The 144,179-nt window shown below is 36.3% G+C and overlaps 1 protein-coding gene across 11 annotated transcripts; it reads right to left on the reverse strand.

The window, feature by feature from the left end:
• Positions 1-8,962: 8,962 nt before the first annotated feature.
• On the reverse strand, positions 8,963-106,342 carry RBM26 (RNA binding motif protein 26). 11 transcript variants are annotated; one of them, XM_049852921.1, is made up of 22 exons: positions 106,243-106,342; positions 75,269-75,387; positions 74,530-74,666; positions 71,904-71,992; positions 70,563-70,780; positions 68,714-68,974; positions 67,975-68,214; positions 67,396-67,566; positions 66,872-67,027; positions 61,049-61,160; positions 59,916-60,075; positions 57,314-57,478; positions 56,656-56,787; positions 55,366-55,437; positions 47,949-48,074; positions 47,156-47,230; positions 45,206-45,373; positions 44,523-44,627; positions 39,908-40,108; positions 36,201-36,287; positions 19,204-19,317; positions 8,963-12,083 (listed from the first exon to the last, which is right to left on the reverse strand). In XM_049852921.1, exons 1-22 carry the CDS (start codon positions 106,311-106,313, stop codon positions 12,063-12,065), a joined length of 3,000 nt encoding a protein of 999 aa, XP_049708878.1. In that variant the 5' UTR covers positions 106,314-106,342; the 3' UTR covers positions 8,963-12,062. The 11 variants fall into 11 exon arrangements, with proteins under 11 accessions (XP_049708878.1, XP_049708877.1, XP_049708876.1 ...); XM_049852920.1 differs by lacking the exon at positions 8,963-12,083 and adding an exon at positions 16,674-17,553 and having other exon boundaries at positions 66,872-67,012; positions 67,396-67,536; XM_049852919.1 differs by lacking the exon at positions 8,963-12,083 and adding an exon at positions 16,674-17,553 and having other exon boundaries at positions 56,656-56,778; positions 67,396-67,536.
• Between the last annotated feature and the right edge of the window lie 37,837 nt (positions 106,343-144,179).

A 144,179-nucleotide genomic window follows, 5' to 3' on the forward strand; every position in this document is an offset into this window, starting at 1 on the left:
ACAGAAGCAAACTGCCACATCTTTCTCACCCAAGCAGCTGGTGGGTCGGGTTCCAATTGCTGACTTTTTGTTTAGCAGCAGAGTACTTAAGCACCGCACATACCACCAGGGCTCCTTTACTCAGTAGAGAGCCTGGACTAGAATTCAGGTTGCCTAAGGCTCTTTCCACTAGAATACTTTTAATTCTATAGCTGGCTAATAGGAACGAATACTTCATAGAACTTGTTAGCTATGTTCATTATCATTTTCCTTTAATAGTTTAAAGCCTTCGTTTACTATTTCTGAAGCAAACTGTGCCAGCTGACCAATGTATCATGAAAACCTCACTGGTGTGTCACACCGAGTTCCTTTAAAACTATGGAGGCAAATTTTTTCAAAGCATGATTGTAGCTTGGCCCAGCTCTCTGAGACAAATCTAGCAATTTTTTTTTTGAAATCAAAAGTGAGGTATCCCTAAAAGTTTGCAACAACAACAAAAAAAGTAAAACAAAAAAGAATGCAGTAAAAAAGAAACACTGGTTGGTTTAAAGATTTGTTATCTTTCAACCTCTTAGCATATCAAAGACAAATTTGAGGGAAAAAAACATGGAAATTAGAATATAAGCAAGACTTATCTATATCATATTTTGTCATTTGGTTGTTGAGTTAGTGATTTTTATTATTTTCTCCGTATATTCAAATCATCCTCTTTCACTGAGGTGGTGCAGCACAAGCAGGAGTCAGAGAGGATGTCAGAACTGTCTCAGTATTTTTTTGGCCACTCAAATGCTGTAGGTGTCTAGCTTTATCACACACAAGTGCTTATGATGTAAAAGGAAACAAGAAATATGTTAAGAATTAAGTGCAATCCACTCTGTTTTTTTCCAGAGCATGAGTTTAAAATTCTCTAAAGGGATAGACTTATTTCTTCCAAGTGGGCCAGCAGGGGTATAAGAAAGACAGAAAAAGTTGAAATAAATTAAAATCTCAGATTCCTTGGCCTCTTTTAGTAGCAAACTGAAAAATCCTCTGAAAGAATCAACACCCAGGATACCTCATTACCAGGAATAGAGAGGCAAACGAGGAAGGGAGAAAAGAAAAGCAACCCCACAAGCCCCAAAATAGATAAAAGAAGGCAGGCAGAGTTCTTGGACATGGGATCACACAAGGGTTAGCCACTTGAGGATAAAAAACGAAATGAGCTATTAGCAAATAACAATGATAGCCTTTGAGGGGAAGAGTCTGACTTTTGCGGACCAAGGAAATGTAGTTGTAACTGACTTCCGCTTGATGTTTGGGCAACATGCCCATTTAAATCATTGGATGATATGCCAGCCAGCAGAGTTACGACAGTGACCTCTTCAGATGTGCCTCTTCAGAGACTGAAGATATCGGAGCAAGTCATGAGCAATCTTATTTTCCTGACAATCCCTAGGAGAAATGGTGATGGCGGCCATCTTACTTATTTAGTCCAATCCTTCCATACTCAGCTCTGTTATACTCTACTGGGTGTCTGCCAACTGCGTATCACAACTAACTTCAAGACTGGCTTCCAGGTAGGTCTGTCAATGGGAAGAAAACGGAAAAAAGGGAGAAAAGATTCTTCCTCCCACTTTTAGCTCTTGTGTGCAACCCTTGAGTACCCCTTCCACAACAGCGGTGTGGTCCCCTCAGACACCCAAGCACTAGCAGTGAGGTGGTCCCTCTTCCATGAAAGCTATCCGTTCTCTTCTATTCTTGGCTTCCCCTTTCCTCCCCTTGCCTCTCTTTCTCTCTCTCTTGTCCTTGCTAAAGCCCTAGGAGTGGTGGCTGCTGAGTTACTAATCTCTGGGTTACTTGGCTGTCTCCTTTTTGCTCTTTTAATATTTTAACACTCATTTAACAAATGCTGTCTTTGTTAGTGTTGCTGTAACAGAGGAGGAACCCTAGTGATTAAAGTGCTTGGCTGCTAACTGAAAGGTAGGTGGTTCAAACCCATCAGCCATTCAGCGGGAGAAAGATGTGGCAATCTGCTTGCATAAGATTTACAGTCTTGGAAACCCTATGGGGCAGTTCTGTATGGTCGCTATGAGTCAGAATCGACTCAATGGCAACAGGTTTGGTTTGGTTTAATCTCCACCGAAGCAGAACACCAGGTCTATTTTCCCGGCAAAGTGGCTGGTGGGTTTGAACTGCCCACCAGTGGTGTCACTAAGGGGTACGGATCACACTCGGTGACACCGTCAGAGGCGGTGACAGTGAAATGACTGTCTATATTTGTGCAGTGTATCAGCCGAATTTGTTATTTTTTATAAAAATATCCCTATAGATATAACAACAAAATCTTGTAAGCCTGGTTTACATGTATCAATATACCTACAAGGCAGTTCTATGCTAATTGACTTTGTGAACCTTCTAACGCACTCTGCTCAGAGCTGTATTACTCATTTACAACGATGCTTCAAATCACATGGTTTCACCTGCTCATGCTACAAGCACAGGCTGTTTTTCTTGGTGCCAGTGTTCTTCTAGTCGCTGATTTTGTTAAATTTTCTGGTATTTAGGTACGTTGTGGTAATTAGCACGGGGATTGACACCACGAGTTACTGCCCCAGGCGACACCAACCCTAGCAGTGATGTCACTGCTGCCAATCTTTTGGTTAGCAGCTGAGTGCTTACCATCATGCCTTATAATAAGCACTATTTGCCATCAAGTCGATTCCAACTTACAGCAACCTTATAGGACAAGAGTAGAACTGCCCATAGGGTGTCCAAGGCTGTAATCTTTATGGATGCAGGCCACTACATCTTTCTCCCACGGAGCAGCTGGTGGATTTAAACTACTGGCCTTTTGGTTAGCAGCCAAGCACTTAACTATTGCACCACCAGAGGTCCTTTTCCCTTCTAACAGGTGTTTTTGTTATGGTGCTAGGCTTTGCTTTCCCATCTTTCTTCCCTGGGATCCTCCTCAATACCTCTTCCTACTACACCCATATTACTCATTCCCCTTCTCCCATTCCCCAGAAAAACTCAGGGCAGCCCAATGTATATATATTACAACTTTTTTTTTTTTCTTTCCCTTTTGGTCACTATTATGAACAAGGCACTTACATTTTGTAATGGACAATTATAACATTCCAATTGGGTTCAGTTCTCTGGGGATTGTTGCAAATGGCAAACAGCACACCCCAGCACCTGATGCCTGTCCAGGTCTGATCAAAAGATCTATCAAAACTGATGTAAAACCCTGAGCCCAGTTAAGTCCCATGCATCTCTGTTGGCCGTATTACACTTAGGCCGTACTTAAAAGATCAGGCCGTAGTCACCACAGTCTAGCATACTCTCATCACTGTTCCCGCAACTCCTTCTCTCCCAACCTTTTCTACTGTACACCCTGAACCTCCATCAATTATAATCACATTCCCTTACATTTGTAATCTCCTCCTCCCACTGGCTCTTTTCCTTCAGTCTATAAAACATGTTCAAGTGTTCACCGTTTTAAAGAGACCACCACCACCTTTTCCCTACCCAGCAAGTTTTTCAACTACCAGATTAAATTTTGCCTTCCCTTCACTGTCCGCTTTGAGTTTCCTACATTCAGTCTCCACCTAACACCCCAACACCGTTCACCCCACCTCAGGCTGCCTTCTCCTATGAAACTGTATATGTACCTCGATTACTGAATCCACAGGCCCTTTCCATCTTGGTCTTTTGACTTCTTACTTGATCAAGGCCCTACTTGAGAAGTTTTCTCCTTCCTTGGCTTTTGTGACACTACCTCACTTGGTTTTTCTCGTCTTTCAGCAACTCCTTTTCATCTCCTACTTCTTCCTCAAGCACCCACAAATATTGGGATTCACCAGGATCCCATCTTTAGCTTTTACTCTTTGCCTGCTACATGTACTCATTGGAGAATCTCACTCAGATTTGTGGTTCCCAGACCTATATTATATCCCAGATTGCTCTCCTGTGCTTCAGACAGCAGACACTTGTGTACAGCATATTTCCATTTTGATATCCAACAGGACCTTGAAGCTCAACATATAAAAATGAATTCAACTCCGTCTCTCTTCCCACAAACATGCTCTCAACCCCATGTGACCCATCTCACTGTATGACACAACCATCAACCTTGTTGCTCAGACCAGAAACCTGAAACCTCCTGACTGTCCTTGTTTTCCCCAGTATCTTCCCTGCCTTGAATTCATCCTCTTCATCAAAATTGTCTTCCAATAACTGCAAATATAATCATCTCTCTCTCCCCAGCCTCATCCTATCCTACCTCTACCCCACCCCCTTCTTTCTTCTGAACATTCAAACCTTTCAGTGATTTCCCCAACACCTCAGGATGAAGTTCAAATTTCTTACCATGCACTTGACCTTGTTTTAGCCTCCTTCTAGCTTCTTTGATTTGCCTTAAAAATTCTAATGTTCCACCGCTAGTGGAAGTGTAAAACAGAACAGCCATTGTGGAAAACAGTTTGGCAGTTCCTCAAAAAGTTGAACATAGAACTACTACCACAGGACCCAGCAATTCCCATCCTAAGCATATATCCAGAAGTGAACGCAGGACACCAACAGAAACCTGTACCAGTGTTCATTGCAGTACTTTCCACAACAGCCAAAAGGTGGAAACTGAAGTGTTCATTACCAGATTAATGGATTTAAAAAAATGTGGTTCTTTTGTACAATGGAATATAATTCAGCCATAAACAGAATAAAGTTCTGATACATGCTATGACATGAACCTTTAGAACATTGTTCAGTGGAATAAATCAGACACAAATGGACAGCTATTTTAAGATCCCACTTGTATGAAATACCTAGAATAGGTAAATTAATACAGAAAGTAGATAAGAGGATCTACAGGGGACAGGAGGAAGGGAAAATGGGGAGCTGGGAACACACGGGGACGCCCGGATATAGGAGTTCTCAGATGTATTCTTTTGTATGAAGTTTTCAATTCTTTTGATGCTCAGTAAAGCTTATCAGTTGAAAAAACCCAGTAAACTTGCTTCCAAGTAGCTTTCAACCTAAAACAGAACTTTCACAAATGCCTAATTAAATGTGTAACCCACCCTCCTCTTCCCATCCTTGGTCTCTTAGATAGCTGTATTCTTTTGTGAGCACTCCGTATCTGGGGGATCTGTCGCACAGCGGTTAAGAGCTCAGCTGCTAACCAAAAGGTCAACAGTTCGAATCTACCACTTGCTTCCTTGGAAACTCTATGGGGCAGTTCTACTCTGTCCTGTAGGGTCACTATGAAATCAACTCCACAGCAACGGGTTTATTCTCTTCACTGGAAATCTTAACAAAAAACCCTACTGCACTGTTAACCAAAGAATGGTATGCTAAAATTCTATCCAATTTCTAACATGTCGTTTTCATCCACTTTAGTATTATAAATATGACACATGTGAAAGTTGTCATGACGAATACTGAGAGGTCAAAAAATATTTTTGCCAAGAATTACCTTTTCGGTTTTTTGAAATCTTAGTTCATCCAGATGTAACAACTGCTAAGTGCCAGAGACCTTCCTTTTTTATCATTCCTTAATTTCTGTTAAATCTGAATATTAACTTGGTAAGAAAAAAAAGGTAAAATTGGCATGTTATCTGTTAGGCTACTTATTTACCATGAAAAAAACAAGACAACAAACTTGATAGCTATCCATTTCTAATTCCATATTTACAAAAACATCTAAAATTTCTAAGTATTGCTTCCTAACATTTATTTCTAGTAAAAAATATAGGATATATATAAAGTCTGAAATCACAGATACTTTTTTCAACAGGTTTGGTGACTTCTTGACATTATGAACATTCACCTGTATTTCAAGACATGCTGATAAAACTGATTTAAATGAGAACTTTGGATAAAAAACATTTTAACATTAAAAATGTGTCATGAATGTCCAAGACTTTAAAAACTTTTTTCTGACGTGTATTCTGTCCTCCTTGAAATCAGAAACACATGAAAATATATTTCATTAACACATTTTAAAACTCAAAACTTTCAAAACAAATAATTGCATATTGTATTTTAATTAGAATCATGATTCCCATGGCACTGAGTTCATACAAAACATATTACTGCTTACTTCAATAATACACATTTTAGAGTTATAAAGGGCAAATCAAAGGCTGGCAGCTTAAAAAACTCTAACATTGCAAATCTCCTAATATTTAAATATCCTACAATCCTGCATTTTAGATGTCCAAAGTGCTTCCGTTACCATTTATAAAAACCTTATATGGTTAGCTTAGGAAAATGCTCATGGTTTGCAAGGATTTTTATTCTTTACAGTAACATGGAGTATGCTTTTAAGACTTTTTTCCATTTATAAAATGATGAAGAAAAACAGATGAAACCCATTATCTTCCCAATTCTAATTTTTTTTCTTTCATAGTCTATTTCATGCTTTGTGTGTTTCAGTAACAAATGTTCATGAACTTCATGGGGAAAACACAAATTATATTTTTCTAGGAATGCAGTTTGGAAGTTGAGGTTAAAAATTAGTGTTTTTTTCATTGTTGTGAATTCTTACCTGAAGCCTCTTTGCATTCTTATAGCAGATATGGTATTAAAAACGGAAATTTCAGTCCTGATTTTGCCACTTATTTTTTTTTTTAATATAGATAACGGTTATCTGCACGACCTCTCGATACAGACTAGTTATGAGATTATAAAACTCCTCAAAAATTTTAAAAATGTGATAACAAAATTACAAAAAGACTGGTAGTGCCAAAAAAAAAAAAATGCTATGGTATACAAAATCCTATTAATATATTGTGGAGAATCTCAGTAACAGTGTTACAATTACCATCACCTTAATTATTACATAAAGCATAATTTGGTTCCTGTTCTATGATGTAAATTCAATAAATTCTAACATGTGCATAGAGAACTGAACTTTAAGCTTTCCTCCAAAGCTCCATCCAAACCCTCAGATTTACTTCAGATTCACTATAGGTGCTTACACACTGTATCTGCTTTATAAAAGACCATATTCATAACTTATCAGAAGTTTTAAAGACGTGGATACTTTAAGCCAACAGTTGGGAGAATATATCCTGAAGAAATAATCAAAGGCACAAAGATGCTCGAATATACCGACAACAGCACTGTTTAAAGGAAAAACTAGAAAGGCCCTAGTTTCCCAAATCAGGACTGATTCATTGCCAGCCGCTCAGGACAGACGTGGCAGTCTGCTGCTCCAAAGATTACAGCCTTGAAAACCCTATGGGGCAGTTCTACTATGGGCCCTACAGGGTCGCTAGAAGTTGGAATCAACTTCATGGCAACGGATTTGGTTTTTTTACACATAATAAAGCAAACCAAACCTGCTGTTGTCAACTCTGACTCACAGCAACCCCGTGTGTCCCAGAGCAGAGTTGCTCCACAGTTTTCCTGGCTGTCATCTTTAGGAAAGCAGATCGCCAGGCCTTTCTGCCATGGCACTGCTTAGTCAATTCAAACTGCCAACTTTTTAGGTTAGTAGAGTACAAACCCTCTGCACCACCCAAGAACCTTTATATTTAATAAAAGAATTCTTAAAAATGTACAGGTATAAATTTATCATTATAAGTGAAAAAAGGGTACAAAGCCATATACATTATATAATCCTATTTTTTAAATATCTAGTGATTCAGAATTGACCAGATGGCAACTAACAGTGATTATTTCTAGATGACAGGCTTTCTATCATACTATTCGTTTAAAAAAATTTTTTTTCAACTGTTTTAAGTTTCTAGTTTTGCTACAGTAACACGACACGTGATTTTTTTTTTAAGTATTTAAAAAATCAAATTCATTCATACTTTGTGTAGAAATACTTCTCCGCTTAAGTGAAGGGTTGGCATTAACATGCTCAACCTGCAAATACTTCACAGGAACTACATATATAAATGCTTCTTTATAATTTTACCAAGTGTATCACCACTTATTAACCAAAGACCTCTACTATTTCAAACTCCAGCACCCAGTGCTATTTCAAGCTAGAGTCCTCTATTTCCCAACCAGATCTCTTTAACAAGATTTGTATCAGTTATGCACTTTGAAACGAGAACGTTTTCCCTTAGAAGCAATACTGTAAGTGGAAGACAAGTTGCCACCATGTTTATTTAACCCATGTTACACGATTTAGTCAGGTGATACAGTGGTTAAGCACTAGACTACGAACTGCCAAGGTCGGAGGTTTGAACCCACTGGCTACTCCTGAGGAAAAAGACATGGCAGTCTGCTTCGGTAAAGATTAGTCTTGGAAACCATTTGAGGCAGTTCTACCCTGTCCTATAGGGTCACTAAGAGAAGGAATCAACTGGACAGTAACAAGTTCGTTTTTTGTTTTTTTTCTAGATAATTTAAGCTGCATTTCCAATGGGAAAAGAAAATACAAGTCAATTAAATACAAAATGAATATGCTGAATGCTGGAATAGCAGGGCAAATTAGGTCAGGAGAAAAAAAAGTTTAATTGAACACTATGGAGGAAATTTCTGAAAACTTTCAATGGCTTTGGAGGTTGAAGGGTGTTAAGTATTTTATGTCTCACTTGACTTCAGAATCTACAGCATTCCTTCTTTGACATCACAAGAGTATTTTCATACGTACCATTCTTGATAAAGAGAACTTTTTGGCCCCTAAATAAAGAGAAAGCTTTCAAGAGTAGAGGCAGTAATTAGGGAGAAAGGTAATGAGAATTTGTGTACGTGTGAGAAAAGGAGTCATTAGGCCAACGCTGACTTAAAACAACATAAAGTGAGAATGCAGGGTAAAGGGAGGAGAAGAGGCCAGGTGGACCCATTTCTTTGTATAACATTTTCAGAATTTTAAATTATGTAATGCCTGAGGATTGCAGATTTTTCTTTCTATGCTATATTAATTAATTGATACAAGATGTAGGACAACTTTACAAAAATTAACAAGTATTTTTAGTAAGACTATTTTATTTTAAAAATTTTCAAAATATAAAAATAATAAACATTATGAATATTCAAACAAAACAACATAATTCAACTATAAATAATAAAAATGCTGATGACCCCACATAAACATGTAATACTATAAACATTCTAAGCAATACAAGAGTAATTTTCTAGTTCAAGTTTTACCTTTGTCAGTTCAAGTTTTATTATCACTTTAAAAAATAAACAAAAAAGCTGCTACAGCTTAACCAATTACTTTCGCTCCACTCAAAGAGCAGGGAATTTTTCCCCCATGCCAACACACATTCGTGAAATGGGATACTTATGGGCACAGGTATTAAAAACTGGAACAATCCAGTCTTCAGACAAGAAAAGACTCCTTTGGTGTTTTCAGATTCAACAATCCACAGAAACTCAGTTGAAATAAACCACTTACTAAAGGAAATCTTGTGCCAGGCAGTAAGTTCTGAAGTAGTATCACACCCTAAACAGGTTCAGGATTCTGAGAATCCAAAGTAAACAACTATGAATGCTTTGCTGATACTTAAAAAATTGTATCTTAAGAACATTCACTAAGGTGGTGGAACGAAGTCTTGGGGACTAAACAAAAACTATACATCGATGCCAAACTTACACCATGTAAATAATACAACTCTTTATAACTTATCAAATTCTTGGTAATTATTTAAGAACTACTCTGGCTCCTGCTGCGTGAAAGGTGGGGATTTAAAGCAAAGCAGGATTACAACATATTTTAGGAGTAGAAAAATTATTCTATTTGAAATGTGGGAAAACTGAGTCATGCTGAATTTGTCTTTTTTTTTTTTTTTTTTGCCAAATTAACACCCTTCCTCTTATCAAAACAGCTAATGATAAACTTGGCAAACTATACTTTCTTTTTGGGAAGTTGGGCACAAAAAAGTTCACAGTCTTTCTGCATCATTGTATCTTTAAATTACGAGGTGTTTCCAATGGACTGGGCTCTTTACTTGACTCACCATAGACCACTTTTATAATTATGCTGCAAGATTGGAATAAGTCACAAGCAATAATAAGATCTAGACAACAGATTCAAAAATGATACTGAAAGGTTTTGTAGCACCAATGACTTTTTCCTAAGACACTTGAGGGGCTGCATCACTTTAAAGTCTTATCTTGTAAACCAGGCAAAAATATTCAGTTGATCTGTATTTTGAGCATAAATATTTATAAACTCTATTTTTTAAAAAAAAGAAACAAACAAATATAGCATGACTAGTGCTGCTATAGTGTAAAATCTAAGTATATCGAAAAATATAAAGATATATATAAAAGATTTCCATAATGCAACCATGCAGAGGGATAAACTGCTTCATTCAATTACTCAAGTGACTCTGTACAGTTATCTACACATAGCTCCATGAGAATCCTGTTCAAGGAGATGAAATAATGAGTATCTTAAATTAGTCAACACATGGGAATTTAAATATGGAAATGACCTACTGGATCTAACAGCAATTTTCAAAAAGCACAATGATCTTAATGAGAATCAAGTCATCTTGACTTCTGATTTCCAATGCCACGTTCAATTTCATTTTGCTTTGTTTTTAATTTAAAAGAAGAAAAAAAAAAAAGACAAAAGTTGACAATGGAGGAGGATGTGGTCTACATCCATTAACCAATGAAAACAGTTAACAGCAAGTATTGTATCTCCAGACTATGCTCTTTGGGTTTCTAACCTAGCAGCTAAACCCCTATTTTAGGGGCAGAGAATCTTTCCTTGAAGAGAAAAAGTACTGAGTAATCTGGGAAAATATAAACTCTCTGGAGTTATCTGCTCGAGTTTACAAATGTGAACAAAACAAAAACTCTCATTAACAAAATGCCTTGTAGGCTACTAGGTCATATTTATATTAGAAGACCTTTCACCAAAAAACATAATTTTTCTTTACAGCAAGTCTAACATTAACCATGATGTGCCCAACCAATGTGGATCAACACAGATTTTACATTATGACTGGTGTGGTTATTGCATTCTTTTTATTTTTTCATGAGAACAAATGCAATGCACACTCAAGAAAAAAAAGTTTGCAGAACAGTCAATTTTGAACCAAAAAAAAAAAAAAAAATGAGAAAAGAGCATGGCTGGATGGAACTGAAAAATCAACATAAACAGAAATCAAGTATAATTTGGACTTTTCTAATCAAGGGTTTTTATCAAGTGTAACTTCTGGCTTCTCAAATGCTTCATGAGAATCACGGAAGGAATACTGAGGAATTAATTTTGCAAAAACTTTTTTTTTATGGTGTCCAAAGAGTATTTTGGGTGAATACGTAAGGTGTAATTTAATCATAGCCTTTATAAACAATTCTAAACCATATTGCTTATTAATAAAAAATTCAGATATATCATTTTTAAAACTACAGTCTTTAACAATGTTAGTTAGACACATAATGCTATTTCCTCTTGCTTTTAAGATTGTCTTTGATCCCTGATTGCAAGTGAAGAAAACATGGAAAAACTGTGTAAATCAGACATTTAATAGATGTTTTTCAATATTTATAATCCACAGATCATCATTTATTACTTGAAAAGAAAGGAAATTAATCTCCTTTTTTATTTTCAAGAGCTAATTTTTAAAAATTTATTCAGGTAAGTGGGCTTGGCAATGAATTCAATTAAGTATATTCAGAATAGGCAAGCTGTTGCAGTGTGTAAAAAAGTGTTTTATCATTTGTTGAAAACTATTTTAAGGGCTATTCTAATCCCAAAAATAATATCCTAAAGCCAAATGCATGCTTAACTTTTTAACCACCTTCTTCATTCTAAATTGTTCACAGGAATGAGCACAGCATCATGTTTAGAGGTCTCCTAGACACAACTCTCAATTTGGCTGAGACTGCACTGAGATTAGTGAAACCAAGAGGCCTTGTTCCTTCCTAAATGTTTAAAAACTAAATGGCTACAAAGTAAAAGGGTTGGGGGGGTACATGTAAGAGTAAGGTCAAAGCACACACTGAGATACACTTCTGGACTCAGATGTACCCTTAGAGAACTGCAAAGATAAAATGTTAATTATAGTACATGTAAACCTGTATTCAAAGTGGTAAAGGGCAAACACGAAATGGTAGGATGATATTATTTTAACAGTCGTCTCCAGACAGGAACAGTTCTTGCTGTTGTAGTCACAAAGCTAAATTCAGGCAATGATGATCTCTCTCTGCCGGAAAAAGAGAAGACTATTAAAAAAAACTTTGAAAATAACAAATCTAGAAAATTAAATCACACCATAAATTGATCAACTTTTTCTAAATTAAAACATCTATTTGAGAAAGGAACTGAAATCGATTCAGGAGACAAAATTTCACAAAAGATTGATGAGCTTTGGGTTAAAGTCATCTTAACAAAATGTCTCTGCATCATTAAGAAACCACCAACAAATTCTGAGATATTAAAAATAAGAGAAAGGATAATTTTCTCAAGTTTCCCAAAGATTCCAAAGTAACTGGGAAGTCTATCTAATAAACTTAAACTCCATGTGATAATCACTTCATTCTTTAATCACACCATGTAACAAAATTCTATAATGAGATAAAGGTCAGCAACAAAAACTAAACAAAAAGGAACACACTAAAATAAGACAGTGCCTGATACTCAAAGGAAGTCTAACTTTTGGATGATGGGAGGAAGACGAGTGGATGGGTGAAATAAACAAAAGAAACAAGGAGGGAGGGCATTAGGAAGCAGCAAGTATAAATTGATACTAGAAACTAAAATAAAAAAATGCTTTCAATTACAATAAATAATGAGCACATAATGCTGATAAACTTCAAGAAACACATTTATCAAATTAGGAATTTTTCTACTTAACATGATATTTTCATTAGAAATGATTGAGAACGTCAAGCAAGTACACCAAGATTTTTTTCTTTTATCTCATAGGTAAACAACTAGTCTTCTCTCAAGGCCTATATACATACCTTCGAGTAACTAACCAGTTCAGGAAGTTAACAAGAACAAGGTCGTTCCTGAGATCTGAGAGAAAGAAATTCTCTTTTTCCCTTACAAATATTGTACACTGATTTAATTCTAGATTAAATTTCCATCTTTAATTTATAGGGTTTTAGAAGAACAAGGAAAGCCCTCACATAGAGACCAGTAAGTGAACTAACTTAATTAACCAGAATTTCACGTGGGGCATATTTATTTTAAAAGGTTAATAGATTTTTATAAGAGAAGAAAAAAGTTTTCAAATACTTCTATAAATTCTAGAAGGACTACAACTAATATTCTATAATTACACATCTGCATCATGTGTAAGGGGAGAAAAACACGAAAATACTGGTTGTTAAAGCTTTTAGGATATTCTATTAATAGTTCAACACACTAAACAAGCAACTGTTGGCTTTTTTTGGTAACTCTTATAGCTAATGACTACTGTTCCACGAAAGATAAGAAACACACTCTCCATAAAACAGTTCTAGTGACAAGAAATTTCCTTCAAATAAGCTCAGCCATATTTTCTACCTGAAATCTGCTAAAGCAGTGAACTCTTGTCTTCACAGTAAACTACTGGTTGTTACATTTGCTCATATTACAATAAAAAAAGACTATGGAACACTGCCATTCCTACAACACATTTTCATCAGATACTCTGGGCATTAGTTAAATGCTTAAATTTTTTTTATATTTACAATTATTACAACATGTTTAAATAGATATAAAATACTGACTGAAAAATACAAAATGACAACTCAACTATCTCTTGAGGTAATCTTAATCTTTTAACCAGTAAAATATAATTTCCCTCAATTTTTCCCTATAAGAAGTAGATATCTACATTGTCCTCAATTCTTTTCCCATTCCCAATTCATCCTACACAGCCCAGGTCTGTACTAAAACAAAGAACTTGTTAGGAGAGCTATAGAATTAAAAATGTGTTTAGAGGTTTTAGCTAGTGTTTTATAAAAGCAGAGCATAAACCAAGATGAAACAGAGGACACTTCAATCCGTAATGCTGGGAGAACCAGCTACATCTGCACCATAGGCAAAACCTCGTATTTTTGAAACTTTGAATTTAGAAGTGGAAGGAAAGGTTATAATTAGGAAAGGGGAGTGCCAGTGAATATAGAAATTTACCTATATTATATATAGGTTGAATAGAATTTGTGCTGGCAAATGCAAGCATTTGGGAACACTATATACAAAACTGTACTAAGAGACATTATATGAGTTATAACCAAATCTAAGTTGTTTCCCTTGATACATGGATGGAAACAACAGCAACAGAAACAGATAATCGGTTTAGATACAGTAAACTGTTTTAGATCAAACATTAATATACCACCATGGAAACTATAGCAGTAAAAGGGAACTCAGAGATCATCTAGTTCAACTCCTTTCATTTTCAGACAAGGAAGCAGCCCTAGATAAGTTAAGACTTGTCTGAGGCCTGGTAGAGCTGAGACCAAAAGTTCAATCTCTTAACCTGTGTCTAATTGTCTACACTAGGTCACCTTCAGATACAAAAAACTAATGTGACAGACTAGATTGGTTGCTCCCAGCATTTCTAACCTTACACACTGGTAGAAATCAAAAGACTATTTTACACCTGAAGCTAAACATACAATATTTCAAAATCATAATGTTACTGTGGAAATTCCATTAAGACTACATGTGTATGCTTCCATCAGTACCTGTAAACCCCACTGGTGAGAAATTAAACTGCATCAATTATTTAGCAAAATAATCTCAGTGATAGAAAAGACCTTCAAGAGAGAGTTTTGAAAAATTGGTAAGAATTAACAAGGGAGGTAAATGTAACTCCTTTATTGGAGATTTAAATATGCATTCATTCATTAATTCATCCGCCAAGCACCTGAGTGCCCACTACTAGCCAGGCTTTGTGATAAGCACTAGAGAGAAAAAGATGAATAAGACATGGTCCCCCTCCTTGCGGAGCTTGTAATCTAGCGGGGAAGACAGACATATGAACCAGATAAATTATATTACAACGTAAGTACCGTAACAGAAATATGAACAAAGTGCTGTATTAAAAGGGAAGCTAATGGTATGAACCGGCCAATGACCAAGAAGTCTACTACTTTTGTACAGTATCTTTGAGGTGAGAACTATCACACTTACTGTAAACACAATCTTATGCTCAACCTGTAATTAAGGACACAGCAAGGAAAAAAGAAGTTGGCACTGAAATCAGAATGACTGCATTTAAATCCAGTCTTTTCACTAACTAGCTGTGACTCTGGAGAAGTCACTCCACCTCTACTAGCTTGTGTCCTTAACTGTTTAAAAACAGGAATTAACAAGTACTTCCAAGGGTTATCTTAAGGTTTAAGTGAGAACACATGAAAGCACATGTAGAGTACTCCGTATGTACAGGCACACTCATTAATAATTAAAAAAAAAAAAAACCTAACAGCAATTAAATATTAAGTAATATGTATAAGTAAGATTATATTAATGCTAATTAAATACAATTCTGAATCTAATGACTGTTGCTCATATTTAATTCCCAGACTTTGGGACTAAATCAAACCACTTCTGATTCTTTCAAAGATACACGACTTAAGACATTTTCAGTTATACGTTACTATAGGATTTTAGAGTAGGAGAACTGATTGGCTATTTATGAATTTAAATTAACAGAGTAGGTATTTTAGTTACATTATAAGGGATTTTATGATAATTTTTTAAAAATCAGGCTAAAATACACTAATCAATTACAAAGCCAAAAATCAGCATGGAGATTTAACTGGCCTTTGAAAGATTTACTTTCTTTATAATACCTGTTTGGTGTAAAGAGAAGAAACGTGAGCCTCTGCCAATTTGGCACCTTTCACGACTACTAAAAAGAAAAGAAAACACACTTACCTAATGAATCAGAATAGCAACACAGTCAACATACAAAAGAGTACATAAAAATACAGATCTAAAGCACAGTAAAAAAGTTTTTGCGTAAAGTCACCATTTGCCATCTGGAATCTGATTCTGAAACTTTAAATATAAACATATGCACCAGTTGCAAGCCAAAACATTCCTATGAAATATTACCATCAAAAACATATACACAATTTTAACTCCAAGTGTTCGGTGGGTGGGGAGAAAAAGAAAAACAGCACCCACTAGCTATTCCATTAACTGATTATGGTGGTGGTGAAATTATGGTCTGTGATTGTGAGGACCTCAATAGGAAGACCATGATTTAAAAAATGTGACTTTTTATGTAATCACTATAATTTCAAGAGGGGCAGAAACACTTGTAACTGTAATGTGAATTTTAAGAATAAGTATGTATTTACCCACCCCCTCATTCTACAAAGAACACATTTATTTCCTGGAAACTGCTGTATTAATTTTCAGTGATCATGTTCACTTGCCAGAAAAATCCATTTAAAAATCACAGTATTTTGCAAATGTCAAAAATTTTTATACAAGTATAGGAAACGCACACTTAAAATATCAGACTGGAACACTTACCAAACAATGTTTTCCTAAAGTGGTATTTATAGTACATTTCTTTATTCATACATCTTCAAATGGTCAAGTTTTCTTTCATAAATCCAAAATGTAATGTGATGTTTTCTTATTCATCAAATGTTAGCTCTACTTGAAGTCTGCTTCCAAACTAATCAGCCTGCTTTTAAATCTTAAGACATCTGTTGAAAATTTATAGGATCAAACCAAACTGAAGTGGTATAAATTTTAAACATTGGATTGTACATTATTATAAAGGTACCAGTAACCATTATTAAGAATAAGTTAGTGATTATAGCTCCTTTTGTGATAACTGGGGGAAAGGGCAGGTCACCATCTGGAATGGTCTATTTTTTTTTTTTTTTCTTTTCCTTTTTTTTTTCTTTTTTCATTTCTTTTCTTTCTTTTTTTTTTTTTTTTTCTTTCTTTTAAATCAAGGAACATTGTCTTGGCTTTTTTTTTTTTTGTCATCGCTTTTTTCTTTCTTTTCTTTTCAAGAGACCATTCCACTTTATTTTAACATCTGAATGCATAAGGACTCATATGCAAAGCAGTCATACACCATTATCATTAAAACCCATATGGTAAAATACATACACAAGTCCAATAAAAGGCTAATACATAGTAAAGCCTATGCATACTACTATGTAATAATATGAATACATAGGAGACTTTAGTTAGAGTACTATGTTACCTATTCATTTTTGAAAACATTCATTAAGATTTTAAATGCAAATTCATTCCTTATTTGGAGTAAACAAAAATCCTCTAAGTTATAACAAGTATTGGTCGTAAGTTTCCAGACCTATTCGTTAAATTACAAAGAACCCAAAGAATTCTGTAACGTTCAGTAGAAGTATGTAATAAAAACATTGCATATGTTTCTAGTGTGATGTCTTAGCAGTTGTTTACTGAAATAAAACGCAAACATCAATCTTTCAAAATACAGGATCAGAAGGTAGTTTTCTTCTCTTTTGTCTATTTGTGAAATCCATCTTCATCACATTTTACCAAAAATTGTTTTTACAAATATGTCAAAGTACATTAGATAATACTAATGAAACACAGGTAGAGTTCTAGCATATGCAGATCAATGATCAGTCAAATCATCTTCTCCAAGAACGAGATTCGTTGTCCTCTTCTTCTTCATCATCATCTTGAAGTAATGAGTCATCCACCAAAGACTCTTCCTGAAACTTTAGGTTAAAATGTATTTAGGAATTTACCAAAAAAAAAAAAAAAGAAAAGAAAAGAAAAAAAGTTGACACTTTTAAATACTGATATCTCTCAACAGAGTCGAATACAAAAGGTATTTCTACAGTTAGAACATTTAAGAAACAAAAGCAACCTTTATCCACTCAATGTTTTCTCTATAATATCTATTCTATTGCTTGCGTGAATGAAACAGGCATTAATGAAACATCAAAGTGTTTGTACATGCCATTTCTCCTGTCTCTATTTACCAAATTATGCCATCTTCTGTATATACTGTCAAAATATTGCCCAATAATTTTTTTTTTTTTTTTTAAAGAAAACATCTTTGTCTTCTCTTACTTGCCCCATCTCACCCTGGACACTAAATTAACCAATAAATTATATAAAATTCTACCAAGATTTATATTCTTTTCTGCTGTATGTACCATTTTCTTTTATAACATTCCTTTCTATTCCCCATTCTCTTCATAAAAGCTTCTCAGACTGCTTTTTCAAACTTTTCAAAATACCTAATACCAGGAGCTCTCCTCCTTTTCTCCCCATTCAATTCAAACTCATGGAAGGACAAAGGTATAATCTAAAATATAAAATGACAAATCATGTATATGAGTTTCAAAATACACACTTCATTCTTGCATTTCACTACGGATATGTATAACAGCCTTGATATGTCCTTCAAACAAAATCAAGTATCATTATCAAAGTCTAAGATAGGTAAAACATGGAGTCATTTTCCCACCTTACCTTTATTTCTCAACTTCAACTTTTTCCTATGAATATTTCATGACTAAACAAAGAGTTACTTTATGTTTTGAGTTTCAAAGGGTTCTCCCACCTCACTGGCCTATATAGCCATACCTCTCAGCCATCAGACTAACTGCTCTTGCCTAAGAAAATGAACACTTCTGCATCTTTCCTGAAGTTCATCCCTCTGTCTAAAATGCTTTTTTCAACCTTATTCTCAGCCCCAGGTCCTTGGTTATGGAAAGCTATTTTATCACTTTAAGGCCCAGCTTCACTGTCATGCCTCCTTCAAGATTCTTCTGGACAGAAACATTAACTCTTTCCACAGCATGTTGTTCAAATCTTTGTTCAGTATATCATTCTCCTTTTTATTATACTTAGTTTCTTGTTTATCTGCTACCACCACCACCCCTTTCCAGATCATAAGCTCCTTGATGATAGGGACCGTGTCTTATTCATTTTTGCACCTATCACAGTATCTACCACATAGCAGGCATTCATTCTACTGAATTGAAAATATATGAGTTAAAATAAAGGAAAGCTGTGAAATGTTAATAAAGCAGTTGAGTAAAATCGATACCCTAAAACTTAAAATGTTACAAGATTTCCTGTGGATAAAAACGTAATGAATTACTGTCTTCTAAGTGTAAATGAAAACTGAGTATATATGATTTGATATATTCTCTTTAGATTAGCAATCCACAGTTCTTCTCATTAATCCAGAAAATTTAAAGTTGACTGCATTTATCTGATATTTCCTGCCTGGAATACGGCTCAGAAATAAAAGTTTTAAGTTAAAGTCACTGCCGTAAAATCACATGTTATATAAAAACCAGGAACACACTTAAGGGTTAAAAACAAGTAAAAAATAAACAAAAAAAACATACTTCCTCTTCATCAGGTTCAGCTTCTTCTGTTTCAACAGCTGAAATATTAGTTACTGGTTTATTCCATGCCAGTTTTAGGTCCTGCCCTTTGAAACGAGCTCCGTGAACTGCAGCCTAAAATAATTAAGAATATTAGAATACGGAACATTAATAACTCCTGAAGAAAAATAAGTTTTCTAGTTCCTACCATTTATATAAAAATAACTGTGAAGTGAAGACAGCCATCTATTCATTTGCTCTGTAGGTATGTACTTCTCAATTTACTACTTACTGTAGTTTACATTTTTACTTTATGGTTGTTTACTTCTAAAATCAGCCTAAAAACCCCACAGCCTAGTGATTAGAAATTCCTTTAAAAATAAATCAAGAGCAATTTCTTGTAACTGAGTAGAGCTGTTTCACTAGTACCTAATATTTAACTAGAAGAACTATGTCTACATGCTTACAGTACAATGAAAATGGTTATTCAAGACAACAATCCCAACATACTTCAAGATCCTGGCTGCAGCTTCTGAATCAAAGTCTAACGTATTTTAATTCATTGCTAATTCATAAATGGTATATATAGTAACTATTAGCTAAAAACCCTTCACAAATATGAGAATAATTCTGCATGGGTAAAGTTTCACGTTATCTTCAAATTACATCAAATGACAACCATAAGACACTTCATATATCTCTGTTACCAAATATAAATATCTCAAGAAAAAAAAAAAAACCCCTAATCTCATATTAAAAAATACAGTACTTCCTACAAAGCTTAGATAACTGAAAATGATAAAATTTAAACTTAGGGAACAGTCACATCTAAGTACCTGCTATACTAAGTGGCTGGTTTGGAAATATGCATTCAAGTTAAACTAACGTGAACCAACATAAATCAACGTTAGCAACATACCGAAATAACTCATAGTCACAAAAGACTTATAGTATGACCTCAAAGTACAGCATAATGTGAAATGTAGGAACAATTACAAGTTCAATGACATCTGAACATGAGTTGTGTGATCCTGAAGTCGCCAGGTATAAATTTTAAAACTGTACATATAAATTTAAAAGATTTCACACCCATTAAAATGCATCTCTGTAGTTTTTAGTCCATGGCCTCGTCAGTCATACAACTAAAAAAATTTTAAAGGACTTATAATATGATAATTTAAGTTCAGAAACAACTTGCAATTTTTTGAAGCTATTAACTAGTACATAAAAATATATTACAGTAAGAATTCAAATTGTTTCATGCAAAATGCCTGTCATAAAACTTATCTTTTCATTCAGACAAAAAAGGCAAAAGCTGTTACTGACATCTTCTACAGCATGTTCTTGACAAAAGTCTGATGACCCTAGCTTCATAAATCTCTACTTTCGACACAAGCTTCTTCACATTTACAAGGTTAGTCTACAACTGCCTAGAGTTTCAATTATAAAATTATTTAGAGGATGATTCTCAAAGTTAGGTATATTTTTTATTAACTTTGGCCCAATAAAAAACTTCCAGCTAATAAGCTGTAAAAATTTTTTGGTTTTTGAGGACACAAATTTATTCAAGAGAACTATAAATTTTTAAGATGGTATAAGAAACATTATTTGTATTCTATAATGACTTTTAATAAAAACTATGCTTGACATAGTTAATAAGCGGAAGAGTTCAAGAAACCAGTACTTGAGGAAATTAACAAAGTCTTTAAAGAATTTCTTCTGCAACCCACTCAGTTTTTAAAATTTCAAGAATTTCAGGCCACATGATGTAAAAAATTAATTATTCCAAAAAATTAATTATCCCCAAGAAATAGCCTCTATTCTATGAAGAATATGAAATAAAGTTCTACAAGTATTTTCCTATATGCAGGGAAAAAGGGTCTGTGTATATACAATATGTGTATGTGTATGGGAATATACTTTACTGGTTTTATAACTTGCTTAAGTATTTTATTAACCTAATTTTTCATAAATACTTTTCCATGCCTGTACCAACAGATCTGTCGCTTTTTTTGAGTGGCGCTCTCTCTCTCTCTCTAATTGCTGTCAGAATCCACTCGACAGCAATGGGTTTTTTTTTTGGTTTATATATATCAAATATTTAGCATTATTAAACCATTTTTTTTTTATTCACAGACATGCACAACCTGTATCTGTATACCTTCTGTGACTGTCTAGAGAAATAAACTATGTCCTACTTTCAAGATCTGGTCTGCTTTTTAAAAAAATTTTTTCCCCTAACTGATCAGAGTTTTGTCACATCTATGGCAAAATATTTTTTCCTAATTAGCCTTCGATTTTGTTTATGGTAATGTTTTCATTGGAGGAGTGGGGGTTGTTGCTCTTTATTCTTCTATGTGTGTGTATGCTGTTTGGTGAAAGTTTACATAGCAAATTAGGTTCCAATTTAACAATTTCAATACACATTGTTCAGTGACATTGGTTACATTTTCCACACTGTGTCAATATTCTTGTTACTTCCATTCTGGTTGTTTCATTTCTATTCATCTAGCTTCCCTGTGCCCTCTTGCCTTCTCATCTTTGCTTCAGGGTAAATGTTAACTATTTGGTCTCAAACAGATGATTTTTTTTTTAAATATACAGGAGCACAGTACTCACAGGTGATGGTTATTTTATAAACTGATCTGTTATTTACCTGAAAGGTGACCTCCAGGAGTGGTCTCAGTTCAAAGTTTAAAGGGCATCTCAGGGTGATGATCTTGGGGGTTCTCAGTCTCTATCAGTCCAGTAAGTCTGACCTTTTTTTTAAGAATTTGAGTTTTGTTCTATATTTTTCTCCCATTTTATCTAGGACCATCTATTGTGTCCCTGGTCTCTTTTGATTTTATTATAAAAAAAATTTTTTTTTTCTTCTTTATAATAAAGAAGTTTCATATTTATCAACACTTTCCTTTATGGCTTCTGGATATTGTGCCATGCCCAAAAAGGTCTTCTCCATGCTAAGATTATTTTCAAAAATCTCCTTTTTAATAGTCTTATGTATTAAAAAAGATTACAACTTTGATCTAACTTGAATTTATTTTTATATAAAAAAGTAAAATGGATATCATAATGCCCAATTTTTTTCCAAATAGCTAGTCAGTTGTTCCAACACCATTAACTGAATAACCTGTTTTATTCCCTAATTTAAAATATCTTTTTTTGTGATCCACTAAAATCCTTATATATACTTAGGTGTATTTCTGGGCTCTACTTTGTTCTATTGTGTGTCTATTCTATACCATTATTATATTATTTTAATTCATTGTTTTATAGTGAATTCATAAGGAACCCTGGTGGTATACTTGTTAAGCATTTGGCTGCTGCTGAGAGGTTAGTGGTTCAAAAACACCCAGTGGCTCTGCAGGAAAAAGACCTGATGATCTGTTCTCATAAAGATTACAGCCTAGGAAACCCTATAGGGCAGTTCTACTCTGTTCACATGGGGTAGCTGTAAATAAAAAATTGACTTAACAGCACCACCAACATAATAAATTCAGTATCATTCCTCAAATTTTTTTCAAAGTATTCTTGATTATTCTGATGTTATTTTGTCCTTGTAACCCTTGAAATCTTTTGGCCACATTCCAGGTCATACTGTCTTAATTACTGTCACTTAATAATGGAGCTCTGGTGGCCCAGGGGTTAAGAGCTTGGCTGCTAACCAAATGGCTGGTAATTCAAACCCACCGCCCACTCCCTGGAAACTCTATGGGGGTAGTTCTACTCTACTGTACGGGTCGCTATGAGTCAGAACCGACTCAACGGCACCTAACAACAACAATAAAAGTAATAATAATATGAACAAGATCAGTAGTTTTCATAACAAAGTACTGTGGCAGTGCTTCAAGAATTCTGCATTTCATTACATGCCACTGTATTTCTGTCAACTGTTATTGTCACTTGCCCATTGTTCTGTAAGTTGTCTATTACTCTTCTAATTTTTTCTTGCTGAATTGTACTACAGTTTTGTGCTGTAGTTCAAAAGCTTTTCATCTAGATGAAATGATTAACATTTTTTAATTAAATGCATGTGTTCTATAGCATGCCCACCTGAAAGTCATAAAGGTGGAAGCTGGGGCCGAACATAAGAATACAAAAAATAAGAAAAAAGAGTGGGTAAGATAACCTAAATTGGCTCATCTCAGTGGAAATATAGTTGAAGTCTACATAAAAGAGAAACAATTTTTGAAAAAATTAGCAAAGTATCAAACTGAAGGAAGCCTGAAGAGATATGGGGAAAAAAATCTACAACCAACCATTTCTACAGAAAACATTTTTAAAAAAGTAAATGGTTTTAAATCATTAGACATTGATAATTTCTGATGAATTCTAATAAAAATTTTTTAAAGAAACATAAAACTTTGATGCTACTTAAATTGTCTCAGAGCACAAGGAAAGATGGACATTTCCCAATTACTTTTTATAAAGCCAGTGTAATGTTGATACCTGATGAAAATGGTAACCCCTCAAAATTGATAAACCAATCTTACTTTTAAAAATTGATTTAAAGAGTGAAAAATAAATAAGTAAGAACACACTTCAGTGGTTTACCAGGGAAAAAAACAATGAAATGGGATTTTTACCAGAAGTGAATGAACAGTTCAATATTAGGAAACAATATAAAAAGATGAAAGGTGAAAAAAATCTATAAATACTCAAAAGGCATGCTAAAATCCATTTCTGGTCAAAAAATCAAAAATAAAACAGGAATAGTTGGAATTCTATTTTAACATCAAAGGCAGCATCTTACATAACAGTAAAAGTAGAAGCATTTCCATTAATTTCATGAGTAAGACAATTACCACTAATATTTTTTTTAAGAGTGCTGTTATGTACCAGAAAGTAGTAAGTATATAAATGTGAAAAGATGGAAGTAAAAAATATCATTACTTAGATGATCTAATTGAATGAATACCAAAAAAAAAAAACAAGATAAAATTAAAACTATCAGATAATTTGATAAGATGGCAGTTACATATTTAATAAAAAACAGATAAAGTCTTCCTAAACCAGTGGAACCCAGTGCCGATACACTAATAACCAACAGAAAACATAATGGAAGAAAAAAACTTCATTTAAAATAGCAATAAAAAAATAAATTATCAAGGGAAAAAATAATAAGCAATGTGCATTTGTAAAAAGAAAACCTTAAAATGCTCTTAGAGGATAAAAACAAAATTCAGGAACTTGAAAGATGATGATGATGTGCTAGAGGAAGATTTACTATTATTAAGATGTCAATTCTCCTATAAATTATTCTACCTTGTTAGAACTACATAAGCTGATTCTAAAGTTTATACAAAAAATAAATACACGAAACATATCAGGAAGATTCTGAAGATGAGTAATAATTGGGTACGAAGAAGAAATCAAAACAATAATGCTGACAAACTATTAAGACATATTATAAACCTTAGATGAAGTTTAATGAAAACAGTGAGGAAATGGCACATGAAAAGAGAACTGATCAATGGAAGACAACAGAATGCACCCAAGTAAACACATGGGAAATTTGCATATACTAAGTTTATATATAATTTCGTATCTACATGAAATCCTTATAGGCTATTACTTATGTGATATTTATTTATATTTCATATCAGCCTGGAGAAACATTTATTCAATAAAATGAAGTTAGCTCCCTATTGCACTCCTTGCAGCAAATAAACTCCTTATGAATAAAAACAAATATGAATATAAAATCTAAAAACCAAAAAAAGGGCAGAGGGGATAACAAAACTATAAAAGCACAAGAAAAAACATGGGAAAATGTTTATCATTTCATCTAGATGAAAAGCTTTTGAACTACAGCACAAAACTATAGTACAATTCAGTAAGAAAAAATTAGAAGAGTAATAGACAACTTACAGAACAATGGGCAAATGACAGTAACAGTTGACAGAAATACAGTGGCACTTAACGTATGAAAACAGCTCAATTTCAATCGTAAGAGAAAGATAACTCAAAACTGAATTGAGCAGCTATTTTACAAAGATAAAACCGTTTGATACCTCACTGCTGGCAAGAGTAAGAACAAATTAATACCCATGAATTTTTGATAAGAAAATTGGTAAAACCATTAGGGGTAAAGTATAAGCTAAAGCAAGAATGTGGTGGAAAGGCACATACACATCACTGGTAGGCACACAAATAGGCACAACCTATACGGATGGCAATTTTAGAACTATCGAATACTTAAATGAACGCAGTCCTTCGCAGAGCAATTACGTATCTAAGAATATAACTTATAGAGATATTCACCTATATGGAGAGAAGTATGCACCAAAAAACTTACTGCCACACAGTAAAAGACCAGAAACAATTTAAAGTCCTTCAAAGTATTGGCTGATTACATTTTAGTACACCCATACAATGTAATACTTACGCAATAATTACAAAGAATAAGACAGCTCTTGATATAAAATGATCTGCCGGATAGGCTGTTAAGGGGACAGTCAAGGGGAAGAACACTATACATCTTATGCTAACATTTATTGAGAAAAAAAGTTATGTATGTATACTTGTAAATTTATAGATTCATTCTGGAAAGATAAACAACAACAAAAAAACCCCTAAAATCACGTGTAATATCTAGACAGAAAATTGAAGACTAAGGATAAAGATGAGAAAATGATTTACTTCTTACTGCACAACCTGTGGATTTCTTATGTCATGAATATGTATTGTCTATTCAAAAGACAATTTTAGAAATCAAATTTTAAAACTTAAAAGTAGTAAAAACACTCAAATATGTTCATCAAATTTTAACACAATGGACATTATCAATAAATTAACATGTCCTGCCAGATTCAACGGTTTTTCTGTAGCTCTCCTATCAATATTTTATCGAAGCATATTTGGAAATTGCAAGAAACTGACACACATATACTTTTTATTTTTTTGCATTCCCAGTTCTGACTATTGAAAAGGATTTGTGATGGTAACATACCCAGTAGTAATGAGTATCCCTAGGACCCAGACAGTGGTCTTTAAATACCTTTGCCTAATAAAATGAGTTGAGATCTTTACAAAAATGGCCAATTGCCAGACTTGGAACTGAAAACTTTTAAGATGAGACTAGAACATCATTTCATATGAGAAAGAGAGGAAACAATCAATGATTACTAAGGCCATGTCAAAAGGACTCAGGAGCCAACTTGTATAGTTTCCCACCAGCAAAAGATGGGACAACTTGAGTGTCAATAACCGGAAACAATGAATTGATATACCATGAAATGTTAAATTCTATGAGGTCATGACTACAATACCAATCAAGCAACATCAAAGTATGAAGCTTATACTGATACTTGTTTAAACAAAGCTGAGTAAAAAATGTACCAGAAAATCAGGGTAATACCCATATTCTGTTTTATTTTTTTAAGGCTTTATTATTGAAAGATACACCCTGAAATCTTTACAAATGAAATAATATGATGACTGGAATGGCTCTAAAATAATGAGAAGGGGGAGGGGCATGGTGAGGGGAGTAGAGACAAAATAAGATGAAGCAAATAATTGCTGAAGCTGGATGATAAGCATGCGGGAAAGAATGACAGTTCTTTCTACTTACATATAAGTTTGAAATTACTTTACTATAACGTGTGAAAAGAAAGTTTATTTTATAGCTAAAACATTTTTTTCATAGGTTTGCCATCAGCCCTCTGCCTACTTATCCTTGCACACATTCATCTAAGTTTGCAGCAAATTAAGAAGGAAAGCAGGTACACAAAAACAACAAGAAAAATAAAGGCTGAAGGTGTGTCAAAGAAAGAAGAAGAAGAATTATAAAAAGCAGCTACGGGAGGCGGGGCCAAGATTGCGGAGTAGTCAGATGCTTCCTCTGGCCCCTCTTACAATAAAGACCCAAAAAAACAAGTGAATCGATTATACATGACAACCTAGGAGCCCTGAACATCAAAGACAAAGTTGAGAAGTAGGACTGAGCACCGGGAGACAGAAAGACACTTCAGAAGCAGCGAGGATTCACCAGACCTGACCTGGTCAACATTCTACAGGCTGACGGGTGGCGCGCGTGGGCTGACGCAAGCAGTAGCACTCGGGTGTGTTTTCCACATCAGGAGAAACCCAGCAGCTGAGAGTCTGCTCAAACCTCCAGAAGCAGGGAGAACCAGTGCTGAATCGACAAAGGATAAGTACAAGCATCTAACCTACCCTGCAGGTCAAAAAAATCCTTCCCTAGGGCAAGACAGTCTATGATACTGGGTAAGCCTGCAAAACTTGTACAAGGGAAGGTCATGGAAGCTCCATAGACACATGTAAACTCCACGAAGGACCAAACTGCCTGACTCAGGACTGTGGGGACCATGGTCTCAGGGAACATCTAGGTCAACTGGCGTAACATAGTTTATAAAGAAAACGTTCTACATTCTACTTGACCTCATACACATACACAGAACGCTCCACCCAACAGTAGCCAAGTATACTTTCTTTCTAACACACATGTAACATTCTCCAGAAAAGACCACATATTAGGTCACAAAGCAAGTCTTAACAGAATCCAAACCGTAGAAATATTACGAAGCATCTTTTCTGACCATAAAACCATAAAGCAGAAATCAGTAACAGAAAAAGTGAGGGGGAAAAAAAAAACCAATGGGAGCTGAACAACACTTGGCTCAAAAACTACTAGGTTATAGCAGAAATTAAGGACGGAATGAAGAAATTCGCAGACTAAAATGAGAATGAAAGCACATCCTACCAGAACCTTTGGCACATAGCAAAAGCAGCGCTCAGAGGTCAATTTATACCAAAGAAACGCATACATCCAAAAAGAAAGGGCCAAAATCCAAATATTAACCCTATAGCTTGAATAAACAGAAAGAGAGCAGCAAAAGAAGCCCTCGGGCACCAGAAGGAAAGAAATAATAAAAATTAGAGTAGAATTAAATGAAAAAGAGAATGGAAAAACAACTGAAAGAATTAATAAGACCAAAAGCTGGTTCCTGAAAAGATCAACAAAATCGATAAAGTGCTGACCAAACTGACAAAAGAAAAACACAAGAGGAAGCAAATAACTTGAATAAGAAATGACATGGGTGATATTATAACAGACAGAGCTAAAATAAAAAGAATCATAACAATACTATGAAAAATTGTACTCCAACAAGTTTGAAAACCTAGAGGAAATGGACAAAATGTCTAGAAACATACCACTTATCTATACTACCACGAACAGAGGTAGAACTAAATAAACCTACGACAACAGAAGAGATTGAAGAGGTAATTAGAAAACTCCCAAAAAAACAAAGCCCTGGCCCTGACAGCTTCACTGGAGAATTCCACCTAACTTTCAGAGAAGAGTTAACACCACTACTACCAAAGGTATTTCAGAGCATAGAAGAGGATGTAATACTCCCAAACTCATTCTATGAAAACAGCATAACCATGATACCAACACCAGGTAAAGACACCACAAAAAAAAGAAAATTACAGACCCATATCACTCATGAACTTAGATATAAAAATCCTCAACAAAATTCTAGCCAACAGAATTCAACAACATATCAAAAAAATAATTCACCACGACCAAGTGGGATTCAAACCTGGTATGCTGGCATGGCTCAACATTAGAAAATCAATGTAATCCATCATATAAGTAAAACAAAAGACGAGAACCACATGATCTTATTGATTGACGCGGAAAAGGCATTTGACAAAATCCAACACTAATTCACGATAAAAATCCTCAGGAAACTGGAATAGAAGGGAAATTCCTCAACATAATAAACAGCATTTACACAAAACCAAGAGCCAACATTATACTAAACAAAGAGGGTCTGAAAGCATTCCCCTTGAGAACAGAACCAGACAAGGATGCTCCTTATCACCACTCTTATTCAACATTGTACTGGAGGTCCTAGCCAGAGCAATTAGGCAAGAAAAAGAAATAAAGGGCATCCAAACTGGTAAGGAAGAAGTAAAAGTATCCCTTACTTGCAGATGATATGATCTTACACACAGAAAACCCCAAAGAACCCACAAGAAAACTACTGTAACTAATGGAAGAATTCAGCAAGGATCAGGATACAAGATAAACATACAAAAATCAGCTGGTTTCCTCTACACCAACAAAGAGAACTTCCAAGAGGAAATCACCAAATCAGTACCATTTACATAAGCCCCCAAGAGGATAAAATACTCCGGAATAAATCTAGCCAAAAACATAAAAGAGCTATACAAAGAAAACTACAAGACACTACTGCAAGACACCAAAAAAGACCTACGTAACTGGAAAAAACATACCTTGCTCATGGATAGGAAGACTCAACACTGTGAAAATGTCAATTCTACCCAAAGCGATCTACAGATATGATACAATCCCGATCCAAATTCCAACGATGTTTTTCAATGAGATGGAGAAACAAATCACCAATTTCATATGGAAAGGGAAGAGGTCCTAGATAAGTAAAGCATTACTGAAGAACTAAAACAAAGCGGGAGGCCTTACTCTACCTGATTTTAGACCCTATTATATCGCCATGGTAGTCAAAACAGCCTGGTACTGGTACAAAAAAAGATACAGAGACCAACGGAACAGAATTGAGAATCCAGACATAAATTCATCCACCTATGAGCAGCTGACATTTGACAAAGGCCCAAAGTCCGTTAAATGGGGAAAAGACAGTCTCTTTAACAAATGGTGCCGGCATAACTGGATATCCATCTGCAGAAAAATGAAACAAGACCCATACCTCGCATCATGTACAAAAATTAACTCATAATGGATCAAAGACCTAAATATAAAATCTAAAATGATAAAGATAATGGAAGAAAAAATAGAGGCACTAGGAGCCCTAATACATGGCATAAACAGAATACAAAACATAACTAACAATGCACAAACACCAGAAGAGAAACCAGATAACTGGGAGCTTCTAAAAATCAAACACTTATGCTCATTCAAAGACTTCACCGAAAGAGTAAAAAGACAACCTACAGACTGGGAAAAAATGTTAGGGTCTCATCTCTAAAATCTACAAGATACTGCAAAATTTCAACAACAAAAAGACAAATAAGCCAATTAAAAAATGCACAAAGGAAATGAACAGGCACTTTACCAAAGAAGATATTCAGGCAGTTAACAGATACATGACAAAATGCTCACAATCATTAGCCATTAGAGAAATGCAAATCAAAACTACAGTAAGATACCATCTCATCCCAACAAGGCTAGCATTAATCTAAAAAACACAAAATAATAAATGTTGGACAGGTTATGGACAGACTGGAACACTTGTATTCTGCTGGTGGGAATGTAAAACAGTACAACCACTTTGGAAATTGATTTGGCAGTTTCTTAAAATGCTAGAAATAGAAGTACCATAAAAAAGATCCAGCAATCCCACTCCTTGGAATACACTCTAGAGAAGTAAGAGCTGTCACATGAATAGATGTATGCACACGCACGTTCACTGCAGTACTGTTTGCAATAGCAAAAAGATGGAAACAACCTAGGTGCCCATTCAACAAGCAAATGAATAAAAAAATTATGGTATATACACACAATGGAACACTATGCAACAATACAGAACATCAATAAATCTGAGGAAACATCTCATAACATGGAGGAATCTGGAAGGCATTATGCTGAGTGAAATTAGTCAGTCACATAAAGACAAATACTGTATGAGACCACTATTATAAGAACTCAAGAAAAAGTTTGAACACAGAAGAAAACATTCTTTGATGGTTACGAGGGTGGGGAGGGAGGGAGACAGGAATTAACTAACTAGATAGTAGGCAAGAATTATCTCAGGTGAAGGAAAGGACATCACAGAACACAGGGAAAGTCAGCACAACTGGACTAAATCAAAAGCTAAGAAGTTTCCTGAATACAACCGAACACTTCGAGGGACAGAGTAGCAGGGACCGGGATCTGGGGATTACAGTTTCAGGAGACATTTAGGTCAACTGGCATAACAAAGTTTATTAAGAAAATGTTCTGCATCCCACTTTGGTAAGGGGTGTCTGGGGTCTTAAACGCTAGCAAGCGGCTATTTAAGATGCATCAATTGGTCCCAACCCACCTGCAGCACAGGAGAATGAAGAACACCAAAAACACAAGGAAAATATTAGCCCAAGAGACAAAAAGGGCTACATAAACCAGACTCCATTAGCATGAGACCAGAACAACTAGATGATGCCTGGCTATCATCAATGACCACCCTGACAGGGAACACAACAGAAAGCCCCTGACGGAGCAGGAGAAAAGTGGGGTGCAGTACTCAAATTCATGTAAAAAGACCAGACTTAACGGTCTGAGACTAGAGGAATCCCCACAAGACATGGCCCCCGGACTTTCTGTTAACCCAGAACTAAAACCATTCCTGAAGCGAACTCTTCAGACAAAGATCAGACTGAACTATAAGACATAAAATGATACTCATGAAGAGTGTGCTTCATTGTTCAAGCAGATACACGAGACCAAATGCACAGCTTCTGTCCAAAGGCAAGATGAGAAGGTAGACAGGGAGAGGAGCTGGTAAATACAGACACAGGAAATTCAGACAGAAACAGGGAGTGTGCTGTCACATTATAGGCATAGCAACTAGGATCACACGATTATGTATGTATAAATTTTTGGGTAACACTGTGTATAAAGAAAATGTTCTACATTCTACTTTGTGAGTAGCATCTGGGGTCTTAAAAGCCTATTAAGTGGCCACCTAAGACTGGTCTCACCCCTTCAGGAACAAGGAAGAATGAAGAAAAACTGAACATACAAGGGAAAGGTTAGTCCAAAGGACTAATGGACCATATCTATCACAGCTTCCACCAGACTGAGCCCAGTACAACCAGATGGTGCCCGGCTACCACCACTGAATACTCTGACAGGGATCACAATAGAGGGTGACAGACAGAGCTGGAGAAAAATGTAGAACAAAATTCTAACCCACAAAAAAGGACTAGACTTACTGGCCTGATGGAGACTGGAGAAACACTGAGAGTCTGGCCCCGACATCCTTTTAGCTCAGTAATGAAGTCATTCCCAAGGTTTATCCTTCAGCCAAAGATCAGACAGGCCCATAAAACAAAACAAGACTGAAGGGGTATACCAGCCCAGGCGCAGGAACTGGAAGGCAGGAGGGGACAGGAAGGCTGGTAATGGGGAGCCCAGGGTGGAGAAGGGAGAGTACTGACATGTCATGGGGTTGTTAACCAATGTGTATGTGTATTACCTGTTTAATGAGAAACTGGTTTGTTCTGTAAACCTTCATCTAAAGTACAATAACAAAGTTGAAAAAAAAAGTTTACACACACACATTCTTTTTTTGTATGAGAAACTAACCTGAGCTGTAAATTTTCACCTAAAGCACAATAAACACCTCCCCCACTCCCATCCACCAAACAAAAGGCTATGTGGTGGCTTCCACATCTAACACGGAAAATGGTTCCGGGAACAATTAAGTTCGAAACAAACTCGGCCAAGCAAAATTAAACAGGTTTGTTTACCTCCTGACTTCTTAGAGCCATTTAGGCTGAGATTCTAAATGGAGTATGCAGAATGTAGGTTTTCATAAACTTATCTGAGAAGAGAACCCATCGTTAGAGGAGGTCCTATAGAAGAACCAGCATTGTGCAAAAAACATTTTGGGAAAACTGCACTCAGGTATGTGTCATGATAGAAGAGTTCAAGCTGTAGTCCTAGTGAACCTTAAATTTTTAGTGATATTAATGAAAGAACTAATCTATAAAAGAAGGCTAAAAGTAAGTTTATTAGTGTATGTAATAACCACAATATACAATGTTAAGGCATGAGTTAACAGTGAACTACCACAAATAAAAAAACTACATAACATCTAATTTTAAGAACTTACGGGAAAAGACTTCTATTCATTAACTCTTGAGTTTAAGCTGAATGGTCACCTTCTCGTGAGCCTCAGACCTACTAATTCTGATAGCACAGTGCCCATTGTATGGCAGTGCTTAACAAGTATTAAGTCAATTAGTATAATAATAAAAAAAAAAAAAGCCCAGCTATGTAAATTATTTTATTCTCCTGATTGAATCTACTTATACAAATTTTTCTTGCTATAAATTTACTACTTACTCAGTTAGCCCCATCAACTTTTTACTGTTAATGTACCATCTTCTATGAACCCAAATCACTGCTTCTAACTTCAGGTCTAAAAAGCAAGTTTGTTTTTTGTCTTTTTTACAATTTATATTGTTTTGTTGCTGTTACGTATTTTGTTTTGTTTTATAATTTATACTGTTTTTTGTTGTCGCTGTTATGGTGAGGATATAAATAGCAAAACATACACCAATTCAACAATTTCTATATGTACAATTCAGTGGCACTGATTAGATTCTTGGCGTTGCACAACCTTTCTCACTCTCCTTTTTGAGTTGTTCCTCCCCATTAAGTAAACGTACTGCCCTGTAAGATTCTTAGCCAATCTTTTGAATTGCTGTTGTAGATTTGACCCCATTTGGATAGGTCTTGTAAGAGCCCAATGCTTAAGGCAGACATTCTTTACTCATTAAGTTAAACTACTGTTTGGTTTTAATAAGCTCTCAGGGGATATTTTTGGTTTAAGGTTTAAAGATTATTTCAGGACAACAGTTTCAGGGGTTCATCCAGGCTCCATGGCTCCAGAATATATGAATTCCATGGGAATTTGAACATCTCTTCTACATTTACCCCCTTTGGATCAGGATTCTTCTATAGAATCTCCGATCAAAATGTTCAAGTAATGATAGCTGGGCACCATCCAGTTCTTCTGCTCTCATGACAAAAGAGGCAGCTGTTCACAGAAGCAATTAGCCACACATTCCACCTCTCCCTGCTATTGCTGACTCTCTTTCTTCCTAAAAAATAAGACTTCTTTTGAAACCTTTTACTCTCTCATTTCTATTTGGTTTCACTAATTTACCAATCACTTCTCATTCTGAAAAAACGCACAGTATTAACAGACGACAATAAGAGTGTTTATGAAGTTTCAAGCACTGCTCTAAACAAGCACCTTAGTTTTTGAGTCAGTAAACCCTCACAAGGGTAAGGGTTCAAAAATGGATCAGCAGAAGAAGACTAATTATTTTTTCTTTTTATATAAAAAGCTGTACCTCCCTTTGAGTTTGGGATTGTAATATTGCATCTTTGGGATTGATTCTTCTAAACAGGGACTTAACCATCTCTATTACAAAACTGGATCCTAGTATCCAATGAAGGCATAGGAACAATTACAAGTAGGAAAACTAACATTCTAATCAGTAATGGGAAAAAGCTACTTTCTTTTCTCCTGTTTAGGTATGTATCCAATTTTAACACACTGGGGTTGTTGTTGTTGTTAGGTGCCGTCAAGTCAGTTCTGACTCATTGTCACCCCATGCTCAACAGAACAAAACACTGCCCAGTCCTGTGCCATCCTTAAAATTGTTGTTATGCTTGAGCTCATTGTTACAGCCACTGCTGTCAATCCACCTCGTTGAGGGTCTTCCTCTTTTCTGCTGACCCCGTACTTTGCCAAACCTGATGTCCTTCTCCAAGGACTGATCCCTCCTCATAACATGTCCAAAGTATGTAAGATGCAGTCTCGCCATCCTTGCTTCTAAAGAGCATTCTGGTTCAGGAAAATGAAGCATAGGAACTATCTTCTAACTAACCAGAATCAAACCATAGCCAATCCCCAATCTTAACCTAAATTTAAAGATATCCTGCTTTTATATTCCTTACAATGCTTAAATCTCTTTCCTGGGGAAAATTTCTCACTTTTCAGTCATATCTGAATGTCTCAATTGCCTAATTCCTATACTGTTGCCTTGAAATGTTATTTATCTATTGATTATAACAAATAATGAGAAATTCAATTATCTAGAACAATGGTTTAGAAAATAAGAACAATATAATATTTGGATAAAAATGCTGACAAAGGCTTACAAAATTTTCTTGGGAAGTTCTATCCTTTATTGTGAGTTTATGTCCTTCAACACTTCTGGTGTTAAAAACTCCCTTTATTTTGCGGGGTTAGCAAACAATGTCAGAAAACAATTTGTGCAATAATTGTTTAATGAGAAACTAATTCGCTCTGTAAACTTTCACCTAAAGCACAATAAAATAAATAAATGGCCGCCTTTGGTTACTTAAAAAAAATTTTCTTTCACATGATAATGATAGTACAGGGCAATCTTTTTTTTGTATTTTTTAAACATCTTTCATTAGCAAATAAAAATTTTTTACCTATATATCGAACACATTAATTCCTAAAACTTTCCTTTTCGGAAATCCTGAAGATTGAAAACCACAGATCTAGTCTATATCCTGCTGACATAAGACAAACTCCAACTTAATTTTCTATTCCTTTAAAAAATAAAACATTAGAAAATTTTTAAAAACTTTTTGGCTTAAGAAAATGTTTACGGCCTAACAACTTCAACAATTAAATTACAAATATTTATGACAGCAGTGGTGTTTCTTTCAGCCCGTTACATAAATCCAACTAAAATGGAATTTACTTTGAGGAGGTAACTCTCATTAGACCCACATAACTAGAAGATGTAGTTGGGCCTAGCTGAGACTATGTAGAGCGAGGGACACTTCCTCAGAGTCCAGGGTACTGGGACTAGAAAGAAGCAGATGAGCGACAGTGAAGATGGAAAGCCAGAGAATTACTCTCTCACCTTCTACCTTATCCCTAACCACTTATTCTGCCAAAGCAGACCTGCCCATTCTGTTCTGGGCCAGCTCAGAAAAAAGGTTACAGAAGGTGGGTGGCCCTATTCCTTTGAAAGAGAAAAAGAATTCCTGAATTTTCAAAATAATACAACTTGACATTCACTTTGGAGATGACCTATGTATTCTTATCATGTTATGTACACAATGGCCTAATCATACCAGGAATTTCTTTGAGGACATGAATTCTACTTCATCTGTTCTATCTACTGTCAAAGCAAAGTTGTAGTAAGTCATAAAAAGCTGGATTAGATTAAAATTTAAAAGCAATACTAAAAAGATTTTAAATCTGAATTTTCAACCAATTATTTGTAATACTTACTGCTTCAGCTTCTGCTCTTGTCTTGAATGTAATTACAGCATGAAGTGAAGAGTCATCAATCTGACAATCTTCAATTTCACCATATTGCTTTAAATTAAAAAAAAAAAAAAATTATTTCCTCCAATTAAGTATTTTGAAGCATCCAAAATTCTAATGGTTTCAAAAACATTTAAATACCAACAATATAACCCAAAATGTATAACAATTCTTCCTGGCTAATATAAAGAATAGTGACTATTCATTTTAGCACCTGACATTATAAGATATAGGGTGGTTCTATTTTCCAATGTTATTTACAATTATACACTTTACAGAATTAAGGGAACTTACTCTTTAATTGGAAACCCTGGTGGTGTAGTGGTTAAGTACTACAGCTGCTAACCAAGAGGTTGGCAGTTCAAATCCACCAGGTGCTCCTTGGAAACTCTATGGTGCGGTTCTGCTCTGTCCTATAGGGTCACTATGAGTCGGAATCGACTTGACGACAGTGGGTTTGGTTTTTTTTTTTTTTGGTTTACTCTCTAATTAACGATTCTTTAAATGAAGAAAGCAACAGTCGAAGCCTGAGTTCTTCTACTGACCTTCCTCATCCTCATTACTCCAATCCCAGAATCCACAAATTTTTTTCTTAAAAAGAATATATAATCCTCAAAACATTCTATGAGTTTTTGAGATTATTCCCAATTTAAATATGGGGAAATAAATATTAAGAGAGTTTAAGTAATTTCCCCAAATAATTAATTACCAAGATGTGGGCCCAGGTCTTTTGATTCAAAAGTTTAACGCTCTGTCCATGCTTTTGCTCTTGCTGTATACTCTACATACATTCTTTTAGGATATCTAAAAGCTAAATACATGAAATTGTTCCTATTTTTTATCTGCTGAGTTTTTGTTTTTCCATCTTTCAGAGGATTTACCTACAAATCCAATCTATCACATAAAATTCTAGTCCTTTATATATTATCATTAATACCTTCTTTCTCTACTTCTTACCCAAAAGTAAAAATTATAACCATAATCTCATGCAACACACACACCACAGGGCAAAATTCTGTAGTGCACAGTAACAAGAATGGACTCTATAGCCAGTCAGATCCCAGCTCTGTCAATCACTAGTTGCGTAAATTTGAGCAAGTTACTTAACCTCTTCAGGCTTCATTTTTCTCATCTCTAAAATGAGCATATTAAAGGTATCTACCTCATAAAAAACCAAACCACACCTGTTGCCGTTGAGTTGATTCTGACTTACAGCGACCCTGAAGGACAGAGTAGAACTGCCCCATACAGTTTTTAAGGAGCGCCTGGTGGACTCGAACTGCTGATGTTTTGGTTAACAGCCGTAGCATCTACCTCATAGGGATGTTGAAATAACTCATAATACAGTGAATTATTATAAGGCTTTCAGAATACTATCTGTCAAAAAATAAGTGTTCCATAAGTTTTAGCTGTCATTTTTATCGCTATTATTATTATTAGTCCTGGTGGACAAATTACAGAAAGTGTTTTGTTAATCACAATCTGTAGTTATCAATGGTCCTTTAATAATACAGTTTTTCTAATACGTGTCATATGTCTGACTCATACTTGCGACAGAGAAGCTGAGTTTAACTAAATCTTCACTCTTAAGACAAATAATTTTTAAATGTGCATTACCACTACTATGGTGTAGCTCTACGTTTGAATCTCCGAAAGCATGTAACAATCTCCATTTGGAGTCTCTGATTGTTTTTAAAATCAAAACCATCCGAGGCTCTCCAAAACACATTCATTCCACTAATAAATTCAAGTCGTTTGTTTAGATTATTGCAGCACACTTGGTAGTTTCCTAATTAGCTATTTAACTATACACAAGGCACTTATGTTATCTGGATCTCCTTGCCCTTGTGGAAGGTGTGGGACTGGGGTGCACAGCAAGAAAGAGTTGGGCTATATTATCCCCAAGCTCCTTTCTAGTTCTGATTCCTTTTTATCTCTCTTTGAATACATCAAGCATTTCAGACTCCTCATCCTTAAATATTAATCATTTTGTTGTTGTTTTCAGGTGGTCAGGTGCTGTCAAGTCAATTTCGACTCACAGCAACCCCGTGTGACAGGGCAGAACGGCCCCATCGGGTTTTCTAGGCTATAATCTTCACAGGAGCAGATCACCAGGTGTTTCTCACATAGAACCCCTCGGTAGGTTCAAACTGCCAGCCTTTTGGTGAGTAGCCGAGTGCTTAACCATCATGCCACCAGGGTTCCTTATTAATCTCTTTAGTTATTTCTTAAACATAAACAATTTTTTTTAATGATACCCTATGTCCTGAACAAGTGCAGTTCTACCTCCATAACTACTACATTAGCCTGGAATATCACTGTAAAACACTTAAATCTGAATTTTCAAAAGGTTAAATTCTTTGTGTACCTCTCTACAATCTTACCTATCCTTTAATATCTAAGCTCCAGTTTTATTACCTCGTGAAACTTTCCTCTGTTTTTTTGCCATCACATGCGTATATGAAAGACACTCCTCTAAGCTACTACAGTATTTACAGTTTTTAATAAATTTAACCTGATTACTAATTATTTTTGTATTTACCTTAATTGATGTGTCTTAAAACAGTACGTAAAAAATCCTGGAAGGTAAAGAACTGGTTTTTCATTTCTTTCATATCTTCCAGAGCAATTATTATTAATGCTTGAGGGCAAGACTGATGCTTAGTAACTAACTTTTGGGATAACACTAAGAATCACATATAAGTTGAAAGGGCCTTTAGGCAAATATCTAAAACAAAACAAAACACGTTTGCCATCAAACTGATTCCAATTCCTGGCAATCCCACGTATGTCAGAATAGAACCGTGTTCCACAGGGTTTTTGAAAGCTGGTATTTTAGAAGTATATGATGCTTCTGACTGGGCTTGAATTGTCAACCTTTCAGTTAGTAGCTAAGCATGTTAACTACATGCACCACCCAAGGACTCCTTAGGCAGACACACTGTGTGCCATCAAGTCGATTCCGACTCATAGCAACCCTACAGGACAGAGAAGAACAGCTTAATAGGGTTTCCTATGCTATGCTGTGATCTTTATGGGAGCAGATCACCAGGTCTTTTCTTCCTCAGAGTGGCCGGTGGATCTGAATCCTCACCAAAGTTCCTCACAATTCTATTTGGACATAAGCCCACTGAATCCAAGAAGTCCAAGCTAAAGAATGGATTAGCAGAAACTAGAATTAGTTTCTCCTCTCTCATTGCCTTTAATTATATTCTGGCACTGACTGAGGCAACTTCAAAGATCATCTACCAAAATTCTGTCTTCTTATACTTCTGGGTCATCTAGATCAAGAATCCATTATCAACAAATAACATCCTATTTCACTGGGGGAAAAAACGTGAATGGCCTTTGCAATGTGTTAAACTTTTCCTTAAAATGTCAAACTACGGGACTTCCCTCTCTGAAACAATAAAGTTTAAATCCTCTGTTCCAGTATGTCTGAGGGCGTATCAAGTGTAAGAACAGTAACATTTCTTCAAGGTATTAGTTTTTGTAAACAAGCCCACAGTTTCTATTTTCTAAGCAATTAACAAAAGATTACTATAACCAAACCCTTTGTTCAGGTTAATGGGTTTGAATGAATCATCATTTTCATAATTTTTCCTTTAATTATATCCACTATCCTCCACAGTGACTACTAGTATTCGCTTGGCTGGGCAGGAAGGAGGTACCGCGAAATGAGGAAGGAGGTCTTCTCTATCACTCTCCGTAAACGCAGAAATCTCCAAGGCCCGGGGACGGTGATCCACCACAGCATGGCCAGGAACACCTCGGCCTCGGCCTCTACCCCTGCCTCTGCCATGAGCTGCACCTCGGCCTCTTGAATGAATTCCTCTTCCCCGACCAGATGACAGAATACCTCGTTTTGCAGCCTAGAAGAGACCAAGCACACAGGTTAATTTTAACAATGCTACAATTACTAACATAGGCTAAATGTGTTAAACTCTGGCAAACAAGTCAAACTTTTTTGTAATTTGACATGATATTCTAATTATGCCTTATAAAAGGATTAGTTTTAAAAGTGAAAGCAAGTTCCGGTTGTATATAAATTTAGAAAATAACATTAATTTAAGCAATGTTTTAAATGACTAAATATATCTTTTTCTACTAAATTTTCATTCTCCATGGTATTAGAATATATCAGAGAAAGGCCAGCGACTTTGGATTTCCACATAACACACAGTGCGGAATGCTACTTCGGAAGTCAGGTTAATACGCAGGTTAATGCATACACGACAGACACGGTTTTCTAGTTATGACTTTCAAATACAGTTATTTCTTGTGTGCCTGCTGACGTCAGCAGTTACCTGAAATTCATCATTTTGATCATTTATTACTAACATCGTTATAGAACCAATGCTGCATACTAACATATTCTACCACACCACTCCACATGATTAGCACACCATTCTTTCATTCCACAAATATTTAATGAGCACTTCCTGGGTGTAAATACCCATTCCCATGAAACTCAATTCCTAGAGAAATAAAGAAACATTAAACAATTAAATTTTTAAATTATATTAATGAAAAGTGACTAAAAAAGTTAGGAAGTTCTTTGCTTGAAGGCCTGAACTTTAAAGATTAGCAGTGGATGGCGACCAAGGTCTTGGGGTACATCTAGGTCAACTGGCATAACACAGTTCATTAAAAAAATGTTCTGTATCTGATTTTGGTGAGGAGCATCTGGGGTCTTAACAGCTTGCAGTCATCTAAAACACATCTACCGGTCCTATCTCGTCCAGAACAAAGGAGAACGAAGACAACCAAATACACAGAGAAATGTTAGTCCAAAGGACTAATGGGCCACAAGTACCACACCCTCTACCAGCCTAAGCCCAGAACAACTGGGTGGTACACCCAGGTACCACCACTGACCACTCTGACAGTGATCACAATAGAAGGTCTCAGACAGAGCAGGAGCAAAATGTAGAACAAAATTCAAACTCACAAAAAAAGACCAGACTTACTGGTCTGACTAAGACTGGAGGAACCCTGACACTATGCCCCCTGGATGTACTTTTAACTCAGAACTGAAATCACTCCTGAAGTTCACCCTTCAGCCAAAGATTACACAGGTCTATAAAGATTACAAAAATAACACACATGAGGAACGTGCTTCTTAGTTTTATTACATAAATGAGACTAAATAAGCAATACTTTCCCAAAAGCAAAGACAAGACAGAAGGAAGGGACAGGAAAATGGGACAAGTAGAAACAGAGAACCCAGGGTGGACAAGGGGAGAGTGTTGACACATTACAGTAATTGCAGCCAATGTCATAAAACAGTTTGTGTATAAACTGTTGAATGAGAAACTAATTTATTCTGTAAACTTTCACCTAATGGACACACAAAAAAAAAGACTGGCAGTGGAATGAACTACCAGAATGAAAGTTCCATAAGCACTTATTTTTGCTTTGTTCTGTTTTATCCCCAACACCTACAACAGTACAGTAGCACCCAGCAGATAAAAATCCATTGCCATTGAGTTGATTCCAACTCACAGTGACCCTGAAGGACAGAGTAGAACTGCCACACAGAATTTCCAAGGAGTGCCTGGTGGATCTGAAGTACTGACCTTTTGGTTAGCAGCTGTAGCACTTAACCACTATGCCAAGATAGCACGTACTTCATATTCATTCAATGACTCAAAGAAACAATGAACAAGATTAGTTATCTAAAATAAGTGATCAGGGGTTAGCCAGAGGTTACAGCATGAACAATGGCCCCAAGGCTAAAAGGAACATAAGTCTTTCCAAGAATGAATAAAATTCTGTGCAAAGGTAACCAATGTCACGGAACAACCCGTGTACAAACTGCTAAATGGGAACCTAAGCTGCTATGTAAACCTTCACCAAAAACACAATAAAATATTAAAATATTCAGTGCAGCTGGAACACGTGGGATAAACACATGAGACTAGAGATAGGCAGTGTCAGGTAACGCACAGCTTTAAGAACCACGTTAAAGATTTTGATCCCAACAGTCATAAAAATCAAAGAATTTTAAGCAGAGAAGGAGAGTAGTATAATCAACCCAAACCAAACCTGCTGCCATCAAGTCTGTTCTGACCCACAGCGACCTTACAGGACAGAGCAGAACTGCTCCATAGGGCTTCCCAGGAGTAGCTGGTGGATTCAAACTGCCGACCTTCTGGTAAGCAGCCAAATGCTTCACCACTGCATCACCAGGGCCCCAGTGTAGTCAAGTTGGTATTTAAAATGTTACTCTGGCTAGAGTTTTAGGAACAGACTAGGAGGAGGAAGAGAGCAAGCCAGGAAATCAGTATGTAGGCCACTAGAGTAGTCTAGCAACTGAAGTTGTGTTTAGACTACAGTGCTAGCAATGGTAAACACATATCTTGGGAGTAACACTTAATAAACTTCACATTTAACGGGGTACGGATATTGACGGAAAGGGAGGAGGCGATTAAGACTCTCAGATACGGGGTTTGGGTAATTAGATAAATGTGTATCAAGTTTAAGGGCAAAGACAAGCACAGTTTTGAACACGCTGGCCTAAGGATGTAGGTGTAAAAATGTCAAGCAGGCACCATTGCCAAACTTCTGCTAGTATCAGCATTTCAGTTTCTTCATCTCAAGACAGCTGATTTTACTCTTAACATTAGCTAAAATAATCATCTAAAACCCGAATAATAAACGTAAAAGGCCAAGGATCAATGTTAGCACAACAGAAGCACACCTGAGAAACATTACTGTCTGAAAATGCTCCCTGAAAAAGATGTCCCAAGGACAAGTAAGTTTGAGCATTACCGAGTACTAACAATGAATTTTGGAGATTTACAAATTAAGTCTTTGAGAAACTGCAGAGTGAAGAAATCTGTTTAATATATACTTTTCCCAATTTATTTGGCCTCAGAACCATTTTTCACTAATATTCATTAACAACTAATGAAATTAATGTGACCATACATGCTCTGTGAAACACTGCATTACTTCATCTACTGATATTAACTGCAAACTGAACTTAAACCACCAAAAAAGAGAAACAAAAAATGCCATTCAATGTTTAGCTATGTAATGAAAAGAAACTAAACCATGAGCTGATGAAGAATTTTGGTAAAGCTACTGTTTACTTAAAATTTGTGTTTTTAAAGTGTCACCAATGCTATCATGCAATCACCAAAATGGGGAAAAAACAATTTCTATATTAACATAAAAGAACTCTTTTTAAAAAACTGTTATCTTAGACAGCACACACATGCAATCAGGTCAAGTTTCCAGAAAATGTAAATGTATGCAGTTTCAGGACAGCATGCTATGACTGCCTTTGATTCTGAGACAAGATACAGGCTTCAGACAACGCGCTGTCTGCTGAATGTTAAGTCTTTAGTACTTGGATGCCAGGAGTCAACACAGATTTCTACTATTCCCAAAAGAAATGACCAAAATGTTAACAAATTTCAAAGAAGAAATTAATAGTCTAAAATACAAGAAAAAGATTTAAATTCTGTTGCAACAATAAGAGAAATACAGGTAAGTACCACTATATTAATGACATTAATGTCTCTCAGAACTTCAAAATGCAGTTCCAACTTTATAAGCATCTTCTGGCTGAATACTGAAAATTCTCATGTAATAAAAAACCCAACCCACTGCCGTCGAGTTGATTCCGACTCATAGCGACCTTGAAGGACAGAGTAGAACTGCCCCATAGAGTTTCCAAGGAGTGCCTGGTGGATTCGAACTGCCAACTCTTTGGTTAGCAGCCGTAGCACTTAACCACTATGTCACCAGGGTTTCCTCTCATGTAATAGGAGTCAATTTTACTAGGAGTTTGACTCTTATATAAATAACCATATATCTAAACTATAAGCAAATGGTTTATTTTCTCTTTTATAAACATCCACAGCACCATCTATAGGCAAAACTTAAGCAAGCAGGTTCTACCACTGATCCTACAGCAGCCCAATACGATATACTTGTATATGAAAAGAGTAGCTCCATAAGAACACCCAAAAAGCCTTTAACAGTTGTTGGTTCTAGGGAGAAGAGCTGACCCAAGAAAAGCGAAGGAGTAAAATTCACTAGAAGTGGAAGGACTTAAGTGCACATGGAGAACTGGTACTACCTCTCCCATTAACGATTTTCTCTACTAGCTCTAAAAAATGTGTTAACCTCCTCCCTCTTCCCTATATCAACAGTCCAATAAATATACCAAGGATTGCCAACCATTAATGAAAAACATGAAGGGAAGATATTTCAAATTAACTTCGATCCCAGCTGCTCTTTTTTAGTGTATTGTGTAGTTGTGATGAAACATACTTCCAGCTGTAATTCTGTATACTTTCTCCTAAGTTCAGTGACTTCTTCTCCAGCCTGCATCTTCTTATATAAATCCAGTTCTGTGTCAAGCAATTCTTTCTGCATCTAAAAAATAGTAATTAATATTTTAGGTGACCATAATTAATATATTTATACAAAACTTCTTTTACAAAAAAATGCCTACATGTCCCCATTAATCCACACATTTCTTCTCTATCTCCAGTACTAGCACCCTAGTCCAAACCATCAACCGCCTCTGGTCTAATCTACTGCAATAGCTTCTTATCTTGTTGCTACTTCGACTGACTTCCCTATAATTCACTCTCCATACAACAGCCTGAGTGAGATTTCTATGGATGGATACGGAATGATTTTCAGAAAATAACTGTTAAACAAACAACATGCTAACAAGTAATACAGTATCTTTCGTTTAGCTGAGAATAACAAATACATGTACATGCATGTGTGTGTATGTACATATTTGTTATATATGTATATATGGTATTTGCTTACAGGTACAAAAAGACATATGGGGATAAACCAGAGATCAATGATACTGGTCTGATTTTGAGCAAAGGCATTTTGAATAAAAGACATTACCTAAAAGAAAAAATAAATCTAACGGAGTGTTTAATGTCTTTTAATAAGTAGTAATATGAATAACAACCCTTAAATTAAAATACCTGAGTCTTGGTTTTTATACTTTTTGGAAGGCAGCGTCCAGGGGAAGCAGCTTTGACCTCATCTTTTAACTTTGTAATATTTTTTGTTAAAACCTCTAAAGTTTTCATTATTTCTGCTTTATCTTCAGACTTCATTGCTTTGTTCTTCTCCAGTTTTGAAATTAGCATCTGCCAAAGTTTTAAAAATAGAAAAATAAAATTGAAGATATTTTCTACTATTATTAATCAAACACAGTAAATATAAAAATAACTACTTTTAGTGGATGTATTCATGACAAGGCTAACAACCACTACGTATCTAAAGACAGCAAAAAGTATTTGGGTCTCTTAGGACCTAAATTCAGAAAAAATGCAATTTGAACACTGAAAAGCTGCCAATTTGAAACAACACTAACAATTTTACATTCTAATCCATTTTTTGCCATTACTGTCTCTAAGTATTTCTCAACCCAAATATAGTCTGCAGTTCAGAAAGAGCCAGAGCAAAGTTTTAGGGTTCCCTTCATATACTGAGATAATAGAAAAACTGAATGTTTAATTATTTTCTTTGCCAGAGGGAACAAAAAAATGACTAGCCTAAGAATGATATCCCTAACAGGGACAGGAAACAAGAAGGAAAGCAAGATAATATGGTGTAGGAGAAGCCACACAGTATTATAGGTTCTCTGAGTCAAGACAGCTACAGGTTTTGGTATAAAGCATTGTGACTTCTCTTTATCAAGTATACATAAATTTAGAGAAAAAGCCATTTCAAGTAAAAACAAAAAGTTTCCATATTTTCAGTCTTTTGAAATATATTGCTAACCTTAATTATTAAACATAATCAAGAACTGACTCTAATTAAATGTCATAAATTGAAGCAACACTGTCCAATACAAGGAATGTAAGCCACATAAGTAATTTTAAATGTTTAGCAGCCACATTAGAAAAGGTAAAAAAAAAAAAAAAAAACTAGGTTAGTAATACATTTTATTATATATATGCAAAATGTTATTTCAACATGTAATCAATATAAAAATTACTGAGATATTTTGCCTTTTTTTGTACTAAGTCTTCAAAACTTGGAATGTATTTTACACTTACAGCACATCTTAAACTCAGATTAAATTTTTTTTTCTTTTTTATATTATATTGTGTTTTTGGTGAAAGCTTACACAGGAAATTAAGTTCTCCTTTAACAATTTCTATACATACTGTTCAGTGACATTGGTTCCACTTTTCAACAATATATTACAATATATATTCTTATTATTTCCATTTTGATTCTTCTGTTCCCATTAATCTAGCTTCTCTGTCCTTCCCTAGCGTTCTCATCTTTGGTTTAGGGTAAACGTTAACTATTTGGTTTCATCTAGATGATTATTTTGAGAAGCACAGTACTCACGGGTGACATTATTTACTTTATGGGCCAATCTATCATTTGGTTGAAAGGTGACATCTGGGAGTTGTCTGAGCCCCAAGTTTAAAGAGTGTCTCACGACAACAGTCTTGGGAGTTGGTCTAGTCTCTACTGGTTCAAAAAGTCTGGTTGTTTTTTTGGAATCTGAGTTTTGTTCTGTATTTTTCTCCCATTCTATCTAGGATCATCTATTGGGTCAAGACCAGGTATTTCAATAGCTGCATGTGGCTGATGGCAACTGTACTGGAGAACACAGCATCTGAGGATTCCAAGCCGATAAAAAAAAAGTACATACCTCAACATTGTGAAAAAGGTTCCATTTCATTATCTGAACAAACTACTATGCAGAAACATAACTAGGTAAATACCACCTCATATTTTCATTTCAAGTTCATAACCACAGTTCCATTAACATTAATAAACATTTCAGTCTTACCATTACAATCTACAGTAAATGTGTTTCTCAGGACTACCTATACAGTATAAGATAAAATTCACTCAAAACTTTCATTTGTAAATTTATTTTGCCAAATCTAACTTTGACATTTTACCTTCTGTGTTTCAATGTGCTTTTCTAAAATTTCTTGTTTCCTTTTCCTTACATCCTGCTGAAGTTTCAGTGCCTCCTAGAGAAAGAGATCAAAAATAATACTAAAATATTACTACAGTCATTTCCCAACAAAATTATTCAAGAAGAAAAAATGTTGGAATTGCAGAAGCTTGTCAGCAAAAACTAAATGCGAAGTTTTGCTATGTAAAACTTAAATAAGCACATAAATTTTCAAAAAAACTCTCAAGAGAACCTCCCATTTCAGGGAAAAAAAATCGATATTGACTACCACACTACGGAAGATAAAGTTCAGTAGTAGCCAACACACTTTTTAAAAAAATTGTTTTAAGTGAAAGTTCACAAATCAAGTCAGTCTCTCATACAAAAATTTATATACACCCTGCTATGTACTACTCCTAGTTGCTCTCCCCCTAATAAGACAGCACTGTCTTTCTCTCCACCCTGTATTCCCCATATCCATTCAGCCAGCTTCTGTCCCCATCTGCCTTCTCATCTCCCCTCCAGAGAGGAGCTGTTCACATAGTCTCATGTGTCTACTTCAGCCAAGAAGCTCACTCCTCACCAGTATCATTGTCTATCTTATAGTCCAGTCCAGTCCCTGTCTGAAGAGTTGGCTTTGGGAATGGTTCCAGTCTTGGGCTAACAAGACCATTAAGTCTGGTCTTGCCAACACATTTTTAAGTTCTATATTGTGATAAGCACTGAAAGAAACAAAATTACATAGAAAAGCTTTATTACATACAAATTTTGTGCATCTTACTAGCTGTACTTACCTGTTTTTTTTTCTGTGCTTCGTTATTATCAACTGCAGAGGTGGAAACAAGTAATGTTTTTTGTGCAGCCTTCAAAGCAGCTGGATTATATACCGTTTTTGTTAGGCCAGTAGATGTAGACAACACCTACCAATAAAATTCAATTTCTTAAAAAGTTTTCAACCATTCACAATTTCCTAAGTCTTACTTTCTACAAAACTTAACTTTAAAGCACCCCTGACAAAATTTAGCATTTTGAACTAAATGCATTATACATTTATAACTCAATCACACTTTGTGATTTGAAAAAATAGAAAAAATTTTATATTAATATCAATTACATTTGAAAAGCAAAAACATACAAAAACTTCAAAAAAAAGAAAAAAGCACATTGTCATGGGTGAGAAAATATCAATTGTTGAATACATTTACTACTACTTTTAGTGACTAAAGCAAAAACTATACACAAGGGAAACTGGCACAGGAGGCAAATTTAACATCATCATTTGCAATGTGCAGTTCTGACGTAAATCTTATTACTTCCTCCTTTCTCCATTCCTTTTCCTAGCATTGCTCCTTCTGCTTGAAGTGACCTATTCCCTTAAACCCAGCTCAGGTTCCACATAACATAATCAATACCTTCACAATGCTCCAATCATTTCTCTTCTATGCAATTTTATTCTTCCATCTATTGTAACATTTAATAAAACTGACCTGATATTGTTTCACGTGTCTCTCTCCCTACACAGTAAGGGCCTTAAACAAGGACAATGTCTTTTTCTTCTTTGTACTTCTTCCAGTACCTAAGCCCTGCTACCAACTAATTATGAGACCTTGGGTAAGACCAACACCTTTCTGGGTCTCAAGTTTGCTCATCTATGAAAGCAAGAAGTTCAACTTGATGGTGGGCCAAAGTCCTTATGAACTTCAAAATTCACTCCAAGGGGTAGATTCCTTTTTTGGGGGGGGGGGGAGGCTTGGTTCACTACTGTATCTTCAGTGCCTGAACACACAGTATACAATAAACACTTTTGCACTAAATTAAACAAATGATTCTAGGTCAGGAATGGAAAACTTTTTCTACAAAGTAAAAATGTTTATAGGCTGCCTTTTTTATCCATCAAAAACAAAGCAGTTATAAGTTCTATTGGGCCTTGGTTAGCGGTTCTTAAAAAGGCCATCTAGGGAGGATCTCTTCAGGGAGATCTATGAGTGTCATAAACTAAACATGAAACCAGGTGTAGGAACACTACAATTTTCCAGAGGGAACAATGTAGCTTCCCAAGTCTTAAAGGAGTTCATGACCTAAAAAAGGTTAAAAGATTACTGAATAGTATCAATGGAATGGAATAATATCAATGAAACAAAGGGTCCTACTTTTCAGCTACTAAAATGTTAATGTCTGAGAAGTAGCAATCTGAAGACCATTTTCTAATTTTTCATCATGAAATAAAATTGCAGAACATGACAAAGCTAGGACTATATATGACCTTCAGGTCTCAGGCCACTTATCACTATTCTAGGTATTTAAGAATGTCTTAACCTCTAAATGAAAAACCAGGAATACTATATTAATTCTATACAGCATAATGTTTAATGCTCTTTATGATACGTGACATGCATTAAAATTTAAAAATTTTCTTACTTTAATAATGAAAACTAATACTTAGGTATCACTAACAAATATGAAATGGTTGCATTCACTACAATTTAGATTATACATCTGTAGTTTAACTTCAGTCAATACTCATTGTAACTGTAGAGAAAAATTTCTTCCATTCTATCTTACCACACAACCCAATTCCAAACTGTACAATTTATACGAGGGTAAAACAAATTTACAAGGGGAGAGACACAAAATAATCTGCTGAAACAGAGGATGTTTCACGAAGTGTTTTCTTCGAGAGGATTCCACAGCAAGTTGACAAGTTTGTGATCAAAAAGATTTCTATACTCAAATAAACTGGAAAGAAACAATGAATATTATAACCTATTTTCTAGTTTCAAAATATACATTATCATAATAAAATCTCTGAGAAGCCTGGAAGGAAAGAAAGCCATATAATTCATTTAATCCAGCATTTCTCCAGTTTCAGTGAGTAGGGAACACTCCTTTATAAGGCATTCTTATTAACACCCTCTTATCAGACAACGGAATGCTGGTTCAAAGTGAACAGAGGTATCTGACAAGAATGAGGAGACCCCTTTATTCTTAGAAGCAATCCCATTCCTTTGCTTTCTCCAGGGATTTCCTTCTGTAAAAATAGAACATCAGCTAACATATTTCAATGAACAAAAGACATCACTGACTATTAAGACACTATTGTTTTAAATACCTTCACAGAAAAAAAAAAAAGTTGCCAATTATAACCATATAAGAAAAATTATAAGATGCAGCCCAATTTCAGAGGTGTTAAAACGTGAAAATAAAATGTCTTAGAAACAATAAGATATATTACAAATACCCTTCACTATCAATCTATTTGGTTCTAGAGTTTAGGAAGTAAAGAGTTTGGACAGCAAAGGACATATCTGTTTTCAAAAAACGCAGAACCGTGATAAAAGAAAACCTGTTAAAAATTAAACCATTGGAAAGTGACAAATTCAGCAGAAAAGATGCTCCCAATTTCTAATAGTCAAAGCACAGCCATTGGCCTTTCCAAACTAACCACACATCTTCTCTATTTTCCACATGAGTTTCTGCATGTGCTGTAGCTTTAGATACTAACCTTATTTCCAGCAACCTTACTAAATTTACTAATTCTAATTGTGAATACTTTAGCATTTTCTACATACATAATCACGTCACCTGTGAGTACAATTTTCTGCCTTCCCCATCTGCACAACTTCTATTTCCTCGTTTTGTCTTACTGCATTAGCTAGGACTTTCAGGAAGGTGCTGAATAAGACTGGTGGGAGGGGACATTCTTTCCTTGTTCCTGATTTTAGGCAGAAAGTAATTTTTCACTGTTGAATATAATGTTAGCTGTAGGATTTTTTGGAGGCTACCCTTTATCAGATTAAAGAAGTTTCCTTCTATTCCTCATCTGTAGATTCTTTAACATAAGTAGATAATGAAATTTATGGAATGCTTTTTCTGTATCAAGATAATCACACGGATTTTGATTTTTGTTTTTAATCCCTTCCTCATTCTGTTAATGTGGTGAATTAAACTGATTTCCGAATGTTAAACCAACCATGTATTTCTGGTACAAATTCTACTTTGGACATGATGTATTTATTATCTTTTTTTTTTTTTTTTTTAAATATATCGTTGGACAATGTTAATATTTTCTTTAGGATTTTTGTGTCTATGTTCATGACAGACATTTCCTCTCTTGTAATATCCTTGTCAGAGCCCTGGTAGCACAGTGGTTAAGAGTCACGGCTGTTAACCAAAAGATCAGCAGTTCAAATCCACCAGCTGCTCCTCTGAAACCCTATAAGGCAGTTCTACTCTGTCCTATATATAGTGTCACTATGAGTTGAAATCAACTTGACGGCAGCCGGTTTCGTTTTTCTTTTTTTTTTTTGTATCCTTGGTGGCGCGGTAGTTAAGGGTTCAGCTGCTAACCAGAAGGTGGCAGTCTGAATCCACCAGTCACTCCTTGGAAACCCTATGGGGCAGTTCTACTCTGTCCTATAGGGTCGCTATGTGTCGGAATCGACTCGACGGTAATGAGTTTGGTTTTGGACGGCAACAGGTTTTGTCAGGTTTCAGTTTATCAAAGTTACTTTGGACTCATAAAAATGAATTGAGCAATTTTATTTGCTGTATTTTTAAAATGTATATCACTTATACCTCTGACTTCCCAAGGCAAAAACCAATTCCTTAAAGAGATTATAATCCATTAAATACCTCTTTATCTTATTTCTTAAATAAATACTATCAGCTATACTACCAATACTTAAACAGAAGGAAAAAAAGAATTTTGTAGAAATTACATAAATGAAGGTTATTATATATTAAGTCATCCAATTATCATTTTTCAATAACCAATGCCCAAGATGGAATCAAATACAACATAAATGCAGTTATGATGCTTAACAGCCACACTCACATTAAGTGTGTTATTTTCTTAAAACAGCACATCTACATAGCAAAACTTCACTTTCTAGGATTCTAGGAGTAACAAAGTTTTAAAGTTTAATTGAAAATATTTTTAGAGATTAAAAGTTTTATATCTTTCAAGAATACTAAGTAACTCAAAAGAGACAAAAGGGTTAAAGATCTCGAGGAGAAATTATTTAGCATCAAAGAAAAACATATAGTTGTTAATCAATTTTTGCTACGATAGCTTGGTCCCCAGAACTTTCAGCAAATCTTCTGAAATATAATTACATTTTCCTGTAAAAAAATTTGAGGTAATAATCCTGACAGAGGCTAATGCTATAAAAAGTAAATTAAAAAAAAAAAAACTGTTAATAACAGTTACAAAAAGAAACAAAACTGTCATAAATCTCCATAATCTTTATATTAAAAGTAGCAAAATTACACAACAAATCCAAATTAAAAAACCAAAGAGTTATTAGAATGGAGGCATTTTAGAGTTAAGGAAACAGAGAGTAAGATACAGAATGTCCACTGTTAAATCAACAGCTCAAGTCTCTACATGACATGCAATGCTCTTTCACAATTATACCACACAATTTCCTTTTTAACAGTCCCACAGAAAAGACATTAACACATTGTCGTGCAAAGGAACCAAGATGTATTTTTAGCTTGCAAAGAATACTACTAAAGAACAATACAACCTATGTCATAAATTTGATCTACTCAAAGTGATATAACAGACACAGAAAATGAAATATTCAATTGATTATCTAGTTCGCCTTCTTAGAATTTAGAATGGTTTTAAGGAGATAACAGAGTCTAATTTTTTTTTAAACTAGCCAAGATGGCATATAAGATGCCACCTTTATTCTTCATGTATTGCTCTATAGTAAACAGAGGCACTCAAGCATCATTTCACTGACCACTCTACTTAAATAGTAGCTACTGCAATATTTTAATATTTAGCAGCATCAGTTAGGTTTTAAGTTCTCACTCCCAGCCCTCTCAACAAAAATGGAATCTTTGAGTAAATAAGGATCACTAAAGGCTACAGTTGGTGTTGTTTATAGAAAGGGGAAAAAAATTTTACATTTGTGCACTTATTTCCTTTAACAACGACAGAAGATACTATGTAGATACCAGCTTTGAGCTTTCTCCTGCCTTCAATTAAAAAAAATATTTTTTTAAATAAGATCTGATGATGGGAAACATTTTTCTATTCTTCTTAAGACTTCTCTGAATCACTGCCCTCTTAGGATTCTGCAGCAAAAACCCCAACAAGCTAGGGAAACAGAAACAACCAAGAATAAGCAAAAATAAAATGCTGCTCTATAAACAGGTTTACTAGATGCCTGAAAGTTTGTACAACTGTAAATCATTTTTTTTTTCTTAAAAAGATTTTTTACAGTATTTAATAAGTATTTTTTCCATGTAAATAGCCTGTTACTATCAGTGATTTTTTTCACAAATTCAGTTAAGTTATACCATCAATTCCAAATTTGTGCTCATTTTACTCACAAAGTCATATAAAACACTTAAAAACAATAATGAAAACAGCAATAAAACATAAAATTTTTGTAAAAGTTATGATTACTACAGACTTCAATTTCAGAGTCCAAATCTTAAACAAATCCTAAACATAACTGCTCAGTAGTATACTAAGTATAGTAGACTTTTTATTATGTTTTTATTCTTGAATTACTTGTTACCACAGAGGATAAGCTTAAAGCAAAAGTTCAACAATGCTAAAGTTAGGAGCATAAACAGCAACAGAGAAATTCAGAGAAAAGGGGCGGAGGTGGGTCATTACATGAAAAATTTTAGAGATTTTATTGAAGAAGTTAGATTCTGAATATTTAAAGGATGATCAGAATTCAGTTAAGCAAAGGGAAAAGCCTCCCAGAAAAATCAGCAGCAGGGGGAAAAAAAAAGGGCAGGAAAGGACAACAGACAATGAGCAGAAAAGCATTCCCTGGGGCGGAAGGAAAAGACTAGAGCAGAAGTAATAGGACCAGGAGATTTAGGCATGATGAGCTGTGAATCAAGTAATTTACGTGAGAAACTGAAGGTTTTATAACAAATTAACATTAAAATAAGTCTGAGGTAGGATGGCAGCAGTGTAAACTAGAGGAAGAGAACTCCAGGATGCCACCTGGGACACTGCGTCCAGAAGCTGGGGTGCTGAAGGTGGCAGAAAAAAGCAAGTGGACCACAAAATCAAGTAAATGATTCCAAGGCTTTTAGATTGCACAACTTAGCAAATGGCAGTATCACTTCCAAAGTTGGGTGCTAGGAGAAGCAGCTAATTTCTACGGGAAAAAAATGAATTCATTTTAGGCATGCTATGCCTGAAGTAATGCTCAGATGCCCAAGAGGGAAGTCTAATACACAGAATGAGATTTAGATTAAAATTCCTAGTATTGCCAAAATTGAAAATAAATAAGGAAAATAATATACGGAGGACCAGTAAAGACAGCTGATCAGCTATCTCGGGGGCTGCCCTAGTTACCTATGAAGCCAATTTCCCTTGTAAACTTCATAATGGAAAGAGCCATGGACAAAAAATAGGAGACCCAGATTCTAGCCCAGCTCAGTAACTCATTGTACAGAGTCAAACTATAGAACTGTTTGGGCGTTAACTTCCTTTAAGGTGAAAATATAGAAATGAGAAAGATAATCTAATATTTGGTGATCTCACACACCTGAAACTATAAGACTAGAGAGATCAGGGCATTCACTAACGCGTAAACAAACAAAAACACATCTACACAGATCTATCAGACAAGCCCCATAAATGATCTTCAGTCAGTATTTATCCCCCATTTAAAAACAGAAATGGCTAAATTGTCAGGTTATACCAATAGCTGTTAGTAATAAATAAAAACTTACATTTACATCATCCTTTCCAGTTTATAAAATACTTTTAATAAATGATTTTATTTGATCCTCACAAAACCCTGTGAGCAAGACAAATATTACCATCACCATTTTACTGATAAGGAAAACGTTTCAAAAAAGGTTAAGAGCACTGCCCGATGTCATGCAGTTAGTAAGGACGGACCCAGGGCTCAAACCGAGGTAAATTCCTAATCCATGGCTCTTTCTATTAGGCTGCCAGAGTTGTCAAATTAAAATGTACAATATCTCTAAAGAAAACAAAAAGGATGGAGCACATGGAAATTAAGTGAGAGGCAAGTATTAAAACACTGATGCAAAAAGTAAAAAAAGACAAATATTTTTCTTTTTCAGGGAATGGAAAGCAAGAGGTAGGAATAGATAAAGATGCTATTAAGAAGCAAGAGTTCAGAACTATGAAAAAAAATTAAGATGCCACCTGAAAACATTTATGAAGCCAAGACAAACACATCATGCTATTCTTCTTACCTTTTCAGTTGCTGAAACAGATGGCTTTGATACAAAACCCAACCTGTCCTTCACAGATAACTTAGTTACATTCTAAAAAAATTAAAACGGACATATTCAGTGTTTCCCCAAACATATATAGGGCTGTTGGGTTTTGAACATTCTGATATTATTAATATAAACTAAGTCTACAAGTATACTGATGCTAATCACAAAAACTTGGAACTTTTTAAAAGAGAAACAAAAAGAAAACAGTGGAAAAAACAAAAGACAATATATAGTATTACTCACAAAAAATTATGATGGAAAGTAAGAGGCTTAAGTCAGGCGATTGGTAAGGTCCCTTCCACTAATACAGAATCATAAATTCTTAGAATCCTATCTTGACAGATAGAAAGTTTGAACATTTTTAATACAAGGATAAACAAAACATCTGCCTGCTTCTCTAGTTTAAAAATAAAAGCACTTCTTTCCTAAAGCATGTTTGCTTTATACCCAAGTATACTGTATTTGTTGATTATTTAGGATAATAAGGTTGCTTATTTTTTAGTAATAATATACCAATTTCCATTCTGCGTATATTTGCACAATCAGACTATCTCAGTCTTCAGGAATTTTCTAGGGACTATTTTAATAAGATGGCATCTATTAGCTAAGTCAGATACTAAATCCTAACTATTTCACACAGCAAATGTGCAACATCTGGAGACAAAGGAAAGCTAAGTTTCAGAAACTGACAGGAGCAAGAAACTGCCACTCAAGTGTAGACGGGAGCGGCAAGGGAATGACATATGGAGAAGAGAATACCAGAGTCAGGAATAAGTGATGCAAAGTTCTGAGAGCTGTGTGAAGTACTTCAAACAGTGTCATATCAAGTATGCTATAACCTGATGGTTTAAGCCTTCCCTTTCCAGAAGCTTGAAATTCAGTCTACAATTATTTCTGGAATAGAATTCAAATTAAGTAAAAAGAAGATGGGAAAAATAAGATTTAGTATACTAAACTTCACTTTTCAGGCAGCTTTGTGAAATATATCTCTTCCAAAAAAATGAGAGAGAAATCTTTCTCGTAAGTATTAACGGGAGAGAATTTAAGATTCAAATACTACAGGAAAAGTAGAGCCTGTGAAAATGTTATGGCAAAGGTAAAAAAAATAAAAATAAAAAAATTACAGGTGGGGTTCAAATATGTAAAGACTATCGTATTTCTATATAAAATATACACAAATAACTATAAATCAAATCACCAAGGGAAACTGATTTACTGAGAACCTACTATGTGACGAGCATGTGGATGAGACCTTTCATTTACCTGAGGAAGGTCTGAACTGGCATTCTGTGCTTCTGCAGGCTCAATATTACTTGAAGGTACTGGACCCAACCGCTCTTTGACTGACTGCTTCACAACAGGCAATATGGGCTGCTGGACTAAAGGCTGCATTACCTCAGAACAAGAAAAAACAATTTAAACAAGCTTATTAGCTCACTAGCAGGAAAAACAACTTCTATGATAATGTTATTAAGTAGCCCATGCAAAGTTTAAAAATGCAGCTCCATAATCAAAACCTAATCCTCTTCCAATTTTCTTCACATGTGTATATGGATGTTTCCTTTGCAAAAAATTACGTTTATAAAGTAGAGGATTAAATCGAAAACTCATTTGCTATAATACACCTCGACAAGCAATTCACCTAACATTACATATTAACTAATTTGTTGATCAACGGCAGGGAAGGGGGAGGGAGGAGACGACAACAATTCTATACCCTTTACACGTATCTTGTAATTCTCTCAACTAGGGACTGACTCCACAATTAAATAAGAGACTAAGAGGAGAAGTTAAGGAACTTTCTCAAATCCAGGTAGAGCCAGAATCTGAAATCAAGTCTGACTCCAGCCTTCTGTTCTTAAACAGTATGCTAGGAACTTCCTAAGAAAAGCATTCAATTTCACACAAATTTCTCTCTTACCTTTGGGGAAGTAGTTTGTAACTGTTGGGTGCTTCCTTCCCTGTGCCAATAAACCTTAATAAAGCGATTGTTCAGCACTGCTTCTGTACTTGATATTGCTTTCTTTGCTTCTTCATATGTTGCAAATTGGATAAGGGCACCTTCGGGATCACCATTATAGGCAACCTAAGATTTAAAATATTAAGAACAGTGAATTTCCAAAAGATCTGTTACTTCATACAATAAAATGCCTCTAGAAATGAAACACTGATTCTCCCAAGTAAGATTCTATCTGTGTTATTTCCTTATACTGCAATGATTACCACAGCCTACTCTTATGAGTTCTAACTCCAATCAGTCTCTTCTCACTCCAGGACAAATGGTAACCAAGAATTCTTCACAGTGGGATAAGAGTTTCCTCTATACAGTACTGAATAGAAAATGCTGCTCACACAGATATTATGTGTGAGCGTGTGCACTCATGCACACACACACAGGGTATTCAAAACGTTTCATTTTTCCTCCCAATTTAACAAAAAAAAAAAAAATTTTTTTTTTTTTTATGAGAAACAATCCCCATATGTTAATGAGGAATGTGGGTAGGAGCCACACAGTCAGGAGAAGGGAATAACTACTTTCAAAGGAGTGATTTCTAACTAAAAACTAAAGAAAAATCCATCCGTACGATATCTCAAATTTGTAATTCTCACAATATTTCCAAAAGAGTTAAAAAAAAAAAAAAAAAAAACACCCACATCAACCACATTTTAAACATGAGGACACTAAGGTTCAAGGAATATATGGTTCTATAGACCATACAACTAACATGCAGTAAATCCAATGCTTCTCACTTTAAATTCCTGTTCTTTCAACTGAAACATTGTTTTCCAAAGTATGGTATATAAACCACTGGTGGTGTGAAACGACGGAATAAAAGTTAAGAATATGGGCTCTGACTGAAATTGCCTGGCTCAAACCTTGGTTGCTACCCTTACATGAGCACGATCAAGCAACTTCATTTTCCTGTCTCTCAGTTTTCTCTCCCATAAATGGGGATAACAGTACTCACTCTGTAATGCTGTTCTAAGGATTAAATAATTCATGTAGAACAGCGTACATAGTAAGTGTCCAATAAATATTAGCTATTAAGATGAAGAATGAAATATTTGAATTATTCTGAAATAATGATTTCAGAATAATTTAACAATTATTTATTAGAATTTAAAAACACTGAAAATTTCACCAATCGTTTATTTAGGGTAAAGTTATGTAACTGATTAAAAAAATGTATTTTGTAGATAATAATGCAGGTGTATGCACACACAGCAAAAGAGCCAGTAAAAAGATGAGAGAATATCAACCTCACTAGTAACTGAGGAAATACAAATTGAAATAGGAAGATACCATGTTTTGCCATTACCTTTGAAAAGCTAAAAAAAACTAACATTACCAGCTATTTAATTGCGTAGGGAAAAGTACTCTGAGAACTTTATGTCTGAATGTAAATGTGGTAGATCAAACTGAATTGGCATGAAATGATATTCAAGATAAGTAATAACTGTAAGATAATATGTATATTATGGGCTCATATACTTTTTAAAAGAGCCCTAGTGGCAGAGTGGTTAAGAGCTTGGCTGCTAATCAAAGGTCAGCAGTTCGAATCCAGCAGCCGGTCCTTAGAAACCCTATAGGGCAGTTCTACTGTGTCCTATAGGGTTGCTACGAGTCGGAATCAACTTGATGGCAATGGGTATACTTTAAAAAAAAAAAAAAAAAGCTTGTGTATTTATAGATATATAAATATACTGCTCATAAAAACACAACGAAAAATACAGAATAACACATAACATTGTTAATGTAATTATCAAACAGGGAGGGAAATATGAGGGGTATAAAAAGTTGAAGGAAAATACCTCCTTTAAATTCTACAGATAAGTATCTATTGCCCATCCCCAAACAAGCATGCAGTTTTTCATCTATTACTTCCAGGATAGTATTTTTTTAAATGGCAAAAAAGGCAAAATTTTCAAAATAAAAATTGTACTCTCTAAAATTTATTATTTTTATTAGATTATGGGAAATAATTATTTTAATTGAAAATAAAAATGTCATACAAACTGGGAGAAAAAACTCACCATTATTTTAACACGTTCAACATAAAACATAATGTAAACTCAACACAAAATAACTGGAGAAGTTATACAGACCCAAACTAAGGTTTTAGTGTAGGTGAAATCAAATACAAATTACACTGATTTTTAGGTGAAGCCAAATACGAATTACACCAACATTTATCTCAAAGGATGTCCAAAAGTAGCAAAGGAAAAGTGTTTAATTATGGGTAACAGACATGACATTTGGGCCCCAAAAGTATCTGTTAAATGCATCCCACCATAGCAGTGACAAAAACAAATCCGACTGATCCATTCTATGAACTGATTTTAAGAAACTGAGGAACTAAAAACTTCTACAAGATTAGTTTTTACCAGTGTGATTACTTAACCTTTGCTGTAATTTTATGATAACTTCTACTAAGTACACAGTTTGTAATAATATGATCAATCAAAACTAAGCTCCCTAAATACTTAGGACAGAGACAACAGAATCATTTTATGGCCCTCACCTGTAAGTTGACCAAGGTTCCAAATCGACTAAAATGCTCATTAAGTTTGCTGATGTTATTTAATTCTGGAGGAACTTTTCTAAGTTCAAGTTTGGTATTTTCATTTCCAAACTGAACCTTCTTCTGGAACCCTGGGCTATTTGTTCTATTAAAATTTGGTCTGTAATAAAAAGCAAATTAATTAGTACACTTAAAAATCCTGACCCCTAAACCAAGCACAAAGGAATGAAAATTTACAGGCAAAATGAATGTCTAGTTAAGTTCTGATTTTTTTTCCAAAACTGAAATTAACTGGTTTGATATAGGAAATCTGAATTTTCTTTCATAAAACTTCCAAATTCATAGTGGTAGTATTTTACAGGAAGCCAACTGAGAAGGGTTCTTTCATATCATTTGTTATTTTCCACTTCTTGCCCACCACTACTTAACATTCTTAGCAGGGAAAATCCTAGCACCCTCTTTCAGTCAACCTGTGTATATAACCTCTGTTCCATTTCTGCAATAGCTATCTTACTAAAATATATCTTATTTTATAACTTCGATTAAAAAGCAAGCAATGACTGTCATAACCTCTTTCGGGCTTTAAAAAAAAAAAAAATTAGAGCTATAGATCACACATCTAACACTTAAAAAAAGGAAAGAAAAATTGTGCTCCAGAGATGTTCTGACTCCACATAGCCTTTCTCTGAAGCCCTTCCTTGACACCTCAGTGCCTAACCGGGCCTCCATCAAAAAAAAAAAAAGGAAGGGAGGGAAAAGACTTTCTAGTTCTTAATAAGAACCTTCCAGATGCTAAAACCTCCTCCCAGGCCCCACTATGGGCTCATGACTATTCTTTGTATAGCTAGTATTCAACCAAATTTTTAAGTAAGGATTTTGGTTGGGAGAGAGAAGGTGGAAGGGAAGTGAGGAGAAGATAAACTGTCCCCTAAACCATCACTTCTTGAAGAAAATACCTCCCAGGTACCAGACAACTAACTTGCATATTTTTAAAAAACAACTTACATTCTAGTTGGAGGCTGCCTATAGAACTGAATAATGTAAAATGATTTTTTGGAAAGAGAATTCTGTACTGTTAATAACAATTCAATGATCCTAAGAAGCAGGACATAATAAAATTCCTGCCAGCTTACTTATCAAACCAAGTCTTCTTTGTAGGAATTCCAGGCTCTCCAGAACCAATGGTTCTTTTCCTTGATTCTGAATCCACTACTATTCTCATACTGCTTTTATTAGGAGGCTTTTCTATTTGAAAACATAAAAAAATAAAAGAAATTAGAGATTAATATTATCTGTTTATCATAGTTATCCTTTAAATTCATATCGAAACAATGTGCTGGCTTTTCATCCAAATACATATTTTAGTAGAAATAGAAATAAATGTGCATTCAAACATAGTAATCTAACGAATTCTAATCTATTTCAATTTAATGAAACATTCACTTCACACCTAGAAAAACTATCAAGAATCAGTAATTCTCATATGCCAAATTAAAATGATTTTGTGGGACACATCTTTGGGAGTAGAACCCACACCAATATTCCCATCTGCCATCACCCTCACTACAAATAAATAACGAATCATCTTGTGGCTTATAGTTCATAATTTTCTTGGAGGCGTACATTTTATCTTCTCAGCAGGGATGTCAATGTGCCATAGGCAAGTTTTGAAATCAAATGCACAACCTAAAAGATTCAAAATTGAACACCAACCCAGTAACCTTTCTTCTAGAATTGATAACTTAGCAGAGCTGGGATTGAAGAGAGCTGCTTATTTAAATGTCAATATGTTAATAAAACATACACATGCTTGAGAAAGAAAATAAAAGTATTCAAGACTGACACAAAAATAGGTATCAGTGGAAATGCAGTACAAAAAAACCATAAATATCTGCTATTTTCAACATTTTATATTCACTTAGATGGAGTACAATAAACATAGTACATTTAACTTGTTATTCCCACGTCACCAGTTTAAAAGAATTCAAATCTTATTCTACATAGAAAAAACAACTTTAATCTTCTTTAAGAAGGATAAATTGATTATATAAAATCTCATTCTTGTATATTTCTAAACACATAACTAATGAAAGAATTTCAAATCTATCCCAGCAATCCCTCTCGTGGCTACAACTATGCCCTCCATGTAGGACCCCAAAATCTCTCCATTACACGTGAACTCTGCTCTAAGGATCCGTCCCAAATTTCTAACTTCTTGCTTTTCCCTGGACATCTTTCTTCTGAAAATTGTACAGGCATTTCAAAAACCTCAATACATAGGAAGTCCAAATTATCTTCATACTGAATCTGACTTTTTAATCTTTCTTAAAACAGTTCTATTAATAAAATACCATTTTCTCGATCACCACAGTCATATTTGATTCCTGCCCTTTCCCCTAACTCTCCAATTTTTCATGCACATATTTCCTCTCGTTTCTTGCTGAAATAGCCATCTTACACATACAGAGATACCAAAATCAATGTTCCAGAGCCCTGCTCTCCTGTTTTGAACCTGTCTACAATAGCACTTCCTGTCAACACTTCAACATATTCAAATTGTTCCATTACAAAAAAAAAAAATTTTTTTTTTTTTAAACTTCAGCTACATGATTATATCTCTCCCTACTCCCATGGCCATTTCCTGAAAGAGTTGTCTACACTTGCTGTCTCTGCTTCCTTACCACCCATTCATCCCCTAATCCTTTGAAAACTGGCAACTGCTCCTATTACTGCACTTCGATTACTCTTGCCAAAATCACTGATTTCCTAACTTGTTTAAGACTATGAACACTTCTCTTACTTGACCTTTCAGGTGCATCTAACACTGTTTATCACATTCTTGTCCTTCTTAGATATTATCTTGTCTCAATTTTCAGGACTCTGCCTCTTTTGGCTACATTTTCTCAGTCTTGTGTAAGCTCTCCTTTCTCTGCCCGACTCTTCAATGTTGGCATTCCCCAGGTTACTTACTTGGGCCTTCTCATCTGACTTTACAATATCTCCCTAAAACACCTCATCTATTACATGGCTTATCTGTTTCAGTGATTCTCAAGGCGGTTGGGGGAGTGGGAGGGAGCACAGCAGATTCACGAGAGAAAGGCTTTTGGAAACTATGTAAGCAAGGCCTAGAGATTCTGGTATGTCTCTTCCATCTTCCTTTACTGCCAACTATTGCTAATGGAATGGGGGAAAAAAAAAATTAAGAACCACTGTTCTACTTGCTAATGATTCCAATGGGCCTCAGACTTCATATCCTATTTCTCCCTGGATATTTCTACTGAAACGCCCTCCGGGGAACAAATTAAACACTTCCAAAACTAGATTTATCATCCCACCAAATCTGCTGTGCTTCTGAATGAATGATACTATCGCCCATCTAATTATTCAAGGCAGAAACCTGGTGTCTTTAATTCCACCCTCTTCTTTACCCCCATCCTAAGCCCCACAATTGAATAAATACTAAGTGTTAGCAGTTCTTTCTATTAAACTTAAATATTTCCACTTCCCACTGTTATTACTCCGGTCCAGATACCATCACCTCTTTTCTACAATTCTTCAAAATGTCTTTAATTGGCCTCTTACCTCCCTCTCCATTCCTTACTCGCTCTCTTTGTGCCACAATGCTGGCACATGTGTTGACGAATTCTGACTTATCCTATCTCTCCCAGCAGAATGGATGGAAACACCCAGCATCTAGCATTGGTGAAGTTCACAGCACAAGTTGTAGCTTATTTGCTCAGTGGTATCTACACAGCACCACTTCCACAGCAGGATTTTTGGTCATATTCTAGTCTATGGGCCTCCCAAGTCTGGTTCACTGGTCATACTGGAGAGTGCTTGAGTCACCCAATATCCTTTTTCATTAAAAAAAAAAAAAAAGTAGTTCTTTATCTGAAGGCTCATCAAGAGAAGCAGTAATACTGTGTTTTTTCCACAGTAGTTGTGATTTTTCTTTAACTCATCTGTACTCTCTCACTCAGATTCCCATCATTGGTATTTATTTAAATAAGGGGGTGTTGAAAGTACAGAAGAAAGTTCCTCTTAAATTATACAGTTAGCAAATTATGTCTAATTGTATACCAATAGTCCAATATCCTTTTAATAAATTGTTTTACTGACTAAAATTTTCAGTGTTGATTTTTGTTAAATGAAAAACTAGACAGCCCTGGTGATACAATAGTCAGTTCAGTGATTCAAATCCACCAGCCCCTCAGCAGAAGAACAGGCGTGGCAATCTGCTCCCAGGGAAGATTATAGGCTAGGAAACCCCATAGAGCAGTTCAACTCTGTCACAATGGATTACTACAAATCAAAATCAACTCGAAGACGCACAATAACAATGCAACACTACTTAACCCTTTCTCCTACCTATATTCAATCATTGGAGCTTCTGCTGAGTTCTCTACTTAGAAATCTGGAAAGAACAATACCAGGGCCCCGGGTCACTTTTATATTAGTAATATCGAAGCATCACAAGGCCTTAAAATTTTTCATTTGTTTAATAATTTCTCATCAAGATTTAAGACATTAAGCATAAAAGCATAATTACCAATAGTCTATGACACCACTGGTGGTACAGAGGTTAAGCATTTGGCTGCTAACCAAAGGCTGGCAGTTCGAATCCACCAGCTGCTCCTTGGAAACCCTATGGGGGCAGTTCTACTCTGTCCTATAGGGTTGCTTTGAATTGGAATTGACTCAACGGCAACGAGTTTGGTTATAGGCTATACAGGGTTGCTAAGTCAGAATCAACTCTATGGCAATAGGTTTGGTTTTTATAGACTACAAGGGGAGTGCTTGGGTGGTTCAGTTAACATGCTCGGCTGCTAACTGAAAGGCTGGAGTCTACCAGAGGCACCTCGGAACAAAGTTCTGGCAATCTACTTCCAAAAAAAAAAACACTGAAAATTCCATACAGTGCAGTTCTGCTCTGAAACACATGTCACCATGAGTCAGAATCAACTCACCACCAACTGGTTTTATAGGCTATTAGAAATTTGTAATAATTACATAATAAGGAAGTTACTAAAGGTCAGGATTCTAACCATTATAAACTCCTGTTTGTGAAACATTATTCTTTAAGAACAATACTATAATATCATGAATGTGTCACAATCCAGTACAGAAAAATTCTAATGGGGAACAGATGAGAACATATTGGGGGAGTGGCCAAAAGAAGATAGGAAATATAAGTACAGGCAATCCTCAATTTAAATGGGTTGCTACATTAGTTGTTTGGTATGCAAAAATAATTTTATTAATAGAGACAAGATTCCTCAAGGCAGCTTACAAAAATAGTCCATGATGCATCTGAAGAATCAATATGTACAACAATGATTCTGAGAGAAAAGTCACTTAAATTTCTAACTAGGTATGCTAACATTTATTTCTCAACAGGGTCTCTTCTGTAACTTTTAACTATAGGCATGTGGTGCTGAAATTACCTTTTAATTCCAAGCTCTACATGGTAAACATTTATATGCAAAGAGCTTCACCTATCCTCTGTCCCTCAGTCAAAACCAGAAATTGGACTGGCACTGGAGTGGATCTACTAAACATTGATCTGTAGCGGCATATATTCATGCCATTCTGAAGCAGTCAGGTAAGAAGAGAGATAACTGGAAGTAGGAGATCATAGTAAGAACAGGAAATATCCATGTGATGATAAGAAAATAAGTGCAAAGTAACGAGCCAAAGGAAAGGAGGCTTCTTTGGTCTAGCCAGGTAGGGGAGCCTTTGAAGATGGGTAAACACCATGAACAGCCACAATCACAAATGGCTACTTTTTAAATACAAGCCAATTTGTATATGGCTTACATAGGAACTGTTAAAAAATCTTTTTTCTGTTGTTGTTAATGATAGTTATTAGAATGCCTCAGAAGAATTAAAAACAGGGAGGGAGGGGTGCAGTATTAAATGTCCTATGATCTCCCAACGGTATATAAATTTGAATTAAAATGTTCCTCACACTTCCATCACAAAAATTTTCTGAGCACTCAAGGTAGATGCTCAGAGTATCTAGCAGATGACTTTCACAGAACAAATGAACAGGACGAAAGGTATAAGTAATCACAAATTCACTAGGCATTAACGTTATTCATTAACTGATGCTTACTTAAATTAGTTGGAATTTTATTTACTGATAAGCCATGATCCCCAAGAAATCAAGGAAAGACTGGAAAGAAAATGGGATTTAAAAGTTAGTAGAGGGGGTTGGAAAACACGGTATTTTTATTAGGCCAAAAAGTATTTTCTATTAAGTCTGACAATCCCTCACAGCCCTATGTCAAGGTTAACAACAGCAAATTTTATATCTTTCAAATTAATGTGAACTGTCTCTCTCCTCTGACTCTTCATATCACTTTGCAACATATGCTGCCCGATTTGTGACTGTATCAGTCTAATCTCTTTATCATCTTCTCCCTTTTAGAAATGTTACTAAAAAGCCAGTCTATTCTAAGAAGAGAGAAAAAAAAGGTGATGTAACACTTCATAAAACATGATTTGTTTTGCTTTAATATTATAATAAGCAAACCACTATCAAATTCTAAGATGTTAAAACTGAACAAAAATAAAATATGTACCAAACACAGTTTTGTACTACTGATTTTCATTATACAAACTAGGAAAGAATCTATCTTTAGGAATTAAAGTATCACTTTCAAGAGCTTCCACTAACCACTTAAGACTACAAATGATACAAAAAAAAAAAAAAAGTTACCTGACAAAATATGTACTTCTAGAAATTCCTCTCCCTTTGGATGGTAGGATAAAGTGTCACCAATACTACAAATAGGAAACCACACCTTACCTTTTCTCTCATGGGAGACCAAAGAACTCAGAATAAACACTCATCATTTTTTACTCAGCTCCAATAAGTACAAGAGTGATTATTCCTCAGAAATGTGTTGCCACTTGATATTATGAAAATAAAAAGCAAAGATTAATCATAGTACCTCTGGGTGGCAAATCCATATCCCCTGATGTTAGTCCTATCAAGTTAGGCCTTTGTGCATGCACTCTGTGTCTATACATAGGTCTGGAAGTGTTCGTTATGCTTGGGGCTTCAGGATTGTAGCCATCTGTATCATATGTATCTGGTAATACAAAAACTGTAATTAAAAAACAATTATAAAACTCCACTTGGTAATTTTTTTATACTGCTAATAGAAAAAGTAAACTATATAACATGTTACTAATGATATATAAAATAAAACTGACATACAGGAACTAAAAAGAAAACTTGGTTTTATAAAAATAAAAAATGTTATATTAAAAAGAAAAAAATTATTTTTAAATCCTAATGAAGGACTTTTATTTAATGTTCATTCATCACATCTGCACTGTATTCTACGTAATTTTACTAAAAAACATATTACTGTTAGAACAAGTCACTCTCCAGGTATTTAAAAATTCCTCATCTAAAACGCTGCTTTAAAATTATATTACATTATTAATATCAAAAGGGCCAAAACTGCACCTGCAGTAAAAAGAGAGGGTGGAGCAGGAGGAGGCTGGTGATGAATGCCAGTTGTTACTACAGTAGGAACAGAACTGGTCGCAGAGTTTGGGGGAGCATCCATGCCAGATGGCTGCAAAGGAGGAAGTGGAGGGGGTGGTCCTGTCAAAACCAAAGAATAAGAAATATCATCTGAAAGCAAACAAATAAAATAAGTTATTGTACATTCAAACATGACATTTTCATTTATCAATCAATAATAACTACAAACACCAAGCTCTTACAACTAAATTATCTTTCTACAGTAAAATATCCTTTCAATGTATTCCAGAACAGGTTTGCTTTCAGCTAGAAAGGATTGCAGGCACTGGGGTTTGTCAGGGCTGTACATAATATAGGGCCGCTCCAAACCATAGTAACTGATTTACAATGCCTGCAAAATTGGAGTACTCCAAATGGGAGTATCTTGCTCTTAGTTTCTAGCAGGCATCTACAGGATTCGTTTAGATACTTTTAACAAAAGCAAGTATCAGACTCATTAACTTTATAAAAAGACTGTGAATGGACAGACACTAAATATACGCAAACATATTTACTTACCTGTGACAGGTGGGAGACTAGGTGGTAATGGACCTGGAGGTGGCACTGGGGGTCTAAGATTCACAGGTGGGGGTGTAAGAATTGGTGGAGGTGGAGGGAGTCCAGGGGGAGGTGGTCCTTCAACAACAGGAGGCTGTGCTGGGAAAGGCAGCATCCCAGGAAGATTCACATCTTCTACAACTACTGGGTCACTTCCGTGATCAAAAGGGCACATGTCTCCTCTCATACAAAAACCCTTTTCTGTGAGACGTAATAGTTAAGAAAAATGTAAAAAGTACTGAACATATAAATTTTCTCTAAGTTTACAAAAATATTTAAAAATATAAATATTTTAAATGCTGGGCAAGTATTTCACAAGAACTACCTGCTAATTCCAGTAATATAAAATACTACTAGTATTTTACCAATACTGTACCAGTAAAGTAAGTTGCTGTATTCTAACATACACACCAAAAAAAATATATCACCAAATTAAATCGGTAGATATTTACCCTTGTTTGGTAAATGCCAGTAATATATTAAGGCTGACATGCAAAAAAACATTATCAATAAATTGATATTCAATAGTCAGTAGTGACTGAAGATTTCAATAATACTGAGGAATTCAGAAAGTGATTATGACCAAATTTCCATTGTTCTCAGTATCAGAGGTTAGTTTTGAGTAACTATGTACAACCTAAATATACAAAAGTTCCTCAACTGGAAATATTAATTCTTCATGAAACATTGCAAGACTTACCATCATAGTCTCTACATCGTTTCTTTGGCATTGGTGGTCTTACATAAGAGTTATGGTCCACCTGGTCTTCATGAAATTCAGACCAACTTTCTGTAGTGTTATTACCATGATGAGTAGGAGCAATTACTGTGATAGTGCTGCTCAAAGTAGGTACAGGGTAGTGGCTGGATGAAATGCTAGGTACCGAAGAGACTGGAGTATAATTATTCTCTAATGGGTCCGTTCTATCCAAGTCGTATTTAGGCTTTACTAGATCTCTTTCTGCAACAAAATATAAATGACTTAAATCTACACTCTATAAAAAAAATGAAGTCCCAGTACTACAAAGCAGTGATATTAGGCAAAACATAGAGTAACTAATTAGTTTTTTGCACAATCCTCCTTTTCCTTTAAAAGCTATTCAATTAATAGACAACATTCCAAGATAAGCTTTTTCTATTCAATATGACTAAACTATAAAATCAAGCATAAAGTTGCTGAACTTAATGAGTTTTTTTTGCGATTCTGTTTACAGAAAAAACAAGGTCTTTCACTTTCTTCATTGAAATCCTAGTATGCTTAACAACCTCAGCCCATAAAGCAAAATACAAGTAAAAAATAAAAAGTACAGTTATTCTTCCCGTGATGAACAGTTAGTTCTGATCTAACTAAAGATCCTAGTAGAGCTTTTTGCAATGAACACTACTTATTAAAGATGAAAATGGATGACCCAAGGCGGGGGAAAAAAGCAGTTCACATTTAACATGAACAAAGACTCTAACGAGGCTGTCTATGGTCCCAATAAAGGAGAAAAGGTATTAAGGAGATTAGTCAAGTGAAGCAATGTGCAGAGAGGCCCAGTACACCTACATCACAGGGAAAAACAAAAACGAAAACTCAGAAAAAAAAAAAAAAAATACTCGAGACGTATAGGACGCATACTGAGACCCAAATATATCTTCTACAGACTAATTGTGAGGGTACAATAAGGCTGCATGGTAGCAAAAATCTAAGCTTGAAAAAAGTTTTACTCAAAGATGTTTTAGTTGTTTGAATGCCTTCAACATCATCTTTTTATACATACACATCTGATTTTTAAAAAACATTTTTATATTTTTGAGATATAACTGATACACAATAATCTGCACATATTTAAGGTGTAGATTTAATGAGTCTTGATCTATGTATATACCTGTGAAACCATCACCACAATCAAGATAATGAACGTATTCTTCACCTGCAAAAGGTTCCTGTGTCTGTCTATAAGCCATCTCTCTTTTACTCACCCTCAGGCTACCAGGCTGGTTTTCTGTCACTACAGATTAGTCTGCATTTTCTCAAAATTTTTATACTTACATAATCTATTTTGTCTGACTTCTTTCACTCAGCATAATTATTGTGAGATTCATCCATATTGTTGCATATTATCAGCAGTTTGTTGCTAACCTGACATGAACATTTGTGTGCACGTGTGCTTTCACTCCTCTTAGGTAAATACCTAGGAGTGGAATAGTTGGGTTCTATTGCAGGTGTAGGTTTAACGTTTTTTTAAAGTACTGCCAAGCTGTTTTCCAAAGAGTTCGATTCATGTACATCCTCAACAACACTAGGTACTGTCAGTGTTTTTAACTTTAGCCATTTTGATGGGTATGTTACAATAATTCATTGTGGTTTTAATTTATATGAAACAATTTCTTAAAAGAAACTTTTAAAAAGCATTCACTTGGACAACAAAATATATCAAAATAAAAAATATGAAGGCAACATTAACAAAATTAAAACAACTAAAATTTTAAAAATATTGAAATAAGTACTTGGTCACAATAAAAGAATGCCAACCAAAATACACACGCTGGCATGCATTATTTACCTCTACTTCGGGTTCTGCTTCTGCTTCTGGTCCTGCTCCTATCTCTATCTCTGTCACGCAGTCTCTCTTTACTCCAACTTCGACTCCGACTCCTGCTGTAACTGCGACTCCGCCCTCGTCTTCTATTGTACCGGTCTCTGTACGAATCTCTTCGAGGAGGGTTTCGATCGTAATCTCTTTTGCGAGAACGATCATCTTTTTTCCTCTCGTCACGACTTCTAAAGAAACATATGACCAATTTTATTTAAATAATTTTTAAATGGATACAGAAAAAACTCAGATTATATGCAAAAGTTATAGCTCATTCTTGTAACATTGTAGTTCTTCACCCTACAACTAGAAAACTAAGATTGCGATTACTCAAGGAACTGAAAATAACTGAGTATGATCTGTTTAAGTACTCTAAAATCTGCTTAAACAATAATAATAAAAAAAACTGTCTTAATCCTTAGTCTTATACATATCAGTATCTATATTTAAGCACCTGTACATATAGGCATCTAGCTATACTTAGAGTACTTATAGTCTCACATAGACAGGCATGTATCACGCACATTGTACTCTAAATACTTCTGGAGCCTTCACAGGAAAAATAATTTATTCATGCTAAATGGAATCTTTGAGCAAAAAAAAAAAAAAGCCCTCGAATTAAGATTCCACTGAAGCAGAACAGAATTTCAAATTTTCATGGAATCCAGGCTTTCTGGAGCCATGGAGGCTAGATGAACCTGAAAGTACTACCCTGAGATAATCTTTAAACCTTAAAACAAAAATATCCCCTGAAGTCTTAAAACCAAACAATTTAGCTTAACTAGGAAAAAATGTCTACCTTGAACACTGTGTGCTTTTAAAAAACTGACAAAAGCAACTCAACAGATCAGATAGGAACCTTAGGGGGCAGTGAGTTCAAGTTAATGGGTGAGAACAACTGGGAAAAGGAGGGTGAGAATGGCTGCACAATGTGAAGAATGTAATCAGTGTCACTGAACCGTACATTTAGAAATTGTTGAATTGGTGTATGTTCTGCTATGTATATTCTCAACAACAAAAATAAATTTAAAAAAAGATTCCACTAAAATTTAAAGTTAGAAATAATAATAATAATAGCCAATATTTATTGAGTATTTACTGTATGTCAAGCTCTGTTCTAAATCTTACTTCTAGCAACTACAAATCTGACAGATTTTTTTGGTGGGAAAGGAACTGAGTTATGGTTACACTTTTCTATACCAATAAAAGGGTAGAAGTTACTTGTCCCTATATAAAAGACAACTGGAATGTAAATATTCATATAAAAGGTAACCAAAGTCTAAACTGAGAATGACTAAATCAACTGATCACCTATTTTCTCTGTAGCGTGAACTTGACTGGGGAGGACTATGATTTAGCCTTCTAGAAAACTTCTTCTCTCGCTCTTCCTCCTTTGTGATCTTAAACAAACAAAAAAAAAGTGTGTAAGTTTAGCAACAGCTGTTCCTTGTCATGCTACCATTTCAACGGCTTAACTAATAGTAAAATACAGGGTTAATAAATTGTTTTCTAAAAGCATTCCAATAAAGTAAATTTCTCTAATAAGTACAACCATTTAATTCAACCACAAAGACTTCCACTATATATCCACAGCATTTAAACTCAGACTGCCATTTGGCATTCTGAGAGTTCTGAATGATTCGGTGGATAACTCAGGCTGGGACACACGCTCCCTTGTCATTGCCCCTTCGTCCTTCCTGCCGCCACTCTAGTTATCCTGTCTGCATTCCAGACAACCATACGCTAAAGATGATAGAGAGAAAAACAGAAAAAGTTCGGTCCTTTAAGACCCAGAGCTACCATACCAGCCCTGTACAAGCCCAACCTCAGAACTCTTTCATCTCAGACAAAAATACAGACTCTTATAAACAAGTTTTTTTCTTACTATTTTTATTTTCTGTTATATGTAATTGAATCAAATCCTGATATACTCTACCATAGGACATTATGTAGCTGCTATAAAAAAAATGATAGACATACACAGCAAAATGTAAAAAAGATATCAGTTACATTTTTAACTAAAACAAGTCATAAAACTATATAGAATGGTTCCAGTTGGGGAAAAAATATTCTAAGTGATGGAAAAATTTGGAGTAATACATATGAAACTAGAGCAATCACAGGGGATATTCTTCTACATGCATACATACATATACATCTAAGTAAATATGTTGAGATGTGCAGATAGGAATACATTTGAGAAGTATTATATAACATTTCATATTATATTACATCATAAATATGTATTACTTATATAATCTGGGGAAAACATACAGAATATGAGGGTAAAAACAAAGGTCACAACCATAACTCCCAGCACACAACAATCTCTCAACAATGACAGCAGCAACCCTTTACTGAGACCCTTCCATGTGTCACACACTATGCTAGGTGGTTTATATACATTATTTTGCTTATACCTCACAACAGACATGTAATATTTCCATTTCACAAACACTGAGGTTCAGAAAAGTAATGTTCTGAGGGTCACAAAGCACTGCATGGTAGAGCCAAAAATTTAACTCTGATTTCTGTGACCCTAAAGTTAGGATGGAAACCCTGGTGGCGTACTGGTTAAATGCTACAGCTGCTAAGCAAAAGGTCAGCAGTTTGAATCCGCCAGGCGCTCCTTGGAAACTCTACGGGCCAGTTCTACTCTGTCCTATAGGGTCGCTATGAGTCGGAATCGACTCGACAGCAGTGGGTTTGGTTTTTTTTTTTTTTTTTTTTTTTTTTAAGTTAGGACAGAAACCCTGGTAGCATAGCGGTTAAGAGCTACGGCTGCTAACCAAAAGGTCAGCAGTTCGCATCCACCAGGTGCTCCTTGGAAACCCTATGGGGCAGTTCTAAATCTGTCCTATAGGGTCGCTACGAGTTGGAATAGCTCGGCGGCAACAAGTTTAAGTCAGGCTAAACATGGAAATAGACTGGCTTGACCAAAAACCAAATTCGCTGCCTTCAAACCGATTCCGACTCATAGAGACCCTACAGGACGGAGTAGAACTGCCCCACAGGGTTTCCAGGGAGTGGCTGGTGGATTCGAACTGTTGACATACTGGTTAGTAGACAAGCTCTTAATTGCTGTGCCAATAATTATTTAATAATATGACTATTAAACAAGAGTTACAGAAAAGCTTATAGAGAGAAAATTTTCAAAAACTCTTTAAGTGTGAAGTCGTCTCCATTGTCTGTGAAGGTTCTTTGATTCAAGTACCTTAAAAATAGCCCCCTACTAAATGTACATAGTGTAGAAGCAAAGACATCTACTGTTAGTCTAGTTATTTTCATAGAACACTGATAATAAGATTCCACGGCTGTAAGATACTGTGCAGAAAAGAAATAACAATAAGCCTGAAACTGCTATCCTGAGAAAGGGTTGGCCCTTGGCTCGCATCTGGGAACTTGGATTTTGGTGGGTTCCCACCATTCCCTGATAAGAACAGCTCACTGTGCCTGAACTGTTTGTGTAAACAGTATGTTTTATGCTGAACACTTGCTTTCATTCTGGGAGTGTGAAATTTTGGTATGTACTAGGCAGAGGATGCCGAGGTAATCAGTCCCCAACAAAATCCTAGGGCACTGAGTCTCTAATGAGCTTTCCTGATAGACATTTCACATACTTTTGTCACGATTAATTACTAGGGGAATTAAGCACATCCTGCGAAACTCAACTTCGAAAAGACTCTTAGAAGCATGCATCTGTTTCCCCCGAGCTTCATCCCACCCACGTTTTCCTTTGCTGATTTTGCTCTGTATCCTTTCGTATTAATAAATCATAGCCATGAGTACAGCTGTATGTTGTATTTTGTGAGTCCTCTTAGCAAATCATCAAACCTGGGGATGGTCTTGGGGACTCCCAACACAGAACAAAATAAAACTGTTTAATTATTCCTGATATGTATTTAAATAATGTGTAAAGTATAACACAGATCTTTACCTCTTCTTTCTTTATATCTTTTTCTTGGTGCTGAAAAAATTCTACCTTTAGGCTTCCTGACGATGGCTGCTCTGGAGGAGGTAGATAACTCTTAGTATTCACAGCATCAAAAAGTTTTTCCACAAATATCTGTGTCTCTAAAAATAAACAAAAAAACAGATTAAAAGACATCTGCTAAGATATAATTCTCCACCTCTATACATCAGATCTCTAATATGATAAATATACCTTAGCTTTTATAAACCTAGAAATTATACTAAGACCAACAGCTTCCAAATCAGTATGCCATGGCTAATACTGATCCATTCAGCTTTCAAGACAGTGGGCTAGGATGGCCAGAGCCTCTGAGCCAGTCACTTTTAGCCATGACTAGTCTCCTCCACCAACCCTACCAAATGTACCACACACAAATATTACTGTTCTCTAGAGGAAGGCAAAGTAAAAAAAGGTGCACTGTGCTAGACAACATTCTAATTTCCTAAACAGTACTAAAAGCATTCATTTTTTTTTTTAATCTTTTTAACCTATGGAAAAAAGAACATCAGCATGCTTTAAGAAAGAACGTAAGAATGTTAAAGAAACAAAAGGCTTCCATTTTAAATGAGCTATAAACCGTAAAGGTTACCACTAATTACAATTTAATAATATATAATTATTATTATAAAGTTGTTACAGTAAGGTTCTGTGTCATAATGAGTTTCTTGTGGATAATCTTAACATTAAATAGTGAATATCTTACCTTTCTGAAGAAATACATCTAGCTGATCAATACATAATGCCTTTAACTCTTTTTCGCTTTTGTCTTTCTTTACCAAAGCCAGAACATATTTTGCTAGGGCTGATGGATCTGCATCACAACTGAAGAAAAAAGCAATGTTGAAGAAAACATAGCCATAAAAAACTGCATATTCTACAGAGTCCAATTACTAACTTAATAGGTATGATAAATAATTAAATGAGCCAATATACATAAAAAGCTCATGGGAGACACTCAAAATACATAAGCTCTTCTCTCGTACTAATATACTTTACATGGTATATGTAGTAAGTCATCATCAGTATCCTTCCAAACATATACATGTATTTAAAAATCAGTAGGCTTTATTATTAAAAAGAGAAGTTATAATCAACAAAGCATAAACAATATCAAAACATCATAAATATAATTAGCATGGCCCCAATAAAATACCAAAGGTCCCCCCACCCCAACCCAGGATCAGAGAAATAATAGCCAGGAAAACCCTAAGAGAGAGTAATAAAGGAAAACTTGAAGGATATTACAAAATAAATAAACAGCAGAAAAGAAACAGACTAATGCAAATATAGGAATTTAATTTTACAAAGGTGGCATTCAAATCAATGATGAAAGAGATGAACCATGCCATAAAATGTATTGAGGCAACTGGGCACTTACTTTTTTAAAAAACCAAGATGGATCCATAATTCATTCCATATACCACAATAAATATAATTGTAAAATATACAATGTAAAAACATGAAGCTATTAAAGAATTAGGAAAAAGAGTTGCTTTATAACTCTGGAGTAATGATTTTTTAATTACGACACAAAGACTATATATTGTAAAAAGAGATTAATGCAATCCCATAAAAATCAAAACTTCAGAATGAAAAAATATTCAAAAGACAAGTGAGAAACAAGCTCATCTAGTTTAACTCATCACAAAAAGCCAATTCCCTATGGAGTTTTTAACCAATCAATAAGATCACCACCACAAAGGAAAAAAAAAAGACAAAGATGTGAACAAATAATATCACAGAAAAAAAAAACATGATTTTTACAAGAGTAAGAATTGAACTCCATTCATAAATGTTAAACTACACTGAAATACCATTTTTCAGCTAACAGACTGGCAAAATCCACAAATATTAAAATGTATTTTAGTGGCAATATAAAATATCCTCTGGTAGAAAACAGGCAGTTTTCAAACACTGCTAGTGATATGAGTAAACTGGTACCCCTTAGGGAGAATATTTTGGCAATATCCATATACCCTTTGAGACTTCCTGGGTGGCACAAGCAGTCTGTAATTGGCTGCTAAGCTAAAGGCTGGTGGTCCAAACCCACCCAGCAGCTTCACAGAAGAAAGGCCCGGCAAACAGCTTCCATAAAGATGACAGCCAAGAAAACCCCAAGGGGCAGTTCTACTTTGCACATGGGATCGGCTAGATGACAAGTTGTTTTTTTTTTTTTTAATATAGCCTTTGGCTCAACAATTCTAGTTCCATGAATTTACGCTACAGATATACTTACATGTTCAAAATGATTATGTGCACAAGATATTTCACTGTCACACTTATTATAAAATCAAAAATCTGTCAATGTCTACTGACAAAGGACTGAAAAAAACAAATTATACTAAACCTGTACAGGGACTGGTATCCAACAAAAGCATATAAAAAGAATGAGGAAGTTTTCACATCTTGGATAAATTTTCACATCAACATATATTTAAGTTTAAAAAACAAGGAGGAGAAAAAGGTTGTGCATTACCATTGTGGAGCCCTGGTGGCACAGTGGTTTAGAGATACAGCTGCTAACCAGAAGGTGAGCAGTTTGAATTCACCAGCCGCTCCTTTGAAACCTTTTGGGGCAGTTGTACTCTGTCCTACAGTGTCGTTAGGAGTCAGAATCGACTCAACGGCAACAGGTTTGGTTTTGGGGTATTACCATGGTGGGGAGGGGTAACATATTTGGATTGGCTTTTGTATGAAAAATAAACATATGGAATGTATGAAAAATAAACAAGAGTTACTTGTTAGAAAAACGGGAATTAAGTGAAGTCAGGATAGAGTCAGGAGGGAAAGCTGTTGATACCTGAACCATGCTCAACCAGTTAAAAAAAAAAAAAAACAGATAATGTTTTTTAACTAAGCTAAACTGAGTTAATTAAGACGATTTTATAAGTTAGAGTAAATAACAATAATAAATAGTAATCACTATTATTAACCACTAATATTTACTTAACACCTAGTTTGTGCCATGAATTGTACTCCATACTTTACATACATACAGTTCAAATGCTAGAATGCACATACATTAATGCTAGAAAAAGGTAACACGTATACCAAAAAAATCTCAATTTCTATACATATCTGAGATATAAAACAATTCTACAAAACAGCTGCAGTAACCTATGTCACTGAATCAAGAAGTCCATCCAGTTTGGGCTGCATAGTAAAATCACCTATGGAAACCAGATCACAAGTGAATCGAGATCTAATTCGACCATCTGTGCTTCATTTTGTCTGCTTTATAAAAGCTGTACAGAAGTCATACAGTGTCAGCGCTGAGAATCACTCTGTTAAAGTACTAATATAACCTTTATTGTATGCTATAAGAATTCCTAGTCTAGAACACTCTGGTGATCTTAAAATTTTGTTGTTGTTGTTAGGTGCCATCGAGTCAGTTCCAACTCACAGTGACCCTGTGCACAACAGAATCACTGCCCAGTCCTGCGCCATTCTTACAATCACTGTTATGCTCGACCTCGTTGCTGCAGCTACTGTGTCAATCTACCTTGTTGAGGGTCTTCCTCTTTCCTGCTGACCCTGTACTCTGCCAAGCTTGATGTCCTCCTCCAGGGACTGATCCCTCCTGACAACATGTCCAAAGTATGTAAGACGCAGTCTCGCCATCCTTGCTTCTAAGGAGCATTCTGATTGTACTTCTTCCAAGACAGATTTTTTCTTTTGGCAGCCCATGGTATATTCAATATTCTTCGCCAGCACCACAATTCAAAGGCGTCAATTCTTCTTCGGTCTTCCTTACTCACTGTCCAGCCTTCACACACATATGATGCGATTGAAAATACCATGGCTTGGGTCAGGCACACCTTAGTCTTCGGGGTGACATATTTGCTCTTCAACACTTTAATGAGGTCCTCTGTGGCAGATTTGCCCAACGCAATGCATTGTTTGATTTCTTGACTGCTGCTTCCATCGCTGTTGATTATGGATCCAAGTAAAAAGAAATCCTTGGCAACTTCAATCTTTTCTCCGTTTATCATGATGTTGCTCATCGGTCCAGTTGTGAGGATTTTTGTTTTATGTTGAGGTGCAATCCATACTGAAGGCTGTGGTCTTTGATCTTTATTATTAGTAAGTGCTTCAAGTCTTTTTCGCTTTCAGCAATCTTAAAATAGGATCTCAAATTCTGCACTCCTCTCTTCAAATGAAGGTGCCTAATTCCCCACCCTTAGAGAGTGGGTTGGACTTAGTGGCTTGCTTCTAACAAATAGAACATGGCAGAAGTGACAGTGTCTGACTTGAAACTAGGTCACAAAAAGGGACCACAGCCATCCTCTGCGCTCTCTCTCTTGTGCTACTTGTCCTGGAGAAATCAGATGCCATGTCCTGAATACACTCAAGCAGCCTTATGGGAAAAACCATGTGCAACTGGCTCTAGCCAATGGCCAGGGAAGAACATATGAGTGAGCTTCAAGACGATTCTATAGTTCCAGCTGAACCTTGAGAAAACTGAAGCCCCGGCAAACAGCTTGACTGAAGTCTCACAAGAGACCCTGAGCCAGAAACCTAAGCTGCTCGCAAATTCCTGGCCCACAAAAACTAAGAGACAGCGTCTGTAATTTAAAGCTACATTTCAGGGTAATTTGTTACTCAGTAATCATAAATCAACTTTTCTCATAAATCTACTTCCATTTATTTACAAAGACTTGAAGTGAGTCACAACCTAAACAAAAAACAGGAAAAAAATCCATTTCAACGAGCGATTTTAAAAACATTATTTTTTCTTTCAAATTTACTTCAACATACTTAACAATTTTTTTTTTTTAAATACAGATAGAATGGCTTATGATAAAGTAAATTTCTCCTTCATGTTTTATTATAGCGTGGAATACTTAGCTCTGTGATGAAATGACCATGATGAAATGGGACAATAACCTCATGATGCATCTATGGATATACCTCCATCTGATAATACTGCATGAGATATCATAACACTTAAGTCATTTTAGGTAACCTGAAAGAGCTTAATCAACTAAATAATAACCTAACTAGACATCAAGCTAAATACACTTCGGTTTACTGGAAATCATATGACGCATAATGTCATTTGTGTTATATGGTTTTATTACAATTGCTATTTATAAACAAGTTCAAAGTCTCTGCATTGAGTCCAAATGCTGTATCTCAATTTAATATTGAGTGTCATTGTTGTGGTAAATTTTCAATTCGATACTGGCTTTTCTAATGATTTAACTGTCATTTTGCATTTCTTTCAATGAAACACCAAAGCTATTCCATTTCCCACTCCATTTTTTAAAAATGTTTTAAAAGTGAATTAAAATATTAGCAGCTAAAAACTGAGACAAAGGCCTTTATAATTTTTGCAATTATTATGATCTGTAGATTAGTTTTATAATATAGCAAGATATAATTTAATGTCATGTTGTGACCAATCTTTGCTCATCTTCTGCAGTAAGCACCTGGATCAAAAAAAAAAAAAAAATTAACAGCCCTACCAACAGTCAAAACAACACATCAACTACCATACACAGAAATTTTAATTTCTTGAAATAGTCTGAAAGGCAAATTACTTTTTAAAATCTGTTAAGAGTTCAAATTATATAAGAAAGGTTAAGTTTATAATTTCACATTTAATAGCAAAACAGGTTAATTTGCATTTGGAAGATAATTTCTTTAAAGTGCTTTAAGAAGTCATTCCATTTTTATTTCCATACTTTTGAAACCAAAGAGAAAGTTCCTACAAATTAAAGTTGAGTGAAAAATAATCTGAACCACAGAATTTTAATAATGTACCAAAATGTTATGGATTAGACAGGCAAAACATATTATCTCTTTTCTATATTTGTCTTCATTAAAAGTGCCAATGTTCAAATGTTGTGTTTTACATTTCTACAGTGATTTTAAAAAGTGCCAATGCTGCATCATCTGAACATCTAAAAATGATAATCTGCTATGTAAAATTAATGAAATAAAAACACTTAAATGACCTAATAGAAAGATTATGTTCAGAAATAATAAGTTAGTTATTTTTTAAAAAACTGTCTTCTCCATGACAAACAATACTGTTCATGACGACCTTTAGTAGATCAGCTGCAACTGCTAGTGACAGGTCTGTGACGTGAACAACTCATATTTTGTCAAGAGTTAGACTTTACCCTCAGCTACACGGGGTCATTATGAGTTGAAATCTATTCAACAACACCTAACGACATACTACTAGCATTCTAGAAATGGTGTAAAAGAAAAGTGGGGCTTTTACAGATCAGGGAAAAATGAAAGAATCAAGTTTTTAAAATGTTTAAGAACAAAAAATTATTACTGAGAGTGAATAACTACTTTCCTAACTTAGAAAGCAGGCCAGATTCCCACCACCAACCACTCTGACAGGGATCAACATTAGGAAGTTCAGGAGAGAGCAGGAGAAAAATGTACAACAAAATTCAAATTCACAGAAAAATCCAGAATTACTGGTCTGACAGAGACTGGAAGAACCCCCACCCCTCCAAGACGATGACCCCTGGACACTCTGCTAACTCAGAACAGATGCCATTCCTGAAGTCCACCTTTCAGCCAAAGATTAGACAGGCCTATAAAACAATAACACATGCAAGGTACATGCTTCTTAGTTTAATCAAGTATTTGAGACCAAATGGGCAACTCCTGCTCCAAAGGCAGGAAGGGACAGGAAAACTGGGAACTCAGGTGGAAAGGGAAAAGGGGAGAGTGCTGACACAAGGTAAAGATTGCAACCAACGTCACAAAATAATTTGTATATAAATTTTCGAATGAGAAACTAGTTTGTTCTGTAAATTTTCACCTAAAGCACAATAAAATTTTTTTAAAAATACAAAAATAAGGTAAAACACATGAAAAGTTTAGGGAAAAAAATTAAATCATAAAGCTCAAATAAAAAATGAAAATTGAGAACTAGAGAGAAAACACTGCTGCTCTCCTATGCAACACAGAGTGCTACTGCTTTTAGCTCTAGGTGCCAAGCTTCTATAAATATATAAACAAACTCCAACAGACTTTTAGAAAATGACCAGGATGGTAAATGGATGTCATTATGATACAGCTCACTAAGGATTCTCAGTCTAGAGAATTGAAATGTCAGAGAGAATTTGGTAAGTTTTCAAATAACAGAAGGGTTATCACAAGGAAGAGGGATTACATAGATTCACTATATTCTCCATGGAATATAATTAGAACCAGTAACTGGAAGCAACAGATTTCGGCTCAAAATAGAGATGGACTTTTTTAATAAACAAAGGCCTCCCAAAGGCAGAATAAACTGCCTGAAAGAAAGAGAGTTCTACATTATTAGAATGATTTTAACAGCTCTTGGAAGATAAGCACTGGACTGAATAGTAAATTCCTCTAAAACCTGAATGTAATCCTGAAGTTTAATTTTGTTCACGAGACATTGTGCGAATACATGAGATATAAGGCAATATAATATTCTGTCCAATTACTGATCTATAAATATTAATAATAAAAGTAATTTTAAAATTAGGGAAGGCATAAATATATATCATAAAAGACATATTGTCAAAAAATGTATGAAAACTCAAAAACTGAACATCTGCATGTGTGCAGCATGAGAGTGTGAGAAAGAGAATGTATGTACAAATCTACCTCACTTGATCAACAGCTCTCTTCTGTCAGGGACCATGCCTTTCTCATCTTCATGAATATGTGGTGAATAAAATAAAGAAATTTTTTATTGATTATGTTGGTTTTGATGATTATGTTCCAAATATCACATTCATCATCAAATTCATTTAATAAGCATTGACTATGTATCAGCCACTGTTCTAAATCCTGGGGATACGACTTTCAAGAAAAAATGAAGCCCCTGTCTGCATAGAATTTAAATTGCAGGTATAAGGGATTAACAGACAATACATACAACACACACACAAGTACAATGTATCATCACATAGATAGTACTCTGAAGCAAAATAATGCAGTATAAAGGGATACACAGTATGGAGAAGGAGAGAGAAAACAGAAGAAAGGGAAGGGACAGAAGAAAGAGAGAGGGAGGGAGGGAAGAACAATGAATAATGTCTTTGGTAAAACTGTCAAGGATGGACTCTGATGAAATGACATTTAAACAGGATTTGAATGAAGTGAAAACAAGCCTGTGGGTATCTGGGAAAAGAAGAGTCCAGGCAGAGGGAACCCAACAAAAAGGGCCTGAGGTAGGAGCCTGCTTGACATACATGATAACGAACAGTTAAGAGGACCGATGTAATGCAGCAAAGTGACAGCTCATAAACATTTGGATTTCCAATCTATCACCTCTCCAAGGATTTAAAAATAACTGCTTCAATGAGCTTTAGCAAACTAAGTATCTAAACCAGTACAAAATCATTCAAATTAGTGGTTTTAAAGGCATAAAAAATAAAACCTTTATCTGAATGTATGTACTAAGGGTACAACTAACAGCCTCAAGTATACCCTTGAAAAGCATGACTTAGAAGGGTCATCTCTTCCAACTATACCTGGGGAGGAACACATACACACTAAGTAAGTTAGAGAATCCAAAACAATACAGAAAATCAAATGTTATAATAAATCTCCCAAAAGAACTGAATTTTTTTAGATAGTTCTTTAAAATAACAAATCAAGTCACCTCCAGATACAAAGGTTATAATTAATCCTCCTAACACATTAGTCATAGTAATTCGTGTATTTGGTTAGTTTCAGCTTTTATTTTTTAATTTAGGTTTTTCAAAATAGTCAGGGGATCACAAGTAAGGAGCGCTATAACACTCCAGTACAATATTTTTAAAAGTTTTGTTTTGTTCAAGTTTCTTGGAGGTTTCAGAAACTCAATGGAAGATAACTGATAAAATTTAAACCAAGCTTCTATTTTCAGTAATCTTGAAAAGAGGAGCTGGAGGTGGTAGTGGGAATTAAAACTTAAATTTAAATATGTTAAATCAGTAACTTTGGAACACGGATATACACCCACGTCTGTTCCTACCAAATTTTCATTTTATATTCAAGAAAAATATCTAATTTGCATCGAAGTCATGATTCTGGTATTCTGTACTCAGGATTACCCTTTTAAAAAAACTCAAATTTCACTGCAACAAATATAAAGTGTATACTGAAAAATTCAATTGTAGTAGTTTATAATACACATTCATGCAATTCAAATAAAAAGGCAAAAACAGATTATTTGTACACAGTAATTAGTTACAGCAAAGGTTAAGCATTAAGGCTTAAATTAGTGTACATACAGTACCTTCTTCAAAATAAAATCACTACCACAAATAAGCATATCTAAACAAGATCTATCCATAAGCATCAAACAAATCATTTCTCATTGAAAAAACTTATCACAATATATGTAATTATATGAAAACTACTCAAAATCAGTTCCTTCATTCCCCTGTTATCGCCCCAAGAAATAGCAGTGATTCCTTCATACCTTTAGAATAGTGGTTCTCAAACTTTTGGTCCCGGGATCCTTTTACCCTTTAAAAATTATAGGACTCTAAAGAGCTTCTGTTTAAAAGGCTTATATCAATATTTACCGTATTAGAATTAAAAACCAGGAAATTTTTTAATTATTTAAAGTAACAATAACAAATCCATTATAATTTAATTATTTAAAAAATAAAATAAAATTTAGTGAGAACAGTGTCGATGTTTTCACATTTTTACAGATATCCTGAATGTCTCGCTTAATAACAGACAGGTGGATTCTCGTATCTGCTTCTGCATTCAATCTGTTGTGACATGTTGTTTTCGTTGATGCACACGAAGAAAACACAGTCTCACACAGATAAATAGTTGAAAAAGTGGGGAGTCTCAGGAAACACCGGCAGTCCTCAGATTAAACCTGACAACTAGTGCTTCAGAAGTCATTTATGAAGTATCTACTAAGTGTCTAATTCAAGTCACTCTTCATACTCTCCAAGATAAGGCCTAATAATCAGATCATAAAACCAAGTAAAACTCTATATTGTTCAGTGCAGAGCAGTTGCCCACATAGCATAGTTGTAGCACCATGCCACTCAACTTCCTCCTAAAAGAAAAATGTAATTGCAGGTGCAATGAACATGGTAGTCTAAAACATAACTCCACATTTAGTACGTGCTGTATATTCCAATTTATATTTAAGGAAGATCTGAGCTCTATGGGAGAGTGCCGGCTCACAAAGGCCACTCCTTCGGTTAGTCATACAATCAATCTGCATTCTATCTAGTAACAAAACAGATCTGAAGTAATTCATTCCCCTTCCATTACTAAGAGAGGAGAAGCTAGGGAATATTTTCTCTCGTGACCAAGAAAAGGTCGAGTTATTTTTTTAAAATAGCACTATGACTAAAACCAGTTGCCGTCAAGTCAATCTGATGCATGGTGATCCCATGTGTGTCAGAGTAGAACTGTGCTTCACAGGTTTTCAATGGCTGGTTTTTCAAAAGTAAATTGCCAGGCCTTTCCTCCAAGGCACCTCTGGGTGGACCAGAACCACCAACCTGTGGGGCACTAAGTGTCTGCATCATGGAGGGACTCCAGCACTATGATGAGAAATCTGAAAAGCCCAGTTCTGTCATTCTGTGCTTTTGGATATATTTATTAAAAAAATTAAGTCTGGCTGTTACTATGTGGCTTCTTATTATACCCATTTGCTTATCAGTGAATATGCATTACTTAAAATCTGGGGACAAAATTTTAAGTACCATTCCCTTTCAATCCCATTTTGTTCTCTAGGCGAAACTGTTAGCCTTTCCTAGAAGCAGTCTGGTATCGTAAAAAAGTACTCGACTGGATTCCAAAAAATGGGATTTTGGATTTCTAATGCAGTGCTGTATCTACTTCATTCATTAGTTATATAATCCTGGGTTGGCATTTTATTTCTCATTAGTTATATAATCCTGGGTTGGCATTTTATTTCTGTGGGCTTCAGTTTCCTCATTTTTAAAACAAAGGCGCTGAACCATAAGATATGAAAAAGTGGATCCTTTTTAGAAAGAAAATGCTAAATTTTCACCACCACTGCACTCCCTCCCTTCTTCCTGTCCCAGTAACTTTTAGCTAACTGAACTTCAAAATAATTAAATATGTAGAATATTAGAAGCTTTAAGAATTTTTTTTTTTCCTGCTCCAGCTCTTCAGAGCCATAGAATTCCCTTTTCCCAACACTCATGCACAAATCTTGACCCTTTGGGACAGTTTAACAATGCCCAAATTCTACTAAATAGAAACATATATTTCCCCTAAATTACCAGCCTAAGATGGCTTTCCTCTTTGAATCTAAAGATCTGTACGTACATCTATCTGTGCATACTTCTACCACTGTTAAATCGTAACTACTAGTATGCTAGTCTGATTTCCCCACAGGGATTCTAGGTAACTGCCTTTTCCCTCGAATCTATCACAATATGTTCAAAAGTATCACCTAATTATCAATATTATACAAGGACATACTAGAGAAGGGGTGTATCGATCAAAAGAAAAACTCTCAGTTTATGTCAAATCCAATTATGACAAGTATAAAGGTTTACTAACAAGTTCACAGTCACAGATAAAAAAAAGTTCAGTAAAAACATTTCTAGAATTTTGACAAGCCCTTCCTAGCTGCCTTTTTCTCCCACATCCTCCTTAGAGTGCTCTCATACATTTAGTACATATGTTCCATATATTTCCTTCTCCTCCCTTCCCACCTCCTAGACTAAGAAGTATCACCTGTCAGAGATCAAGTTCAAGCATTTCACAGCTCATCCTAAAACTAGAAAAAAAGATTGCTCACTAGTCTTCCTGTCTCCAAAATGCTCCAAACTCAACAATTCCATAAGCATCATTCTAAAACAGAGATCTGATCAAGTTACTACCCCACTTTAATTACTCTTCCCAAGTTTCACATAACCTACCCCCCAAAACGTCTAAACATTTTGTCATGGGTTGAATTATGTCCCCCCAAAAATCTGTGTATAAACTTGGTTAGGCGATGATTCCCAGTACTGTGTGCTTGTCCTCCATTTTGTAATTGTAATTTTACGTTAAGAGGAGTAGGGTGGGATTGTAACGCACCTTTACTCAGGTCACCTCCCTGATCCAAAGTAAAGGGAGTTTCCCTGAGGTGTGGCCTGCACCACCTTTTATCTCTCAAGAGATAAAAAGAAAGGGAAGCAAGCAGAGTTGGGGACCTCATACCACCAGGAAAGAAGCACCAGGAGCAGAGGCCATCTTTTAGACCCAGGGTTCCCGTGCAGCAAAGCTCCTGGTCCAAGGGAAGAATGACCAGAAAGACCTTCCTCCAGAGCCAACAGAGGGAGAAAGCCTTCCCCTGGAGCCGATGCCCTGAATTTGGACTTGTAACCTACTAGACTGTGAGAAAATAAATTTCTCTCTGTTAAAGCCATCCACTTGTGGTATTTCTGTTATGGCAATATATTTCATCATGTATTCTCACAGAACTGAACTGTTCTTCCAATTTGTGCTATTTAATGTCACCAGAGGCATCAAAGTTTTAACACAATCCAATTTGAGAAAGAATATGAAAAACTTTAGAGGCTGGTCATTGTACATATATGAAGCAGTTTTCAAAGTAGATCTAACTCTTTTACAGTTTGGCTGCTATGATAACAAATCAAACTTTTAAAATGGGTAAGTTAGGTACCTGAAATACCACTAGAGAAAATACAAACACATAAAAAGGCACACATCAACAATTTCTTATATAATTCACCCAAAAAGGTCATAAGTTACAGGCCTCAAAGTACCTATTATTGCATTTAAAATTGTGTTACAAGGAGAAACAAATGATCTGCTGAACTGCATATTAATGCTTTATCTAAGATTTTTAATCAGTGTATTTCATATATAATAATTGATTTCATTAAAGATTTTATGAACTTTTCATATATCGACTTTTAAACTATCAGTAAGAAATAGAAAATAAATAATTGACAAATGTAGGCACAGCAGCAGGGAGTGTAGAAATAGGAGGATGCAGAAAATTATAGTATGAAACACTCAAAAACAGACTAGAATTTAACTAATACATTATCTCCTTCAGTCACTTTTTTACAAAGATTCTTGAAGAATTACTTGCCACGATACATCACGTAACGTCATAAAACAAGTTTAACTGAACTACTGAATTTAAACAATGACCAAAAAGAAATCCAGCCTAGTTTTTAAACTCACATTTCTTAATATTAAGAAGTCCCCCATAGCAGCATTAACTGCCTTCTGGAAAAAAATTCCTACTTCCGAGAATGAAAAATATATGTAAAAAGAAAAAGTACGTATAGGAAGATGTTCATAGCAGTTACTGTCAAAAGATAGGAAACAACCTAAATGACAAGTAAAAACACAATGGTTAAGTAACCTATGGTATGTTCACTTGGTAAAATTAGATTTCAACTATTTTAAGAGTATTAAGACTATATATAAACACTAAAAGTGCTGGAGTGGGGAATGTGAAGAGGACTTTTCAGAGGCTTCGGATAAGTTTTCTCTGTATTCACTATATGCAAGGATTACTTTAATAATGTAAGAAAATAGGCTAAATTTTTTTCCCAAAAAGTAAAATAATGGACATGTCATAAGTCATTATTAAGACAATTTAATAGTAATAGTCACACAATAAATTGCTATGGAGCTACTAAAAGGAATAGAAATTTATTTAAGAGTATACTTATATGGGAGGATGCCCAGAATGCCTGTTAATTGAAATACTAGTTGCATTAACAAATGAATATGATCCCACCTATATTTAAAAAGTACATATTTACACACACATGCTATAAGTATGTTTATTTTTACAGATATTTTATACATGGGGTTAGAAGACTTTTGATTTATATTTCTAGGCTGAATTTTTTTATTAAAACAAGCTTTTTTTTTTTGTCAAAAAGACATTGTGTTTAATCAGGGCTAAAATATAGAATGGCATTATTCTTTAACAAGATGCACATGACAACGCAGTACTACTCGGCAATAAAAAGTACAAACTGCAGATACACGTAACAATATGGAAAAATCTCAGAAACATTACGCTGAGTAAAAAGAAGACTTATTCAAAACAGCACATATGCTACGGCTGATTCCGTTAATATGAAGTTCCAGAACAGGTAAAATTAATCTACAGTGGAAATAAATCAGAACAGTGCTTGCTTGCTTCTATGGGTAGATTCGGCCTTGGAAGAGGAATGAGGTAATTTTCTGGAGGTGATGGTAATGTTTTTCATCTTTATAGGGAACTGGGTTACACAGATGTGTATACTTTTGTCAAAATTCATCAAGTGGTACACTTAAGATTTGTGCACTTCAATGTATGTAAATTTTATTTCAAAATTTAAAAAACTATAAACAAATGCTGAACTCTAGTTAATAATACGTATGCTGAAGTCTTCAGAAGTGCACTGATGTCTGCAATTTAACAAACATCAAAGAAGACAGATATATGAAAAAACCAAATACTGCAAAATATCAATCTAGGTAGACTCTAGGTATTGGGTATATAAATGTGTCACTGTAAAATTCTTTCAACTTTTCTGTATATTTGAAATTTTTCATAATAAAATGTTGGTGCAAAGGGGCAAGCAAAGATACTCAGAAAAATTCTGAAAAAGAAAAGTAATGAAAGCCTTACCAGAAATTATAAATTATCAAAAATTAGGAGTGTTGTGTACAACCCTCTAAGATACAACTAATGGTCTCTATTCATCGGGGGCAAAAGAGAAAGAAGGAAACCAAACACTCAAAGAAGAAACTATAGGACTGTCTACAAGAACCAAAGCCTGGCTGGAATATCACAAGAGACCACTACTCTCAAACAACCAACCAAAAACAAGTCAGGCTATGAAGTTACAGTGTTTTTAGAGCCTAAGGAGCACAAGAGCAAAAAAAAAATCTAAATGAACTAACTGAACTCCAGAAAGTGACAAGCCCTTCAAAAGAGAATAAACCCAGTTGCTCTTATTCCTAGCACACTGGCAAGAGGAAGCAGGATCTGCCATAGGTGGATGTAAAGGGAAATAAGCCAAACTATTATTAATTTCCAACTCACAGTGACCCTATAGGACAGAGGAGAACTGGCCCACAGTTTCCAAGGAGCACCTGGCGGATTTGAACTGCCAACCCCTTGATTAGCAGCCGTAGCACTTAACCACTATGCCACCAGGGTTTCTATGAGTCAGAATCGACTCGACAGCACTGGGTTTGTTTTTTTTATTATTAATTTCTTCACAGTAACATATGGGCTGTCAAGACAGATTAGAATCCCAAAGACCCTCAGTGACAGAGTGAGTCTACACCCAAAAACCAAACCTGTTGCTGTCGGGTCAATTCTGACAAGTTCCAACCAAAAGCTCAGAAATAGTACAACAAAACTGGAAGCAAAGGAAACTAGAAGAGATAGACCGAGGTCCTCCCAGGTTTCAATGACCAAAGTCTAGAAGAGGCAAGAGGAAAAGCTGAGCAAAACTCCTCTAAGGCATTTCAAGCTTTCACAGACTACTGGGTGGTTACCCTACAAAAGGTAAGGTAAGCAACAATGCTGAGAAGACAGCTCCGAAAGTAATGAAAGTAGGAGGTAAGCATGAAAAAGAGATCTCACAACTCAAAAACTTGGTGGCAGGACTTCAAGCAAGGAGAGATCATCCACAGTTCCAGAAGCTGGGAGAAGGGGGCGGTTAGAGGTTATACACAGGCAGGTAAGCAGAATCTCGCTACTGCTCAGATTCTAGGCCCTGCCAAAGGGTAAATTCTGATGCTGCCCTCAAAATATTTGAAGCCAGCGGTGAACTGGATCAAAGACTAAAGCTATTACAAAACTGAGAAACAGTTTAACTATAGGGCAATTGACTCAGCCTCTGCTCTAATGATGACAAAAGAAGGGGCATGCCCTTTAGTGAAAATAAATCTTATTTACCTCAGTCTCTACAGTTCTTTTAGATAAAATGTCCAACACAAAACCAAAGAAGGCACACAAATAGCAATAAAATGGGATCCACAGAAAAGGAAAACAGTCAATAGAAGCAGACTTAAGAGATGGCCCAGATACAAGGATTATCAGACAAAGACGTTGGTGCAAATTGTTAAGCACACAGCTGCTAACCAAAAAAAAAAAAATTGGCAGTTTAAACCCACCCAGAAGCTCCAAGGAAGAAAGACCTGGTGATTTGCTTCTGTAAAGATTACAACCCAAGAAAATCCTATGGGGGCAGTTCTACTCTATCACTATGAGTTGACATCAACTAGATGGCACCTAACAACAACATGATAAAATGCCAAAGAATTCATTGGAAAAGGTAAAGGGGATGCATAAAGTGATGGGGAGTGCCAGCTAACCCACAGAAACTGTTAAAAAAAAAAAAAAAAGCCATGTGAAATATGTATCAGGAAAAAAATGCACTGGATAGACTTTATGGCAAACTGAACATTTTAGAGAAAAACATCAGTGAACAAGAGCACAGGAAATAAAAGCAAAAGGGACACAAATAATCTTTAAAAAACATCACAGATCTACAGGGCAATATCAAAGAACTTAACATACAAGTAACTGGAATCTCAGAAAAAGAGGAAAATTGGCAATTCAAACCATGTTTGAAGGCACAATGGCCAAGAATTTCCCAAAACTGATAAAAGACACAAAACATAAAATCCAAGAAAGTGGCAAACCCAAGCAGGATAAAACACACACACCTTCTCTCTCCTACGCATATTGGAGTCAAACTGGTGACCAAATAAAAACAATCTTCAAAGTAATCAGAAGAGAAAAATACGGACACACATACAGGAGAACAAAGATGCAAATGATTGTTAGTTTCTCATCAGAAGCAATGGTATATTGTTAAACAGCTGAAAGGTGTAAACCCAATGTCCTCTGTTTGGCCTTAAGAAAGTGGGAAAAGAATTACAAATTAAACACAAAAAAAGAAGGAAAAAACAAAAGCAGTCATTAAAGAAACTATCAAAATAGAAAATGAAGACAATCAATGAAGTTAACAAATTATTTTTGGAAAAGATAAATAAAAGTGATAAACTCCTAACAAAACTGATCAAGAAATAAGTGTGCATAAATTATCAACATTAGGTATAATAAAAAAGGGTGGTGGTATCACTATAGATCCTACAGTCATTAAATGGATAGTAAGGGAACGATATATACAATATACCAATAAATTTGGCAACTTAAGAGAAAAATTATTGAAAAACATGAATTCCCAAAAGTAAAACAAGAAATAGAATACCTAAGTAGATCTGTATCTGTCAGAGACTAAATTTGTAAAAAAAAAAAATCTGTCCCAAATTGAAAACCTCATGCCCAGATGACTTCATTAGTAAAGCCTACCTGGCATTTTAGGGAAGAAACAATACCAGTACTACGTAAGTGTCATGGATTGAAGTGTCCCCCCAAAATATGTCAACTTGGCTAGGCCATGATACCCAGCACTGTGTGGTTGTCCTCCATTTTGTGATCTGACTTAATTTTCCTAAGTATTGAAAATCCTAATCTCTGCCCCTGGTTAATGAGCCCAGATTAGGTTATGCTAAAGAAGATTAGGGTGGAATGCAACACTCTCCCTTAGGTCAGAGCCCTGATCCCATGTAAAGGGAGCTTCCCTAGGGTGTGGCCTGCATCACCCTTTATCTTACAAGAGATAAAAGGAGAAGCTGACAGTGAGGGGGGACCTCCCACCACCAGTAAAGAAGAGCCAGGAGCAGAGCACATCCTTTGGACCCAGGGTCCCTGTGCTGAGAAAGTCCTAGACACAGGGGAAGACTGATGACAAGGACCTTCCTCCAGAGCTAACAAGAGAGAGTAAGCCTTCCCCTGGAGCCGACATCCTGAATTCGGACTTCTAGCCTCCCAGACTGAGAGAGAATAAATTGTTGTTTGTTAAAGCCCTTCACCTGTGGTATTTCTGTTACAGCTGCACTAGATAACTAAGACATTAAGTTTTTGGCTTTTTTTTTTTTTTTTTTTCTTGAAAAAGAGAGGACAGAATCCTCCCCCCAACCTGTTTTAATATCTGTCAATTTGGCTAAGCCATGAATCCCAGTATTGTACAATTGTCCATCATTTTGTTATCTGATGTGATTTTCCTTTGTGTTGTAAATTCTACCTCCATGATATTAATGAGGTGGGATTAAAAAAATGGCAGTTAAATTAATGGGGCAGGACTCAATCTACAAGATTAGATTGTGTCTTAAGTCAATCTCTTTTGAGATATAAAAGAAGCGAGCAGAGAAACATGGCGACCTCTTACCACCAAGAAACAAAAGTCAGGAGAATAGCATGTCCTTTGGACCCAGGGTCCCTGTGCTGAGAAGTTCATCAACTAAGGAAGACTAATGACAAGGATCTTCCCCCAGAGCCAACAGAGACAGAAAGCCTTCCCCTGGAGTTGGCACCGTAAATTTGGATGTCTAGCCTCCTGGGCTGTGAAAGAATAAATTTGTCTTTGTTAAAGCCATACATTTGTGGTACTTCCATTACAGCAGCACTAGATAACTAGGACAGGAATGCAAAAAAATTTACCATAACTAAAACAATCACAAAAAAGGACAAACTTGGAAGATCCACACAACCTGATACAAGACTTACTATAAAGATACAGTTAGCAAAAGACTATGGTATCGGCATCAGAAGAGACAAACAGATCAATGTCACAGGACAGAGTACAGTCAACTGATTTTTAACCAAGATGCCCAGTCAATCCAACAGGAAAAGGAAAGAATTTTAACAAGTATTTCTGGAAAAACTGGATATCCTTACTGGGGTGAGAGAAGCCCTGGTGGCACAGTGGTTAAAGTGCTCAGCTGCTAACCAAAAGGTCAGCAGTTTGAACCCACCAGCCACTCTGAGAGAAAGATGTGACAGTCTGCTTCTGTAAAGATTTACAGTCTTGGAAAGCACATGGGGCAGTTGTACCCTGTCCTATAGGGTCGCTATGAATTGAAATCTATTGGACAGCAGAGGGTTTGGTTTTGGTTGGAACTGGGGTAGGGAGAACTATTAGCCTTATTTTACTCCACACTCAAAAAAATTCCCTTGGAGAGGGATCACAGATCTAAACATAATATCCAGAGTCATAAGATTCTTAGAAAACACAGGAGAATATTTTCATGACTCTGGAAAAGATGAAGTTTCTGGGACACAGAGAGCATTAACCATAAAAGAAAAATTAATACAATGAACTTAAAATTTTAAATTTCTGATCACAAAAAGATACCATTATATATAAGCCACAGATTGAGTAAAAATATCTACAGTATGCACATCTGACAAAGAACTTACATGTGACTATATAAAGAATCCTACATATCAACAATAAAAACATAGCTCGGTTTTAAAAATGGACAAGATTTGAACAAACACTTTAGAAAAGAAGATATATGATACTCAATAAGCACATGGAAGGTGCTCAACCACATCAGTCATGAGGGAAATTCTAACAAAATAAAAATGATAACTAAATGGAGAGTCTAAGAAAAAAAATGAGATGCTATTTCACATCCACTAAAACAAAACAAAACAAAAAACCTGTTGCCATCAAGTCGATTCCAAAGAACTACCCCTATATATAGGGTTTCCAAGGAGCAGATGGTGAATTTGAACTGCTGATCTTTTGGTTAGCAGTTGAGCTCCTAACCGCTGCACCACCAGGGCCCCCGCATCCATTATAAAGCCTAAAACAAGCTGACAGCATTAAATATTGCTTAGGATGTGGAGCAACTAGACCTCACCTGTATTGCTAGTGGCAACATAAAATGGTTCAACCACTTTAGAAAATAATTCGACAGTTTCTTAAAAAGTAGAGCATACGTCTATCCTATGAGGTAGCAATTCTCCTCCTAGGTATTTGCCCAAGAGAAAATATTTCCACAAAGACTTGTATAAGAATATTCATAGCAAACAAGAAATGCTGGCGAAGATATGGAGAAACGGCATCTCCTATCCACTGCTGGTGCTAATGAAAATGTTACAGCTACTATCGAAAAGTCTGACGGCTCTGCAAAAAGTTTAAACATGGAACCACCACATACCCAGCAATTCCACTCCCAGGTATATACCCAAGAGACTTGAAAGCAGTGATGCAAACAGATACATGTACACCAATGTCTACTGCAGCAAAATTCACAATAGCCAAAAAGTGGAAACAACTGAAATGTCCACAAGGAGATGAATGGATAAACAAAATGTGGTACAGGTAGTCCCTGACTTACAACATACTCAAGTTACAATGTGCTGCTCCAGTTACAATGAGCTGCACTTACAGCTGTCTTTTTTATCATTAGGAATATGTACCACCTACAATGCTGCAGCACATAATTTGCTGATGTTACCCTTCTCAGATGTTCACTTGCAGATGTTCAAAGATTGGACTTATAAATATACTGAAAATACAAGGCAATAGTAGTGAAAACTAAGAAAATTAAAAAAAAAAAAAAAGAGGTATTCCACTTACAACAGAACTGACTTATGATGGAATCGTCAGAAGTGAATTATGTAAAGTCTGGGACTACCTGAATATACATACAATGGAATATTACTCAGCCATAAAAAGATATGAAGCCCTGCTACATGCTACAACATAGATGAACCTTGAAAACATTATGCTGAGTAAAATCAATCACAAAAGGACAAATATTGTATGATTTCACTTAAATGGAATATCTGGAATAGGCAATATCTGCATAGAAACCAAAGTAGGGCAGTGGTTAAGAGCTTCAACTGCTAACCAAAAGGTCAGCAGTTCAAATCCATCAGCAGCCCTTTGGAAATGCAATGGGGCAGTTCTACTCTGTCCTATAGGGTCACTATGAGTCAGAACCAACTTGAAGGCAATGGGCTTGGTTTTGGTTTGCCCAGGAGTTAAGCAAGAGGAGGACAGGTGTCATTATGCAGGAAGCACTGAGTTTCTGTTTATGGTGATGGAAAACTTGGCAATGGATATTGGTGATGGTTGCAGAACACAATATAATTGATGTCATTAAACTGTATATGTGAAAACCACTGAATTGGCAAACATGCTATACATTTATAGAAAGAGAGCAAGAGAAACATACTACAGAAAAAAAAGAATATTCACTGAAGCTATACTCATAAACATCAAACACTGGACAGAACAGAAATATCCATCAATTAGAGAATGAATAAACAAGCTGTGGCATAAATTCAATACTGAATCAAAAAAAAAAAAAAACCAAACTCACTGCCATCGAGTCAATTTCAACTCAGAGCAACTCTACAGGACAGATTAGAACTGCCTCGTAGAGTTTCCAAGGACTGCCTGGAGGATTCAAACTGCCAACCTTTTGGTTAGCAGTAGTAGCTCTTAACTACTATGCCACCAGGGTTTCCAACAGAATACTAGCCAGCAATAAATAAACTAATAGAAGCAACAACATGAAAGCAAAAAAAGCCAGATACACTACCTAAAACACATTTACTGGTCTCATCTGGAGCAAGAGAAAAAGACGGAAATCAAAGATTCAAAGAAGAAACCAGTCTATAGGACCAACTGCCTACATAGCCCATGGCTTCACCTACCCAAAGACCAGAAGAACCAGATGGTGCCCAGCTACCACTACTGACATTCTGACCAGAGCCACAACAGATGGTCCCAAATAGAATGGGAGAAAATTGTAGAACAAAGCTCAAAATCTTTTTTAAAAAGATCAGACTTACTGGATGAGCAGAGACTTGAGGAAGCTCTGAGACTATCGCCCTGAGATATCCTTTAAACTTTGAAATGAAACTACTCCTGGAGTTTGCCTTTCAACTAAATAACAGATTCGTTCATGAAATAAGCAGTATCACCTGTAAGTACTATGCTCCTTTTATATAATTTTTTTTTTTTTTTTTTAAATAATCTTTTTGAGACCAAACAGTCAACATTTACCCTAAAACAAAAATGAGAAGGTAAGGGGTCAGGAAAGCAAGAATAACAGAAACAACCAGAACGGGAATAAAGACAATGCTAACACAATGCGGTAAGTGTAACCAAAATCACCGAACAATATGTGTAGAAATTGTTAAATGGGAACCTAATTTGCTGTGTAAACTTTTACCAAAAACTCAGTAAAACATTAAAAAAAAAAAAAAAGTACGTATTATTCCACTTACATGGAGTCCAAAAACAGTCAAAATTATTCCGATAGAAGCTGGGGGGGAGGGGAGGGGGTGCCTGTAAAGGGACATGAGAATCTCTTTCTAGAGAATGTTCTAGACCTTGCTTTGGGTGATGATTACATAGGTGTATATAACTGTTAATTGAACTGAACACTTAAGATGTTTATTTTATTAATTATAAACTTTCATGTGGCAAATATGTACACAGCAGTACTATTTGTCTAGGTCATCAATGGGAGACAGTTAAATTATGGTATATTCACACATTATACAGCCTTAAAAAAAAAAAAAGCAAGACCTTGATGTTTTATGTAGAGTAATCTCCAAGTATGTTATCAATTGTTTAAAAAAGGAGAAAAAAATAAGTATACGTATTTGCTTGTACAGGTAATCCCCGGCTTATGATCAATTCAGATTTCGAGGAATCGCACTATCAACTACCAGTGTATCTGGGACATTACATCTTCCCAGGAAGAAGTTAAGGAAAAATGTATGCAGGGGATATGGAAAAAATTGCTGAGTCATGTGAACATACTCTAAGCCCCTGGTCGGTATAATATGCTGGAAAAGATCAATGGGAAAATCGTCCATACAACAAAAACACTGAATTTAGAACCTTATACACTGCCGATGTGGAACAGCTCACAGATCATGAAGGAAGGGAACTGACAAATCACGACTTAATAGATTTTGAAGAAGAAATGCTGAAGAAGAAAGAAATAATAAGAAAGAGGAAGGAGAAAAGTTGTCAAAAATTGTTTACAGTGAAAAGATAGCTGGAGTTTTTTCTAAATAAACCAGCAGCTTCAGTTGCTTGAAAATGTGGACCCAAACGCTGACCGCTTTGTTAAGTCGATAGGCAGATTCAGGAAGCAGTGAGATGTTACCACAAAATATCTGAAGCAAAAAGGGAAAGGATCATACAGGCAACTCTCACTAATATTCTGACCAGAGACGCCATCCCCATTCCCAGGGATAAACCAGATGATGCAGAACCTTGCACAAGCAGAGTTATTACTCCAACAGACAAAATGCCAGTGTCACCCAGCTCATCTTCATCATTGAAGGAAATTTTCATGCTGTGTTTTTTAATTATGTATGTCTGTTAAATTTATATGTAATGTTTCCCACCCCCAATGACAAAGACTGGACTTATACAGATGTTGGTAATAAAAAGTAGTAATAATGAAAATTAAAAAAAAAGAGAGACAACTGAACCTATGTCAGAGCCAACTTTTAACAGTCACTGGAAGGGAACCCTGTTGTAAGTCGAGGAGTAAATACATAAATTATCCATGTTAGAGTCATGGAGTAACAGATCCAGAACTTATTCTATTATTTCACACACACACACAAAGATGCTAAATATAATCCCAACTTAAAAACACCATAGTTTTATGCAAATAACATGCACCTTCTATGTCTGTCTGCCAACCGCACTCCGCCCCACCCCGTGGGCATCCTCACAAGCATGCTATGCTAATTTTTCTTCACAGCAACATGTAAAAAAAAAAAACTGACATAGTGGCACCTATGAAAACACGGCGGGGCGGGGGGGGGGAGGCGCAGGGTAGTGGAGGGCCCAGCCGGTAATCAAACGCAGAAGGCACACTTTATTCGTGTAAAAAATACAGTAAACTTTTACTTGTCTCAGAAGTTGATTATTTGTAACGGAAGTTGATTATCTGAACATCTGTAACAGATCTTTCCACTGAAATAAGGTAGCGAGATGGCAGTAAAAATCTAGTGGTAAGAATTTAACATTCATTTCTCTCATTTATGATCTCTTCTCTGAGACAAAGGAAGAAGGGAGAAAAAAAAGTTCAGGAAGCCATCTAGCTCAAACTTTCGTGATTCTCAGTATGTATGCACCAAACATAGGAGTACCGTATTTTCCACTCTGTTCATAACATTGTTTCCTGGTTTACACATTAAAATAATTTTATTTGAGAAGTACTGTAAAGCAAAGATAAAGTACTAAAATATATAAATGCTAAATGCATTAACTCTTCAGCACTCAGATGAAAAAGCCAATAGAGGCTACACCAGCAAACGTGGCAGTAAGAATCCACTAGTAAAAAGTAAAGGAGGTGAAGAGGGTAACGAAAAACATTTTGTCAAAATCTACGTAATGTTAACTCTTCTACCAGCTGTACAATTCATCAGATTAGTATTATGCAGAATTCTTTTTTGTGCAGCTCATGCAGGCCTGCAAACTTGCACACAGTAGCATCAAAAATACTTTTTAATGAATAAATGTTAACATTCTTCAGTATATCATTTCCCTCCAGAAAACAATTACCTGAATTAAATTTAAGCTTTACCTAATCTGAAGGTGCTATAAGAGAAACAGACCTAGAGACTAGTTATTCTTCAAACTGCTGCATCTCTGTTTCTCTGGAATAAAATTTGAAATAAGTAGGGTGGAATTTTATAGTTCTATACAAATAATTGCCTTTCCATCTGCTTAGGTCATGGGTACACAAGCTACAAATTCCAATTCACGCACTTACGCACTTACTACTCTGATGCATGCCACGCACAAGGTTATCGTGCTAGGTGCTGTACAGAACAGGGAGACATCTAACTTTTAAGATTTGGAGTCTGTTTTCAAGAACCTTAGACTGTGATAATGCAGCTAAAACAAGTAACAACTACTAAACAAGTGTGTAAATGATAAGTGTCATAAATTATGCAAATTATTGCAGATGGAGAAAAGTTACTGGGCAGACGGGCACTGATACAACCTGGGCAGATTCACAGATAGCTTTCTGGAAGAACTGGCATCTCACAGTTGACCTCTGATTTCAATATATATAAAGGAAATGCAGTGTATCATAATGTCTTAACAAGGCTCTAGAATCAAAATGTCTTGTTTTGAATTCTACCTCCATCATTTACTATGAACAGAAAATGTTAGTTAACCTTCCTAAAACTCAATTTCCTCATCTTTAAAGTCAGGATGAACAGAACCTAGCTCACATACAATCAATGCAAAATAGATTGGCATATAATAAACACTCAGCTAATGTTACCTATTATTTAAAGTGTAAGAAAAAGGGGGACAGTACAAAGTGAAAGAGAATTATAAAGTTCAGCTTTGCTGAAATTAAGACTCATAAAAAGTATGAAGACAAGCTAGAAAGGTAATATGAGGCAGATCACTAGAGTCCTGAAAGCCAAGCTAGGAAGTATGCGATTTACCACACAAGAATACTGTACGTTTTTACCAAGCAATAAGCTCTAACTAAAATTGGGCACACATGTTGGAAGGCTAGAAGGGAGAAAAGACTTGGTACAGAATACTAGGTAACGGTGTTAGAAAGAACTGTCAAAGAGACAGAGCTTGATGGTTAAGTGAATGGGGGATAGGGAGTAGAGAGAGAAGTTAAAAAATAAAATTTCAATTCTAGGTAATTTGAAGAAATATAACTGGAAATAAGTGAATACAGTGAACATTTATTTTCAGAGATATAGCCTGAAGTTCTGGTAAGAAATCCAGGTGGATATACAGCTAATAATTGAAAATAAGTACTTAAGGTTTTCAAGAAAGGCTAAGTTTAAACATATTCATAGGAAGAAAGGCCTGGCGATCTACTTCTGACTATCAGCCAGTGACAACTCTGTGGATCACGACAATCCAGTTCACACTGATTGCGGGGGTGGCACGGGACAGGACCAGGTGGCGTTCCATTTCGCTGTGCGTGGAGTCACCATGAGTCAGGCAGGGCCCACCCCCCCTACAGCAGTGAATGTCAACATGAAAAATCAATGCGTAAAGTAGAGGCTCTTGCCTGGAGTCCATTAACAGGCTCAGGTGACTGAAAAAGCTCCGAAATTCAATGCAAAACTTTATGTTTATGCAAAATCACAGGGAAGGGAATGTTTAATTCAACTTTCAAAGGCTCTACAACACAGACAAATACATGCAAAACCATTTATAAGAACCAGTGGTATAAATTATAATAGAAACCATCCATGGGAATGAATGAGATGTCGGTAGTTTAGACAGTTAAGAAAGAAAAAAAGACATGGGAAGAGAACTTTGAAAAATACAATTAGAAGGCAGGGAAAGGAATTTAAGGCGATAGGACTGATTCTGAGATGAGAACCAAAGATTCAAGACAAATGAAAAGATTTTTTTTTTCAAAAAGTGGCATCAACAACATCTAATGTTACATATATAGATCAAAGAGTATAAAACTTACATAAAGTATTTATATTTAATAAACAAATCCACTGGTAACAGTAAAGTAAGCAATTCTGATTGACTACAAGAAGAAACAACTTTTGGCATTAAGAAGTAAATGGTTGGAGGCAAATAACTGAAAAATGAAAGGTTAATTTCTGATATGTCAGGATTTACTGGTAAAAGAAAAAGCAAGCAAGAAAGTGAAGTATGCTTTGTTATTTGTTTGTTTTCTTGATGTTATTGTTGCTACATTTGTTTTCCTTTCTTAAGAAATGGGAGATTAACTCTCTACACCAATCAAGACAATGGAAAGGGAAAGATCAAAGGAGAGAAATGGGATCAAAATATAAGGAATACAGATCACCTTGCAAACTCAAAAGAACAGTTCTTCCTACAAGACAGGAAGAAAAATAAATTTCAACTGGTGAGAAAGATGTAGTAGCAAGTGTCATTAACGGGGAAAAGATGACCAAAACACAGGAGAGTTTCCTTCATAAACTCTGTAAAACACTGATAACCATGACGTGAGGAACTTAAGGCTGTTCCTTTGCAACAACAGCGGATACCATTATGAAAATGGAACGGTAAAAATTAGTATACAGTAATAGGAAACACTAAGGGAGCTGCATCATGTAAAAGTTAACTAGGGATATGGGCTTGAAATCAGGAAGCTTGAGTTTAAATCACTGCTATAGCTGCGTGACTTTGGGCAAGTACCTTAACTTCATGCTTCAGTGTCTGTTTCAGCACATGTGAAACGGAGATAAAGCTTACCTCATAGAACTCTGAGATGATACATACAAAGCATTTAAAACAACGCATATGAATGTTAGAAAGCAGTGGTAGCAGGAGTGGTGATGACAGTAATAACAGTAGCAATAGCCATGTAACCTATCTGTGTTTATCTACCAATACTTGAGGGACAGGACAGGCTTTTAAATGATGGGCCTCATGCAATCCTCTCAACTACAAAAGGAAGCAATTATAAATTTCCCCACTGTATCAATAAGGAAAGGGAAGGTTCATTTGCCTAGATCACTTAGCTAATAAGGAGCTGAGATCTGAACACTGCTCATGAGGTCCCCACGAGCTAGTGGCAAAATATATAGGGCAGCTCACAACAACTATGTGGATGTAAAGCTTGTTTCTCTATACAACACTACCTCCACAGCACTACACAGGGGAAGGACCACAAGACTAGGTATTCTGGTCTTTACCACTAAACGCACACGATCTGGGCATATCATCAGGTCTATCTGTCTCTCGGGCCCTGGTAGCACAGTGGTTAAGAGCTCAGCTGTTAACCAAAAGGTAGACAGTTTGAATCCACCAGCTGCTCCTTAGAAACCCTACAGGGCACTTCTACTCTGTCCTATACAGTCGCTATGAGTCGAAATTAACTCGATGGCAGTGGGGTTTTTATCTGTCAATTTTATTCTGAAAAATTAAGGGGCTGGATTAGATCCTGAAGCTTCCCTTCTTTAGCTAAAAAAGTCCATGACTTTACTAAACTATCACATTTAATGATGTGTAAATCCATTAAAAAAAAAAAGTTTTAAAATATAGGAAAACATCGTTTTGCTTTTAAAAAACCAAAAACGTTGAACAACAAAAAAGAGCTTAAATCATTTCTAGGACTGCACTTTATCCAAAAAAAAAAAAAAAAGAGGAAAAACCAACATCTAGTTTTATGTTATTAGTAAGTCTGATTAAGCAAATGTTTGAGACAACAAAATATCAACCTTAAATTTCAAAATGATGCTTTTAACACCTACATTTTCAACAATTTATGAAAAAGAAAATTCAGAACCCTGATAAACCTAGAGAACCTCTAATCAATATATATATATATATATACATACACAATATACATAGACCCGCAGAGACTTATTTCATGTTGAAACTACAACCAGTTTTTGTTTTTTCGTAATGTCAATCTGAAAATTCTACTACCCTAAAGCCCTTCCCTGGCTTCACACTATTTTTTTCAATAACATCCCAAACCCTTAACATGACTCCATAAAGCCCTGCATGATATGTTTTCTTTCTCTCTTTGGAGCTATCCACCCCCATGCTCACTTTCAATTCCTCAAAGAAACCTTTTTTTTTTTTTTTTTTTTCATTTTAGGTCTTCATACAATCTGTTCTTCAAAACCTAGAAAGAATGCTCTTACAAGCCCCAGTCCCAATGCTTTGGCCTCAGCAAACTGCTCTTCATCCTTCAGGCTGAGATGACATGTTACCTTTCCAGGGAAACCTCTCCTGACCTCTCAAGACCTGTATTTTGAAAGCATTCCAGACTTCTCCACAACATTCAGTATACTTGTAATTACTTGTCCAACATCTATCTTCCCTGCTAAATGGGAAGCAACATGAAGATAGTAATTTTATGTCTTGTTTCCTACTATTTCCCCCAAGATCTAGCACGCTGCTTAGCAGAGATTTAGACGCTCAATAAAAGTTTGCTGAATAAATATATTCAAAATGCGGGACAAGTCCCAAACCATGAGCTACTTTTAAGTTACACCTTAACTTTGGTCCTTCAAATGTACCTCCCTCAAGCAGGTGCTATTTGGCAATTACAGTTTTAAAGCAAGGCAAAAAAAAAAAAAAAATAGTCCCTTTAAATAACGAACACATATTAAAGTTTCACAAAATCAAGACTAGAAACCACTGGTCTTAAATAATTGGAATCAAGTTTTATAAGTCATGGTCTAAAAGAATCCACCTGCAATGCAATCAAAGGAACAGGAACTTGGATAATGGATTGATTTTACCACAGCAATGTGTATTATAGAATGACAACTCCCAAGTCCTACCGCCGCTCTACCAGTGGAGCCTTATTTATTCCAACAGTAACTATAGTACTATAGACACCTGAACAAGCTATACAATACCTGGAATATACTTCATTAAAAATAAAGGAAAATTACAAGCATACATACCAAGTAGTTATAAAATAACCTCTTTTAGGCTAGCAGAGGAAAAAAATAGTAGTAAAACTGATAATTTGAAAACTGAAAGCTTAAAAAAAAAGAATGTACGTCAACCACATTAGAAGATTTAAAACAGGTAAGAACTGATCTAATTTTAACTCTGCCTGTTTTGTAGAGAATAAGGGGTTAAGAACAGAAGTAAGGAGACTATTCTGAAAGGTACTGCAGGCAGAATTGATAGCAGCTATAGTCAGCATCAGAGTGATAGTGGAGACAACCCAATGTTTCATAAGTAGCTCTGATAGAACTTGCTGACCGATTGGATGTGGGAGATGAGGGAAAAGGAAATAAAGGGTGATGCCTAAGAATTTAGCCTATGTAACTGAACTGAACAGGTGGTGGAGCTTGGAGAGTACAGGATGAGGGAGACGAGGAGGGTGGTTGACTTTGGTCATTACCTATGAGGTGTCTGATACACATCCAAGTGAGATGTCAACGTGGAGTTCATGTAAGTGGCTCTAAGATTTGGCAAGGTGGAGTTCATTGGTGATCTTGGCAAAATACTTTCTCTAGAGTGGAGTGGTGCAAATAAAAGCCTTATTTCAGCAGACTGGAGAGGAAGTGGGCACTATAGTACAGTGGTTGAGAGGGATAACTCTAGAGCCAGAATGGCTAGGTTTGAACTTGGCTTTGTTGTATAATGTTGGGTATATTTCTTTACTCAGTGCCTCTGTTTCCTCATTTGTAAAATGGGCAAAAGAATGAACACATAGTAAGAAAATTTTAAAATAAAAGTATTCAGAAACAGATCAGTTTTAAAAATGTTTTTGGGTTCACACTAAAAGTAAGATCCAAAGTCTTGACCAAAGTCTAGAAGATCCTACATGATTTGGCCCCTGCCTACTTTTTTTTTTTTTTTTTTACTTCTCCAATTTCATGTTCTTCCATTCTTTCCTCCAACAGTTCGCTCCTTGCAACTACAATGGCCTTCTTTCTCTTCCTAGAACATACTATATTCATCTCTAATGCAGGATCTTTGCACTTGATGTTCCTTCTGCAAGGGATATTCTTTTACCAAACTTAGGCATAGATGGCTCTTTCCCTTCCCTTTAAAAAAAAAAAACAAAAACAAAACTCACTGCCATCAAGTCAACTCCGACTCACAGCGACCCTACAGGACAGACTAGAACTGCCCTATGGAGTTTCCAAGGAGCGCCTGGTGGATTTGAACTGCTGACCTTTCCGTTAGCCAAACCCACTGCCGTGAAGTCCATTCCAACTCATAGCGACCCTATAGGACAGAGTAGAACGGCCCCCTAGAGTTCCCAAAGAGGGCCTGGGGGATTCGAACTGCCGACCTTTTGGTTAGCAGCTATAGCACTTAGCCACTACTTGGTTAGCACCCGCAGCTTTTAACCACCAGCCACCAGGGTTTCCTCTCTTCCTTAGGTGTTGCTCAAATTTCACCACCCCATGTGAAGTAAGCCCTACTCTAATCAATCTTTTACATGACCCTCTATTATTACAATCTTCACAGCTCTTACGATCATCCTAAATTATATTATTCACTTGTATACTATGTATGTCTTGCCTCCCTTGGAATATAAAATCCATCCCTGATGCCTCCCACAGTACATCATAAAAACTCAATAAATGTATTAAATTGAATGCACTTTCCCCATTACATTTTAAGATGTCTACTGTATATCAGCCAATTCTGATAAAGCACCTGGTCCATGACATATTTTGTATGTACTAACAGATAACTCCTTAAATTTTCCAATCTAGAACACTGCAGCACTCTGAAACCTCTCCACATTCCATCTATAGTATCCCATGTGAAACTGCTAAATATTCCATATGGGTGGAGAATGTATTTTCTCCCTCCTCTCTAAGCCGAACGAACGTGTAGGCGGGAAAAGGGAGTTTTACCGGGCACCTTAACACCTGTTACATCTTCGATCAGTTAAGAGGTGCCAATGAAGCACAAAGCACATGGAAGACATGGCCCTTCTTTCAGGGATCATTTAGGTAAGAGGAGTGATTTATACAAGAACTATCCTAATCTCTAATAAGGGCCGGTTCATTTCATTTAAAAAAAAAAGGTAAAATCGCCCGTGAGCAGGGGGTTATGCTGGGATTCTCCAAAGAAAAGAAACAGATTTTAGGGCCCTCGGCAAATACAAGTGTTTGGAAATTGGGTCGGTCTACACATAACGGGAAAACAAGAGCGAGAGACATCGGCTGTAGTATCTACTGAGCGATAAAAGAAAGGTCACAGTTCAGGCTCTCAGGGGTATCCTGAACCTGAAAGCGAGGCGGAACAGAGAGGAGAAAACACAAAACCCCGGGATCTCCGTTTACCGCTTCGGCCTCCACCTCAGGCACTTGGGGAAACTACACAGATCTGTGGCCGCCTATCTCCCACGGCCATTCCTACAAGGGGATATCCCTCAGGTACTCACATGGGCTCCAGAGTCTTGCTGAGCCAGGACTTGAGTGCCTCGAAGTTTTCAATGATCATTTTAGAAACCATCCACTGCGGCCCCGAGGCCCGTCACACTCCTCCTGCGCCCGCCCAGGTCGCAGCCGCTACAGCCGCCGCTGCCCCCGCCCCCTCCTCCGCGCGCTGCCCGCGTGGGCCGCGGTGGGAGGCGCCGGTGGCAGGTTCCCGCGAGCCCCGCTGGGCCACCAGCTCCGCGGGGGCCGCGCAGGCCGCGAGTCTACGGGGTGCCAGGAGCTCTCCCTCCCCAGACCCCAACCCGGGCTGAGGAAACGACGGTTTGCCCGGGCCCTCCCCCTTCCCTGCACCCCAACAAATCTTCCCGGACCGGGAGCGCGATACGCGCCTAGACCCAGGCTTTCTCTCAACCTCGAGACTAGGTGCTTGTTGACAACGCAGAAGAGGCAAAAGCGAAGAAAGCGAAGACTAAGGGCAGCTCAATGGGAAGGATTCGGGGGGTCTTCCCGGCTCCCAGCACCCCCAAGAAGATGGCTGCCGATAAATCTCGCGAGAATTTATGAAGTCTCGCGGTTTGTCCCGGAGCCTGCTGGGAAGAGACGTAAGATCACCGGAGAGCGCGCTGGGAAGTTGGGTAGCTCGGAATTTGCGTGCTTGGGTCGTGTGGGTTTTCTGTTTTATTATGCTCTGATTCTCCTAGTGAATGAAGACTTTGTTTTTTTTTTTCCGTCAGGCTGCTGAGTTCAGAAAGAGCGGAAGCCCAAGCTCGGTCTTTGTAACAGACGGTTGTTGCGCGTCAGCTGGAACGAACTCGCTGGACAGAGCGCTCCTTGAGAGCGTCCACATCAGTGTACTGATCGCAGGTGTGCTGAGCCGTGCTGGAGTATCTTTACCTCAGTGTCCTACCGATACCATTTACTGTGTGTTGTAATGTAGGAAAGACTGGGAAACACAGGGTAGTCTAATAAAACCCACCAACACCCCCAAAGGATTAGTGACTTGTCTAAAATTACTTGATTTGTTGGGAGAATACTAATAATCTAGGGACGCCACAGTAGAAAGGTGAGATAGCCTGTGACAGCTCACCTGAGAAAGAAAGTTTTGTCTTTTGATTTGCTCTGGGTTTTATTTCCTCTTCTTCTTTTAAAGCAGATTCTGCCCCACATGGGGAAATACATAGTATCAAATGAGTTAGCAAACTTGTATGTTAGCCTCCTAAATAAATAAATTTTTCCACTCCTGGCCTATAAAGTTTTCCGTCGTGGTCAAGTAAGTTTGATTCTTGCCTGAATTGTTACACTTACAAATAGTTATTACCATTAGGTGTAATTTTGCTGAAGGTGAGGTTCCATGAGCTAGTATTAAAAACAAAACAAAATACGAACTCATTGCCACCCCGTGGATTCCAACTCATTGTAACCCTGTAGGACAGAGTAGAACTGCCCCATAGGGTTTCAAAGGAGTGCCTGGTAGATTGAACTGCCGACCTTTTGGTTAGCAGCCATAGCTCTTAACCACTACACCAGAATTATAGTGGAATTAATTCACAATCTAAAGACATTTGCAGTAAAAAAAAAAAAAAAAACCAAACTAAGTAGATCAATAAAAACTCTTTGTGGCACATTGTTATACACCAAATTGTCATTATGAACTACAAGTTTAAAGTTTGCTAGGGTGAAGTGTCCTTAAGCAATAAGTGGAGAAGATTATCATGTAAGAAAAGCTGGACACTTGTTTTAAAATGTAGCATATTAAATAGGATGCAGATTAGACTCCAGCTACTGAATAACCAGGGTGTTGCTTAAAGTGATTTATAAACATTATATTGCTGGGGAAAAGTGTAAAATTCTAGTTTTTTACTTGTTGAATAGCCTTGACACAAACTGACTCCACTAATTCCATTTATCATCAACTGTTCCATAACTCTGGCCCTGCACTTCAGCCTTTTATATCTCAAAAGAGATTGACTCAAGATACAACCTAATCCTTGGATTGAGTCCTGCCTCATTAACATAACTGTCTCTAATCCTGCCTCATTAACATCACAGAGGTTAGGATTTACAACACATAGGATAATCCCATCAGATCACAAAATTGGACAACCATACAATACGATGTTTACAAACATTTTGAGGGGACACAAATCCATAACATTCCACCCTTTTGACCCCCAAAATTCATTTTCTTGTCACATGTATAACACTTTACCCCATCATATCATCCCAAAAGTTTTAAATCAATTCCAAGTACAAATTCCATCCTGGGGCAAAATTGCTTTATTTTGCAGTTATCTGTTTAATTATGTGTTCCTTGGTAGACTATAGTTTTGAATCCCCTGCTCCAAGCAAGCGTGCACACAGAGACACGTGTTTTTAAATATGTTGTTGAATGACTAAATGAAGTTCCACCACCTCCATGAAGCCTTCCATGACCACTGTAGCTGACAGTGATCTCTTCCTCCTCTAAAACCATGGTACAGTACTTCAATCACTCCACGGTTAGTCATCCCTGCTTCCTAGCATAATTTTCTCTTCCTTAAGCATTAACATCTATCCTTCATCACTTCAGGTCTTCATCTTCTTTGGCTCAACTTTCAAAGATGATGATTAGCTAATGTAGTAATTAGTGCTACTAAGAGAAGACTAAAATAATCCTCCATACACCACTTTCTTTCTTCAGTAAAATGAAAATTTCAAAACGTCCAGTATTAGGCTACCTATTTATCATTTGCCAACATACCGTGCTCTTTCAAGACCTTGTGACTTTGTTGGTGCTGTTCCTTTGCTGAGAGTAGCTTAAATGCCAGCTCCTCACCCTAGGTGAAGGTAGTTGCCTCTTTGTTCCTCCCTATGGAATAGGAGTTGAAACGTTTCGTGTGAATTTTCCCATCTGTTTCACTTACTAGATTATGAGCTCTAAAGGCCAGGGGCTCAAGCTTATTGCTTTGTGTTCCCTGCAGTAGTAGTGTCTGGAAATTTTATGTAGTAGCAGTGTCTGCTTATGGAATGTTGTATGCTTCATTTTCAATAGGAAGGAAGCAGAGGAAGGAGAAAATATTTTGAATAGGGAAGTCTCATGGATTGACTTGTGTCCCCCCAAAAATATGTGTCGACTAGGTTAGGCCTTGATTCCCAGTATTGTGTGGTTATCCTCTATTTTGTGATTGTAATTTTCCTGAATTATAGGATTTTCCATTGTAAATCCCAATCTCTCCCAGTGGTTAATGATGCAAGATTAGATTATATTAAAGAGGATTAGGGGGGGATATAACACCCTTGCTCAGGTCACATCCCTGATCCAATGTAAAGGGTGTTTCCCTGGGGTGTGACCTGCACCACCTTTTATCTTGCAAGAGATAAAAGAGAGGGAAAGGAGCAGAGAATGGGGATCCTCATACCACCAAGAAAGCAGTGCCAGGAGCAGAGTGCATCCTTTGGACCCAGGGTTTCTGTGTGGAGAAGCTCCTAGTCCAGGGGAAGATTGATGAGAGGGACCTTCCTCCAGAGCCAGCAGAGACAGAAAGCTTTCCCCTGGAGTTGACGCCCTGAATTTGGGCTTCTAGCCTACGAAACTGTGAGAAAATTAATTTCCCTTTGTTAAAGCCATCCACTTGTAGTATTTCTGTTATAGCAGCACTAGATGACTAAGAGAGCAAGTAATGATGGTATGTCTTCTAACAGACGTATCTTCTTATAGGTTATTACCATGAGTTGCCTTCACATTTTAGCTACCATGATCCAAGACTATTCTCTGTAGTGTGCTTAACTCCTCAGGTCCTTCCGGTTCTCTCTGCTAGCTAATTGTCTTAGAAATACCACAAGTGGATGACTTCGATGAAGAGGAATTTATTCTCTCACAATCTAGTAGGCTACAAGTCCAAATTCAGGGCATCAGCTTTCTCTCTCTGTCAGTTCTGAAGGAAGGTCCTTGTCATCAGTCTTCCTCTGGTCTAGGAGTTTCTCAGGTGCGGAGGCCCTGGGTCCAAAGGATGCACTCTGCTCCTGGCATTGCCTTCTTAGTGGTATGAGATCCCCATAGTTCTGCTCGCTTCTCAGGAAACAATCTAATCTTGTAGATTGAGTCCTGCCTTATTAACATAATTGCTTATAGTCCCATCTCATCACATCATAGAGATAGGATTTACAACACATAGGAAAATCATATCCAATGACAAAATGGTGGAAAATTCACGCAATAATGGGAATCATAGCCTAGCCAAGTCGACAGGTATTTTTTAGGGACACAATTCAATCCATGACACTAACGAATACAAATTTATTACTCTCGATGGTTTGTCTAGCCTATACTTAGCTCACTACTCAATTTCACTACACTAGCAAATAACAGACCCCAAGGCCTGTGGATTCTGTCTTTGCTCTTTGTTTCTTTTGATTTCAGAAAGTATCAACATTGTTACTCTCATCTGAATGCCTCCTGATAATAGCCGTCATTTACTAAGTACCTGCTCAGTCAGAAACAGAAGTGGTGCTAAGCACTTTCTGCACATTATCCCAAATGCTTAAAAATCTTGGAAGATAAATATTATCTTCATTTCACCAACAAGAAATCTGACCTTGAGTTCAGAGAGATAAATACTCAAGGTCACCTACACGACTGAGCCCAGTACAACTAGGTGGTGTCCGGCTACCACCACCGACTGCTCTGACAGTGATAACAATAGAGGCTCCCAGACAGAGCTGGAGAAAAATGCAGAACTAAATTGTAATTCACAAAGGAAGACCAGACTTGTTGGCCTGACAGAGACTGGAAAAACCCGGAGAGTATAACCCCGAGACGTCCTTTGAGCTTGATAAGAAGTCACTCCTGAGGTTCACCCTTCAGGCAAAGTTTGAACAGACTCATAAAACAAAATGAGGCTAAAGGGGCACACCAGCCCTGGGGCAAGGACTAGAAGGCAGGAGGGGACGGGAAAGCTGGCAATAAGAAACCTCAGGTTGCGAAGGGAGAGTGTTGACGTGTCATGGGGTTGTTAACCAATATCGTAAAAAGATACATGTACTAACTGTTCAATGAGAAACTAGTTCTATAAATCTGCATCTGAAGTACAATAAAAACATATATTTTTAAAAAAAAATAAAAATAAATAAATACTTAAGGTCAGTTGGAGCCAGGTCTTGAACCCAAGTCTTTCTGATGTACTAGCCTGTATTCTACCCACTGCATCATGCTGCCTATTCTCTTTCTTCTTCTATCCTGTGTAGCACTCTTAGATTTGTCTTTGTAAGACTATCTTCACAAATTTTAACAAGCTTCAACAGCAACTCAAAAAGTTAGATGAGAAGCTTCAGAGGCAATGAGTTTATGTTAATGGTGCTGAAATAATTTGGAAAAAGATACCAAGAATGATGGCACAACTTGAAGTATGTAACCGAAGTCACTGAATTGTACATGTAGAAATTGAACTGGTATGTTTTGCTGTGTGTATTTTCACCAAAAGGAAAAAAAAATACACTTCCTTTTGTCCAAATAATAAATTCTAAAGTCTTTAACTCAGCATTTGAAAACATATAAAATCTGGCCATAATCTTTTCAATCTTATTTGCTACACTCATGGATAGACTCATCATTTTAGCCATTCCACTTTATTACAAACAAGCTAAGGCTCAGCTCTGTGCCTTAGTTCAGGCTATAGGGTCTCTATGAGTCAGAATCGACTGGACAGCGTCAGATTTGGTTTTTTTGTTTGATACCATAAAAAGCAATAGATTCCTCTAATCTCCCATTTTCATTCTTCTCATTTCTACTCAAACAATTCGATTGTCTTTATCTTTTTGCTACTTTTTTGAATTTTTCAAATTTTCTTTCATGTCTATGTACATTTTTCCCCCATTGGGAGAAGAGTTAATCATATTCTTTAGTTTGTGGCACATCATTGGTTCGTGCCAGTTCCTTCTCTTCTTTTCCCCTTCACACCATTCTCAATTCCCATCCCTCCCATAGATATCACCTTCTGTAATGTATTTGATATTTGCCCTTGGATATGCACATGCTCTTGTAAATGTTGCCAAAAAAATTAGCATATTTCACTTAAAATATACCTTGACAGGGGAGAGTACAGTTGGCAAATAAACACAGAAGGCACATGTTATCTGCACAAAATATGGTATTATTCTTCTGTGTGTGTGCTTTTACTGAGCATAAATAGTATTGTGTTATAGATCTCATTCTCTCTCCTTTTCTTTTTTCTCACAACTTAAAATTTATCCTTGTTTCTATGAGCATAGCTATTGTTTGACTTTACTTTCTGGTTTGGGATTTTTCAGTCTTGTTTAAAAGCTCAGTGTTTTAGTCATCAAGTGCTGCCATATAGAAATACCACAAGTAGATGGCTTTAACAAAGAGAAATTTATTTTCTCACAGTCTAGGAGGTTACGAATCCAAATTCAGGGTGTCAGCTCTAGGGGAAGGCTTTCTCTCTCTGTCAGCTCTGGAGGAAGGTCCTTGTCCTCAATCTTCCCCTGGTCGAGGAGCTTCTCAGGTGCAGGGACCCTGGGTGCAAAGGACACGCTCTGCTCCTGGCACTGCTTTCTTCGTGGTATGAGGTCCCCAACTCTCTGCTTGCTTCCCTTTCTTTTTATCTTTTTTAAGATAAAAGGTGGTTCAGGCCACATCCTAGGGAAACTCCGTTTACATTGGATGAGGGAGGTGACCTGAGGAAGCATGGTGTTACAATCCCACCCTAATCCCCTTAACATAAAATTACAATCATAAAATGGAGGACAACCACACAATACTGGGAATCACGGCCTAACCAAGTTGACACATATTTTGGGGGGGACACAATTCAATCCATGCCACTCAGTCTACATTTCAAGATCGCAAAAATACTCTACATTTTCTTGTTTCTCTTCTATTTCACTATTCTCTCCAGAGTATAGTATCACACTTAGGCCTCTATTTTCTCTCTCTCTGGAATGCATCTTTGTATATGATATAAGGTGACAATCCAGCCAATTTTTCTCTGTAATTCTAATCAACAGTCTGTTTCTCCACCCACTGATTTTTGATGTGACCTTTGTCATATATTCATATTTTCACTCATACTGGCCCTGCTTCTCATTTCTTTTTCTATTGGTCTCTTTATCTATGACTACATCAGTGCTATGTTGTTTTTATTTGTTGTTGTTAGGTGCCCTTGTGTTGATTCTGACTCATTTAGCGACCCTATGTACAACAAAACAAAACACTGCCCAGTCCTGCGTCATCCTCACAATCGTTGCTATGTTTGAGCCCATTGTTGCAGCCACTGTATCAACCCATCTTGTTGAAGGTCTTCCTCTTTTTCAGGGACCCTCTACTTTACCAAGCATGATGTACTTTTCCAGGAACTGGTCCCTCTGATAACATGTCCAAAGTAACTGAGATGGAGTCTCGCCATCCTTGCTAAGGAGCATTCTGGCTGTACTTCTTCCAAGACGGACTTGTTCGTTCTTCTGGCAGTCTATGGTATACACAGTATTCTTTACCAACAACATAATTCAAAGGCATCAATTCTTCTTTCATCTTATTCATTGTCCAGCTTTTGCATACATACGAGGCCATTGAAAATACCATGGTTTGGGTCAGGCACAGCTTAGTCCTCAAGGTGATAGCTTCGCTTTTTAATACTTTAAAGAGGTCTTTTGCAGCAGATTTGCCCAATTTGTTCTTTGATTTCTTGACTGCTGCTTCTATGGACATTGGCTGTAGATCCAAGTAAAATGAAATCCTTGACAACTTCATTCTTTTCTCCATTTATCATGATGTTGCTTATTGGCCCAGTTGTAAGGATTTTTGCTTTCTTTATGCTGAGGCGTAATCCATGCTGAAGGCTGTGGTCTTTGATCTTCACCAGTAAGGGCTTCAAGCCCTCTTCACTTTCAGCAAGCAAGTTTGGGTCATTTGCATATAGCAGGTTGTTAATGAATCTTCCTCCAATCCTGATCCCACAGTATTCTTCATATAGTCCAGCTTCTCAAATTATTTACTCAGCATACAGATGGAATAAGTATGGTGGAAGGATACAGCCCTGACACACACTTTTCCTTATTTTAAACCACGCAGTATCCCCTTGTTCTGTTCGAATAACTGCCTTTTGGTCTATGTAAAGGTTCTGCATGAGCATAATTAAAGTGTTCTGGAATTCCCCTTCTTCACAATGCTACCCATAATTTGTTATGATCCACACATTCAAGTACCTTTGCATAGTGAATAAAACACAGGTAAAAATATTTCTGGTATTCTCTGGTTTCAGCCAGGATCCATCTGACATGAGCAATGATATCCCATGTTCCACATCCTCTTCTGAGTCTGGCTTGAATTTCTGGCAGTTCTTTGTTGATATTGATGCAGCCACTTTTTAATTATCTTCAGCAAGATTTTACTAATGTGCGATATTAATGACATCATTCAATAATTTCCGCATTCTGTTGAATCACCGTTCTTTTGGATAGGCACCTTTACGGATCTCTCCCAGTCATTTGGCCAGGAAGCTGTCTTCCAAATTTCTTGGCATAGATGAGCACTTCCAGCATTGCATTCATTTGTTAAAACGTCTCGATTGGTATTCCGTCAATTCCTGGAACCTTGTTTTTCACCAATTCCTTCAGTGCAGCTTGGACTTCTACCTTCGGCACCATCAGTTCTTGATCATATGCTACACCCTGAAATGGTTGAATGCCGACCAATTCTTTTTGGTATAGTGACTCTGTGTATTCCTTCCATGTGCTTTTGATACTTCCTTCATCATTCAACATTTTTCCCATATAATCCTTCAGTATTGCAACTTGAGGCTTGAGTTTTTTCTTCAGTTCTTTCAGCTTAAGAAATGCCAAGGGTGTTTTATTTTGGTTTTCTAACTCCAGGATTTTACACATTTCATTATAATACATATTTTATATTCTCGAGCTGCCCTTAGAAGTTTGTTCAGCTCTTTTACTTCATTTCTTCCATTTGCTTTAGCTACTGTATGTGCGAGAGCAAATTTCTGAGTCTCTTTTGACATCCAGTTTGGTCTCTTCTTTCTTTTTTGTCTTCTTAATGACTTTTTGGTTTCTTCGTGTATGACATCATCCTGTAACTCACCTGGTCTGCGGTCTGTTAGTGTTCAATTCATCAAATCAATTCTTGAAATGGTCTCTAAGTTCAAGTGGGATATACTCAAGATTGTACTTTGGATCTTGTCAACTTATTTTAATTTTCATCAGCTTCTATTTGAACTTACATATGAGCAATTGATGGTCTGTTACACAGTCAGCCCCTGGCCTTGTTCTGACTGATAATATTGAGCTACTCCATTGTGTCTTTCCGCAGATGTAGTCAATTTGATAGATAAGTATTCCATCCAGTGAGGTCCACATGTATAGTCATCATTTATGTTATAGAAAAAAAGTATTTCCAATGAATAAGTCATTGGTCTTGCAAAATTTTATCATGAGATCTCCAGCATCATTTCTATCACCAAGGCCTTATTTTTCAACTACTGATCCTTCTTGTTTCTGACTTTTGCATTTCAATCACCCATTATTATCGATGCATCTTGATTGCATGGTTGAGCAACATCAGGCTATAGAAGTGGCAAAAATCTTCAATTTGTTCATCTTGTCATCAGTGGTTGGTGCATGAGTTTGAATAACAGTTGTATTAACTGGTCTTCCTGGTAGGCAAATAGATATTATCCTGTCATTGACCGTGTTGTACTTCAGGATAGATCTTGAAATGTTCTTTTTGATGATGAATATGACGCTGTTCCTGTTCAATTTGCCAGTCCTGGCATAGTAGAGCATAAAAAAAAAAAAAAACAAACCTGTTGCCATTGAGTTGATTCTGACTTCCATAGACGATATGATTGTCCAATATAAAATGGCCAGTATTAGTCCATTTCCACACACTAATGCCCAGGATATTGGTCTTCAAACATTCCATTTAATTTTTGACAACTTCCAATTTTCCTTGATTCATACATTCCACGTTCTGATTACTAATGAATGTTTGCAGCTTTTTCTTCTCATTTTGAGTCATGCCACATGAACAAATGAAAGTCTGGAAAGCTTGATTCCATTCATGTCATTAAGATTGCCTCTGCTTTGAGGAGGCAGCTCTTCCCAGTCATACTCTGAGTGCCTTCCAACCTGAGTGCTCATCTTCTGGCAGCATATCAGACAATGTTCCACTGCTATCTGTAAGGTTTTCACTGGCCAATTTTATTTTTGGAAGTAGATCGTCAGGTCCTTCTTCCTAGCCTGTCTTGGTCTGGGAGCTCTGCTGAAATTTATCCACACGGGTGATCCTGCTGGTATTTCACCTACCAGTAGCATAACTTCCAGCATCACAGAAACACACAAACCACCACAGTATGACAAACTGACAGAAAAGTGATGGTGTTTTTATTTACTATCGTTTTATAGAATGTCCTAATATGTAATAGGGAAAATCCCTCCTCTTTGTTCTTCATTTTCAAATTTGACATAGCTAAATGTAAACCTTTAGGCTTCCAGATACTCCTTAGAACAAAAATACTGTCCTTGTCAAGAAAAGAAAAAAAAAAATTCTTTTTTGAGCTTATAGATTTATTTGGATTAACTTGAAATCCTTCACTGGGTGGCAGTCACAGAGGTGCTCTGCTCTGATCGCCCTTCAGGCAAGGACTCTTTGTCCGTCTGCAAGGCATGTAGCTAGCTGAAGTTTCCAGTTATTAACTCCTCGGTGTATCTCAACTTTCCAGCCAAAGTTACACTATTCTCAGGGCAATCCCCCTCCCTTCAGGGAAATGTCCACTCCCAGCCAGTGACTGATAAAAGCCTAGTATAAAGACTTAGTTCCATGTTGGGAAGTCAGAAGCTCTGTCAGGCCTGCATAGCAGTCTGATGGTTTCCCCTGCCCAATCCTGCATCCTCCCTTTTCCTCTCATACGTCCTACTCCCCAATAAACCTTGTGCACTCCTAAGTCCATCTCCATGCCTGCTTCCCAGAGAAGCCAGCTATAACACAACGTAAATCATCTGATTCATTCTATTTTTATAAATTAAAAAAAGAAAATCATAATAATAAAATCTAACAGTCCCTTCTCACCCAATCACTCTTTAAGTCCATCCCTGGTACCTCAATTAAATACGATCTCTCCCAAAACATATGTTCTAACAAGTCTTTGACATTTTATGGCCATCATTGATTCAGCACCTATCATTTTATTCATTTAATGTATATATATATATATGTTATCCTCATCTCATGCTCTGAATTTAATTGTCCTCCTTGGGGAAACCCTGGTGGCGTAGTGGTTAAGTGCTATGGCCGCCAACCAAAGGGTCAGCAGTTCAAATCCTCCAGGCACTACTTGGAAACTATGGGGCAGTTCTACTCTGTCCTTTAGGGTTGCTATGAGTCGGAATCGACTCGATGGCACTGGTTTTGGTTTGGTTTGGTTTGGTCCTCCTTGGATGAACCCTGCTGGTGCGGTGGTTAAGCACTCAGCTGCTAACCAAAAAGTCAGTGGTTCAAATCCACCAGCCACTCCATGGAAGAAAGATGTGGCAGTTAGCTTCTGTAAAAATTTACAGCCTTGGAAACCCTATGAGACAATTTTACCCTGTCCTGTAGGATTGCTAGGAGTAGGAATCCACTCAATGGGATCGGGTTTGGTTTTGGTTTGGTCCTCCATGGGTGCCTTAATTCATCAGTTACTTCTTTTCCTATTTCCAACCTCTGCCACTCTAATGGCTTCTTCCAATGCATTTATTCAATAACTATTTACTGGAGGTCTGCTTTTTTTCAGGCATATGGCTACATGCTGAGAACACAGTGGTGAACAAAAAAGAACGGTCTGCTCTATGGAGCTTATATCTAGTAGGGAAGAGGAATATTAAATAATCATATCAGAAAAATTTATAATTATAAATTATGAATTAAGATAGTTACTATAAAAAAAGGAAATATGAACAATTGTAGTAATTTAGATTTTAAAGGCTCAAGCGTGGCTTCTCTAAGGATTTGATATTTAAAAGTGAAAAATAATCAGGAGGTAGCCATGTGAAGCAAAGTAGAAACAAGAACATTCCAAGCAGATGAAATAGCTTGTGGGATGTTACCCAAGGCAATGAAGAGCCAAGAGCTTAAAGAAGTTCTGAGAGGTGGGAGATTAACAAGTGAGGCAGAGAAAATGGCTGTAGGTGAGGTTATAGAGGTAAACAAAGGCCATGTTGAGATTTTTAGACTGGATTTTATTTAAAATATGATTTGAAGCCATTGAAGTGTTTTCAGTGTGGCAGGATGAATTGAGAACATGAAAACACACCTCTTTTAGGAGAGAAGCTGTTTAAATTTGGGAATTTTTAAATAAAATACAAAAGAGACAAATAGTCCTTTAATATAATAGTGCCAGGGCTTTTATTTTCCTAGAAGTAGGGTCAACAGCATGTTAGTAAAGGGAATGTAGTTTTCTTATCTGTGACTAGACATTGATAACTTGCAAAGAAAAATAATGCTTGCTGTGGTAAGACATGTTCTTAGGCATTTCAGGAGAAAACACATCAGCAATTACGGATAGAGAGTGTAAATTTGGAGTAAAGGACATACTACCATTTCTCCCTTCATAAGATGAGAGTACTTCTCGTACACTTAAAGGATAAACTCCGAGTCATCAGTGGGTACTGCATTCATAAAAAAAGAAATTTTTTTTTTCCATTCATACCCATAACTAATTACAGTGACTCCATCTCCAGTTCAGAAGTGCTGTAGAACTTTGTTTATAGATATGGATTATGGTGGGTAATAATTATAACAAAAAGAACATATATCTGCATAAATACATATTGTCTTAGTTACCCAGTGCTGCTATAACAGAAATACCACAAGTGGGTGGCTTTAACAAACAGAAATTTATTTTCTCACAGTTTAGGAGGCTAGAAGTCTGAGTTTAGGGCACCGGCTCTAAGGGAAGGCTTTCTTTCTCTGTGGGCTCTGGGGGAAGGTTCTTGTCTCTTTAGCTTCTATTCCTTGGCTCCTTGGCGATCTTCACATGGTGTGGCATCTATCTTCTCCCATCTCTGCTTGCTTCTCTATGCCTAATCTGCTCCTTTTATATCTCCAAAGAGACTGACTCAAGACACCCCCCACACTACCACTGCCTTATTAGCATAACAAAGAACCCATTCCCAAATGGAAGTATAAGGACAGGTATCCAAAAAACACCCAAACCTGTTGTGTTTGAGTTGATTCTGACTCATAGTGACCCTGCAGGACAGAGTAGAACTGCCCCATAGGGTTTCCAGGGAGTGCCTGGTGGATTCGAACTGCCAACCTTTTGGTTAACAGCCATAGCTCTTAACCACTATGCCACCAGGGTTTCCAGCACAGGTATAGGGGGACACAATTCAATCCATAACACTGCATATTCATGTACACGCACTTACAAGTGGTCTCCTCTGCAAACAGCTTCAACAACACAGATAATGACAGATAAGGACGTTAGCTAGAAGTTTTACACGTAAATCTCATCATGCAGAGGAAAAAATATGAAATATTATTAAAAACCATCTGTCAGTGAACTGATCTGATGTCTAGAATACCAAAATAATTTGAAAAGAGGTAAAGGGAAAGGCTGGGATATCAGTGAAACAAGACTGGCCATGAGTCAATGATTCTTGAAGCTGAATGACAGGGGGAGACAGATAAAAGGATATTCTTTCTGCTCTTGTATATATTTGAAATTTTCTATATAAAAGTTGTTTTTAAAAAATCTAATAAGGCCAAAAACAAAAAGATCCCTGGGAAGGCCCACCAGACTGTCTAGACTATAAATTCTCTGAGGGCAGAGGCCTTGCTTGTCTTATTTGACACCGTATTTCCAGTACCTAGAGAAGTTCATAACACACAGTAGGCTCTCAATGTGTATTTGTTGAATGAATGAACATTGGGGAACAAAATCCATAACCTTGGTAAATACCAGACAGCTTGGACTGAGAGTCAAAACTCCTGGGATTCCATTTATTTGTGGTGTTACACATGACATTTCATTAGTCCTTGTAAGGATAGATACCTCAAGAAAACCACCCCACGAAAAAGCACATTCACAAGCTTCCATCTTGGAATTCCATAAGAAGTAGGTATTTGCATTCTTATATGCATATAATCCCTAGAAAACTGCTGTGAAGGTTCTGTCATATTGTTTCATTTCATTCTTTTTTTTTAAGCAAATATTAATTGTGGAGGTATCTCTGTCCTTCAAGCCAAGAATCATAAGAAATCTGCACATATCCTGTTCTCCCTTTCTTTCTCTTATCTCTGGCTAATAGAAGTGGGTGAAGAAATAAACAACCTCTTTGAAGAAGGTTCACCTCAACATTTTTTTCTTGGTTTCTTAGTAGCCTCAGGACAAAACTGTCTGTTACAAAGGTAATGATGTAGAACCTTAATCAGAGCTTGTGAAATTCAAGCCCTTCCTTATTGGGTCCAGAATCTGAACAGAGGAAAGCAACCAATGACACCGAAACAAGTATCAGGCACAATTAAATGCCCTTGTGAGACACAGTCTAAAGTGTTAAAGGTGCATTGTCTAATAAGATAGCTACCACTTGTCACGTCACTAGCTTGAATCAAGAGGTGCTATACAGGTAGAAAGCACGCTGAGTTTCAAAGACTTAGCAACAAAGAAGTAAAATACCTCAGTAATTTTTATACTGGATATTGAAATGATAATATTTTTTGATCTATTAGGCTAAATAAAGTATATTATTAAGATTAATTTCACCTGTCATGTTTTACTTTTTAAAAATGTAGCCACTAGAATATTTAAAATTACTTATGTCACTCACATTATATTTTTATTGGACAGGGCTCTTCTAAAGTATGAGGACTTTTTCTTTTCCCGTGTGGAATAAAATCAAGAGCTTGGTATATTAGTTCACAGCTCCTAGAGGCACAGTGGAGCCTTGGTGGTGCAGCGATTAAGAGCTATGGCTGCAAACCAAAAGGTCAGCAGTTTGAATCCACCAGCTGCTCCTTGGAAACCCTATTGGGCAGTTCTCCTCTGTCCCGTAGGGTTGCTGTGAGTCGGAATCACAAAGGGTTTCTTATTCCTCTTAAGGAACCCTGGTGGTGCAGTGGTTAAGCACCTGGGTGCTAATTGAAAGGTCAGTGGTTCAAACCCACCGGGGGCTTCATGGGAGAAATATCCGGTGATTTGTTCCTGTAAACCAAACCCACTGCCCTCTGAATGGATTCTGACTCATAGTGACCCTATAGGACAGGGTAGAACTGTCCCATGGGGGTTTCCAAAGCCGTGATCCTTACCGAAGCAGACTGCCACATCTTTCTTCCGTGGAGCGGCAGACGGGTTCCAACCGCCAACCTTTGGTTAGCAGCCGAACGCTTTAATCACTGTGCCACCAGGGCTCCTTCTATAAAGATTACAGCCTAGAAAACCCTGTAGGGCAGTTGTTCTGTGTCCTATAGGGTCACTATGAGTTGGAATTGACTCGAGGGCAATGGATAGTGATATTCTCTTACTCTATACTGTTTGGTAGGTCCTGAACCCTTCTATAAAACAATGACTTAAAACGCCATCGGCGTTTGTTCAATTTAGAAAATTCAGATGCGGCGTGGCAGTACTTGAGGAGGGAAGAGCACCTGCTAGGGGCCAGCTAATACCGATGGCAAAGTGGGGGACACCATCCTCCCCTCTGTGAATTATTAAGCAAAGATGAATACTCACCAGTGGATGAATTATTAAGTGGAGCCGAACACTCACCAGCAGTGTGAGGCCCGTAACTTCCCTGATTTCTCCTACCAGAGCATATTGATAGCACACTCACTCTAGTTCTGGGAGGAAGAACCTGCCACAACCGATTTACAAGGCCACGATCAGATTTGTATTTTGAAAACATCTTTTTAGCTTCAATGTGGAGAATGTCTTGGAGGAAGGGAGGAGGCGGTGGGGAGTAGGAGAACAAGAAAAGACATCTTTGTAAAGTAATAGACATCATGTGTCTACCATTTTAAAAAGTAAGCCAACAAAACTTACAAACTCTGCCTCTACTTGCGATCTACTTTCACTACTTTTACTTTTATCCTCTCTTACAGGCAGGAGTTGTTTGTCTTCATTGTCTCTGCTTCCTCTCCTCCTATCCACTCCAATTCAATATGGATTTGATTTTGCCCCCATCGTTTCACCAAAACCCTTCTGGCCAAGGTTATTGGTGAGCTGCTGTGACTAAATGTAATGTCCACATTCAATTCAATATCGCTTGACCAACTGTAGCATTTGATCATGTTGTTCACATCTTTTTTCTTGAAACACTTCCCCCCACCCCACAATTTTCATTGTACTGCACCCTCATGTTTTTTTTTTTTTCCCCTCTTTGGTCATACCAGTTTCTTTCTTGAACTTCAAACACACTTTGTGTCCATTGAAAGTCTTGGGATTCCATTTTTTAATCTTTTCCTCAGTCTAAACATTATCCCGGTATCATCCTATCTATTCCTACAATTTCAATTAGTAGGTACATGCTGGTCATTCCCTAATATGTGTATATACCTCTCTCACAACTTTATTCCCAAATATTAAATTGCCTACTAATTGTCCTTATTTGGAGCCCTGGTGGTGCAGTAGTTAAGAGCTTAGCTGCTAACCAGAAAGTTGGCAGTTCCAATCCACCAGGCCACCCTTTGAAAACCCTATGGGGCAGTTCTACCCTGTCCCGTAGGGTTGCTATGAGTCAGAATCGACTCGATGGCAACAGGTTTGGTTTGTCTTTTTTGATTTGACCTTATTTGGATAACTGCCAAACATCTCAAATCAACTTGTCCAAAACTGAACTCATTATCTTTGTTATGCAATTTTGTTCTTCTTCTGTAATACTTGTAGAAGGCGACCATCATCCAAGCAATTACTCAAGTAAAAAATTTAGTAATCTTTCTTCTCCTATAGTCCTCCATACAATCAATCAGATTTAATATCTATTCATATTGTCTATATCTATTACCTTCCTCCTAAGCATGCCCAGGAGCCCTAGTGGTGTAGTGGGTAAGCTCTCGGCTGCCAACCAAAAGGTCAGCAGCTCGAATCCACCAGCAGCTCCTTGGAAACCCTATGGAGCAGTTCTTCTCTGTCCTATCAGGTCACTATGAGTGGAAATCGACTCGACAGCAGTGGGTTTGGGTTTGATTTTGAGCATGTCTAGGCTCTATTCATTGCCATTCAACCCAAACTACACAGTGAAGCCAAAGAAATCCACTAAATGCCACTCTAACCATGTCACCGCATATTTAAAACCCTTCAGTGCTACCCTGGTTCCCTAAGGCTGAAATATAAATTTAATAGTAATAATAGCTAAGTGAATTAAGTGCCTACTATGTTACGAGGAACTATGCTAAGTGTTTTACATTTATTATGTTAATCCTCACAATTTTAGCATTCCTATTTTATAGCTGAAGAAATTAAGTCTCTAGTTACCCAAGCCTAAATTTTGAGTAAATGGAAGAGCTTTAACTCAGGTGAGTAGACACCAAAAACCACATCCTTAATCACAGGCCTTACTAGGTCTGTCATTAACTGACACCTGCCTCGCTCTCCAGCTTCATCTCTCACTTCTCCATGTTTCACACTGTCCAGCGCTGCCACACCAAAGTGCTTGCCCTTCCCCAAACAAGCAGTACAGCATTATCCAACAGACAAACTGGCATATGGTTAAGAAACTATCAAAAGTAGACTGTGAATGTATACTCTACAGAATTTATTTTTTAAATGTAACCAAGTAAACATTATAAAAAAAAATCAGAGGACTTCCCTATGTATATTTTACAGTTACCATTATTTTCATTTTGAATTTCAATGTGTAGGCACCATAATATTTCTGATACAAAAGACTTATAAAATTCTGAATCTGGTTTTCAAACAAGCCATACTGTCCTTCATCCCATTCTTTACACAGCAGTCTCTTCTGTTTAGAACATATCCCATGCCCACTCACATTCTTCACCTAGCTTCTAATCGCCCCTCAGGTTTATCTTAAACATTACGTCTTCCAGAAGCCTTCTCAAACTGGTCTGACTGTTCTCAGTGGTTAGTTCCATTATAATTATTTTATTGTTTATTTGTCTATCACAGTAAAAGATTAAATTCTTAGATGCCAAAAGCTTTTTTCCCCCATATACTGTTCTATGCCCAGAATCTAGCATATAATAAATAACTGACAGTTTAAATGCCAATATATTTTTAAAAATAAATAGTCGTTCCTGTCTCTCTCTCATTTTCTGCATAGTAATTATTGCGGTATCTTGCTCATGGTAGGTTTGTCTGTTTCTCAAGATTCTGTGACGTTAAACACTAGACCATAAGAGAGATATTGTTGTCGTTGTTGTTTTTTTAGATACCCTTCTTTGTTATTTGTCATTCTCCCAAAGATGAAAAAATAAAGGAAACTCATTTTAAAAAAAGAATTAACAGGGCCTTTTTTTTTTTTTTTAAGGAGCTGGAAAGGTGGAGGACTTTAAAGGCTATCTCTGCTCATATTTCCACACCTGTGGGAAACCCTAGTGGCATAGTGGTTAAAAGCTACTACGCTCCTTGGAAACCCTATGGGGCAGTTCTACTCTGTCCTTTAGGGTCACTATGAGTCGAAACCGACTCGACGGTAATGGGTTTGGTTTTTTTTTTGTAAATTGCTACAGTAATATCCCCCAATTTGTTTACACCTTCCATATTCATGCCCTTGACTAGATCCTTCCACACTGATTCTGGACCTGTGATTTGCTTTGGCCAAAAAAATAAAAGTAAATATGATATAAACAACAACATGAAAAGTGCTTGCATGTTGGGCTTCCCCTTTCTGGTGCTCTGTGGAACACTGACACCCAGAGACTACCTTGTAAAGAAGCCCAAGCTAGATCCCCCAGGACCAATCAGCCTGCCAGCCACCATGGCCTGTGGCATGTGAGTGAAACCATTCTAAGCCATCCGACTTCTTCCCAGCCAGCCCAAAACAGAAAAACTGTTCAGCAACTCACAGAATGCTGAGAAATAATGTCTTAGGCTGGCTTCTCCAGAAAAGCAAAACTAATAAAGCACTTATACACACATATGTAAAGATTTATCTCTCTCTCTCTCTCTCTGTGTGTATGTGTGTGTATAAAGATTTATCTCAAAGAGATGGTTGTAGAGGCTGGCAAGTCCCAAATACGTGGGTCAGGCCTCATGCTGGGGGCTTCGCCTGAGTCATGTGGTTGCATGAGATGGCGAATCCCAGAATTGGAAGATCAGGCAGCAGGCTGCTAGCTGAAGTCTAAAGAACCAGAGGTCAGATAATGACAAGCCAGATGCAGGATCCAGAGCAAAAGTGAGCTTTGCCAGAGTGTCTATATATATTGAGTATAGGGCACATCCTCAAAAAAACTCCACTTAGATACTTGAGTAAGGGTGTGACTTAAGTAAGGCGGTAACTTGAGTCACACCTTTTAGTAAGGGTGTGACTCAGTTTACACCCCACACTAATCCTTCCTTATTAACATATAGGATTTACAACACATAAAATGGAGGATAATAACACAAAACCACAAAATGGAGGACAGTTACACAATACTGGAAATCATGGCCTTGCCAAGTTGACACTTAACATTAACCATCACATACAATAAATGTTTTTAAGCCACTAAGTTTGGGGTGGTTAGTGAACACTGATTGGTACAAAGCCCAACAAACACAATCTGAGGATCATGGCCTCTATCTATAAATATTTTTTCTTACGATACAGCCTTAACTTTCACCTACCATTTATTTATGCGATAACCAAACAAAAAACCCAGTGCCGTCGAGTCGATTCCGACTCATAGCAACCCTATTGGACACAGTAGAACTGCCCCATAGAGTTTCCAAGGAGCGCCTGGTGGATTCGAACTGCTGACCCTTTGGTTAGCAGCCATAGCGTTTAACCACTACGCCACCAGTGTTTCCCATTTATGCAATATTCATTGTAAATTTACTTATGTAAGAATAGATTTTTTATTTGGAAAAGAATTAAGGTAACTCATGGCCTCAAAGGAAATACTGAACAACAGGCCTCCAAGGCAATAGGAACCAAAGCACTTCTAGGAACCATAGCAGCAAAAACTTGTTCACTTGTGGACCTTTTCTGTAAAACGCTTCTGTATTCAATTGACAGTAACACCTACCTACCCTGGGCATCTCTGATCAAGACATAAATTCTCGGAAGAGAGAATCTAATTGACACAGCTTAAGTCATATGCCTATTTCCTTGACCAAGCCAGCAGGACTTATCAACATAAGTTGGGACACGGCATATTATCACACATGGTAATTTAGAAGTCGTGACTTTAAAACGGACAATACTCAAACAAGAATCAAATTACGATCTTTTTTTCAATAACTCAATACCTTGTTTGCATGTAATTTTCCAGAAGGTAGATTTTAATTTAATTTGGAAACTGTTTAAAAGGTTAATTCAAGGCACAAAATAAAACATACATATACACAAAAACGAAACTAGTGTAAACTATAATTGTATAAGTCTTTACTGAGAGCTGAAGAAGGAATAATGATCTGTGAGGTCTTTTCTGGGCTTTTCCCTCAACCTGACCTTCTCTAGATTAACATTGCCTTCCATTTCTTCTGTGTTTCCCAAACTCCTATGGCCTCTACTCACCTCTTTTTTCTGTGAACTCTTGTAACACTTAGTCTGACCGTCTGCTTCTTATTAGTTATATTTATTAGTGTCAATAAATTTTAATCTGCTTCAGAATAAGAATTGAGCCTTGTGTTTCTTTGTATCCTTGCACATAATAGGCACTCAAATAAATATTTAGATCATAGAAGCCGAATCAGAGTTTTGGGATAATGTAGTTCAGTATTTTCATGTTTACAGATAACAAAATTAGGGTCCGATCATGTTAAATGATATTTCCAAGGTCACCTAGAAAGAAAGTACAAGAGCCAAGTCACCTCTTCTAATATCCGGGGCCTAGATTCAAGATCTGTCAATTTATAGAATACATGTGCTATTTAATTAAAACTACATTGAAATAAAATATTAAAATAAAAACTAACTTCATCATACAGATAGCTAATCACATTATTATATTCATTATTTGATCTCTTTTCAATATTTAGATTACAAAAATATGAAGATACATTGAACAGAAAGTCTAAATAAGGAGTGCCTCTAATAATGAATATAAAGGACAAATAGCTTGGCCATTTTGGTAATTATGATTTGGTAGGTATGAGATGTAAACTTCACATAGAAGTTGATCTTTTTTTTTTTTTTGTAATTTTTTCTGTAAATTTAAACTTGGAAAAAAAATTTTAAATGTTGATTGATGGTCAAACCATATTCATATAAGAAATGTTGACCGTCATTGTTACTGTGTTCATGAGAAAAATATTCAAACTAAAAAGGAAAGTAGTTATTACATGAGACCTGTTGTTGTTATTTTGTCATATACTTTCACTTTTTAAATCTTTTCAACTAACTTTTTATTAACTTCAAGCTCATTAAATTTTTGCAATACTTTTTTAATTCTGGGTAATCAACAAACTAAATCAAATCCAGATTTGTAGTACTTGCCAGTTTTCACAGTGTAAATGCCCCCACCATAGCCAATTTCAAGTTACCAACATGACATCACTGAATGCAGAGTTGGAAAGAGATGCACAGTACCACGTACCATTATACAGTATTTCCACTGTCCACAACAGATACAAATAAACTCAAGAGAAGTTGCTTGATTAACCTTCCGGTGGAGAGAATCCTAGACCAACTCCTCCACCAGGACTCCCAACAGATCTCAAGGTGTCACTTTCACCTAGTTCACTGAAGGCCTTGGCAAATATTTGGCTCAAAACAAATGTCAGAGTGTTGAGAGAGAGAGAGGTACCTATTAGCTGTCATGTTCTTAGAGCCCCCTGCCAGGATTCTTTCCCCCAAATGGATTAATCGGACAACTGGATAAGAACTGTGCCGGTGACTCCTGAATATCATAAATTTTGAATGAAGTTTGGTTTCAGAGATAAACCAAAGTGGATACTGGCTTAGGCCTCACTGACTCTCAAAAGTTCAAGAAGAAGCTGAATGGGGATCATGAGTCTTACTTGCCTATATTAGTTATCTATTGCCATTTAAGAAATTAAAAACTAAGTGCTTAAAATAGCAAAGGTATTTTATCTCAGTTTCTGTGTGTCAGGAATTTGGCAATGGCTTTGCTGGATGGCTTTGGCTCAGGGTCGCTCTTGAGGTTACAACTGAGATGTCTTCTGATGCCCTGAAATCTCCTTAAAACCAGACAATAGTTTAGCTTAACTAATAAAGAATGTCTGCCTTGAGCATTACGCTGTTTTAAAATGTATCTATGTGGGATCAAATTGACAAGAGCAACTGGAAAGATTAGGTAGGAACTTTAGGATGTCTTCTGGGACTGTAGTCATTTGAAGCCTTGTCCAGGGCTGGAGGATCTAATTTTAAAATGGCTGTTGGCAGGAGGCCTCAGTTCCTTACCACATGGGCCTCTTCATATGGTTACTTGACTGCCTTCATTACATGGCAGCTGGATTCCCCCAAAACAAGTGATCCAAGAGAGAGCGAGGAAGATGCCACAATATCTTATATGAATTAGCCCTAACATAGTCACTTCCACCATATTCTATTCATTGGCATAGGTAAACACAGCCTACATTCTGTAGGGGGAGAAGAATTAGGTCCAACCTTTAGAAAGGAGGAATATCAAAGAATTTGTGGACATATTTTAAAGCCACTGTGCTGCCCTTGAGGCTGGGAGAGTATTCCAGGAGGACAGAGAACATCAGGATTCCTCAAAGAGTCTCAGCAGAGAAGTGACTGCTTACCTGACTTTGTACTACCTGTGGGGGCAGAGGCTCAGGTGTTCTGGTTAATGTTTAACTACTGGCTTTCTGGAAAACACAATGTGTGCACACATAAATTTATGATAAATTTTACTGATATAAAAGGTGAGTGAGCACACTGTACAAATAATAATAAAATATACACTACTCTTTATTGTAAATTTCACATAGCCAGTTGATTCTTACAAAACCCTTTTGCTGTAACATTTTCTGTATCACTTTCCTAAGTCTAGATAATCAGCAAAATAAATCAAACCAAGGTTTGTAGGATTTGCCAGTTTTCATAGCGTAAATACTACCCCCGTAGCCAATTTCAAGTTACCAACATGGTATCACTGAATGCAGAGTTGGAAAGAAATGCACGGTACCATACTTTTATATTTCCGCTGTCCACAATAGATGTAAATAAACTCAAGAACATCGATAATAATAAAATGAAGTAAAATAACTAGGAAATGATGAGTTTTGTATATTTATTGTCTTTGTTTTTAATATAGTTAATGTAATTTTAAGTTTATATAATTCAGTTTTTAATAAAGGCTATGTTTAATAACCAGCTTGAAAAATTCTTGGAAAATTAACAGTCAGCTCTTACAGGCTGGTATGAGCTGGCTCTAGCACACCACAAGCTAGAAACTCCTTTGCCTTCCATTCCCTTTGGTGTTCCCAATATTTTAACAATCAGAGTTGAGCTCATCATTCAACAGAGAAAAATAACATCTTCACTAAGGGGTATTAGTAGTTTGAGAGAGAAATATCAGTCAGAACAAACAAAACAAACAAAAGTGAAATAAAACTAGTTACTGTTGAGATGATTCCGACTCACGGTGACTCCATACGTGTCAGGGTAGAACTGTGCTTAGAGCTTTCAATGACTGATTTTTTGGAGACAGATCTCCAGGCCTTTCTTCTGAGGTATCTCTGGGGAGACAGAAACTTCCAACTTTTCAGTTAGCAGTTGAATGCATTAACTTTTTGCATCAGCTAGGAACTCCTAAAAGTGAAACAGAAGTGACAAAAGAGAGAGATGAAAACCTGAATTTTTTTTTTTTAAAGGCATTCTTAAGGAGATTCAAGTACAAACCCTCAAAATTAAAGAATTCAGTAGATAAATAGAAGGAAAAGATAGTCACTGCTGAGACCCAAGTCAACGGTCTGGAAGATAAAAACAGAAAGCATAAAAAAGAAAAGTAGTTTAAAATTTTACAAAGTTTATCATACATCAGTTTTTTTTTTTTTTTTTGGTATCATAGATCAGTACCTCATACATTATGCTGTCATGAAAAAGCAAAATAATATTTATAGATCTTCCAAATGATCATGTAAATCGTTGCTTACCTATGCAAATATTTTATATTCTCCTAGTTTCAAAATATACATATTGTATTTTTAATCAAGTAAATGTAAACATATTACACTACATGCAAGTTTTACGGTGACTGCAATTTGAAAGCAACAATGAATTAAAAAGCTAAAATTCACTTGTACCTATTGTGGTACTTGTAGAAACCTCTTCCTATAAAACAGATTTACATAGCGCTATATTTAGGGATGTGGCAAATGGTTCAGGCACATACTGAATAAAACTAACATTTATATTGAAATGCTAATCTTACTTGCCGATATTAGAGGTATATTAGCATATACTACCTTTTTTTTTTCTGCCATTTGTAAGGTTATTGAAAAAGAGTTTAAAACTATTCTCTTTAATATTGGCAAATGGATTAATGGCATTAGCCATGTCCCAATTTGTTTCCAAACAAAAAACAATATAAATGTTGATATGATACTACAGAACCAGCAGAGGGAGCTCACACTTCTTTGTTGTTCTGTGTTTTAACTTACTAAAGAAAATCATTTTCTCTTTTAAAAAATTCCTGGATTCTGAAAAATAATGTAGTTATTTTTAATAGTAAAAGTGTGCTAATAAAAATGGAATATAATTTATATCACTTTATTTAGAAATGCCAATTAAAACAGCATTCTTTCAATTTATCTTTCCAATAGCCTTTACTTCAAACAGTAGATTATTACCGAGATTTCACGTTCTAGCAAGGCGAACCAAACTAAAATGGAAACCTTCCAACTACAAACTCAAAACATAATATCACAAAATATGTTTTAAATTTAATTATTGCATATGTAATGAAACACATAATTTAAAAATATGAAAGTATATTAAAAAGTAGAGTGAAAAGCCTGCCTCCTTTCTCTGCTCCCACCAACTCAGTTATCATCCCCTCCACATACACAGACCAATATCATTAGTAGTTTCTTATGTATTCTCCCAGTATTTCTTTACAAATATACAGACATGGATGAATACAAGTCTTACTTCAATACAGAACGTACACCCTATTCCGTATCTTTCTTTTTCACTAATATATCTTGGGAATCTTTCCAGAAGTCTATAGTGGAGATCTTTCTGATTTTTTTCTTTTCATAGTTATATAGTTTAAACTATATAAACTGTACTATAAGTACAGGCAGTCCCCCGGTTACGAATGAAATCCGTTCCTAATTGTCTTCAAGTCAAATTTATAAGTCAGAACAGGCGCCTACTGTTCTTACTTAGCCTTACTTCACTGCAAGAAAAGGCTCAAAGCCTTTTCAATTATTTACCAGCTGTATGTGCAGCAAGTGAAGACGGCTGTGATGAATTTGTTGCTAGAAGGGGTTGTCCAATCGTTTCAAAGGAAGGTCAAAGTTACACAATATTAAAGGGCAAGTACAAGTTGTTAGTAAATTGGACTTTGTAACTAGGGGACTGCCTGTACATTGTGAGAACATATCATAATTTATTTGCTGTTGTTGTTAGTTGCCATCAAGTCCATACCAACTTACTGTGAACTCTTGTGTTAGAGTAGAAAACCATAGCATTTTCAAGGCTGTGACTTTTTGGAAGAAGATTGCCGGGCCTGTCTTCTGAGGCACCTCTGGGTGGGTTCAAACTGCCCACCTTCTGCTATTAGTGTAGTGCTTAATAGTTTGCCCACTGCCTGCCCCTATTTGATGAGCTTTCAAGTTGTCTCCAATCTTTTTCTATTACAAATGCTTCTTCAATAATAACCTTGTATACGTGTGCCATTTTGTACATGTAAAAGGCTATCTACCTAAAGGATGAAGTCCCAAAAGCGGGATGGCTAGGTAAAAGGACATATGCATTTGTAGTATTGATGGATATTGCCAAGTTACCTTCAGTGAAGGTCGTACCAATTTAACCTCCCTCAGGAGCAATACAGTATGCCTAGTCCCTCCAGTGGAAACCCTGGTGGTATAGTGGGTTAGAATCCCCCAGGCACTCCTTGGAAACTCTATGGGACAGTTCTACTCTGTCCTATAGGGTCTCTGTGAGTCAGAATCGGCGCGACGGCAGTGGGTTCGGTTTTGGTTTTTTGGATTCCCTCCAATATTGTCAACCAAGTGTGTTAGCAAATTTTTGAATTTTTCAATCTGATAGATAAAAAATGTATCTCATTGTAGGTATAATGTACACATCTCTTCTTACGACTGAATTGAACATCTCTGTATAAGTGTTAGAGCCATTTTTCCATTGGGTTATTAGTCATTTTGTTACTCATTTATAAAAGGCCTTTATTAAGGAAAGTGGTCTTTTGTGATATGTGTAGGCACTTTGTTACCTGCCTTTTGTCTGTATTTATTTGGCATGTAGAAGTTTTCATAGTTACATAGTCAAATTTACCAATCTTATATAACACCTTCTGGATTTTGAGTCATAGAAAAGCCATCACCCCTCTCAGGTTATAAAGACTTCTCCCAGGTTTTCTTCCAGTATTTCTATATTTTGTTTTTTCATTTAAATCTTTGTATTTGGACTTTATTCTGAAGTATGGTATAAGTTATGAACCCAGCTTTATTTTTCAAGATGGCTACCAAACCCCAATGACATTTATTGATCGATTCATCTTTTTCCCATTGGGGGATATTGCCTACGTCAAATAAGAAAGTTTCTTATGTTCTTTATTCTAGTTCTGTAATTTCTATTCTAATCATTTTGTTGAGGCTTATGTATGGTTTGTTACTCTTTAACTCTGACCCTCCTTCATTGCTCCTCTTTTTTAGAGTTTTCCTGGCTATTTTTGATTGTTTATTTTTCCATATCAGCTTTAGGATCAAATAGTGCACTTAAAAAATAGAAGATGATATGAGTTACTTGTATTGCATTAAAATTTTAAATTAACTTTGTAAAATCGTATAGATTTATAACAACGATCTTGTTTTTTTGTTTTCGTTTTTCGTTTGTGTCTTTCAGGGGCAAGTAACTTGTATTGCATTAAAGTTTTAAATTTGTAAAATCGTATAGATTTATAAACAGCGTTTTTTTTTGTTTGTTTTTTTCTTTTGTGTCTTTCAGGAGCAATTTACTGTTGTCTGTGTGTATATTTCACACATTTCTTTTTCAGTCTTATCTTTTTTTCCTGTTATAAATTTGACTTTTTAGTGCATCTCATGACCGATTGTACAGAAGGAAATTATTTGTTTTGTTTATCATATTTCTACTCTGCTACCCTACTGAACTTTTTACAATCAGTTTTTCAGTTTATTATCTTGGGTTTTCTAGGTACTAATAATGATACTTTTACCTTCTTCTTTCCAATTTTTATACCTCAGATTTCTTTGATTTGTGCTGTTTCTTTTGTTAGTGATTTGATTACAATGATAAATGGTGAGAGTTGGCCAGTTTGTCTAGTTCCTGGCTTTAATGAGACTGACTGCTTGTAAAGTTCCATCATAAGTATGAGGCTGACTTGTTGACTGAGGTAGGTATATTTTTCACGGTAAGGAAAGATCAACAGATTTCTATTTCATTGAAGAATTTTTTATTAAGAGTCTTTGTTGAATTTTGTCAAATGCTTTTGCAGTATTTACAGAGGTCATGATATGACTCAAGATTCTATAATTTTTTAGTATATATAATTATATTAATTTGTATTAATATATTTTTTATACTGAAGCTTTCTTGCCCTATTGGAATAAATCCCAAATAGTCATCATTTTATATATACATATATTTTATTGTGATCCTGGATTCTGTTTGCTTTCATTTATTTGAGGATTTTGCATTGATATCATAAGCAGATCAGTACATAGGTTTTATGCAATTTTTTTTCCAGGTTTTGGTATCAGTGTTTACTCACTTCATAAAGCGAACTTAGATGTTGTCCTTTTTCATGCTCTGTAATATTTTAAGCAGCACTGGAATCATATGATCTTGAAAGATTTGGTTAACTTCCCCTGAAGCTGTCTGGGCTCAGGACTTTTGAGGAGTTAGATTTTTAACGACTTCTTCTATTTCTTTTACGGATGTCGATATATTTAAATTTTCGGTCTTTGTGGGGCCTGGTTCCTAGAAAATTACCTTTTTTTCTAGAAAATATTCCTAGAAAATTACCCTTTTCGTTCAGGTTTTCTGTTTTTTGGGGGAGGGGGCACAGATTGGAGCAAACTAGTTCCTTAGAATTCTTTGAAGTTCTTCTGTTCCTTCGTTATTTCCCCCTTATTTCTTGTGTTGTATATTTTGGTTTCTTCTTTTTTTCTTGACTGCATTAGCTAGTGGCTTATTTATTTGATTGATTTGCCAAATGACCAACTTTACAGTTTTATTTCTGAGTTGTACTTTTGCTGAGTTACCAATGCTTGCTTTTATCAGTGTTAATACCTTTCTGCTGCTTTCCTTTAGTTTATTATCTCTTGTCAAACTTTTGAGTAGGTTGCTTGATTCATTCATTTTCATTCTTTAATATAACTAGGAGCTATAGCTACTAACCAAAAGGTCATCAGTTCAAATCCACCAGCTGCTAAGGAGATCCTATAGGTCAGTTCTACTCTGTCATATAGGGTCACTATGAGACAGAATCAACTCGAAGTCAAGGGTTTTATTTATTTATTTATCAATGCTAGGAATTATTCTTATCAAAAATGCTTAAGAAAACTTGTTTTAAGGCAATAATTAGGTTTGCAACAAAGAAAGGGCTACTTCAACAGTAACAGAAATGAAAAAAGAAAAATTCAAATGAAAGTCAGAAGGCATGAATGAGTTGAGGCTTTTGGCAGCCCTGGTAAGGAGAAGGGAAAGTCTCTCATTGTAAATACAAACCCTAATCCTTTACTTTATTGGGTTTAGAATCTGAATTTATAATACCCACGTGGTGTGGGAAAGCTCAAGCTGAAAAACAAACTAAAATTAAACTAGTTTAATGGTATCTCTAGCCTGGATACTTAAACACTTCAAAGCCACTGAAATTCCAACAATTGAGAGATAAAGGATAAATACATTTTCTGGAGTCCTGTGGGGGGTGTGGGGGGTAAAGGTGGGGCAGTGCAAACAGTTAACGAGCTGGGCTGCTACCTGAAAGGTTGGACGTTTGAATTGACCCCGTAGTATTTCTCAGTAGTATTCCATTGCATGTATACACCACAGTTTGTTTACCCATTCTCCTGTTGAGACTGGGCTGTTTTGTTTTAAAAATTAAGGGTAAAACCAGTGTAAGCATTCTTGTACAAGTCTGTTTACAGACACATTATTTCTTGGGAGTAAATTTTAGTTATTTATTTGAAAATGTCTTTATTTCATTTTTATTTTTAAAGATATTTTCTCTAGATATAGATTCGTGGGTTGGTAATATTTTTTTCCAGTCCTTTAAAGATATCATTTTACCGTCTTTTGGCTTCTGTTGTTCATGAAGGAAAGTTAATATTTATTCATAACATTGTTCTCCGATATATAATGTGTCATTTTTCTCTGGCTGCTTTCAATATTTTCTCTTTATTTTATTTATTTATCTATTTGGCAGCAATTTGACTATGATGTGACTGGTATGGTTTTCTATGTACTTTTCTGGTTAGGATTGTCTGAGGTTCTCGATTCTATAAATTTATGAATTTCAATAAATTTTTTTTTAATTTACTTTGTTGTTATTGAAAATATACACAGCAGAACATATGCCAATTCAAGTTTCTACATGTACTGTTCAGTGACATTGATTACATTCCCGGAGTTGTATAAACATTCTCACCCTCATTTCCTGAATTGTTCCTCTCCCATTAACGTAAACTCACTGCCCCTAAGGTTCCTATCTAATCTTTCCAGTTGCAGTTGTCACTTTGATGCCATATAGATCATCCTTAAAAGAGCATAATGCTCAAGACAGACTTTTTTTTCTAGTTAAGCAAAACTATTGTTTGGTTTTAAGAAGACTTCAGGGGATATTTTTGGTTTAAATTTTAAAGATTATCTTAGGGCAACAGTGTCACAGTTCATCCACCCTCCCTGGCTCCAAAAAGTCTATTGTCCATGAGAATTTGAAATTCTGTCCTGCATTTTCCCCTTTTTGATCAGAATTCTTCTATAGAATCTTTGGCCAAAATGTTCAGTACTGGTAGCCAGACATCATTCAGTAATCTGGTCTCATGGCAAAGGAGGCAGTTGTTTATGCAGGCAATTTAACCAGACATTCCATTTCCTCCTTCTATTCCTCACTTTCCTTCTTCCTCTGTTGTTCCAGGTGGATAGAGACCAATTGTTGTGCCTTGGATGGCAGCTTGCAAGCTTTTAAGATGCCAGAACTATGCAATGAACTAGGAGATAGAACTGTTGTTGTTAGGTGCCATCGAGTCGGTTTCAACTAATAGTGACTCTATGTACCACAGAATGAAATGCCGCCTCATCTTGCGGCATGCTCACAATCCTCTGTTATGCTTGAGCCCATTGTTTCAGCCACTGTGTCAATCCATCTCATCGAGGGTCTCCCTCTCTTTTTTCTGACCCTCTACTTTACCAAGCATGATGTTCTTCTCCAGGGACTGATTCTTCCTGACAACCTGTCCAAAGTATGTAAGATGTAGTCTCCCCATCCCTGCTGCTAAGAAGCATTCTGGTTGTACTTCTTCCAAGACAGATTTGTCTGTCTTTTTGGCAGTCCCTGGTATATTCAATATTCTTTGCCAACACTACAATTCAAAGGCATCAGTTCTTCTTTAGATCCTTATTCATTGTCCAGCTTGCAATTGAAAATACCACGGCTTGGGTCAGGCACAGCTTAGTCTTCAAGGTGACATCTTTACTTTTCAACACTTTAAAGAGGTCTTTTGCTGCAGATTTGCCCAGTGTAGTGCTTCTTTTGATTTCCTGGCTGCTGCTTCCATGGGTGTTGATTGTGGATCCAAGTAAAATGAAATCCTAGACAACTTCAATCTTTTCCCCATTTATCATGATGTTGCTTATTGGTCCACTTGTGAGGATTTTTGTTTTCTTTATGTTGAGGTGTAATCCATACTGAAGTCTATGGTCTTTGATCTTCATCATTAAGTGCTTCAAGTCCTCTTCACTTTCAGCAAGCAAGTTTGTGTCAGCTGCATAACGCAGGTTATTAATGAGTCCTCCTCCAATCCTGATGCCCCATTCTTCTTCATATAGTCCAGCTTCGCGGATTATTTGCTCAGCATACAGATTGAATGGGTATGATGAGAGGATACAACCCTGGTGCACACCTTTCCTGACTTTAAGCCATGCAGTGCCTCCTTGTTCTGTCTTTTGGGTGTCTTCCAACCTAGGGGACTCATCTTTCAGCACTATATCAGACAATGTTCCTCCACTATTCATAAGGTTTTCACTGGCTAATTCTTTTCAGAATTAGACTGCTGGGCCCATCCTCGTCTGTCTTAGTCTGGAAGTTTAGCTGAAACCTGTCCGCCATGAGCAACCCTGCTGGTATTTGAATACCGGTGGCATAGCTTCCAGCATCACAGCAACACACAAGCCCTCACAGTATGACAAACTGACAGACAAGTGGGGGAGGAGTTAGAAGAGAAGCACTAAATATGTTATTAGGCCAATTAACTGGGATATCTCATGAAACCATGACCATAAACCTCAAAACCAGGTAACCAAATTCCATAAGGTGTTTCATTGTACATAAGCAGCCTCAACAGCTACTTTTTTTTCCCCTTTTTTTGTCATTGTTGTAAATATATGTATCATATAACTTTTGCCAATTCATCTTTTTATAGGTGTACAACTTATTGACAGCACTTATAATAATCGGCTGTGCAATCCTACCCTGAATCAATGCAATTTTTTCATTACCATAAGCCAAAACTCTACTCCATAAGCAATAACCCCCTTTTCTACCTCCCTCCTGCCCCTAGTAACCACTAATAAACTTTGGTCTTTATACATTTGCCTTTTCTGATCTTATTATATAAGTGAGGTCATACAATATTTGTCCTTTTGTTATTGATTTATTTCGCTCAGCATATTGCCTTCAAGTTCCACCTGTATTGTAGCCTGTATTAATATTTCATTTCTCCTACTGGCTGAATAGTATTCCATCATATGTATGTACTACGTTTTGTTTATCCACTCATCTGTTGATGGGCATTTAGGTTGTTTCCATATTTTGGCTATTGTGAATAGTGCGATTTTCAACAAATTATTATGTGAAATATTTTCATGCCTCGTTTTCTCTCTCTTATCTCTTTCTGGAAATCCACTTATATGTGTGTTAGATATTTTAGTATCATCCCACGTTTATTTCAATCTTTTTTCTCTGTTTCTCAGAGTGATTAGTTTTGATGGCTTTATTTTCAAGTTCACTGACTTTTCTGTCATCTCTAAACTACTGTTAAGTCCATACAATGATTTTTTTTAATTTTAGATATTACTTTTTAGTTCTGTAATTTCTGTGGTGTTTTTTTTTTACGGTTCCTATTTCTCTATTATTTTATATTTGTGCATTTGTTACAAGTGTATTTTCTTTTATGTCCTTAAATATGGTATAATAAAATCCCATTGCCATCAAGTCAATTCCAACTCAGAGGAAATAGCTGCTTTAAAATCCTTATCTGGTAATCTCAATCTGGTAATCTCAATACCTAAGTCATTTTAAGGTTGTTCTCCATTGATTATGTTTTTTCTTGAGTATGGATCCTGCTCTCCTATTTCTTTGTGTGTATAGTAATTTTCTATTCTATGTTGAAGATTACAAAAAATACATTGTATAGACTTTGGATTTTGTTATGTCCCTTGGAAGAGTATGGGAGATTTTTTTGTTTGTTTGTTTTGTTTTAAGTGGCAGTTAATATGACTGGACTTATACTCCAAAATCTGTCTTCCCTACAGGGGGAAGCAGCTGAAATCTCTACTCAGTTATTTTGGCCTTTAGCTGGGCTGCTTTAAATCTATCCCGTGCATGAGTAATTCAGCCTTCAGCTAAAGATTTAAGCAAAGAATTTGGGAGCCCCCCTCTCTAGACCTTGGCTTCATGTGATTTTCCTCTTTTCTTTCCAACTATGATGGTCATTCCAAACTCTGTCCTCTGACTCTTTAAGCCAGTATTGCTGTCGTTTCTATCCAAGTTTTAGCTCTCTCACTGGACTCTGCCCTCAGGATAAAAATTATAAAAACTGGAGACTCAAATGTTGTCACTTCTTTCCTTCCAGTGTTGACTTCCTGCCAGCTTTGGTCACATTTAGATATTTTTTTCTAAGCAATTTTTAAAAGTCATAAATATATATTGAGTGATTTGTTCGATACCAGTGCAGAGAACGGAGTTTAGTGAATACAGACTTGAGGCAGGAAACTCAAAATAACAGACTAGATGATGATGGCCTGAAATGAAACAATAATAATAAGACTAGACAGAAGGCAAAAAAATTGAGAATGTCTTATAAGCTCATACTGGTCCAGCTTTCTGACTCTGAAAGAGCCCTGGTGGTGCAGTGGTTAAGTGCTTGGCTGCTAACTGAAAGCTTGGTGGTTTGAACCCACCAGCTGTGGAAGAAAGATGTGACAGTCTGCTTTCGCAGAGATTTACAGCCTTGGAAACTCTATGGGGCAATTCTACTCTGTCCTACAGGGTTGCTATGAGTCAGAATTGACTCGACAGCAGTGGGTTTAGGTTTTATTTTGGTTTCTGACTCTGAACTGCCTTTTTGGACTCACCCAAATTTTTCTTCATTGTATGGGGAGGATAAGAAAAAAGGTTAAGGTGGTAGTGGCCATTATTATCCATTGCTTCTCACCTAAAATTCATAAATGAGGCAAACATGAAGAAAGAGAACTATCTAGAGTTTTGAACTAAAATATTCTTGTCCTCATATTCCACTCAGACAAAATACACTCAAGAATTTCGTAAAATACCATTTATATATTCTATATCCTACTTTTTTTTGGTTATATCCTACCTTGGTGAGGAGCGTCTGGGGTCTTAAAAGCTTGTGAGTGGCCATCTAAGGCACCCCACTGGTCCCACCCTGTCTGGAGGAAGGGAGAATGAAGAAAACCAAAGACACAAAGGGAAAGATTAGTCTAAAGTACTAATGAACCACAACTACCACAGCCTCCACCAGGCCAAGTCCGGCACAGCTAGATGGTGCCCGGCTACCACCACCGACTGCTCTGACAGGGATCACAATACAGTCCAGGACAGAGCTGGAGAAAAATGTAGAACAAAATTCTAACTCTCCAAAACAGACCAGACTTACTGGTCTGACAGATACTGGAAAAAGTCTGGGAGTTTGGCCCCCGGACACCTTTTAACTCAGTACTAAAGTCACTCCTGAGTTTCACCATCCAAAGATTAAACAGGCCCATAAAACAAAATGAGAACAAATGGGAACACCAGCTCAGTGACAAGGACGAGAAGGCAGGAGGGGACAGGAAAGCTGATAAGGGGGAACCCAAGGTCGAGAAAAGGAGAGTGTTGACAGGTTGTTGGGTTGGCAATGAATGTCATAAAACAATATGTGTATGAATTGTTTGATGAAACACTAATTTGCTCTATGAACCTTCATCTAAAACACAATAAAAAAAATTATCCATATGCACACTCACCCTCCCCCACACCATTTATGTTCAATTGCAATGGTGTAGTATTATGCCAACTAGGAATGTTGTCAGCTACCAGCAATAGAGACCTTCCTTCAGCAGCTTAAACACCTAAGAGTTATTCTTTTACATAAAAGGAATTAAAAAGTGGGTGATCCATACTAGTAATGCAGTTCACAAAGACAACAGGGATCCAGGTTCTTTTTAGCTTTCTCTTCTGCCTTTCTTAACACATGACTGCCATTTTCAAGCTCACGGGATGACCACCAATTCTTAATACATGACCGCCATTTGCTAGCTCACAGGGTGACCACCAGTGGAACTGTAATCATAAAATGTCCATTCCAGGCGGGGAAAAGCAGAAGGTCCTGAGAAAAAGAAATCATTTAAGCTTTCTGTTATAAAAAACCTTCTAATAAATCCCACCTTATAGCTTCTGCATTTATCCTTTTGGTCAGAATTTAATTACAAGGTCATTTCTATCTACAAAGAGGCTACGAAATGCATTTTTTTTTTTTTTTTCCAGCTTGGGACATCAGCACCTTGAAAAAATTAAGGTTGCGTTACTAAGAATAAAGGGGAGACTAGATATTAACTAAGCAACCATCTGTCTCTGCCACATGCACCAAATTATTTAGTTGGGGTTCTTTCAATCAACTTAAGTGGGGTGGGAGGTGGATGTTTTGTCCCACATTACCAAAAATTCCGGGTACCTATATACAGGCCTAGCTGAACGAGGTGCTCAGATGATCATCAGGAAACTCTTTCTTTCTCCCTCTCAGATCTGCTTTCATCTGGATTGGAAACAGGCTCAGATAGACTCTCCCTTCATGGCGGGAAGATGGCTGCCAGAAACGCTGGGCTTACATTCTCCTTGTTTAACGGTCCCAGTGGCAAGTGATTACCTGTTTCTTAATAATTTAATATGACTTATAAGAGGGACTATGGTCTTGTTGGTATCCCATGCCCATGCCTGAACCAATCACTGTGGGCAGGGCGTGTGATTCCATCTTTCTAGGTCAGCCCCAAGTAAATCATATGAACTGAGTTGGGGGAGGCATGTTCCCCTAAAGGAAATTCAATATGTAAATGCCAAAAAAAAAAAAAAAGTGAATAGATGCCAGGCAGGCAAAAGCAGCATGGGTAAAAACTTGGAAAGAAAAAAGTAATTTAGTCACTGCCAGCCCAGAAATGAAAAGGCAAAATACTGGAGATGCGAAATCCCTTGCACGCTTTCCTGTTGTCTTCAATAATATTCAATAATAGAATGTCCACAGGGAGAAAGTATAGCACAAGATTACACTGGTATTACTTTCAGCATTATGAAAAGCTTTTGCAGTTATAAAACAAGAAGTGAAATATGAAAAAGAGATTTGCATAAGTGTACTATTTATAGGGATATTTATTTGCGGTAACTTTTTTAATGCCTAAATCATGGAGATTCAAAGTGATGAACAGTCACAAATGAATCCTTTCAACACTCTGTAATGGAGGCTCTGGGGAAAAGATTATGAGGAGAACAGGGCACAAGCAATGACATGTTTTCTTGAAGGTCGTGGATTGAATCAGTGGCCAACCAAAGCTGCTGACTCCCAAAATATATGACTCATTCTGTTCCACATTTCCATACCTTATTTTAGTTTGTCACAACGATTGGACTTTTTTTTTTTTCCTGTATATGATTGGCAGAAAATGAAAATGGCCATATGTTTGAAACTCAGTATCATCTGCCCGAGTGAAATAATAAACAAAAGTGGAGAGCACAAATACTCAAATCAAGGAAGCAAACTGAGCACAGGAAAAAAAAATTTTTTTAAAGCGATGAGGAAAATTTATCAGTAGATAAAAATAACTGATAGTGGTATGTAAATTGAAGTATCAGGACTTCCACTGTTTGGTTTGAGAATAAGTACAATAAACATGAGGGTCTTTTAATTTTTCCTTTTAACATAGTTTTGTATTTATAGAAAAGTTTCAAGAACAGTGTAAAGCATTCTTGAATATATTACCCAGGTACTCCAAATGTTAACGTTTTATTCTACTTGCTTTATTCATCTTTCTCTCTCTCCCTTCTTCATATACACACACACACACAACTTTTCTGAACCCTTTAAGCTGCAACACTGCAGATGTATCTCTTCACCACTAAACACTTCAGTGTGCGTTTTCTGAAACCAAGGACATTTTCTTACATAAGCACAGCACAGTTATCAAAATGACCCAGAAAAGAAAAGCAAAGGCTAGTGAAAGTGACTATTCAATATCGTGACTTAACCAGTAACTAAAAAAAAAAAAACCCATGGCCATTGAGTTGGTTCTGACCCATAGCAACCCTACAGGACACAGTAAAACTGCCCCAAACTGTTTCCAAAGAGCACCTGGTGGATTCAAAACGTCAACCTTTTGGTTAGGCGCCGTAGCTCTTAACCACTACGCCACCAAGGTTACCAGTAACTAATTGCCATCAGAGGAGCCCTGCTGGTGCAGTAGTTAAGCCCTCAGCTGCTAACTGAAAGGTCGGTGGTTCAAACCCACAAGCCACTTGGTGAGAGAAATATGTGGCAGTCCACTTCCGTAAAAAAAAAACACGTTGGAAACCGTATGGGCATCTCTACTCAGTCCTAAAGTGTCGCCATGAGTCAGAACTGACTTGACGGCAACGGGTTAGAATTAAACACAATTATATGGAAACCGTATAAAAACAGTACTTTTTTGTGATATAGCAATATATGTGCTTTTAAAAAATGTGCTAAATAACAATACATTTAAAGTAGAGCTACATTAAAGGTAAATCTTATTTTTAAAAAATACTTAACCAGTGGGAAGGTTATTGTTAGCATTTTTGTTTTGTTAGTTACAAGGGTTGACAAACCTGATTCAAAATATTCAAAAAAAATATTGTTGTAACTGTAACTAAGGTTTTCATAGCTTGCTTAGCAAGAAATGGATAGCCTTCTCTCAAGGAATACCAAGATTTCTAAAGCTGTTTGAGCTAAATTTCTATTATGAGGACATACAGTTTTACCATTTGGAGGCTTAGAGTTGGACTTCAATTGGCTAGCTCTAGTTCATGAATGTCTGTGAGCAGGAAGGCTGAGATCAAAAAAGTTTTTTTTTTTTTTTTTAAGTATTTTTGGAGAAATGATGAAGTCAATATTTTGAGATATCTGCAATAACCACTCTGTGATATAAAAGTATCTGTGATTTCTACCGGTGACAAAGTCAC

Source organism: Elephas maximus, chromosome 14 (genome assembly GCF_024166365.1).
Source record: "Elephas maximus indicus isolate mEleMax1 chromosome 14, mEleMax1 primary haplotype, whole genome shotgun sequence".
NCBI lineage: Eukaryota > Metazoa > Chordata > Mammalia > Proboscidea > Elephantidae > Elephas > Elephas maximus.

What these genes read in the sequence shown, in the direction of transcription:
- RBM26 (XM_049852915.1), bottom strand. Translation starts at nt 106,313, where the DNA reads ATGGTTTCTAAAATGATCATTGAAAACTTCGAGGCACTCAAGTCCTGG. An exon ending in AAGATATAAAGAAAGAAGAG is followed by an intron (nt 71,993 to 74,529) that starts GTAAAGATCTGT and finishes TGTTTGTTTAAG; the next exon opens with ATCACAAAGGAGGAAGAGCG. An exon ending in CTGTTTCAGCAACTGAAAAG is followed by an intron (nt 48,075 to 55,365) that starts GTAAGAAGAATA and finishes TTTTATTGGTAG; the next exon opens with GTGTTGTCTACATCTACTGG.